The 144,179-nt window shown below is 40.6% G+C and overlaps 5 protein-coding genes across 7 annotated transcripts; 3 read left to right on the top strand and 2 right to left on the bottom strand.

Moving 5' to 3' along the window:
- The first annotated feature begins 6,200 nt into the window (after positions 1–6,200).
- chrnb3a (cholinergic receptor nicotinic beta 3 subunit a) lies at positions 6,201–25,705 on the top strand. Of its 2 annotated transcripts, none has more exons than XM_072463194.1 (8): positions 6,201–6,264; positions 15,257–15,411; positions 21,124–21,168; positions 22,045–22,154; positions 22,231–22,744; positions 23,976–24,166; positions 24,304–24,463; positions 25,207–25,705. In XM_072463194.1, exons 1-8 carry the CDS (start codon positions 6,204–6,206, stop codon positions 25,339–25,341), a joined length of 1,371 nt encoding a protein of 456 aa, XP_072319295.1. In that variant the 5' UTR covers positions 6,201–6,203; the 3' UTR covers positions 25,342–25,705. The 2 variants fall into 2 exon arrangements, with proteins under 2 accessions (XP_072319295.1, XP_072319294.1); XM_072463193.1 differs by having other exon boundaries at positions 24,304–24,511.
- Positions 25,706–34,654: 8,949 nt separating this feature from the next.
- Positions 34,655–88,133, top strand: chrna8 (cholinergic receptor, nicotinic, alpha 8). The gene is made up of 10 exons (XM_072463191.1): positions 34,655–34,731; positions 57,533–57,672; positions 65,874–65,918; positions 69,861–69,970; positions 75,430–75,509; positions 76,781–76,948; positions 81,491–81,685; positions 84,690–84,776; positions 86,298–86,407; positions 87,377–88,133. Exons 1-10 carry the CDS (start codon positions 34,665–34,667, stop codon positions 87,941–87,943), a joined length of 1,569 nt encoding a protein of 522 aa, XP_072319292.1. The 5' UTR covers positions 34,655–34,664; the 3' UTR covers positions 87,944–88,133.
- A 4,477-nt stretch (positions 88,134–92,610) lies between these two features.
- Positions 92,611–120,779, bottom strand: dnah6 (dynein, axonemal, heavy chain 6). The gene is made up of 78 exons (XM_072462595.1): positions 120,495–120,779; positions 119,696–120,025; positions 119,480–119,614; positions 119,312–119,408; positions 119,190–119,241; positions 118,865–119,033; positions 118,609–118,704; positions 118,428–118,524; positions 117,843–117,994; positions 117,600–117,752; positions 117,284–117,535; positions 117,077–117,205; positions 116,885–116,995; positions 116,634–116,777; positions 116,408–116,563; positions 116,280–116,330; positions 116,089–116,181; positions 115,862–115,981; positions 115,523–115,703; positions 115,348–115,444; positions 115,056–115,281; positions 114,784–114,948; positions 114,545–114,655; positions 114,347–114,472; positions 114,082–114,237; positions 113,819–113,980; positions 113,424–113,561; positions 113,149–113,316; positions 112,911–113,059; positions 112,206–112,313; positions 111,992–112,118; positions 111,696–111,908; positions 111,397–111,618; positions 111,205–111,327; positions 110,866–111,048; positions 110,617–110,760; positions 110,295–110,516; positions 110,050–110,197; positions 109,771–109,928; positions 109,478–109,609; positions 109,151–109,322; positions 108,787–108,933; positions 108,633–108,706; positions 108,409–108,563; positions 108,072–108,303; positions 107,849–108,001; positions 107,582–107,722; positions 107,262–107,504; positions 107,011–107,178; positions 106,536–106,771; positions 106,125–106,269; positions 105,916–106,032; positions 105,625–105,748; positions 105,335–105,531; positions 105,042–105,245; positions 104,847–104,972; positions 104,593–104,757; positions 104,337–104,404; positions 104,065–104,245; positions 103,806–103,985; positions 103,375–103,608; positions 101,861–101,996; positions 101,537–101,706; positions 101,134–101,324; positions 100,897–101,057; positions 100,714–100,802; positions 99,808–99,954; positions 99,563–99,701; positions 97,386–97,505; positions 97,197–97,318; positions 96,644–96,773; positions 96,435–96,562; positions 95,727–95,912; positions 94,654–94,726; positions 94,406–94,548; positions 93,796–94,018; positions 93,539–93,690; positions 92,611–92,914 (listed from the first exon to the last, which is right to left on the bottom strand). The coding sequence occupies exons 1-77, from the start codon at positions 120,777–120,779 to the stop codon at positions 93,587–93,589; spliced, it is 11,805 nt and encodes a 3,934-aa protein (XP_072318696.1). The 3' UTR covers positions 92,611–92,914; positions 93,539–93,586.
- Positions 120,780–128,049: 7,270 nt separating this feature from the next.
- sclt1 (sodium channel and clathrin linker 1) lies at positions 128,050–133,697 on the bottom strand. The gene is made up of 21 exons (XM_072462800.1): positions 133,452–133,697; positions 133,059–133,123; positions 132,477–132,529; positions 132,315–132,387; positions 132,186–132,241; positions 131,575–131,710; positions 131,377–131,499; positions 131,176–131,241; positions 130,636–130,706; positions 130,467–130,557; positions 130,308–130,399; positions 130,020–130,197; positions 129,831–129,930; positions 129,689–129,759; positions 129,531–129,605; positions 129,321–129,463; positions 128,977–129,169; positions 128,703–128,899; positions 128,547–128,625; positions 128,365–128,460; positions 128,050–128,151 (listed from the first exon to the last, which is right to left on the bottom strand). The coding sequence occupies exons 1-21, from the start codon at positions 133,483–133,485 to the stop codon at positions 128,092–128,094; spliced, it is 2,052 nt and encodes a 683-aa protein (XP_072318901.1). The 5' UTR covers positions 133,486–133,697; the 3' UTR covers positions 128,050–128,091.
- A 167-nt stretch (positions 133,698–133,864) lies between these two features.
- Positions 133,865–137,125, top strand: cunh4orf33 (chromosome unknown C4orf33 homolog). Of its 2 annotated transcripts, none has more exons than XM_072462802.1 (6): positions 133,865–133,938; positions 134,468–134,661; positions 135,954–136,014; positions 136,083–136,134; positions 136,223–136,422; positions 136,976–137,125. In XM_072462802.1, exons 1-6 carry the CDS (start codon positions 133,934–133,936, stop codon positions 137,070–137,072), a joined length of 609 nt encoding a protein of 202 aa, XP_072318903.1. In that variant the 5' UTR covers positions 133,865–133,933; the 3' UTR covers positions 137,073–137,125. The 2 variants fall into 2 exon arrangements, with proteins under 2 accessions (XP_072318903.1, XP_072318902.1); XM_072462801.1 differs by lacking the exon at positions 133,865–133,938 and adding an exon at positions 134,195–134,401.
- The last annotated feature ends 7,054 nt before the right edge of the window (positions 137,126–144,179 follow it).

Genomic DNA, 144,179 nt, shown 5'->3' with positions numbered 1-144,179 from the left:
CTCCTTTGTGGAAACGCGGTACGGCACCGGCCGGGGGGCGGGGCCGGAGCCGGGGGGCGGGGCCGGAGCCGGGGGACTCAGAGCCAAGACACATCGCAACGACACGACGAAAACACTCAATCCAGCCGAATAAAGTCAAAACAAGTTAATTTAAAGCGATTCCAGTGCGTGTCCCGATCGTTCGTGAAGTTCCTCTTTCATATAAACGTGTACATAAACGTGTACCGACGACACGCTGTACTTTAGCGCGGCCGGAGGGCGCGGGGGGGGGGCTGGTGGGCTCGCTCGGAGCTAGCTCACGTCACAACAACACAACGAACGCAACGAAAAACGCTCAAATCCAGCCGAAAAAAGTCAAAAACAGTTGAATTAAAAAACTATTCCAGCGCGTGTCCCTATCGTACAGTAAAATAGAAAAAAATATACTAACTATATTTACAAAATATAGGAGATAAAGCACAATAAGTGTGAGAAAGAAGAGAGAGCGTTTACACCGGGCTGCCAGCTGTACCAGCGCCTTATGATCTATGTTTCACTATCGGCAGGTGACTATGGACCAGTAGATTCACTCTGTCACTGCATCCAACAGATCAGTTTGTGGATGCAAAACAACTTTCTCCAGCTGAACTCAGACAAGACTGAAATAATCGTTTTTGGCCCACAGAAACAAAGAGAAAGTGTTAGCGGTCACCTCCAGAGTCTCGCTCTAAAACCTACAAACCAAATTAGAAATCTGGGGGTAATAATGGACTCAGACTTGAACTTTAATAGCCACGTCAAATCAATAACATCAGCAGCTTTTAACCATCTAAAAAACATTGCCAAAATCAAAAATATAGTGTCAAAACCAGATTTAGAGAGACTTATCCATGCGTTTGTCTCCAGTAGATTAGACTACTGTAACGGCCTGCTCACTGGCCTCTCCAAACGAGCTGTAAAACAGCTGCAGTACATCCAGAACGCTGCTGCTCGGGTCCTGACTAGAACCAGGAAGTATGATCACATTAGTCCTGTTCTCAGGTCTCTGCACTGCTCCCTGTGGCTCAGAGAATAGACTTTAAAGCAGCTCTGCTTGTGTACAAGTCTCTCCATGGCCTAGCACCAAAGTACATCTTGGATATGTTAGTGCCATATGAACCATCTCGGACTCTGAGGACCTCAGGGACCGGCCTCCTGCTGGTGCCCAGAGTCAGGACAAAACATGGGGAATCTGCGTTTCAGTTTTATGCAGCTAAAATCTGGAACAGTCTTCCTGAAGATGTGAGACAGGCTTCTACTCTGACAATGTTCAAATCTAAGCTAAAAACAGTTTTGTTTAGCTGCGCATATGACTGAAAGGATTTTTTCTTTGCACTCTTCTCTTTTGTTTGTGATTTTATTAGTTTAGACAATCAGTTGGATTGATAATTTTTAATTTAGTTAATTTTATTGTATTTCTGTTTCTGTAATTTCTTTGTGATTTGAAAGCATTTTTCCTGCTGTGTGAAGCACTTTGAATTGCCTTGTGTATGAAATGTGCTCTACAAATAAACTTGCCTTGCCTTGTCTTTACGTCTTGCGTTTAGATAAGCCATGATTCTCAAGTGCACATTCCGGAAACTGCACAGCGAGGAACAGGTAATTAGTTAAACTAATGAGAAACCAAAGATAACATATGTTTCATATTTGCGCATGCCAGATTGTTTATCTGCATAGGTTTGTGTTGGGACTATACCTCTGTGTGGGTGCACTGTGATTCAGAGGCCTGTCCTTCAAAACCTAATCAGGAAGAAGGGCATCCGTAGTCCATCTCCTGTTGAAGCTAAGCCGTGATTTGTTTACAAGTCAAACTATTCATTTGATTGCCTGAATAAATGACACAAAGCAAATGAATGTGTGGGCTCTGCGATGGCCTCGCTGTCAGCCGCCTGAATCGCCATAAATCATCCCCACCTCAGTCTGTTCCCTGGAGTAAACGTGGAATCAAATACTTAAAGGACTATATAGCTTCATCATGTCCAGCACAAAAAACTGGACAGCTTCATTTTCCGTTTTCAAACACGATGGGAAAACTCTGATATTGACATTGACTACTGCAGATAATTGTATGGATCGGACTGGAGTAGGAGCTCATCTTTCCTCTCCACCTTCATCAGTGGAAGGGGAATGGTATTGCAATTGCAATAAAGTAAACTAATTGCAGTATTGCCTCAATTGTGTTGCGTTAATGGTTGAAGAGCAACACCCTTGGGCCAAACAAGGTTTGTGGAATACAGAAAATAGCACATGCATGTTATGAGTTAAACCACATTTTTGAGCAACAAAAAACCCTATATAAAATGTATGTATTTATTTGAGTTTAAATAATATAATATAATAATTTTAATAATATCTATTACATATTATTATATTATATATATTATGTTTAACTGAATTTCCATCCATCCATTTTCTGCCGCTTATCCGGGGCCGGGTCGCGGGGGCAGCAGTCTGAGCAGGGACTCCCAGACTTCCTTCTCCCCAGACACTTCCTCTAACTCCTCCGGGGGGATCCCGAGGCGTTCCCAGGCCAGCCGAGAGACATAGTCTCTCCAGCGTGTCCTGGGTCTTCCCCGGGGCCTCTTCCCGGTGGGACATGCCTGAAACACCTCCCGAGGGAGGCGCCCAGGAGGCATCCGGAACAGATGCCCGAGCCACCTCAGCTGGCTCCTCTCGACGTGGAGGAGCAGCGGCTCTACTCCGAGCTCCCTCGTGTGGCCGAGCTCCTCACCTTATCTCTAAGGGAGCGCCCAGCCACACGGCGGAGGAAACTCATTTCAACCGCTTGTATCCGCGATCTTGTTCTTTCGGTCACTACCCAAAGCTCATGACCATAGGTGAGGGTAGGAACGTAGACCGACCGGTAAATAGAGAGCTTTGCCTTTCGGCTCAGCTCCCTCTTTACCACAACAGTCCGATGCAGCGACTGCACGACTGCATCACTGCAGCCGCTAAACCGATCCGCCTGTCGATCTCACGCTCCATCCTTCCCTCACTCGTGAACAAGACCCCGAGATACTTGAACTCCTCCACTTGGGGAAAGGACACCCCACCCACCTGGAGAGGGCAAGCCACCTTTTTCCGGTCGAGAACCATGGCCTCGGATTTGGAGGTGCTGATTCTCATCCCAGCCGCTTCACACTCGGCTGCAAACCGTCCCAGTGCATGCTACAGGTCCGGGTTTGATGGAGCCATCAGGACAACATCGTCTGCAAACAGCAGAGATGAGATCCTGTGGTCCCCAAACCGGACACCCTCCGACCCCTGACTGCGCCTAGAAATTCTGTCCATAAAAATTATGAACAGAACCGGTGACAAAGGGCAGCCCTGGCGGAGTCCAACATGCACTGGGAACAGGTCTGACTTACTGCCGGCAATGCGAACACAGCTCCTGCTCCGGTCATACAGGGACCGGACAGCCCTGAGCAAAGGGCCCCGGACCCCGTACTCCCGGAGCACCCCCCAAAGGACACCCCGAGGGACATGAGCAAAGCACATGTGGACTGGTTGGGCAAACTCCCATGAACCCTTGAGCACCCGATGGAGGGTATAGAGCTGGTCAAGTGTTCCACGACCGGGACTAAAACCACTCTGCTCCTCCTGAATCCGAATTTGCATAACACAATTTTCTAAAGACAGAAGGAGGAAGGTTTTTAAATGCATCTATGCATTTAAACCCTTAAGTGCACAGCTTTAGAAAAGATTTATTTTAGATGATGAGGTGAAGCAGGTTGGCCTGGGATCCATAATACAGTGTGTATTCTGGATCCCAGGCCAACCTGCTTCACCTCATGAACCTCTCCTCCTGAATCTGGTCACCGCTCACTCCATCACACCTCAAATCAAACTCAAACAGAACTGTGCAATCAGATTTGTTTATTTCACTGTCAAATATGAAACAATGGTGGTCATTGGTGAACTATCATTCACAAATAAATCAAATTAATCTTAGCTCAGATTAGCTAATTGATTCTGCCTAAATTCACAATGTTTTTTCAGTTGCATGTAATACTTCTTCCTTTCTGTTTCCTTGTAAACAGGCCAAGCAGCAAGCCATGTTTGTTTTGATAGTATGGACCTTGTGTGTTCCTGATTGGCTAATCTACCTGTCAGTCACGCTTATCTGAACTCAGAGAGATGAATGCAGTGACCAGACTGATATCAATCTGTATAAAAATAGAAAATATCATTATGGATCAGCAACATAGTGATGCTTAAGGCTCTTCCGGGTATATTATGCGGTTAGCGCTCTTGCCTCCCAAGAAGGAAATCATGGGTTCGATTCCTGGGCCAGACCAACATCACATGATCTCTCTGGGTGGAGTTTGCACGTTCTCCCCGTGTTACCGTGGGTTCTGTCCGGGTTCTCCGGCTCCTCCCACCGTCCAAAGACATGCATGTGTTAGGTAAAATTGGCACCTCTAAATTGGTTCCAGTGAATGAATGTGAGAGTGAATGGTTGTCTGTGTGTCTGTCTCTGTGTTGGCCCTGCGACAAGTTACCCCACCTAAGGCCCATAGTCACAGGGATAGACTCCAGTCACCCGCGACCCCTAAAGGGAACAAGCGGTAGAAAATGAATGAGTCAGATATCCAACCTCTAATTCTGTCAATTGTTTTGCTTTATATTTTAAAATTGTCAGCTTGAGTTTGCAGAATCATACCACAAAATACACTGACAAGCTCATACCATAAATTATTATTATTTTACTAAATGTTGGCAACTATTTCACAGAAGTATTTTTGTATTGTTCCTCAACACACCGTCATTGCTGCAAAAAATATAATGGAAAACTGACCCGTGCCAAAAGCCTGCATTTAACACTGTGTTCATTTGCACTGTGTGTTTGATATAATAAGCATAGATTTGTCGCAAGTGAACTCCCTGGCACACCCATTTTCCATCACGACAGGCTAAAGTACACATGGCGTGACATGATGACATTACGTCGCGTGCAGATGTGTCTCTGTGGAGCCGAATGAATCAGGCATCAAATTGCACTCTGCAGATTTACGATAATGCGTGGCCTCACTGCATATAAAACAGCGTGATGGTTTTCTGAGGAGAAAATCATAGATCACTGCTTCCTGAAAGATGAGCTTAAGCCATTTATCAGAAACCAAAGTGCCTGATGACATCCCTGAGTGTAACAGAGTAAAAACCAGGCCTGCCCATCGGCACATTTCCACCCACTGCAGGGTCAAGTTGAGGCGAGCGGACAAGTCAGCGAACTAGAATAAGTTGTTTTAGATCAGTGCTGCAATTAAAAATGTCCAAAAGATAAAAAATAATGATCCATGGGTGCCAGATTCTATTGTAATTATGATAGCAGACAAACGCAGAATATGTCTTCAGTAAACATTTTAGCCTTATTTTATCATACAATTTTTGTTTTACATATCTTTGTAGCTTTCCTCTCCGGATGGCGCACCCTCTGTCATGGGCGGCCTGGGCTGGGGTCTAAAATTGAGTGTGCAAACTTTCCCTGGAGATACAAAGCCAAAGGCTGCTGTCAATGGGAGCAGGAGGAAAATGGCCAACAGAATCAACAAAACAAACCAACAAAACACAACAACTCCTCAGATACCAGCAATATCCAGGACACTGGAGAAACAAACACATGGCATTGGCTAAGAACACATGTAATCTGAATTTTTCTTTCCATCTTCTCAATATAAAGCAATATCCAGGACACTGAAGAAACAAACACATGGAATTGGTTAAAAACAAGTGTAATCTGAATATTTCGTTCCATCTTCTCAATATAATTAGTAACGCAATCATGTATCCCAATAAATGGCAACGTGTGAAGTCTAAAGCCATCATCAATACAACTACAATGTGTCTTCATCCAGTCACGGGTCACGCTCTGTCCCCCTCCCTGTCCCCCCCTGTCCCTCCTCAGTCCTTGCATGCGCCGGGACACGCGCTCCGGAGCCTGCAGGGGTGAAGCGACAGAAAAGGAGGAGAAAGGGAAAAGCTCACACATCACAGGCTTGTGCTCGGGCGGCTGCACAGTGTGGGACGGGCAGACTGCGCACAGCCAACACAAGCGCGTGTCCCCTTTTTTCAGCAGCTCTCCGGCGGCTCCGCGCGAGGATGCTCCGGACGGGACGTGTGCACGGTTGACACGGTTGTGATCGGGGTGCGCCGCGCGTGTGTGGACGTTGTCGAAGAGAAGAAGCATGAAGTGTACGGTTGCAGTGTTGCTCTTGTGTTTTGTGCGCGGAGATGCGACGACAGAAGGTAAGTGCGCACCGCGGAGATGTTTGATGCACTAAACTTTTGATAGTGGCCAACTGTGAGAACTGTTTAACCCGCAGGAGAGAGGAAAGAGCGGGGAAAGTGAGGAAAGATGCACCGGCGACAGCGCGAAATGCATGTTACGCGATCAGAACGCGGCAGATGTTATTACATTATCGCCTCATTAGTTTAATTAACGTGGATGTTGTGACGCAGAGAGGGGGCGGGGTGCAAATGCGCGCGTGTGTTGTTATAATGCCGTATTAATACTTTAGTTTGGGTCGAGACAAGAGGACAAACGGTGGGGTCAGGTGTGAGGTTCATGATTTATTTACGAGTGGTGGCAGCGCGCCCCCTAGAGACGGGAACCCGCTTTGCACTACATGGAGCCTTTAACGTTGAAACCTTAAGGTAGATAAAAACCCAATGGGCAGAAAAGTACTTTTATTGCATGAGCCTGTCCATTATACATTTGCTTTATTTAGTCCATGTGTTAGACTGAGTGGGATTTGGTGATACAGCCTATTTTTATAGAGTTCTGGACTGTTGTGGTGGTGTAAATCTTTGCTTTAACTCTGGGACATTGGCTTCCACAGGATCATAAATCAATTCAAGCTGAAGAAACCTTGTAGAAAAGATGGATCGCATAAATGTCGCGGATGTGTATTTTCTCCATATTGTTATGTCCAACATTTTGAATAACATGCCCTTCATAATTTGATAAACAAACATTTTGTCCTTGGGCGCTCATCCGGTGACAGCTGCCAAATAACATTTCAAGCAACCAAGACTGTACACAACTAAATGTCTAATATATACAATATCAATCACTCAAGAGCAGAGCCAAAAAGAACAGCAGTCGCTTCGCAGAGCTTCAACCAACAGAAAGCTAGAAAATCAAACTATGAAATAATCATTGATCAATAAAAGACCAACCGATTAAGCAACATTTACCAACATGTATTTCATTTCATAAGTATGTTCAAATACAGCTTACCTAACTAATTAAAAATGTAGTTAAGCTTTAGAAAGTAGATGCATTATTAGAAGCTGCTGTTTAAACTACGAATTTGTCTTTACAAAACACAGTGGCTAGAGAGTCTAGGTTATCAGCGTCCTGTGGCCCATTTTCTTTGACCAGAGCCCTTTACAATTTAATTACACAAGACACAAAGTGACTCTAAACATCCTCCAGGCCCATAGTCACAACACACACACACACACACACACACTCACACACACACACACACACACACACACACACACACACACACACACACACACACACAAATCAATGTGTAGAGGTGAATCATGGGCTATGTCCTGAAAACAAATACCTTTAAAATGCATCATCATGGCTTTACTGTAGGGTAGTATCAACTGGCAGAATGTACTGTACTTTTTCCTTCTTTTGCCTAATCCAACCTAACCGTGTTTCTGACTAAATAGACAAGATTACACAAAGAAGGGCTAATTAAACACAACGTTGTTCAATAGAGAAGTGTAGAAAGATAGTAGGGACGTAAAAATGATAGGAATAGTCGATTATTATGATTATTCAGGTCACAATATAAACATAAGAACCTAAAAGTAAAAATTCATAAAGCTGGTCTCAAAATGTAGGCACAGTGACATGTTAGACAATGGAAATGAAAGAAAATGAAAAATGTCACTGTTGTTTGGACATGATCTCAGTAATGGTGAATAATGGAGAATAATGGTGAATAATGGAGAATAATGGAGAATAATGGTGAATAATGCCGAAATTGCAATGTTTATTCTCACAACAACCGTAGCGTGAACATTAAAATGGTGACATCCATATGGCACAATTATCTCCTTTTATGGCCCGACCCCTCGCAGTGGCACATCCTGCTTTGGCTCCATAACTAACAGATGGAGGCAGCGTTGAGATGATGAAACCCCTGCGTTACCCGTGGGGAGGCTGCAGACGATGGGGGGAGGAGGAGGCAGGGCTGTGGTTGGATGCTGGGTCACCCTTACGTCAGTATCAATCAGCGGCACTGTTTGTCTCATGCTATAGACCACATATGCACTGCCCACCATCACATGCACACACAGAGTCACATTGTATTGTATTATAATTTCCCCGGCAGAAAGCGTCCCCATCCCCCAGGCCATCAGGCTGCTCAGGTAAATCTATATTCTCCATTTCACCTTCACGTTTTTAAGGCTAATTCGTGCATCCTTTCTAGTGTTACCGTTACATCTCACTTGAACTTCTTCACCTAAATGAAGAAATAGTGACATATCAAGTTTTGTGATTTTTTTTTATCCTCAAAAAGAGAGGCCCAAGTAGAAACACAAATCGTACACAGGTTTACGACATTCTCAACACAAAATAATAGTACTTTCCCATTCAACTTGGTGGTCTTCTGCTATAGTTTTGAGTAAGTTCAAAAATCATTCTAACACTGTTCACAAATGGTCATAATTTGTCTTTTTTTTTTTTTTAACCCTGCGACGAGCTGGCCCTGGTACAAGGTGTGCCCTGCCTAAGGCCCAAAGTCACTGGGACATGCTCCAGTCACCCGCGACCCCGAATGGGAACAAGTGGTAGAAAATGAATGAATTAATAATCAGATTTTTATTAATTTTTATCAATTCTTTTTATTTATTTATTTTTACAACCCTAAGCCCAAGCATTGTTATATTTAGGAGTTATTTTACAGCGGGATTGTCAAAAGTATTGAAAATCAGATATTAATTGATAATAAAACGAAACGGTGAAAATGGCAATCTAATATTTTGATTCTTTACTCTTGTATTTGTCTCTACCGGTTTATATATGTAGTAGAATTTCTCAGTGTTCATGCTGTGAACTACCAGCCAATGCTGTCTGTTAAAAAATTCACAAGGTACAAGTCAAAGTCGTTAGGTTCTCGCTTGAACGGTTCCTAATTCCCTCAGCGTTCCGCCACATACATGTAGCCGTGTGTCGTGCATCCCTGTGTCTCTGATCTGTGGCTTCATAGATGAGCGTCATGTGGTCAAAGCTGCTTCCTGTTGAGAATCTTGATGAGATTTGAGGGAAGATGCGTTGCCATGTTACATTGTTACAAAATAAGGGCGTTAGATTTTTACCAAATAAGGGCCTGATGCAATGAGAAGAAATCAGTGTTACAGCTTTTTACGTAATGGAATAGGAAACTTTATAGAAGACGGAATCAAAGTTTTGATCCTTCCCTCGTTTTAATTGAGGGATTTAGATGTTCTTTCTAGGTTACTGCAGTTTACATCACCTTTTGGCACAGGTCAGTAGTAATTCTTTATAACACAGTGTTTTACGATCCCATATCATGCTATTTTTCCCGTTTCATAGTCTACCCTAAGGACATATTTGATCATAATAAGTGTTGCGCAACATCCATAATATAATAGTTATAAAATATCTCCCATAGCCCCGTTCGTTGGCTCATCTGAGGGGAAGGATAGCTAAAGACTGCAGGACTCAATCAAATACGAGCTACCAATAGCACTGTAAGAAGGTTAAGAGTTCTGAAAAGTAGATTTTGCATGATATGGGCCCTTTATTCTTACATTATTTGTCCTTTAATTTGACGAACTGATTTGGAAATTGCAGATGTTGCATCAATGATTGCATTTGCAAACTCTCATTAAAGATGTATTTATTGATATCCATCTTTTTATTTCAATTTGTATTTTGTTTTTGTTTTCTATATTCGAAGCTTGTTTTGTGGGCATTATGTGCCTCACTCCTGTCTCACTCCTGTCTCACTCCTGCCTCACTCCTGCCTCAGTCCTGTCTCTGTCATGCCTCAGTCCTACCTTACTCCTGCCTCAGTCCTGCCACACTCCTGCCACACTCCTGTCTCTGTCATGCCTCACTCCTGCCTCAGTCCTGCCACACTCCTGCCACACTCCTGTCTCTGTCATGCCACACTCCTGTCTCACTCCTGCCTCACTCCTGCCACACTCCTGCCTCAGTCCTGTCTCTGTCATGCCACACTCCTGTCTCACTCCTGCCTCACTCCTGCCACACTCCTGCCTCAGTCCTGTCTCTGTCATGCCTCACTCCTGTCTCACTCCTGCCTCACTCCTGCCTCAGTCCTGTCTCTGTCATGCCTCAGTCCTACCTTACTCCTGCCTCAGTCCTGCCTCACTCCTGCCTCAGTCCTGTCTCTGTCATGCCTCAGTCCTACCTCACTCCTGCCTCAGTCCTGTCTCTGTCATGCCTCACTCCTGTCTCACTCCTGCCTCACTCCTGCCTCAGTCCTGTCTCTGTCATGCCTCAGTCCTACCTTACTCCTGCCTCAGTCCTGCCACACTCCTGCCACACTCCTGTCTCACTCCTGCCTCTGTCATGCCTCACTCCTGCCACACTCCTGCCTCTGTCATGCCTCACTCCTGCCACACTCCTGCCTCTGTCATGCCTCACTCCTGCCACACTCCTGCCTCACTCCTGCCACACTCCTGTCTCTGTCATGCCACACTCCTGTCTCACTCCTGCCTCACTCCTGCCACACTCCTGTCTCTGTCATGCCACACTCCTGCCTCACTCCTGTCTCACTCCTGCCTCAGTCCTGCCTCAGTCCTGCCTCAGTCCTGCCTCAGTCCTGCCTCAGTCCTGCCTCAGTCCTGCCACACTCCTGCCTCTGTCATGCCACACTCCTGCCTCACTCCTGTCTCACTCCTGCCTCAGTCCTGCCTCAGTCCTGCCTCAGTCCTGCCTCAGTCCTGCCTCAGTCCTGCCTCTGTCATGCCTCAGTCCTGCCTCAGTCCTGCCACACTCCTGCCTCTGTCATGCCACACTCCTGCCTCACTCCTGTCTCACTCCTGCCTCACTCCTGCCTCTGTCATGCCTCATTCCTGCCTCTGTCATGCCTCATTCCTGCCTCTGTCATGCCTCACTCCTGCCTCAGTCCTGCCTCAGTCCTGCCACACTCCTGTCTCTGTCATGCCACACTCCTGCCTCACTCCTGTCTCACTCCTGCCTCAGTCCTGCCTCAGTCCTGCCTCAGTCCTGCCTCAGTCCTGCCTCAGTCCTGCCACACTCCTGCCTCTGTCATGCCACACTCCTGCCTCAGTCCTGCCACACTCCTGCCTCTGTCATGCCTCAGTCCTGCCTCTGTCATGCCTCACTCCTGCCTCTGTCATGCCTCAGTCCTGCCTCAGTCCTGCCTCGCTCCTGCCTCAGTCCTGCCACACTCCTGCCTCTGTCATGCCTCACTCCTGCCTCAGTCCTGCCTCAGTCCTGCCACACTCCTGCCTCTGTCATGCCTCAGTCCTGCCTCAGTCCTGCCTCGCTCCTGCCTCAGTCCTGCCACACTCCTGCCTCTGTCATGCCTCAGTCCTGCCTCAGTCCTGCCTCGCTCCTGCCTCAGTCCTGCCACACTCCTGCCTCTGTCATGCCTCAGTCCTGCCTCAGTCCTGCCTCGCTCCTGCCTCAGTCCTGCCACACTCCTGCCTCTGTCATGCCTCAGTCCTGCCTCAGTCCTGCCTCGCTCCTGCCTCAGTCCTGCCACACTCCTGCCTCTGTCATGCCTTAGTCCTGCCTCTGTCATGCCTCACTTCTGCCTCACTCCTGCCACACTCCTGCCTTAGTCCTGCCTCACTCCTGCCTCTGTCCGCCCTCTGGAGGGACTAGCTGTGGGTCACTTTGTCCTTGCTCCCGCCTCTTATCAGTCCTCTCCATGCATCTACTGCACCACTGAGAGCTGGATGATTACTAGAACTTGGCTTGGCCCGGTGCCTTCATTCAGATTACTCAAAAAGTCCTTGCCAAGAATTTACTACTGCACTAATGTTTTTGGCTGCTTGAAGCTCACTGTGAAGTTATGTGATTTTTATAAGAAAACAAAATATTTGGTATCAATATTTGGTTCTTTTACCATGAATGCTATTACAACAATAGGTTGTAAATTAATTGTTCAAAGCAAGGCAAGTTTATATGAGCAGCACAATTTGTACACAAAGTAATTTAAATTGCTTCACAGAACAAAAAATACTAATTTAAATCACAAGATAAACTAATAAATCGATACAAACATAAATAATCAGTACAAAATGAATTTGTAAAACGATGTAGATACAATCCTTTCAGTCATATGTAGAGTTAAACAGAAATGTTTTGAGCCTAGTTTTGGACATAGTCAGATTAGGCATCAGATGTTATGGGACCAAACTATATTTCGCACAGAATAATAAAGAGATTGCACAGGAATGCTTCCCTGGTCTGATAACACTGCAAGCTTTTCAAATACGTTACCAAGACGTATAATCTGGGATTGTTTCTTCTTTCCTGGAGTTTAGATGATTGGCAGATTGAAAGGCAGAGAAATGAGTGGTCTGTTTGCGTCAAAACAAACATGGAGGCTTATGAGGGAATAAAAGAGTAAGAAACAAACAAAAACTGAGGACTGAGAAACAACATTGACACCTGCGAATCCATGCGAAATTTAAACTGTTAAACTGTTGCTAAACTGAGGCAAGAAAGGAATAATTGTGCTGCTCCATCAAAAGTTATAATACATGAACAATACTATCACACTGTGTTCATGTTTGTGTCCTGTACTGATGGTATATAACCTTCTCCGGCCTTTCCTTACAACTGATGAAGCTTAACATGGTTTAGAGTTGGGCAGACTCCTGTGGCTTCATGAACATCATCCAATCATTGCTCACACCTCGCCCTGCTTCCTCCTCAGCCTTTATCTATCTTTGCAGCTCATCATTGCGTATGTCTTTTACCAGGATCTGAGTGCCAAAGAATATTTACAACAATGTTCTTACACATCTTGTTCCATGTTCCATCCTGAGTCTCTCCTGGTGGTGCTACTTAAATGATTTCCAAAATACTCTTGCCTGGGGACAACAAAAATCTCTTGAAGCTGAGTGAAAACTGATTAGAGCTCTCAGATGGTGTAGTGTATGGGCAGTAAATAAACACATTGTCCTTGAATCTGAAGTGTGAAGAATTTTGGTCAAAGTGGCTTTGACAAAAGGACATAAATGGTTAATTAAATACCAGGTCGACAGCAGATTTGTAGCTCCTTGTGGTGTATTGCAGGTCCGAAATGTTGTGAATGTTGTATTGAAGATATGCTAAATTTGACTATTGAGTATATAATTTATAGTAATAAATGCTACAAAAATGTTTGTGATTAATTTTACATACATATTTTAAGACATGTTTTAACATTGGATTGACATAATATTGTCTGACTAAAAAAGAGATTTCCGTCAATATTGCCCACCACTAGTTAAGATATGCTTAGTGAGTCAGATTATATACTGTGTTGTTAAACTTCACTTCATGTGACCCAGTTAAATTACTTAGTACAAAAAATAAATAAATAAGTGAGTCTGTAGAGGTTGAGCAGTGGCTAATGAAAACCACTCTCTCACCAACCAAAGTAACACAGCATGTGAGATTATTCTAGTTCAGCCTTGGTTCTTAAATAGGTTAGTCCATTTGGAATACAAAGTGGTGTTCTGCTTCGTGTATAAATAAATACATATTCCAAACCTGGAGACATTTTCAAAATGACTTGCAGGACATTTTAACACATTACGTCACCACAATCAAGTAATTATTTCTCACAGCGTGCTAATGACAAACACAGAGAAGTGGAGTGCTCAGTGTCACTCTAACTCACTCTTGTGCCTGTCGCTTGAATGAACACCGCACTCTGAGTCTCGTGTCCGTCCCGTCTGAGAGCATCATGTCAGCCTGATCAGCGCTCGGGCCTGTGGGATCCAGAGGCGCTCACTGGGCCCGGGCAGCTGTCAGTCCTGCCCTGCACCGGGAGAGGCATATGTGGGTGGGATTGATGCCGCACTTATTTTTACCCTCAGTTTGCTTCACAGACTCATCAGAAGAGTGGCGTTGTGTGTGTGCGTCACTGGGACTGCGTGTGCTCAAACATGTCAAACAATATAGAGGCTTGAATAATGTATATGCGCCTTCTGCTTGCAAGAAGAGGGAAAGGTTACATTGGCTTTTATAACAGAAGCAAATTGCTTTGGCCCAAGCATAAATCAAGGGTAATTTATGAACTAATTCAAAACCCTTTTCTAGATCTTGAGCAAGGATCCAGAGGTGTTGCTTTATCTGTTCTGTATTATTATTATTATTATTATTATTATTATTATTATTATTATTATTATTATTATTATTATTATTACCCCATGCTAAGGTTTGGATTATATTTAATCACATAAAAATTCTAGAGGAATATTGATTCTTTGCATGTGATCCATCATTTAAATGGCGCAGGGAAACCCACAAGGGACCTCTAGATCTTCTTTGGCATGAAACTGGTTCTAAATATGGGAAAGTCTGGATTGAAAACTGGCCAATGTGACATTAACAAACTCAGATGACATAAAATGCCTTGTAGATTCTCTGGCTGGGTTCACTACTGTACAGTGCTGTCCAGATGTAAGGCACTGACATTTTAGAAATATAAAGAGCATTTCCATCAGCTTTTATTTTCAGAAAAAAAACTGTTTCCCCAGCACTGACGGCCTTGGTGCCCACAGCATACAGATGCGAAACACTAGAACAAGCACACTGCTGCTCCCGGAACAAGTCTTTAACACCTTTGATCCTTTTTCTGCAGCTACACCAGACTCTGGAATGTTAATGTTGTCCTCTTTAAATTGAGGAGAACCAGCGCCAAATATATATATATATATATTTAAAGGCATACAGATTTGACCTCATCATCATCATCAGTGAACTGTTGAATTGTAACAAGAACCTGCTGCAAACTAGTTTTAAACTCAGTCTGGCCTGATTATTTCCATCAGTATTGATCTGTTTTAAAAATAGATGAATTAACATAGCATATCATGGATCATAATATAAATGTTATTGGCATAGAAAGAGGAGCAATTAAAGAACACCTTTAACTTAACCTGCTCTTGCACTTGATGACATCTTGATAAGGAGAAATCCAAACCATTTTCCTTTATGCACCTTCATAATGTCTCACTCTGTGTCTTGCAGCACCAGATGAGTCCTTTGTATCCCTGGCAGAGTTGGAGGATTCTCTGTTGAGGAATCTGTTTCGGGGATACCAGAAGTGGGTTCGCCCGGTCCATCACGCAAATGACACCATCACTGTCCGTTTTGGCCTCAAGATCTCTCAGCTCGTTGACGTGGTGAGTATATTACTTTTAAATTCAGGATACCTATCTAATAATTAGACTCTTTGGTGGGTAAATGAATTGCCATGAAGAAAAAGGTTTTATTGTTGAGTTTTGAGACATCCGTAGCTATTTATAGTAAAAAACACTTTCCATTTGAGATATGCTAAGGCCATATTGCTTTGTTATTCGGGTCCACAACAGAAAATGATCCTTTCTAATTGGAACAAACTGAACACAATACATGGTACTTGTTTGTCTCTGCATTTGATACTTTATATAGATTGTTTTTAGTGTAAAAACTGCAAATGGTGCAAAGCAGCAGAGTGACTAGCACTCTCACCTCACAGTCAGAAGCTCGCAGCTTCAACTCCCGACCGGGCCTTTCTGTCAGGTTTGCATGTCTCTCCCTGTGTCTGGGTGAGTCTGCACGTGGAGCCAGTCTACTTCACATGTTGAGGATGCCTTCTGCAGAAATGTGTTTTATCTTATTCAAGGCACTTAATAAAATCCTGCCTGTGCCTTCTGTGGATTGTTCTTGGAACACGAGAGGAGCGAAGGCAAGTCGTATGATTACTCATATTATAAACAATATGAAGGATGCAATAAAAGTGTGGCAATATATGGCAGCCGCTGTTTGGAAACCATACATACATTTAATATATACAGTTCAATAAATAAGAATCAGAAAAGGTTTATTGCCATTGTCAATGAACATAATTCACAAACATAGGAACTTGCTTTGGTGATCCGGTGCAACATAAAAAGATGAACAATTGGGTATATAGTTAAGGCTTTAGAACTTTACCTTAGTAAACTATTGATTATGAGATGTTAATAAGCATTAGTCATATGTTAATAAATATTTACGATGTTACTAACATTTTTACATGGCTTATGAATTTGTGTTTAATTATTTAATAAATGGACAATGCATATTAAAAATCATCCTTATAACTGTTAATGAGCCATAACCAAAAAGTGTGGTCATTACTACAAATAACTCTATTGTTTAACCCCACTTTTTATGCCAGATGTTATCCCATACACTAAAAGTTATTATAAAAATGTATTATTCTGTAGCGCTTCATGGCTAAAGTCCTTTAATATTTGTAATGATATAAATGCAAAACAGCTGATTATAAAATAACATGTGGAATAGTGTTTGTTTGTTTGTTTGTTTGTTTGTTTGTTTGCTTGCTTGCTTGCTTGCATTGTACTATTTCCGTAGGATGACCTGTGCTTGGAAACATCAAGAAAAAAGGAACTGTAGCGTTAAGAGAAAGTCTGCAAAAGTAGAACATTCACAAGTCTCCACTGAAGACACAGATGTGAGGAAAAAGACAAGAAGGGTGAAAAGCTCAGGGATTTACAGACGCAGAGAGGACCAGGCAGAACAGAGGAGCAGAGAGGAGGAGAGGTGAAAGGCAGACCTGAAGTCATCTGTGCTGGAAGTAATGAGGCCATCGCCTAGAGAGGAACCATTGCACATTTATTATTTACTCTCTCACTCACAGGCCATACTCTCAATCACACTAAAGGTCACAATCTGACTACATCAGCATTTTAAGTCTGTATTGGATTAAACATAACATTTAGTGAGGCGCCATCTTGTGGAGAACATGGTGAACTGGTCAGTGAAGTGGCGATAAAAGCAGCCCAACTGACTATAGTGGGAATGGCCATTGCAATTAGAGTGTGTTTTAGTTGTGAAATTCTGTATGTGTACAACAAAAATAATAAGATATATGGACAAGTCATATTGACCAAAAAGGAACCGATATGAGGTTGTGTAAGTTATGTGTGTAAACATGTTTTTTGTTTGAACATTAATCGTGATCAATAAATTTACCTTAGAAATATGCCATTTTCACTGCCTCTGAGGAACCCACTGACACTGTCCATGGTGCTGAAGCCATAAACATTGCTTTTACAGTGTCTAACAGTCAGTCTACAGTACAGTACAGTCTAACAAAATCAAGTTGCACGATGATTCAATGAAATTAACAGTTAAGAAAACCCTTGATCAAACTTCCATCCATCCATCCATTTTCTGCCGCTTATCCTGGGCCGGGTCGCGGGGGCAGCAGTCTGAGCAGGGACACCCAGACTTCCTTCTCCCCAGACACTTCCTCTAACTCCTCCGGGGGGATCCCGAGGCGTTCCCAGGCCAGCCGAGAGACATAGTCTCTCCAGCGTGTCCTGGGTCTTCCCCGGGGCCTCTTCCCGGTGGGACATGCCTGAAACACCTCCCGAGGGAGGCGCCCAGGAGGCATCCGAAACAGATGCCCGAGCCACCTCAGCTGGCTCCTCTCGACGTGGAGGAGCAGCGGCTCTACTCCGAGCTCCCCCCGTGTGGCCGAGCTCCTCACCTTATCTCTAAGGGAGCGCCCAGCCACACGGCGGAGGAAACTCATTTCGACCGCTTGTATCCGCGATCTTGTTCTTTCGGTCACTACCCAAAGCTCATGACCATAGGTGAGGGTAGGAACGTAGACCGACCGGTAAATAGAGAGCTTTGCCTTTCGGCTCAGCTCCCTCTTTACCACAACGGTCCGATGCAGCGACTGCATCACTGCAGCCGCTGCACCGATCCGCCTGTCGATCTCACGCTCCATCCTTCCCTCACTCGTGAACAAGACCCCGAGATACTTGAACTCCTCCACTTGGGGAAAGGACACCCCACCCACCTGGAGAGGGCAAGCCACCTTTTTCCGGTCGAGAACCATGGCCTCAGATTTGGAGGTGATTCTCATCCCAGCCGCTTCACACAGTCCCAGTGCATGTTGCAGGTCCGGGTTTGATGGAGCCATCAGGACAACATCGTCTGCAAACAGCAGAGATGAGATCCTGTGGTCCCCAAACCGGACACCCTCCGACCCCTGACTGCACCTAGAAATTCTGTTCATAAAAATTATGAACAGAACCGGTGACAAAGGGCAGCCCTGGCGGAGTCCAACATGCACTGGGAACAGGTCTGACTTACTGCTGGCAATGCGAACACAGCTCCTGCTCCGGTCATACAGGGACCGCACAGCCCTGAGCAAAGGGCCCCGGACCCCGTACTCCCGGAGCACCCCCCAAAGGACACCCCGAGGGACACGGTCGAAAGCCTTCTCCAGATCCACAAAGCACATGTGGACTGGTTGGGCAAACTCCCATGAGCCCTCGAGCACCCGATGGAGGGTATAGAGCTGGTCCAGTGTTCCACGACCGGGACGAAAACCACTCTGCTCCTCCTGAATCCGAGGTTCGACTATCGGTCGGATTCTCCTCTCCAGTACCTTGGAATAGACCCGGGAGGCTGAGGAGTGTGATCCCTCTGTAGTTGGAACACACCCTCCGGTCCCCCTTCTTGAACAGAGGGACCACCACCCCGGTCTGCCAGTCCAGAGGCACGGTCCCCGAACGCTACGCGATGTTGCAGAGACGTGTCAACCAAGACAGTCCTACAACATCCAGATACTTTAGGTACTCAGGGCGGATCTCATCCACCCCCGGAGCCCTGCCACCGAGGAGTTTGCGAACAACCTCAGTGACTTCAGCTTGGGTGATGGATGAGCCAGCCTCCGAATCCCCGGTCTCTACTTCCTCTTCGGAAGACGTGACTGAGGGATTAAGGAGGTCCTCAAAGTATTCCTTCCACCGTCCGACGACATCCCCAGTCGAGGTCAGCAGGCCTCCACCCGCACCGTAAACGGTGTTGGTGAGACACTGCTTCCCCCTCCTGAGGCGCCGGACGGTTTGCCAGAATTTCTTTGGTGCCGACCGATAGTCCTCCTCCATGGCCTCCCCGAACTCCTCCCAGGCCCGGGTTTTTGCCTCTGCGACAGCACGGGCCGCGGCTCGCTTGGCCTGCCGATACCCGTCGATGACCTCCGGAGACCTACAAGCCAGAGTGGCCTGATAGGCCTCCTTCTTCAGTCTGACGGCATCCCTTACTTCCGGTGTCCACCACCGGGTTCGGGGGTTGCCGCCACGACAGGCACCGGAGACCTTGCGACCACAACTCCGAGCAGCCGCATCAACAATGGAGGCGGAGAACATGGTCCACTCGGACTCAATGTCCCCAACCTCCCCCGGGACATGGGAGAAGCTCTCCCGGAGGTGCAAGTTGAATACCCTACTGACAGAGGGCTCCACAAGACGTTCCCAACAGACCCTCACAATGCGCTTGGGTCTGCCAAGTCTGTCCGGCTTCCTCCTCCGCCAGCGGATCCAACTCACCACCAGGTGGTGATCGGTTGACAACTCTGCCCCTCTCTTCACCCGAGTGTCCCAAGACACGCGGCCGGAGGTCAGATGACACGACAACAAAGTCGATCATTGAACTCCGGCCTAGGGTGTCCTGGTGCCATGTGCACTGATGGACACCCTTGTGCTTGAACATGGTGTTCGTTATGGACAATCCGTGGCTAGCACAGAAGTCCAATAACTGAACACCGCTCGGGTTCAGATCGGGGAAGCCGTTCTTCCCGATCACCCCTCTCCAGGTGTCACTGTCATTGCCCACGTGGGCGTTGAAGTCCCCCAGTAGAACAACCGAGTCCCCGGTCGGTGCACTGTCCAGTACCCCTCCCAAGGACTCCAAGAAGGCCGGGTACTCTGCACTGCTGTTCGGCCCGTAGACCGCCACAACAGTGAGAGACCTGTCCCCCACCCTCTCGTTCACTGGGGTAAACTCCAACACGTGGCGAGGGGCTATAAGCAAGCCCACACCAGCCCGCCGCCTCTCCCCGCGGGCAACACCAGAGAAGTGGAGCGTCCAGCCCCTCTCGAGGAGATGGGTTCCAGAGCCCAACTGTGCGTGGAGGTGAGGCCGACTATATCTAGTCGGTATCGCTCAACCTCCCGCACAAGCTCAGGCTCTTTCCCCCCCAGCGAGGTGACATTCCATGTCCCCAGAGTTAGTCTGTGTCTGGATATCTGGTCGCCGAGGCCCCTGCCGTCGACTGCCGCCCAGATCTCTCTGCACCGGCCCCTTATGGATCCTCCTGCGGGTGGTGGGCCCACGGGAGGGCGGCCCCACGTCGCTCTTTCGAGCTGTGCCCGGCCGGGCCCCGTGGGGTAAGACCCGGCCACCAGGCGCTCGCCATGGAGCACCCATCCCAGGCCTGGCTCCAGGATGGGGTCGCGGTGACGCCGATCCGGGCGACGTAAACTGCCTTGTTCTTGTAGTCGTCATAAGAGGCTTCTGAAACGATCTTTGTCTGACCCGTCACCTAGGACCTGTTTGCCTTGGGAGACCCTACCAGGGGCATGAAGCCCCCGACAACATAGCTCCCGGGATCATTCGGGCACTCAAACCCCTCCACCACGTTAAGGTGTCGGTTCAAGGAGAACCTTCACTTCATAAAAGATTTAAGATCTACTTCTGTCTTTACTTGGATTACCGGTAATTTATTTTTCAGTTCTTAAGAATGCACCTCATGGGGTTGAACATATTAGTGAGCTTTTGGGACAGTACAAAATAATCCAAGTTTCCTTCTCATTAATTTTTTTGTGAATGTCTGCCTGAAGCAAAGCACTTAACCCTGGGCTGTTCCAGTTTGCTGCTTTACTGGTGTCCAGAGAGGTAATCAGCCCTGTTAAAAAAGAGACTTCTTTTCCAACTAGCCTTTTTCATTTTATCTCATTAAAAATATTTCATTTCCAGGCGCTCACCTCCTTATTAGCCTCTTCACTGCACAGCAAGCTTACTGTAACAAAATGTCTACCTTTTTGCAGGATGAGAAGAACCAGTTGATGACCACTAATGTCTGGCTCTTTCAGGTAAATCAAAAAGACTCTGCCCTTTTTAATACATTCAAATGCTTTTGTGTACTCATTCTAAAAGTAAATCACATTCCAATACCTGAAACTGTTTGCAAAAAGATGCACTGTAAAATGCTGCTGCACCTTGCACTGTCCATGGCGCGTTTGTTTGATTATTTCTGACTTCAGTCCACATTAAGGGTGTAACATGAATTCCACAACATGAGACACGAGATGATGCCCACAAAAGTGGCACGAGACTAGAATTGGACATAAGTTATATTAAAGGTGCACTATGTAACTTTCTGGAGGAGTATGCAACCTGCCTGGCTCAATGGAGATATATAACTTAAATACTATGGGTCATTCCAGGGAAAATAATAATATTGGATACAAGTAGATGGCGTAGCCTTCTCCGTAAATGTTACATAGCGCACCTTTAAATGAATCAATGCTGTTTATATTTTTCTTTTTCATAAAATGTATTTATGAATTATTTTTACAATAAATACGTTTTATGAGTGTCATACAGTTCTGCTGCCAGATGTAAGATTTTACCACACTGGTAGAAAACATACGCTTAAGATTTTGTTGCACGAGCTCCCTAGTCCACATTTTTCTCTAAAAACCTATTCAATAAAGTTTAATGAATAAGTTTCTGTATTTGATCTGTTCACATTTTAGTTTTAGTTCAATTGTTAAACTAAAACTAAAATGTGCCTGGATCCATCACACTACAAAAATGTCATTTTTATTAGATTTTTTTGAAATATAAGATACTTTTCATTATCTACTTCATTCCTGCTACAGACAAGAACAGGGTGTAAAAGAGAATAATCTTCTCATGGGTTAATATTAAGCTTTTACTCTATTTCTATGTATTATTTTGAACAGGAATGGATTGATGTAAAACTTAAGTGGAACCCAGACGAGTATGGTGGTATTACCTCTATCCGTGTTCCATCTGAAACCATATGGCTCCCAGACATTGTCCTCTATGAGAAGTAAGCCACACTTTTGTTTTCTCTGATTCTTCGTGAGCCTGAATAACTTATAATGTTAACCTCTAATCTGTACCAGTGCTGACGGGCGTTTTGAAGGCTCCCTCATGACCAAAGCCATAGTCCGCTGGGATGGGACTATCACTTGGACGCCACCCGCCAGTTACAAGTCTTCCTGCACCATGGATGTCACCTTTTTTCCTTTTGATCGACAAAACTGCCCCATGAAGTTTGGCTCTTGGACTTATGACGGCAACATGGTGGACCTGGTTTTGGTGGATCACTATGTCGACCGTAAAGACTTCTTTGACAATGGCGAGTGGGAGATACTGAACGCCACTGGATCAAAGGGGAGTAGGCGGGATGGGGTATACTGGTACCCCTTTGTCACGTATTCTTTCTACCTCAAAAGGCTGCCACTCTTCTACACTTTGTTTCTGATAATTCCATGTTTAGGATTGTCCTTCTTGACGGTGCTCGTGTTTTATCTGCCATCGGACGAAGGCGAGAAACTGTCCCTGTCCACGTCTGTGCTGGTGTCGCTAACTGTGTTCCTCCTGGTGATAGAAGAAATCATACCTTCGTCTTCAAAGGTTGGTAGTAAGTAAATGTTGCAAAGGGGGAAATATTTGGAGAAACAAGTACAGGGTCTGTAGCTTTAAGCAGCAGCAAAACACTTCAATGAATACAATTTGTGTCAGAAAGTAACAAGAAGGATGAGATGTATAGAAGAAATGATTCCTTAACCTTCAAAGCTATGCAGATACGATGAGGCAGCATAATCACAGTAATGTTAACACTACTATGTGATCTTAATTTAAATCTTAATTGGTTTGATAAAAATCATTAGAGCACCACAATTTATTACCTGCAGTGTTAATAGCATGGCCCATAATTAATAGATCAATTGCCTTGCCTGCTATCTAATTATTTAAGTCTATATATTGTATCTACTACTAATACTAATAGTTCTACTTCAGAAATGGTGATCAAAATAATATATGTTTGAAGGACATAGTTGTTTATAATGTTTGTGTTGGAAATCATAAAAAGTTACATTTCCTTAACTATGATGTATTAAATGGCCTCTGCACTTTGATGATGCATTAATATGTTTTTATGTACTCATTCTATATGTCAGTGTTGAATCACATACCAAGACTTATAATAGTTAGTACTTTACAGCTTACGTAGCTAAATTTAATGCAAAATTGCAGCACCTGATGCTGTCCATGGTTCTGAAAACAGTAATGCTATTTGTATGGCTGAGTGTTGGTTATTGCCCACAAGATGAGGTAAGACATGATACAATTGGGTCCATGACAGCAGGACAAGAAACAAACTTGACATTTGTTTTATTTTACCTTATCTAAATATGGTACACTACATAATTTACTGGAGGAGGTTACACTGCTTTTCCCGTGGAGATAGTATTTTTTTTTGCCCAGAATGTTTTGACATTATGGCAAGTCAACAATCTTGCATTTATTCAACGACAGGTGTTTTTGTTGCTCAAAGTCATCTTAAGACATGTAACTCCATGTTAATCACTTGCTAATCTCTAAGGAGATAGACAACTTTAATGCCATTAAGGATCTTTCCAGGCAAATACAAGTAATGGGACAAGACATCTTATGGCATTTTGAACGTGTAAGATTTTGTGACATGAGATCTTGGGCCATCTGTAGTCTACATTGCTGATTAAAGTAAACGTTAAAGTAAAATCTAAAACAAAACAAAGCAATATAAAATATAAATATATATGACCAAATATCGCTACTTTCTCAATGAGTTACGCGCACAATTTGGTCTTTTGCCTTTCAGGTGATACCTCTTATCGGAGAATACCTGCTCTTCATCATGATCTTCGTCACCTTCTCCATAATCGTCACTGTGTTCGTCATCAATGTGCACCACCGCTCCTCCACCACCTACCACCCCATGGCCCCCTGGGTAAAGAGCCTGTTCCTGCAGAGACTGCCTCGCCTCCTCTGTATGAGAGGACACACTGACAGGTAACTTTGTTTTTTTTATTCCTGCAACATCATTGGTTGTGGAATATTCTCAACACCTCGCTCATTCACTTATTAAACTGTTTTCTGAGTTACTATTGTGTTATGTTTATTTTGCAAAACACTTGACTCTCTTGCAGATATCATTACCTTGACATTGAGCTACGCAGCCCAGAGCCAAAGCCTCGCAAGGGGGGGAGGAGGGGCGTCCCGGGACACAGCGGCGGGCAGCAGAAATGCACCATTGGAGCCAAGGAGGAAGATGACTGGCTGACGATGCTGGAGAAGGCCACTAACTCAGTACGCTACATCAGTCGTCATATCAAGAAGGAGCATTTTATCAGAGAGGTGCTTGATATTGGATTTTTGTTTACTACAATAAGTTGTTGCATTTTTGAACTGCAAATTTTTGTCCAAAATATCCATAGATTAGTATTAATGGCAGATATGCCTCAACTGCCTTCCTGGGTAATGTTTTTTTTTTGTTAGAAGAGGTAAATCTATACATCTTTTTTTTTCCTAATTACTACTACAATAGGATTACATTATTGCAACTACTTGAACAGTGTTTTACATGTTGCATCACAGAGTTAGATGTAGATGTTTTAAAAGTTTAATAAAGGTTAATAAAAATGTATTTATTTTCTTAGACAAAACTATGCATTTTTTGTCCTCCTTTGTTTTAATCATGATTTTGAATCATAATTTTGATCTTATCCCTTGTTAAATCACATTTTATACCTGTTTTAGTCTAATGTTAGACCATGTTTAGCCCTAAATTAGAACAGGAATAGTCGAGGATTAGAGCTGTTTGCGCTCAAAATGCCAGATAATATCTTAGGTGTGAAAAGTTTGAGAAACATTGATCTAATAACTGTGACCCCAATGTGTTGCAACAAATGCTGTTCCAAGAGAAAACACAGTGTCTTAATGGGCTTATGGATTGTTTTGTTCTAAATATCTCAATGAAGCTATAAACTTTCACATCTGCATTCCTTTACTCTTGTTTTTCTGACATTTCCCTTCTGTTTGCTCACATATAGGTGGTACAGGACTGGAAGTTTGTTGCCCAGGTGTTGGACCGCATCTTCCTTTGGGCCTTCCTCACTGTCTCCATCCTGGGAACCGTTCTCATCTTCACCCCAGCTCTTTATCTGTTCTTCAGCACACCACCATGAATAACACCTCCCAACTCAACTACACCTATGATTTATAAATAAAGCTCACTGCTACGTTCAAACTGAACATATGAATACTGTAGTACAATTCTTTACCTCTGTACAGTGTGGCTTACAAATTGGACTGACTGCAGGACACTAATTCAACTCTATCTTGACAGATGCAAATGAGTCAAAGCAATAAGCACGATGAAGTAGCTGGTTTGATTTGATTATGTTGGGGGTATTATTATTATTAATGCAACACCATGCACAACCTGTCTTCATGAACTATTCATTATTTGTAGGTAACTTGCACCATTGTATCCTATAAGCTATGTTCTACAAAGATGTCATGTAAATAAAAGGTTTACAGATCTTGAAATGTGCAGCTGTGGTTTATGACCTGGTTTCACCACATGGGGGCAACAAACGTCAACTTTCTATAAGGTGCTAAACTAAAATCACCACATAACCGCACGTTTCTGTTGTTTTTATCCATTTGGAATAAAATAAAGGATTTTTTATTTATCTGTAAGAAAGAAAAAAAGAAAGAGCGTTAAGACTTGGCTACATGCCGGAATGTTCCAGAAACTATCACTATGGAGACAAGCAGATAACTCCACCAATCAAACCTGTAACTGAGTACATTAAAGATAAATATAGTGTTGATTTTGTCAACGGAAATATTTCTTCATAGTTTTGTCCTTGACATGATTGAAATTAAATACAAATGAATCAATATGACTAAAAGTAAATATTTTTGTCGAACAAAAATACTGATATTTTTGTCCAATACTAAAAACTAAACATAACACAGACTAGGTTCATAGGTTCAAGTTCCCCATATATATTCAGACAACTAAATTAGCACGACATTTTCGATAATTAGAATCAGACCAAAAAAAATGATTTGATATGATTTGACTAAATCTTGACTAAAACTAAAAATGATTTCAGTCAAATGACTAAAACTTGAGAAAAACTGCTTGTCAAAATGAACTCTGGATAAATGAGTTAATACCACTGTGGAACATTCCAGGGAAAGCAATAACACTTTTATGAGATGAACAGGTGACTAACTGGAAGACGTATATGATGCACGTTAAGACCTATATTGTTAACTCCCTTAACGTGTTAATATGTAGGTGACAAGGGTGAAAGTTATCACACCAATTTATTAGTCAATAGGTTTAATTTAGCAACAAGTGAGTAGGTTTGAATGATCAGAGACACATTTGTCATCTTTGATCACCTTGAGCCAGCTGCATCTACATCAGCTCTAATCCACTTGACTTGGGTTCTCTTTTGGGAGCTAGGCCGTACCACTAATAGAGATTATGAGAGGAGACAGCAGCCTCATGAGCATCTTCTCTATGTCCCATGCACCATTGTGTAGCTATTCTCATCACGCCACTCCAGACACTCATAAATCAATCTTATTGGCAAAAGTGGCACTTTCACGTCTGTTGTCACAGTTTCATTGACCTAGTTTGAGTCAGACATGAGTTTGTTTGCTGACTTATTCAAAATGTCTGCCATACTCAACACAAGCCTTCCCTGTCTCCCAGCGCCACAGTCTGACCTCAGCTCTTCTATTATTCACTGCATCAGAGCTAACTCATGCAGACAGGTGTGGACCGTGTGGCCAATGGGACGGTGCCAGTGAAGACACAAAATGCACTGGAGGGACAGTGATGATGAGCCCCAGGGACCCACAGAAACACGAACAAACAAAACTACAGAGTATTTGTTTTAATACCCGGGAGGTCTAAGTGAGATATCTAACGGCCGTTTGTGGTTAATCCTGAAACTGCAAAAATAATGTGACAACTTTAATGTTCTGGCAAACAAAACAAAAGAAAGCACATGGAAAGGACAAGGCAAATTAACACATTCTGCAACAAATAATCATCTATGGCGAAGTTGTGATTGGAATAAATAGCACAAGTAAAAGGTGTCAAAGGACAGTTTTTTGTGCTTGTCCTAGTCATACCTTAAAATAAGTTTGTTCTTGTTATTGAAGCTGCAAGAACAATTCACAGTTTTGATCTTTAAAATTAATAATAATAATTTTATAATCTTAATTTCACAGAAAAGAGACTCGTAACGCTCATTCATTCTGCTTTCTGACTGATTGTCTTGAGACTATTTGTAAATAATGAATTGGGACATAACATTTGCAGTACATTTTTATAAACATGACTTAACTGTGTCCCCAGATATGAACTAAGCATGGTAAATTGTTTTATGTTGATTCATTAAATTGATTCATGTGTGTTATTTTAGTAACAGTATGGACAGATGTCTGACTGGTCTGTGTAATCCACTCTAACTGTAACACTTTACACTTCTCACAGTAATATTGGACTTATTTTAATTCATTTCTGTTTAGTTTAATTTCTTTGTGCTTTTCTAGTCCAAAAACATTTCAGTAACATCTGGCGTACGGTGTGAAGTACTTTCTCTAGGCTCTCAAATGTCTCCAGTTGAAGGAGTCGAGATTGAGAAGGTGGGCCCGAGGTCATCTGGAGGGAAAGGCTGAACTGCACATTTGCACAATCACCATCACATGTATTGTTAATGAGGCTGATCCAGGTTGTACATCACTGGTGAGGGTCCTATGTGGAGGTGTTTTACTGGGTGTAACTGGGAGAATGGAATGAGACCGGAGCAGGAGATGTTGATCGGGTTTGGATCAGGAAAACATAACTTCCTGAATCTCGTACCAAAATATACAGCAAATACAGAAGAAGATTTAAAAAGATTTAATATGTAAAATGCAATATTCGCCAAACTGCAACTCCATATCATTTTTACTGTCCCACCAAATACATTTTTGATGATGAAGATGATTTTATAAGATTATTTACATTATCTACTGTATATTAGGCTAAACTAGTTGTATATTGTAACCTTTCTCTTTGCTGAACACTAATAAGATCACTTCAAACTAAGTGAATAAATCAAAATTTGGTTGTATTTTTGAGAAGCTAACATTTTAGATTTAGATGAAAAGGAGACTAACTTAAATATGTAGAACAACTTTGCATCCTGTACAAAAATAAAGCAAACCCAGGACATATTTAACATGTTTAAAGCAATATTTGCCACAACAGAATTCCATCATTTTTAACCTTCCCACAACTTTATGTCTTTGTAAGTTTATTTTGTGGCATAAAAGACAATTGTTTAAATGTGCCGCAAAATTGTGAGCTTTCTCTTTGTTGAACAATTCTAATTAGGTTCAAACTAAGTGATTAAAACAACATTTGGATGTGAGAAGACAACATTTTAGTTTATAAAAATAGGCCAACAAATCCAGGCAATGCTGTTTTACATTCTAAAAAGTGAAGTGTTTGATTTAGAAAGAGCAGGACAGGACCTGAGCTGAAGCAGACAGTCGCTTCTGAGGTCATCACCGTTATGTTTCCACACACAGTTTGTGTTTGTGCGGCACCTGCTGTAAATGTGACTCACAGGCCAGAGCACCTCCAGCGCTGCCAAAGGTCGCTGGAGGTGCCGCTGAAGCAAAGCCACTGAGCCGGAGGTGTGATCCTGCCTCTTAAAGAAAACACCAAAGCTTTGTTTAACTGTGACCTTTACTTCACTATGTCTGCTACAGAAGCCGCTTTTGACCGCCGCAATGAAAAAGGAAGAAAGGAAAGAGTGGTGCTGTCGATCACAATGTCAGTGTGAGCCAGTGAGAACATTGTGGAAAGGTCAACTTAATTGGGAAGTAAAAGAAAATATTGAAACTGCAATCAGTGTTAAAGGACCTTTGCCAACCGCGGAAGGGCACTCTTCAGGTGATTAGACGTGGCTTGATGTATAAAATGAACTGGACTAAACCTAAACTGAATGACAAAACTGAAAGAGAATGAACACGTAATAGTACTACAATGATTTGCCACGTGTTGGAGATAAAAGGTTTACGTCTCATTTTGACTTTTGAGAAGGCGCTGGAAAGCAATTTTTAAAGGTATAAGTTTAAGTCACATGTCCATTTCATTCAAGTACACAAATGCCTCAACAGGTCAGTTTAAATTCGACAATGTTTGGAGTTATAAAGACTTTTATACTTTCAAAATGGCAGCTTTATGAGCTCATCATGACCACACCCTGTGAAGAGACTTAAGTAAACGATGATGCTGCCTCAGTTTGTGGTGTGTTGGACAAAAACCCTAGGAAACCCTAGGTGGCTATGCAAATCTGGATAGAGATAATTTATTGATTAATTCACTTTTTTCAGAATCATACCATGTATCATGAATCATGTATCTACCAAATTTGATTGGTCTATAAGTCAAATAAAAAAGATGCCATCCCATCATAACTTTGCGATGAGGAGCCATTTTGTAATATAGAAGTTTAATTCCCATATCACTATGTCATGAAAATACACAAACTTCTCATGGCTCCATCAAAATCTGACAATGTTTGAAAAAGCTTCAAGGATCTTTCTGCTTTCAGAATTGTTCCACCCTGAGCAATTCATTAAAAAAAAAAACGATGATGCTTCTTCAGTTTGGAGGCTGTTGGATAAAAACCCTAAGACAAGTTCATTGAATAAGTTATTGGGCCAGGCCATCATATACTTTTTTGTCCATCTCAACATATTTTGTCTGTCCAAGATGGAAATAAAATGACACCCTCCCTCCTATCATGTAATGTATTCCAGAGGGCGCCACTGAGCCATTTTGTCACATAGATTCTTGGCACCTTGGGTATTACATTTTGATAGAGCTCAAATGTTGTGATCCTGTAGGGTTTAGGTGGGGACGCTAGTCTGCCATCTTTCAATATTTTGGTCTTCACCCAAACTTAGAGATCTCTAAACAATTTTTTTGGATACCTTTCACTTGCATATTATGTTATTGTTTACTACTTGATTTCTGCACTTTTCACTAGTGCAAGGGGCACGAGCTGCTGACGCCCAAATCATGTTCTCTAAACCCTGGATACACTTGCAGGTATGGCATCTCTGTACACACTTTCCATCTTCATTGTTGAAATTAAGTCACATTAGAGCCACTTAGGCTTTTCTTCCTGAAGAAAAACCCAAATAATCTCACATTGAAAAATACAATCCATATTTCCTTTTCTGTCAAGGCTTTAGTTCAGTTGTGAATTATGAATTATGATTTAAATTTCTAGACAAACTGCCTTTCCGTAGTTTAATTATAGTTTATAAGCCGCTAATATAATATAATATAATGACCTCCTTACCAATTTAGTATTCTAAAGTAGTACAGTGATTATGAGTTTTCACTGCAAGAACCACTAAATGTAATAAATGGTTTTGTAAGTTCCTCTTCTCCTCCAGGACTAAACAGGAATAAAATAAACTGGACTAAACTTAAACTCAATGACAAACTGAAAGAGAATGAAACTGTAATAGTATGGTCTCTACATACTTTTTAAAAAAAAAAATAACAGTACATTAGAAATACAGTATTCTAAATGTGTTGTTTTTCCCCTCAGCATCTGTGAAAACCATGTGACACAGCTGTCCACACATACGCTTACTGATCATGCTTGAGATGCAGGGTTTGGAACAGCCTTGGGCCTTGTGTTAGAAAAAGACACACAATATACCAAAAGCCTTTACGGTAAACAAACAGGTGCACTCACACACATGCACAACACACACACACACACACACAAACCTAATCCTGCAGGCTCAGCCGAAAGCCCGATTATTTAATGTGAGAAGATGGCAGTGAAGATACATGTAAGTGTCCAGACCGGAGCTTGAGGCAGGCTGTGTAGAAGGAGTGCATTTGTGTGTGCCATATGTGTGTGTGTGTGTGTGTGTGTGTGTGTGTGTGTGTTTGTGCTGTACAAGGCGAAGTGGGAATGATAGATAGTGAGGGCCACAGAAACGCTTGCGGCTCCAGTGTCTAGTAACGGGCTGAGGACATAACTGCAGAGCTGTAAGAAGAGCTTCAGGACCAGAACTGGGACGCGAGGAAAGGGAGACAGATGGTGAGAAGCACTGAGGAGTGAAGATAGACAGTGACATTTCTGATGTCAAATGACTTTGACATTGAGATGTAATGTGATTTTGATACCAACAATGTCAACACATATTTAATGACTATTAGATACATGGGTTGGCAGTTACATGTGAACCCAAAATGTGATTATTATCTGATTTTTGGAGTTGGTATATTATTAACATAATACGTGGGGAAAAAAATAAAAGATTTATTTCTGATCATAATTCTCTTGATTACTCATATCAAAATTTGTGGGTTGCATGTTATCTAAATCATCACAGTCCAGAAATCAGGCAGTAGTTTTGGCTATTGATTTAGTGTGATTGGGTTGAAATGAAAAGATAAATGTAAAAGTGCATACTCTAACTGTAACTGTGGTAGAAAAGAAAAATTAACTGAGGTGTGGAGTTTAACCTTTCAAAAAATAGACTAGCTTTGTAGAGACAAATGCATGTGCTATTGCATCATGTTCCTTTTCCTTTTGCTTTGAAACTGTATTTTCAAAAATCAGGAACATTTGAGATGATTTTTTTGTTCTGTCCAAACACATGCCTGAAGACAGATCATACCCACAGGAGCAGCTCACGGTGCTCGACTCTAAAGCACCATTGAACAGAGGGTCTTCCACATCTGTGCTAGACTCTGGAATGATGTCCACCTCCATTTGAGGACAAGCAGCTTTAACATACAAACTTTTCTGAGCTGAAGGCAGACATACTGACTGAAAGAACAGGAACCTGCTTCAAACCGGATCAGGTCTGGTTACAGTATTTTAAGATTGTTTTCAGGATTACATCCAAAACCTTGACATAAGCTTGACAAGATAACATTGAGGATTGCACACTGAGGCTGAGCAATAAACCACCTTTGTTCACCCAGCAGCTGTCACTCTTATCTGCTTTCTTTACAATTTCATTTTCTGGAACCAAGTGATGCTTTTGATCCACAGCAAACATCTGGAATTTAATCTTAACCCCTCACTGACCTAATTTTGTTTACATCAGTGATTCAATGTTTGAATGTTTAAAAAATTAGTAGCTATATTCAGACTATGCACAGCTTGAACAATGTATCTAATGAGTCTGTAGCTTTATTAGTCACTCCATCTGATGTCAGAGTTTCAGAGCCCTGAAGCCATCTCACTTCTCCTTTACCTGACACAATGGGGCTGCCTCATTATGGCTAATTATCTTATGCAATATGCTACAACAACTGACCACATGTGCCCAAAAGTTTAGTACGCCAACTGGACACTAAGGTCACTGGTGCATGCTGATGTGAAATTGTGTTCATCTAACCTACGCACTTCATCATCTGTGTCCCTGATGCAGAGAAATGAGATGCTCAGAAGTACGGGCTGTTTGGCTCAGATTTAACTAAAGTCTAACTCTAACAACCGATTCCAGTGAATCAGAGGAGATGACTCCCAGTGAGAGAAAAATGTTCAGCTGGTCTTCAGATCTGCTAAAACCCACACAACAGAGCAGATTGGAAGACTTACCCTTTATCATCCTAAAAATAAATATGAAACGGGCCAGGAGAACAAATAGAAAAACAAATGATACGTTAAAGGCCACATTTTGGTGATTTGGGATTTGATTTTTGGACAGTGAAAAATATATGTTTGCACAAACACAAGGAGTTATCAAGTGCATTATATTTTTCTTTTATGTCTTGTAGTAAAAGATAATCTTAATGAGTTAAGATTAAGGGCTCATTAAAAGACCAGGTGATCACAGCAGACCTGACACAAAGACATAAACTAATAAATTAAGGATTTTGACACATACTAAATCATATATAAATCAAATATCCAAATGTAATACCTGTACCGGTACTATGGTATACAAGCAATTAGGTAAAGGTTATAATTTACAGTGAAGTGGAATTAAAAAAAAGAGTCGGAGGCAGAAATATTCATCAGGACATGGGTCATAAAATGGACCAGGCTTTGGTCGGTGAATAAAGAGTGAGACGTACAGGATCTGTACGTCTCCAGGGCTCTGGGACGTGCAGGCCGGATCGCAGCTGATCCTTCTCACCCTGGACATGACTGTATGACCCGCTCCCCTCAGGCGGGAGGCTACAGTGCATCCAGACCAGAGCCTCTTACCACAAGAACAGTTTCTTTCCCTCTGCCGTTGGACTCATGAACACTTGCATGGTCACTTTAACCATCATTTTATCACTCACTGCACTGATCACTTTCTGCACTACATATGTAAACGCAAGTGTACATTTGTGTACGTAGTAAGCCTATTTTGATTCTTATCTTTTATCTCATAGCTTATTTTTATTGTTTTTTATTTTTGACTTATACAGGTTGGCTTTTTTTAGTTTATTTTATCATTGTACATTATTTTATGTTAATCGCCAAAGCAAGTTCCTATGTTTGTGAATTCTGTTCATTGAAATGGCAATAAACCTTTTCTGATTCTTACAGGGGCCCTCTGAGGACAAAACAATATGTTTGTACACTGAAAACAAGTTGAGAAGAACTACTTATCCAGTTGAGATGCAATAGTTATGATTAATTACATGTTACTTAGAGCTTTTCTAGGCACTCACAGTGGAATATTCACTAATTTCCTCTTCTAAATGTATTCTGCAGTCGCATCTGCCCGAGAGTAAACGGAATGAACCAGACACTCTATTAGCGCCATTGGCCTCCCAACACCATTGTTTCTATTCACCACATTCACAGACATTACCAAAGTTTACAACATATGCTAGATCAGACAGGGGAAATATCCAACTCAAAGACAACATGATAAACTCAAAATGATCGAACCACCTGAGCCACTTATTCCAACGCATTGTTTGGTTCTTTATTTCAGTTCTTTTATAACGTCATATTGTGACTCATCAACGCATTTAGTTACGTGTTAATTATGAAGTGCGAATGAAGACTTTTTAGTTGCCTAATTTATTTAATAAACAGGCTACATTAAATAAACCAACAACCACAATCAAACACCCCAAATAGAGAGTGGTAGCCTGCTGCTGTTCAGGTGACACTCTCAGCACTCTTCACCACTGCGCCGCCCTGAAGCAGACGCGCGCGGAGTGACTGGAGTACGGTGTACAATGTCCTAAAATGTACACCGTACACGCGCTGCGGCGGTGGACAGGTGGCTCTCATCTCACTGTTACCGTGGAGACGGGAGACACAGACCGGGGAGTACGCAGCAGAGGGAGCGGGGTAAAGTGACTTGAGAGGTGACAGGCGTCTCGCACGTGGAGGCGGACGTGTGGCGTGCGTCTGTTTGAGGGACAGACTCGTCCGGTGCGGCGCGTTTGGAACCAAGTTGTGGCATTTTCTCCAGCGGGGCACGCGCGGTCATGGAGCCGCGAAAGTCGTCTGGATTTTTGCTTGTAGTTTACCTGTTGGCGACGTTTTGCTGTAGAGGTGAGTCACAGTTTGGACCCCATAGTTTGTCATGTGTGTGTGATGCAAATGAAACACAATATGATGTTAATAAAAGTGGTTGATGATGCGCATGGGAATGAGACGCGTCTGTTTTTATCGATAACTTTTTGCCTCATTAAGTTTTATAGTCGTCCTTCTGGTTGCATGGACCCAGAAACAAGTCTTTGTAGCTGTAAAACGTCTTGCATATTCAAAGCTTTTGTGCGCGTGTAAATGTCCGTATTACTGTGTTGTACGCCGTCTTTAGTCAGACAACATCTGGCCCCGAATAAGGAGGGCGTCCCGGCCATGAGGCACGAAGCCCATTGGGTTTCAGTGTAATCTGCAGCTAAAGGATTGTTAAATGCGTGACTGGAGCCGAGAAGAACCCCAGGGGAGGTTAAGTCTCAGTAATATGCTGGGATCCTGTGCTTTATGGGAAATAGGACACATATTCTATTTCTACATTTCACAGCATTACTTGTGCTTATGCAAATGTGTCACTGGGAATGAAAATAAAGTCATTTGATAATTATAAATACTGCGGGATTTAGAGTTTTAATGATGATATGTACCTGTGTAGCAGAGTTTATATTTTCTTTATCTCATGTTTACCTCACGATCTGTATCTTTTGACTTCTGTCCAAAAAACTAAAAAAAAGTCTATCCTCAGTTTGAGTTGGAAATGTGCCATAAACATGTCTCTGTTGTTGATACATGGCCACAACATCCCTTTAGTTTGCCAGGAAATCTGATGGCAATAATAGTCTTGCTCATAATTGGATACAATAAATTAAAGCTAACCTGATATCCACTGTCTTCAGACTTGGCCACAAAGGGCGAGGTGGTACCAACGTGTCATAATTCATCGTTTCAAGGTTTCCACTGAACAACTGCTGCTCAGTCACACCTCCGTCCTCTGTCACTCGTTCTGATGGGAATTCTCTTCTATGGCTCACAGTCCTGGACCAGGAGAGCCATCCAGTAAACTACTTAACCCTTTGAGGCCAGGCCACAGTGACAGCAAAAGATAAATGTGCGTTTTATGGGAATATGCAATAAGGTACAGAAATAAGATAAGATAAGATAAGATATTCCTTTATTGTCCCACATGGGGAAATTTCATTGGTGCAACGCAGGTAGATACAGAGATAGATACAGAAGAACAGATCACTTATAGTTACAGAGAGGGAAAGCATGGAAGAGACTATTCTTTTTAAAGAATATTAATCCTTATGTTTTAGGGTTTTAGGGTTGCTATTGTAATAACTATGATAGATTATTTATAGAGATTGGGATCAAGCATAAAATAGTTCATATCAAAATGTTTTGGAACTCACACATAATAATTGGGTCTTTGTTTTGTTGTGTGATCAGAAACAAGTTCCTAAAATACATTTACATTTTCTTAGATGCTAGCTTTATAATAACTAGATAATGTGCAATGGCTGAAGGCATTGCGAGTGTCTGCATTCTTGCGTAAAAGTACTACATGTGTGTAGTAAAGACTTTATTCTTGTTGCCATGGAATGAACATTGTTGTTGTTGTTGTTGTTTTATGGCGGTTGGCATCCAAGTGTTGCATTACCGCCAGACTTTATTCCTCAGACTCTGTTGTAGTCCGTAAAAGTACTCTTTCCATTGCTTTGTTGTTACAAAGCCCATGAGGTCATGATATGTCTTTGTGACTTGTCGTAAGAATAGTTGTTGTTGTTGTTTTATGGCGGTTGGCATCCGAGTGTTGCATTACCGCCAGACTTTATTCCTTAGACTGTTATTGCTGTTGTTATTGTTTTATGGCGGTTGGCCTCCGAGTGTCGCATTACCGCCAGACTTTATTCCCCAGACTTTGTCGTAGTCCTGTTGTTGTTGTTGTTGTTGTTGTTGTTGTTGTTTTATGGCGGTTGGCATCCAAGTGTTGCATTACCGCCAGACTTTACTCCTCAGACTTTGTCCTAAAAGTTGTTCTTCCAGTGCTTTGACCTCCAGTGCTTTGACAAAGCCCAAGAGGTCATGAGATGCCTTTGTCATTGTATCCTATAGAAGTTCTTCCTCCCCTCAGACTTTGTCGTAGTCCTTAGAAATTCTTATTCCATTGCTTTGGAAGTACAAAGCCCATGAGGTTATGGGACGTCTTTGTTGTTTTACAAAGCCCATGAGGTCATGGGACGTCTTTGTCGTTTTATCCTTTGTCGTTTCTAGGCACACCTCATCTTTACCCGGGGCTGTCTGTTTCGCCTTAGAAAGTGCTCTCCTTAGCTCAAACAAACTAAACGGAAGGTCAAGGTCATCTTGAGTCGAAGGCTGGTGCCCAATCAGCTCAGAATTCTGGGCCAAAGTACTCTCCCTGTAGTGCCTTTCCGCAGGTGAGAGATTGTCAGAGCTGTGCACCGACACAAAGGTGCTGGCCAACAGTTCAGCTTTGTCAACGTCGCTGACTGCTTCAACACCATTCTGTATTAGGACCGGGGTCCCGTGACGGCGCTCAACCCCATGCATCTGCTTAATCATCCCCCAAACATCCCCGAGACGCGTTTCTCTCCCAATTTTGGAACAATACCGCCTCCAACAGGCACTCTTGGCCGTTCTTACAGTTTTCCGCACAACAGCGCAGGCCCTCTTGTAGTCAATGAGGGCACCCTCAGTGTGGGTAACCCTTAGCCGGCGAAACGCCGCATTTCTCGCCCTAACAGCATAACCACATTGAGGATAAGGAGGAAGAGGATGTGCTTTGAACTCATGGGCTTTGTAACACCAAAGCAATGGAAGGAGTACTTTTACGGACTACGACAGAGTCTGAGGACTACGACAAATCTGAGGAATAAAGTCTGGCGGTAATGCAACAACTTGGATGCCAACTGCCATAAAAAACAACAACGACAACAGTTTGGGGTGGTGCCGGTTCTGAAGCCGGGTAGGCCAGCGTCTGACCCTTCAAGTTATAGGCCGATTGCCTTGACGTCGCAGCTCGGGAAAACGATGGAGCGCATGGTTACCGAGCGGTTGGATTACTTCTTGGAGAGTCGGGGTTTGCTTCCTGCGCACCAGAGTGGTTTCCGTAGGGGCAGGAACACCATGGATTCCGTGTTGTGTTTGGAATCTGATATCCAGCTGGCCAGGGCTCAGAAAGAAAAGGTTATTGCGGTGCTCTTTGATGTGGAGAAGGCGTACGATATGGTTTGGAAGGATGGGCTCCTCATTAAGCTGCGGAAGTGTGGTGTGAAGGGTAAACTGTTTAACTGGGTCCGGAGCTTTCTGTCTGGCCGGCGTATCCAAACCAGAGTGGGCGCTGCTTACTCTGGGGTCTATGGGGTGGAGAATGGGATCCCGCAGGGGAGTGTGTGTAGCCCTATCTTGTTCAATGTTATGATTAAGGACATCTTTGACGACGTGGATGGGTCTGTTGGGAGGAGCCTTTATGCTGACGATGGCGCTCTATGGGTGAGAGGGAGGAATCTCCGGTTTTACGAGGCGAAACTGCAAAGGGCAATACAGCAGGTGGAGCAGTGGACCCTGAAGTGGGGGTTTAAACTGTCCGTACGGAAGTCTCAAGTGATCTGTTTCTTCAATGGGCATAGGGACGTCTCCCTTCGACTGCATGGGCAGGTGCTCGAACAGGTCAGGGAGGTGAGGTTCTTGGGGGTCACCTTTGACGAGAGGCTTAGTTGGCGTCGGCACATTGATGAGGTCAGTGGTAAATGCAAAAGGGTGAATAACTTGCTTCGTTGTCTATCCGGCCAGGACTGGGGGGCCAGCAGAAGGTCGCTCCTGGGTATTTATCGGGCCGTCATGAGGGCGGCTATTGATTATGGCTGTATAGCCTACATGTCTGCGGCTGAGACTAACTTAAAGAAGCTTGATGTGGAGCAAGCCCAGGCCTTGCGCATCTGCTGTAGGGCTTTTAGGACCTCCCCTGTCTCGGCGCTGCAGGTTGAGTTGGGGGAATTGCCGTTACGGCTCCGGAGGCTAGAACTTCTGTTGGCTTACTGGGTGAATGTGCAAGGTCATATGAGCTCTCACCCGGTGAGGGACTTTCTCAGGGTTGATGGGGGGCAGAGTGAGGCTGGCGGTATGGTTTTCAGCCAGGTAGGAAATGCGAAGGCGCGGCTTGCGGGGGTTGGTGATCTGCGTGTGAGCCCGTCGGTGGCTTTGTCTGCTATAGCTCCGTGGAAGTTTGTCCCGGCTCCTGTTGATGTTAGCTTGCATGGCAAGCTTAGAGGAGTCGCTGGGAGGGCACCGCAGTTTGCCGTTCAAGCGATCATCGATAAGCACTCAGGTGATGTGTTTATTTATACCGACGGGTCTAGGGATCCTGAGAGTGGGCGTACTGGCGCCGCTTATTTTGTGCCTGACCTGGGGCTAGCGGTCAAGAAGAGGTTGACAGATCGCCTTTCTGTTTTCACGTCGGAACTCATAGCGATACGGTTGGCGTTGGAATGGGCGGAATCTGCTTTGCAGTGTTGCGGCATTGTGGTGGCCTCTGACAGCCTTTCTGCATTGCAAAGCATTAAATCTGGGAAATCGGATTGCAGACAGGATGTGTTGAATGGCATCTTCTGTCTGATGCTCTCCCTGTCCAGGAAGGATGTGAGGGTTTCCTTCATTTGGGTCCCTGCGCATGTGGGGGTGGATGGTAACGAAATGGCTGATGCACTGGCTAAACGTTCCCTTCGGCGGCCATCAATTGATGTGGCGGTTGAGTTGGGCAAGTCTGAAATCAAGCCCGTTATCAAGAGTCATGTGGTCGGCCTTTGGCAGGAATTTTGGAGCCACTGTGTTACTGGACGGCATCTCTATCACATACAGGGTAGTGTGGGTCCTTGCGGGTCTATGGGCAGGAACGCGTGGGAGGAAAGGGCCTTCGCCCGCATGAGGATTGGCCATACTGGACTCAATTGGTCACTGAGTAGGATAGGCAAACATCCGACCGGTCTGTGTGGTCACTGTCGGGTGCCAGAGACTGTCGAGCATGTGCTGATTTGCTGTGAGGCTTATGATAGGGAAAGGGCCGGGTTGGCCTTGTGGTTTCGGAATAATGGGCGGGAGTTCAATCTGCGGAACGTTCTGGCGATCCAGTCACAGGGTTTGTGTCAGGCTGTGGTTGCTTACTTATGTAGCACAGGGCTGGGTAAACTTTATAGAGGTGGGGGGTGTTGGAGACTGAGCCGAGGATGAGGAGCAAGAGGATGTCCTAACGCGCTTGGACTTCGTGGGCCTAGAAACGCCAAAGTGATGGAAGAAGGACTTCTAACCGAACGTCAAAGAGGGCGAGGAAGGTGAAGAAGAGTCTCCCTGGAATAAAGCCGGTTGGTCTCTGACACAACAACTATTCTAGTCACAAAAACACATCATGACCTCATGGGCTTTGTACGCCAAAGCAATGGGAGGAGTACTTTTACGGACTACGACAGAGTCTGAGGACTACGAAACGTCTGAGGAATAAAGTCTGGCGGTAATGCAACACTCGGATGCCAACCGCCATAAAACAACAACAACAACAACAACAACAGTTTGGATATTACGGCAACATAGAGGAACGCCTCGGTCCGTATGACGGGGAAGAAGAAGAGGAAGCGTGACCTGGTCGGTGACGATATGAACAGCGGGGAGGACTCCCCTGGAGCCACTGATCCTGTGCAGCATAGGGCGTCTTCTTGCTCGTCTATGGAGGGCTCTCTCAGTGAGGAGCAGGGCGGGGGGGTTGCAGATGTCGGGGATGTGAGTTCAGAGTGTAAGGTGTTCATAAAGCTTGCGCAGGATAATGCGTCCTTTAAGGGGTGGGATCCGATGGCGTTGACAAGGAGCCTGACTGTAGCTGTGGGAGTGGTCAAGCATGCGAGTGTCCTTAGGGATGGCTCGCTGCTGGTCGTGTGCAAGGACGTGGCTCAGCAAAGGAAGGCGATTGAAGCTAAGTGTCTGGGGGGGAAGGACATTCTTGTGTCTGATGCTGTAAGAGGCACGGTCAGGGGAGTTATAGTAGGCGTCCCTACGACGACATCTGTGGATGACATAAAGGAGAATTTGACTGGAGCTAAGGTGGTGGATGCTAGGCGGTTGAAGATGACCCGGGATGGGGTAAGGTGTGACAGCCTGTCGATAATGATTAGATTTGAAGGTGGGATCCTGCCTCGTGTGGTGTGCGTTGGGTACATGCGCTATGGCGTACGCCCATATGTTCTGCCGCCCCTGCGTTGCTTCAAGTGCCAGCGCTTTGGGCATATTGCAGCGGTCTGTAGAGGGAAGCAGAAGTGTGGTAAATGTGCAGGAGACCACGAGTATGGGAAGTGTGACGACGGAGCAAAACTCAAGTGCTGTAACTGTGGGGGAGAGCATAGCTCTGCCTACGGGGGATGCGTGTTCAGCAAGAGGGCTGCTGAGGTGCAAAAAGTTAGAGCCTCTCAAGGCATATCCTACGCGGATGCGGTCAAGAAGGTGTCTGGTAGTCAGGTGACGGTGGATGCAGTGGGGGCTGCCAGTGCTGCTGGTGTCCTAGGCGACAGGGGAGGGGGCAGCGTTGCCCGCGGCCAGGGGGAGGTCCCCACTGGGATGCCTGTGAGTGTGGCTTCCACGGGCAGAGGCCCTGTGGGTGCGGAGGATGTACTGGTTGTGAAGAGGAAAGATTTCTTCCTCTTTATAGTGGAAGTGATTAACTGTACTGGGCAAACCAAGAAGAGATCCGAAAAGACTAAGATCATCGCTAAGGCTGCAGGGAAGTACTTTGGAGCTGGGGGCCCCGAGTGGACGGAGATAGAGGATGCGCTGCGGGAGGGCGCCCTGCCCCATTCTGGCAGTGGGAGTGGGGGGGCTCCCGATGCGCCGTCAGGTTCCGGGGGCTCATAATGGCGGTGGTTGTCTTGCAATGGAATGCGCGTAGTCTTCGTGCTAATGGCCAGGAATTTAAGCATTTTGTCTCTACCTTGTTGAACAAGCCTCACGTTATGTGCGTGCAGGAGACTTGGTTACGACCTAGGTGGGGTTTTGGGATACAAGGGTATGTGTGTGTTAGGAATGATAGGGAGCAGGGTAGAGGCGGAGGTGTGGCTGTGTTTGTCCGAGATGACCTAAATTACGTTGTTGTCAGTGTGAGTAAAGCGCCGGAGGCCCTGGCGGTGAGGGTCTGGCTGGGTGGTGAAGCTGTTACTGTGGTTAACCTTTATAATCCGTGTGGTGAGTTAACGTTAGAGTCCTTACATAGTATCGGTAAGGATGTTCGGGGAAAGGCCGTGTGGTGTGGGGATTTTAATGCGCATAGCGCTTTGTGGGGCGGTAGTGGTACCGATAGGTATGGGCAGGTGGTAGAGGGTTTCATCAATCAAAGGGAGTTGGTTTGTCTGAATGATGGGGGTGGGACCCGCTATGATATGGGGACCGGTGCGGAAAGTGCAATAGATCTTACACTTGTGTCCAAGGAGTTAGCTGGTGTTTGTAGTTGGGAGGTTCTTGGTAATCTTTCTTTTGGTAGCGATCACTATCTAGTCCGCACCGTGATTGGCTTTGGGAGCTGTGTGGTCAGGGGGACGAGGATCCAGAGGTGGCAGTTGGCAAGGGCGAACTGGGGGGCTTTCCTGAGGAAAGCTGATGATGGTTCTAGGGTTCTGCAGGAAGGAGGATTGACTCAGGTGGATGATCTCAATAGTGCAATTGTCTCGCTCATCACGCAGTCAGCGGTAGGCACGATTCCTAAGAGTGGTGGTAGTGGACATAGGAAGCGGGTGCCGTGGTGGACTGAAGCATGTGGTCATGCTGTTAGGGCGAGAAATGCGGCGTTTCGCCGGCTAAGGGTTGCCCACACTGAGGGTGCCCTCATTGACTACAAGAGGGCCCGCGCTGTTGTGCGGAAAACTGTGAGAACGGCCAAGAGTGCCTATTGGAGGCGGTATTGTTCCAAAATTGGGAGAGAAACGCGTCTCGGGGATGTTTGGGGGATGATTAAGCGGATGCATGGGGTTGAGCGCCGTCATGGGACCCCGGTCCTAATACTGAATGGTGTTGAAGCAGTCAGCGACGTTGACAAAGCTGAACTGTTGGCCAGCACCTTTGTGTCGGTGCACAGCTCTGACAATCTCTCACCTGCGGAAAGGCACTACAGGGAGAGTACTTTGGCCCAGAATTCTGAGCTGATTGGGCACCAGCCTTCGACTCAAGATGACCTTGACCTTCCATTTAGTTTGTTTGAGCTAAGGAGAGCACTTTCTAAGGCGAAACAGACAGCCCCGGGTAAAGATGAGGTGTGCTATGACATGCTCTCTCATTTGACTGATGACACGCTTGGGCTAGTCCTGGGTCTTTTCAACCGTGTTTGGGATTCAGGTTGTGTTCCATCTGCGTGGAAACAGTCTACGGTGGTGCCGGTTCTGAAGCCGGGTAGGCCAGCGTCTGACCCTTCAAGTTATAGGCCGATTGCCTTGACGTCGCAGCTCGGGAAAACGATGGAGCGCATGGTTACCGAGCGGTTGGATTACTTCTTGGAGAGTCGGGGTTTGCTTCCTGCGCACCAGAGTGGTTTCCGTAGGGGCAGGAACACCATGGATTCCGTGTTGTGTTTGGAATCTGATATCCAGCTGGCCAGGGCTCAGAAAGAAAAGGTTATTGCGGTGCTCTTTGATGTGGAGAAGGCGTACGATATGGTTTGGAAGGATGGGCTCCTCATTAAGCTGCGGAAGTGTGGTGTGAAGGGTAAACTGTTTAACTGGGTCCGGAGCTTTCTGTCTGGCCGGCGTATCCAAACCAGAGTGGGCGCTGCTTACTCTGGGGTCTATGGGGTGGAGAATGGGATCCCGCAGGGGAGTGTGTGTAGCCCTATCTTGTTCAATGTTATGATTAAGGACATCTTTGACGACGTGGATGGGTCTGTTGGGAGGAGCCTTTATGCTGACGATGGCGCTCTATGGGTGAGAGGGAGGAATCTCCGGTTTTACGAGGCGAAACTGCAAAGGGCAATACAGCAGGTGGAGCAGTGGACCCTGAAGTGGGGGTTTAAACTGTCCGTACGGAAGTCTCAAGTGATCTGTTTCTTCAATGGGCATAGGGACGTCTCCCTTCGACTGCATGGGCAGGTGCTCGAACAGGTCAGGGAGGTGAGGTTCTTGGGGGTCACCTTTGACGAGAGGCTTAGTTGGCGTCGGCACATTGATGAGGTCAGTGGTAAATGCAAAAGGGTGAATAACTTGCTTCGTTGTCTATCCGGCCAGGACTGGGGGGCCAGCAGAAGGTCGCTCCTGGGTATTTATCGGGCCGTCATGAGGGCGGCTATTGATTATGGCTGTATAGCCTACATGTCTGCGGCTGAGACTAACTTAAAGAAGCTTGATGTGGAGCAAGCCCAGGCCTTGCGCATCTGCTGTAGGGCTTTTAGGACCTCCCCTGTCTCGGCGCTGCAGGTTGAGTTGGGGGAATTGCCGTTACGGCTCCGGAGGCTAGAACTTCTGTTGGCTTACTGGGTGAATGTGCAAGGTCATACGAGCTCTCACCCGGTGAGGGACTCAGGGTTGATGGGGGGCAGAGTGAGGCTGGCGGTATGGTTGCCAGGTAGGAAATGCGAAGGCGCGGCTTGCGGGGGTTGGTGATCTGCGTGTGAGCCCGTCGGTGGCTCTGTCTGCTATAGCTCCGTGGAAGTTTGTCCCGGCTCCTGTTGATGTTAGCTTGCATGGCAAGCTTAGAGGAGTCGCTGGGAGGGCACCGCAGTTTGCCGTTCAAGCGCTCATCGATAAGCACTCAGGTGATGTGTTTATTTATACCGACGGGTCTAGGGATCCTGAGAGTGGGCGTACTGGCGCCGCTTATTTTGTGCCTGACCTGGGGCTAGCGGTCAAGAAGAGGTTGACAGATCGCCTTTCTGTTTTCACGTCGGAACTTATAGCGATACGGTTGGCGTTGGAATGGGCGGAATCTGCTTTGCAGTGTTGCGGCATTGTGGTGGCCTCTGACAGCCTGTCTGCATTGCAAAGCATTAAATCTGGGAAATCGGATTGCAGACAGGATGTGTTGAATGGCATCTTCTGTCTGATGCTCTCCCTGTCCAGGAAGGATGTGAGGGTTTCCTTCATTTGGGTCCCTGCGCATGTGGGGGTGGATGGTAACGAAATGGCTGATGCACTGGCTAAACGTTCCCTTCGGCGGCCATCAATTGATGTGGCGGTTGAGTTGGGCAAGTCTGAAATCAAGCCCGTTATCAAGAGTCATGTGGTCGGCCTTTGGCAGGAATTTTGGAGCCACTGTGTTACTGGACGGCATCTCTATCACATACAGGGTAGTGTGGGTCCTTGCGGGTCTATGGGCAGGAACGCGTGGGAGGAAAGGGCCTTCGCCCGCATGAGGATTGGCCATACTGGACTCAATTGGTCACTGAGTAGGATAGGCAAACATCCGACCGGTCTGTGTGGTCACTGTCGGGTGCCAGAGACTGTCGAGCATGTGCTGATTTGCTGTGAGGCTTATGATAGGGAAAGGGCCGGGTTGGCCTTGTGGTTTCGGAATAATGGGCGGGAGTTCAATCTGCGGAACGTTCTGGCGATCCAGTCACAGGGTTTGTGTCAGGCTGTGGTTGCTTACTTATGTAGCACAGGGCTGGGTAAACGTTTATAGAGGTGGGGGGTGTTGGAGACTGAGCCGAGGATGAGGAGCAAGAGGATGTTCTAACGCGCTTGGACTTCATGGGCCTAGAAACGCCAAAGTGATGGAAGAAGGACTTCTAAAGGATAAAACGACAAAGACGTCCCATGACCTCATGGGCTTTGTAAAACAACAAAGATGTCCCATGATCTCATGGGCTTTGTACTTCCAAAGCACCGAACGTCAAAGAGGGCGAGGAAGGTGAAGAAGAGTCTCCCTGGAATAAAGCCGGTTGGTCTCTGACACAACAACTATTCTAGTCACAAAAACACATCATGACCTCATGGGCTTTGTAACGCCAAAGCAATGGGAGGAGTACTTTTACGGACTACGACAGAGTCTGAGTCAGAGTGACGAGATGGGGGTGGGGGTGGTCTCCTGTCCTCGCCCAGTCTCGTAGACGCACGGCTACCAAGCAGCGACATCAGTGGACATATTAAAGCCTATAGAATGAAGCCTAAAGAATAAAGCTGTACGGTGGAAGCACCGAACGTCAAAGAAGGAGAGGAAGATGAAGAAGAGTCTCCCTGGAATAAAGCCGGTTGGTCTCTGAAACAACAACAACTATTCTAGTCACAAAGACATATCATGACCTCATGGGCTTTGTAACACCAAAGCAATGGAAGGAGTACTTTTACGGACTACGACAGAGTCTGAGGACTACGACAAAGTCTGAGGAATACAGTCTGGCGGTAATGCAACACTTGGATGCCAACCGCCATAAAACAACAACAACAACAACAACAACTACGAAACGTCTGAGGAATAAAGTCTGGCGGTAATGCAACACTCGGATGCCAACCGCCATAAAACAACAACAACAACAACAACAACAATTGGATGCCAACCGCCATAAAACAACAACAACAACAACAACAACAACAACAACAACAACAACAGCCGCCATAAAACAACAACAACAACAACAAAATGATGTAGTTTAGTTGTGTAAAGAAGTGTAATGTGAAAAAACTGTGGAAACGGTACTGTATTTGTGTGAAAGTACTAACATTACCATTAGCATTAGCAATTTACTTTTGCAAATATTAAAAAATATTCTGGTATGTAAAAATGTCTAAAGCAATAGCCCCCCTAAGACGGTGAAAGCGATCGTAAAGAGGTATAACTTGTTGAAATCGGTGAAAGTGTTAAGGAGTTGAACAAATATTAGCAAATACTGAAAAAAGTACAAGATGTACAAATGTCAAAAGCAACAGCAGCAGAGATATAACTTGTTGAAATCGGGGAAAGTGTCAAGGAGAGGAAACGCGTCAAAAATCCTACAATCCTAAAATACACGAACATAGCGTCTGCTTTATGACATCATAAGCAGACACTCAATAAATGGTAAATAAGATTAGACCTCTGAACTACGACAAAGTCTGAGGAATAAAGTCTGGCGGTAATGCAACACTTGGATGCCAACCGCCATAAAACAACAACAACAACAACAACAACAACAACCTCTGGGTTTCATAGAATCAATTTCAAATCATGAGTCGGTTATGTAATACCAGCATGTTCAGAGACGTATCAGCCAACATATGGCATAATCTGTAAGTAATGGATTTTAGAGATAGCTAGAGTCACAAGCTGAATCGTGAATGAAACCATCTGTTCATCATAAAATATAATAATTTACACACCAGCATGTGCTAATCCCTGAACCTAAAGGGAGGTTTTGCGAGAAAAGGCATGCAAATTCAAATGTATGAAACCAACTGTTGAGACCTTGTTTGATATTTAGGAAAGGAAAGGAAAGGATTCAAGGCCAGATGGATTTCTTACCTCACGCATTTGGGCTGCTTGTTATTTTAAAGAACTTCACTCTTGTTTTTGATATAGGCTATACTTTCGCCGATATTCAGATGAAGTTACTTATTTGTCCACGTGGTGTCAACAATGAAGAGTGTTCTTGAGGAACAATACTATAGTCTATCAATCAAGCAAACCACGATGACCCTTTCTATTACAAATACAAACACAGTACATTGACCACATATTCTGAATATTAGGCACATACAGTAGTATTGCACAAAAACAGGGACAGTCAAATTAACCTCGGAAATACATTACAATTACATTTGTACTCTGTACATAATGTACGGTGTATACTTGTATTAAAAGTTTTATTTATTTTTAGTTTGGAGCTCTTTATTTAAGTGCTTGGTATTTTGTGCATTCAACATTTTTGATATATCTCTCACCTCAACCACTGAACTGACATGTTGTTATGGGATACAGCAACAATGAGTAAATTCCTTATCCCAAAAGAACGGTTAATAAAACCCAATGGAGAAGTTTGCTGTATGTTCTTGTACTGATTTCTCTTTCTAAAAAGCCTCTGGAAGACAATCCGGTCAAACTGGTCACTGTGTACACATAAAAAATGTAAATGTTTAGCTTCTCATCGCTTTCTGCCAAATGGCCATGGGAGGAGTTGTGTCAAACTTTATTTATTGTGTGTTTAGTGGTCTTTGTACATCAGATCGGTGGAGAAAGCGGCCTCCGGGGGAATTAAACATTGACTGGATAGTGGGTTTTGCCAATACTGTACATCCCTTTAAGCATCAAGTCTGTCTGAGGGCGGATTTTGGACCAAATACTGATACACTAAGATTAATTTGGAGTCTGTCACTACATAGATTAGGTCTTCATGTCTGTATGGATATTCAGATGGTTTGTTAGAAGCTGTGTTGGCAAATTTATATAACATTAGCATTCATTTTTTATTTTTAGTCAGTCCCCTCCCCCTTTGCGACCGCAGGGTACGAGCCACCACAAAGAGCACGCCTCTCGTCCTGTTACCTTTTTTGCCTACATCACCTCCTCCCCCCACAAAAATAACCAACTTTATACTACTTCATTTCATTTCACTTCCCACAGGAAGTCTGTGGGATTTAGGGTGGGGGTCATAATGTAATTTGTACCAAGTTTAATTTGTCTACGATGAAAAAGGTTGTATTGCCCTGCACGTATTGCCGTAACGCCTTTTGGAAATTTGAGGTGGCGCTATTGAGCCATTTTGAAAAACATTTTTTTTAATGAAAAAAATAAAAATCTCTGAAAATTTAGCTCAAAGACATGGAACAATAATAATAAAAACTGAACATTATTTTTCTATTATAAGCACGATAGCTACAGCTACAGTTGTATGACTTTTTGCATTGTGCCACATGACAAATAAAATAAACACTTTGTAATTTTTTCAGAAATTCCCAACAAACAGATCATCAAGTATTTAATGATTTTTTTTTAAAAACAAATTTCAAGAGGAAGCTAGAGAGCCAATTTATTAGATAGCCACTTAAGGTCAAAATCAGAGCTTACTAATTTCTAATTTTCTATAAAACTCCGGGGCATATTTGTTTTTGTTTACCACTCGAATTTTGCAATTTTCCAAGCCCGGGATACAATTTTAAACAGTCCATCACTGGGACAATTCTCGTTCTCTGGCTCGGGACTAATAAAGTAAAGGTGGAAGCCTGTCCTCTCCAGTCTAATAAAGCCTATGGGCAAGAACATCTTAAAAAAAGATCATAAAAGACAAAAAAACAAGCATGTATTATTTCAGTGTTTAACTGATAACATGGTCTGCTTAGTTTAGTGTCATACTAAGGTACATTTTTAATCCCTGATGAGGAAAATTCATTCTTTGCGGTTAACCCATCCTACAATGCCGCTGGGGCAACTTGTCCGGAGCAGAGAACAGTGTTTGGAGACTCATCTCCAGATCTCCAGCATGTGTTTGTCAGAATCACCTTGGGATTTTACCTTTGGTACATGTTTTGGGTACAATGATAATGTCAGAGAGGGCACACTAACAAAGGTTAAACATCTATATGAATAACATATAAAAAGGTATAGTGACAATCTGTATGTTCCAAATACATTCCAGGCTATGGAAGATCAAAAACGAGATTTATAGACATAGTCAAGTATGCAGTTGGGATAAGATACAAGGGCAGTACTAAAGTACAAAATAAAGGCTGTAAATGTAAATATCTGATGGCACCTGACAAGAAAAAGTTTACAGCGATGAAAAGGCTTACACACTTGGTTAACATGTGTTTGCTGTTGGCTTAGTCATTGTTCCTATAACACTTTATATCTGCTCTATTTGTTGTGCTTTCATTTACGTGTCATTGTCAAAAATGAAGACTTAAATAGGGACTGTGAACGCTGCCAGCTCCTTCAAGGGTGAATGGACCATAAAGTGAGAGGCTTCTATTGCTACTGCTGCATCTTTTTAATAAAATAAAGTAGTTTATTGCAATACAATAAGCTGAACCTTAATTATTGAGGTTAACATGGGGCTTGGAAGGGGTCGTTTGATGGAAATACGCGCGACCGTTAACGCACCTTGAGGCATGAGGTGTGCTTATTATGAGAAAGTGTAATCATCAGTTGGTTTATAGTGATGAGGAGAAGAGGAGGGGGGTTAATAATGGAAGCATAGATTGGCAGACAGTACAAGAGTATGTGATTATGAATGAAGTAAAAGGGATCTGGCTGCAAAAACATTTGAAGGAACTTGACACTAGATTAAATTGTTAAGCTTTTTGACAGCATTGCACACAGCGTTTGCTCCCCATCGCACTTTGGGGAAGAGGAACATGTTTGCAGCTAGCACTCAGATATGCGGCTATCTTTCTTTGCACAGATTGGTTTGGAATGTGAAAATAACAAGCAGGCTCACTGGCATTGTAAAGCTGACATGCATGGCTGAATACAAAGAGAAAAAAATACTGTACTATTGATAAAACAAGAAACAGTGGGATGTGCTATTCAGAGGGTATTTTGAGTTTGAAATCAGCAGTCGGAAAGGATTTGTTTTATGTTTAAGGAAAACAACTCGTAATTCCTTCACTTTACTGTAGTCTACACCAAACGCAAATACTCAAAAGGGACGTGTGCAAAATTTCATGAGCTTTTTACCCTGTGACAATGATGCTTCTTCAGCTTTAATTTACTCAAACTAGTTTTTTTTGCATCTCGTTCACACTTAAATTAGATCAAATTAATTTAATTATTAGTCAAAGATAACAAAAAGAAAAATACAGCTTTTAAATGCTGCTTTTTTATTATTAAAGCACAACAGAATCCAAACCTACATGGCCCTGTGTGAAAAAGTAATTGCCCCTTACACCTAATAACTAGTTGCGCTACCCTTGGCAACAACTGCAATCAATCGTTTGTGATAACTTGCTGTGAGTCTATTGCAGCACTGTGGCGGAATTATGGCCCACTCATCTTTGCAGAATTGTTGTAATTCAGGCACATTGAAGGGTTTGAGCGTGAACCGGCTTTTTAAAAAATCATGCCACTGCATCTCAATAGGATTCAGGTCAGGACTAGAACACGCTAACGTCTGTCGTTCAGAGGTTTATTGCTATTGCATTGGACAATCATGAAGAATGTGCAAAACTTGAACTTTTAACTAAAGCAAATTTGTATAGGTCGCTTTGTGAGATACTGCAACCAATTTGTTAAAAAAAAAAGGAAAAAAATGGCTGTTCCGGCCTGTATCTGCTATTTATGCTCAAGGCTAATGAAGAAAAATGTGGAAACTAATAGAGAGAGACTGGTAAAGGCATTGGACTACTCCACTGCTTTAACATAATGAGAAAGAGATTATGGTAATGAATAAATCTATATCTGCTGCTTATGTAAAACTGCAGAAGTTGGTTCATTGATCAAACTATTCAGTGGAAAAAACAACGGAATAATATATAACAGGAGAAGGTTGATTGGGAAAGTAAATGAAAGCAACATTTTCCTAATGCAACGGCACAATTTCCATTTGGTTAAATATGGTTAAACATCCCTGAGCAGTTCAGGTTGCAGATGTGATATTTTATTCATATGATAATAGAGGTGTAGAATAGAGTCTATAATAATCAGAAAAATGAGTAGATAATTTGTAAGAGTATCAGTGAATCCTCTTCCAAATGTTCTCTTTTGCAATTTCAGATGGACCAATCCAACAAAATATTGGGACAGATATTTGTACGTATCAGATATCGACCCTAAATCTGATATTTAGATTGGACCAACAGCTGCTTAAAGAATACACATGGAGCTTTATTTGAACACTTCAGCTGTAAAAAGGCAAGGCACAAAACTGCACTACCATACTCTATTATCTAGTTTGTGGTAAAACATGTTTGTGGATGAGTTTGTACTACATTAAAATGATCCAAAATTGTTTCTATATTGGTCGAAAGAATAAGGGCAGATCTTTTTGGCCATTGGTTTCTCTGGATCGTTACTGCCGCAGCTCTGAAAAAGACCCTTATCTGTTGATTTCTACTTTTCATAATTGTGGTGTTACTAAACATTGACAAGACATTTACAGGCACGTTTTCAAACTTCTTTGATGGATTGCAAAATTATGAAACAATTAGCGTATTATCCCAAATTGCCCAAAAGTACATTACTGAAAATGAGGAACTAGCCAACAGCCATGCAGATTACCATAGACTTGAAGTGATGTATCTGGAAGGACATTTGATTTAAAAGCAGTAATATGCAGACCACTTCACACAATGATTGGCTGTACTCGACCCACATGTATATTACCAAAAGCAGAGAAAAATCTATTTGAAAGTTGTGTTACCTTGCAATATGTAATGTGAAATGTCTCTGGCAAACAACATTCATTTTAAAAGTAGGCTGTCCGTGAGTGACAAATGCATTATTTATCCTTCCCAGCTTTATACCTTTAGAGAATTGGAATTATTAGTTATTCAAAACATGTACTTGTATACAGCCAAAAGTAAAAAGGTTAGGTTAGTTTAATGAATATAAATGCATATGCGACTTGGTAAACAAGGTGCTTAGGAGCTAAAGAGAACTTAGGAGCTTTCAAAAGACAGCAGGGGAATTAAGGGTGCATGTGTGGGGTGCTAATATTGTCATTGTGGTGTGTAGAATGAACAGTACTGCAGAGGTGAAAGTAGTTTCTCAACAACTTTTAATATTTGCTGAAGAAAGTGAATGCTTCAGAGTGCTACTAATGCACCTGCACAAAATATTTCTATCAAACTGCAATTTAAATGAGTTAGTAGACTGTCTTTTGAGGAGTAGATCCTTTCGAATGATGCATGAGATTATAGAAGTTCATATGTCAGTATTCTCTCACACGCTTCAGGACGTGTTTACAAAGTACACTGTGTACTCAATGTTTAATGGATCTAATCACCAGATTTTTTTAATGCAGCCCTAGATCATTGCATTAGTAATAAGTAATGTAGTGTTTTTGTATGACACGTGTTTTATTTTTGAAGTTAGAGTTTGTTCTTTTAGTAAATGTTTCTGCACTGAAGGGGTTTCTTCTGATATCCTATTAAGTACTGTACAGGAAAGGAGACATTACTATCCTTTTATGGGTTATGCCCCTTCTCTCTGTTGACACATGTTGATAAAATAGTCATTAATTCGACTAGATTGTAAAATATGGATATCTTTATGTATGCAGACTGTGTGGAGAAAGATGCTATATAATTAAAGAGCTGACAGAAAGAATAACACATAGGCAATTTTGAAGATGGCGCCTCTCCTCAAGGGAAACAGCCCTGATGGTGAACGCAGCAGTTTCCACCGCACACACAGTGACACTCACAGGCAGAAGATGGAGTGAGGTTGGACCTATTGCTGTGAGGTCTTTAATTAATAGCACATTTGCATTGTCCTTTGAGATTTACAACGCCTCCTTATTGCATTTCTAGATGTGAATACTGAATTAGCAGAATATAAAGTACATTCATGTGTCCCAATAGAAACATTAGTTTACTGATGAAACGCACATATTTAGAGCTACATTACCAGCAATTTGTCTTGTACAAAGAAACTAAGAAACTGTTATGGCCTCTTCCTTCTTTATCCTCAAGAGTGCCTTAATCCCTTTATCTGGGTTTGAGATGAATACAAATTGTAACAAACTATGTGATTACATGAAATCAACTTACTATTGTAATACTATGCTGACAAATTTCCGAGGTGCTATGCAGTAAATCATGTTTGAATAACACAGGTGGGTCCATTTTTACACAAAGACATCACATAAAAAGTCACATTTAATAGATCAAATATAATTACTGAAAAACACTTTTGTATAGTTGTTATGTCTTTGTTGCTATGAATATAAAGTAGTATCTGATACTCTCGAGTCACAATATCAACTGAAGCTTCCTTTAAAAACAGATGATTTCATACAAAATATGAACCAAATTATATCCCTGTTCTATAACGTTTAAGAAACTATAGAATGGCATTGCATATATATATATATATATCCCCTCCATCCCTTGTTGGGTTTTGTCTATGGGAGTTTTTGTTTATAGGAGATCTTCTACTGAGAGTGTTTTTCAAACTTCCTATAAGTGATCTGTTCTTTTCTTCTGTATCTACCTGCGTTGCATCAATGAAATTTCCAATAAAGGAATATCTTATCTTATCTTATCTTATATATATATATATATATATATATATATATATATATATATATATATATATATATATATATATATATATATATATATATCAACACGATTTAACAATATCATGATTACTGAGAACATGACAAAAATTAAATGAAATGAAATTTAAAATTGTCTTGAATTACTGCTTTACTATTCCTCAAGTTTGTGACAAGCTTTTACAAAATTGTACGTTCTGAATGACAAAATAAAGTAAAAATGCAACTTTCGTACTTTAAATAAGTTTATATAAGTAAGTTATATGTAGATATATATTTTGGACAATAAATTGAATTAAAATTCTTGATATTGCTTCTAAAATTGTCACAATTATATTTTTTTTAATTTTTATGGTTATATTGCGACAATATTTGATTAAGCTATAGTCTTAATATCCCTAGTTCAAATATGAGACATTCTGGAGTATAGTATTTCTACATTCATTGATTAGCCTAACCTTCAACCTGAAGTATCCCTTAAGTGAAGTTGAGAGAATTGGGGCGAAAATAGTTGTTAAAAGCAAAAGATAATGGCAGAGAAGCTGTAAGACCATCTGTAAATGCTCTAAAAATCGAGCTTCAACTCAACAGGACACATTTTATAACACCTAGTTTAATGGGAGGATTGGATAATGTCCCTTTAGCACTTATTGTGTAACAGGTCCATTTTGGCTCACTTAACTTCACTGAACCCCGCACAACTCTCTTTCTCCCAAGAGAACATCCAATGTGACACTCCCCAATAGTCGGCTACATAAACACTATCTGAAGTGTCTTTGCTTATTTTTGCTTCATTAACTAATTAGTCACCGCCCCCTCTGCTCTCATGGCGCGCCTGTCACTGGGTAATTAGTGGAATATGTAGAGACACGTCTAAATTGTTGGAGGGTGATGAGGGAGAAAAGCACAGAGACCTTTGCTGCTCAGAGTGAAATGAGACACTGATGGATGAGAGGCTCCAAGTTGTGCCAATGTTGTGACGGAGCAACCTTGAGCTAAAGAGGAATTACTTTCTAAGTTCAAGATTCACTAAAACGACCCCTGTGGCTCTTTTAAAACCCAGATTAACAGATCCATTTCCTTGTTCATGTTATTCACACTCAGTCCACAATCATTAATTCATCCATCAATCTTTTACGGTTTAATATGAGCCATATTGTTGTAAGAAATGAAATAATTAATGAAGTAAAATGCATCTCTCCTGTTATGGTTGATGTATATATTTTCATGTGCAATCTATGTGCCGTCGTGACACATATTCATGTGCAATTTGATCACATGCAATTTGATCACATGCAATGGTATTTATGTATTTATTTATTTGTCTATGGGAGTTTTTGTTTATAGGAGATCTTCTACTGAAAGTGTTTTTCAGACTTCCTATAAGTGATCTGTTCTTTTCTTCTGTATCTGCCTCTGTATCTACCTGCGTTGCACCAGTGAAATTTCCCCATGTGGGACGATAAAGGAATATCTTATCTTATCTTATCTTATCTTATCTTATATTGTGCACTGTGCCTGTCTCAATAAATAAATAAAGATATACATAAATAAATACCTAAATAATTAAATAAATAAAGCAAATCCACTGCCGATTTGACCTTTGGAAATTGGTATTGGACAATAGCATACAAAATATGATATACAAAATGAAATTGCTTGATTAAAGTGTCCACAAGCAATAGGTTTTTTTGGACCCTGTAGCACAAATCTGCAGCATGTGAAAGACTTTGAAATTGGCTGTTGCTGCAATCAAACTCAACTTTAAACAGTTTAAGCTTAGTGATCAAATAAGTGCATTTTGATTGCATTAAGACATTGTCCAGATAACAATAATATCCTTTTAATCTGGCAATAGTTTTTATGTTGTTTTATTTATCTGTATTCTGTCAAATTAAGCACAAATAATTCAACATAATCACTTTATTCCCTGAAAGATTACAAGGCAGTAATGATGATTGTAGTAGTCGTTTATAGTCAGCGATGATTTATATAGTGCATTGAGATGGAGAATATTTATGGATAAAGTGGAACTTTAGGAACTTAGGAATTTAGGAAGATCCGAAAACTTTTTTACATTATGATTGAATAATAATATTCAATTTATTATAAAAAGGTCTTTTTGGATTCTGTATAGTCCATTGATATTTAAATAAAAAGTATGACTATGATTATTATTTTTTCATACCGTTGACTAAACACAATACAACTATTAATTGCTGCAGCTTTACTTTAAATACTATCCTATAGATAGTACAGGTTTTTAAAAAATATTTTTCAATTCAATTAATTTTTGTAACGCCCCAAAATCAAGGAAAGGAAGGAAAAAGTACAGATGTCATAAAAGTATGTTTTAATTATAATTTTACTCAGTTACCATATGATTTATGCTGTTTTTGTACAATTTTCCCATTAATTTACCCTCTAAATAAATGCAAGTACAAAAATAAGACCCAGTCAGTAAACCAGTATCGAAAAGCAAATGTTACCCAGCCCTAATGATGAGTGTGTTGTATGTGAACGCTTGATAGGTTTTAATGAATTCATGAGAACGATGGACCGTGAGCTTATTAAACACAGTTAAAGTCCACTGAGCTATTGACACACTCTTTATGTGCTGCATATCGTGACTTGATCAGGTTTAGTTTCTTTCCACAGGGACTTGTGATCATGAAATAATTGCTGTAATAACTTTTAAATTAAATGTCTGCTTTCTAATGAGCGGACATGCACAGTTGAGTAAATCAATTAGACAGAGGTTTGTGCTAAAAGTGAGCTTGTACTCCCCTCTGTCACCTCCAATTACAGTTCTTCTTTTTTAATAAATCTGCACTTAAATATTAGCATAATAGTGGCTTGGCAGTTGGAACGTTCCACCACAAACCCTGAGCTGAGTTGCATGTTGTTACTTTGTCTATTTCATGTGTTTCTGATTATTACTTCTCATGGTAGGATAGTAATTGTGGTTAAAAAATAACACACACAATAACACACTACGGTCATCCATCTGACAGAATTTTACAGTTTTTGAAAAAAGGAAATAGGAAACAGTCATATCGCATTATCACAATAATTTCCAATATTGCGCGGCCATAAGTTTTACATCAGTTACATGGCAGTTTGTAAAGAAAGGTTAAAAAAAACAATGTATATAAAAAATCTGTAAGGAATGCTGGAATCACCTGTTGTCAATACACAAAGGTCCATCCAAAATGCAAGGGCAATTTACACGCAAAGAATACCATTATTCTGACAGTTCAAACATTAATTTAAGAAAGTAAAGGTGTTGTTGTTCACTTTCATTAGCCAAATTATAACTATTATTTCAATTAGACCAGCTAAAGTCCTTGTTTACAATATAGTTGCTAGGTAACGGCTCCAAATTACTTCTACAGTATGTCACATCTGCTGTCAATGTTCAACCAGGAAGCACAATTATCAAATGTGCCGTTTCAGTTCAGAGTGAATGGTATTCCACTTATATTTAAGACTAAAACATTGTATTATTAGTGAACTCAGGAGGTTGTTGCCTTCAGATAACACATTTTAGGGTTTTAAGATTGTGCAGAGCATGGATAAGACTAGGCAGCCCAAACAAAGGAGAATATGACACAGATACAATGTCGGTGTCACCATTATGAATACAAATGCTGCTAAATTCTGGTAAATGGGACCAACACGGATGGCTTTAACTGTCCTGTCTTTCTCCAGGATGCTTCTGTGGTGTGCACCAGAGGAAGTTGTACCGGGACCTGCTGACGAACTACAACCGTCTGGAAAGACCGGTGCAGAACGACTCCGCCCCCATCTTGGTGGAGCTGGGCCTCACCCTGCTGCAGATCATCGATGTGGTACTTTATTCTTCTCTTTGCCTTGTAGGGATGTCAAGATTAATCGCTTAATCGAACGTAAGAACAATATTGAGGCTGGCTTAAGGGATTTCAAATCAATTTAAAGGGTAATAAAAGTAAAGCTATCATGTAAAATATGTTTATACCCCAAAATCTGTACTTAACTATTGAGGAAGTTTGATTTCATAAAGCTGGTCACACACAGGAACAGGGACATATTAGACCACGGTAAGGAGAGAAAATGATAAGGATGTTATTTGGTCATGATGTCAATAATTGTGAATATTTTATTAATTGTGATGTTTCTTCTCAAAATAGTCATGACATGAAAAAATGTCAGTTGCTTGTTTGAAAACACAAAAAAGCCCGAGCAATAACCCCAGTGCCTGTAGCATTTAGTTGGAAAAGTTTACCTGAAAACTGCTTGTCCAACTTTTCCACAGTGTGTTGCTTACTGTAGCTACTGGGGATGCTGTGTGCACAAACCTTAGTGGTTTTTGTGTGTTTTTCACTTAATCTTCCTCCACATTTACATTATTATTCCACTGGTGAGGCCCTTACAATAGGGCTGAACATTTTATCAGCAGTGTTTTTCACCTTAATTGCAGTTAATTTCAACACGTTTTGTGTGATGTTATATTTGTGTCTGTTAAGTGATTTATTTCCAATATTTTGAACAATGATTCCGTATTAATACTATTTACAAAGGCATAACTCATACATGTTTTTGTTTGTATTCTTAGTGTTCATTCTTTATTAATGCTAAGCAAGTTGTGGTTATTTACATAATTTTGTATCTGGAAAATATTTAACTTATTAAGATGCATGCTTACATTACTGTACATTTATCTCAATGTAGCCTTGTCAAACTCTCTATTGAATTGCATTTGCCAGAATTCTCCCGGTCTCAATTAATCCTGTTTCACTTTATGCTTATTCCTCATTGTCTATGTCCAACCTTTCCTCTCATAGACCACCGCCGCCCCGGCAGACAGTTAGCCCGACCACATAAACCCACTCGAGCAAAAAACATTGAAGCTGACATGCCGTCACTTTCTGGAGTCTGTCCTGTCCCCAGACAGGCGTCTCTATGATAAACATGCAGTTTATACCATGGAGCAGCTTCTCCATTTTATTATTAATACAGTCAAGCCACTTCAGTATGCATCCTCACAGCTCGGGGAAGACACTGAGTCCAAACGGAGAAAAGACACAATACTTTCAGCTTTATGGGCTTTTTTGTTGTTGTTTTGCTTAATTTAGGTGTTTGTTATTTAGTAAGGACGCAACTAAGTATTATTTTAGTAGTTGACTTGTCAGTGATTTTTTTCTAAATTAGTGAAGTTGATTATTTCTTTGAAGATTTTGAACTTGAAATTGAAGATTTTCATCTAAACAAAAGGCTTCTTGTCTGAGAATATTTATGAATTCTGTGTATTTTTGATGAAAATCAGAAATTGTTTAATAATACCACTGTCTTTTGGTATGGTCCATAACAATATGAAAACAATGATCAATATTTAAATAGTTGACTTGTCACGGTTATTCTGATTAATAGCCTTAATATTTATCCTGAAAGATTGGGACTCTGTTTTTGTCCATGTTGTACAGACACGTTGTAAAAGCAGCTGGGGAAAATGAGACCACTGTGTGCTATCTGCATCAGATTATATATTTATCATCTGAGAACCAGAAAGTGTGCTGTCAACATGCTAGTTTTTTTGTTTTGTTTATTTGGTCGGGACAGTGCATGAACATAGATGACACATGCTGTAAACACGCCGGACTGTAGCCATGGGCTCATTTCCATCCGTTGTCGCACAATCACAAAAACACTCTTCATACACCTGGATACATGGACACACTCTTCATACACCAGGATACATGGACACACTCTTCATACACCTGGATACATGGACACACTCTTCATAGACCAGGATACATGGACACACTCTTCATAGACCAGGATACATGGACACACTCTTCATAGACCAGGATACATGGACACACTCTTCATACACCAGGATACATGGACACACTCTTCATACACCAGGATACATGGACACACTCTTCATACACCAGGATACATGGACACACTCTTCATACACCTGGATACATGGACACACTCTTTATACACCAGGATACATGGACACACTCTTCATAGACCTGGATACATGGACACACTCTTCATAGACCAGGATACATGGACACACTCTTCATACACCTGGATACATGGACACACTCTTCATAGACCAGGATACATGGACACACTCTTCATAGACCAGGATACATGGACACACTCTTCATACACCTGGATACATGGACACACTCTTCATAGACCAGGATACATGGACACACTCTTCATAGACCAGGATACATGGACACACTCTTCATAGACCAGGATACATGGACACACTCTTCATAGACCAGGATACATGGACACACTCTTCATAGACCAGGATACATGGACACACTCTTCATACACCAGGATACATGGACACACTCTTCATACACCAGGATACATGGACACACTCTTCATAGACCAGGATACATGGACACACTCTTCATACACCAGGATACATGGACACACTCTTCATAGACCAGGATACATGGACACACTCTTCATACACCTGGATACATGGACACACTCTTCATAGACCAGGATACATGGACACACTCTTCATAGACCAGGATACATGGACACACTCTTCATACACCTGGATACATGGACACACTCTTCATAGACCAGGATACATGGACACACTCTTCATAGACCAGGATACATGGACACACTCTTCATAGACCAGGATACATGGACACACTCTTCATACACCAGGATACATGGACACACTCTTCATACACCAGGATACATGGACACACTCTTCATACACCAGGATACATGGACACACTCTTCATAGACCAGGATACATGGACACACTCTTCATACACCTGGATACATGGACACACTCTTCATACACCAGGATACATGGACACACTCTTCATAGACCAGGATACATGGACACACTCTTCAAAGACCAGGATACATGGACACACTCTTCAAAGACCAGGATACATGGACACACTCTTCAAAGACCAGGATACATGGACACACTCTTCAAAGACCAGGATACATGGACACACTCTTCATACACCAGGATACATGGACACACTCTTCATACACCAGGATACATGGACACACTCTTCATAGACCAGGATACATGGACACACTCTTCATACACCAGGATACATGGACACACTCTTCATACACCAGGATACATGGACACACTCTTCATAGACCAGGATACATGGACACACTCTTCATACACCAGGATACATGGACACACTCTTCATAGACCAGGATACATGGACACACTCTTCATAGACCAGGATACATGGACACACTCTTCATACACCAGGATACATGGACACACTCTTCATACACCAGGATACATGGACACACTCTTCATAGACCAGGTTACATGGACACTGGTGGCAAAACGTCTGAAGTGTCTCATCCAAGGACACAATGACAGTGTTCACTACTGCCTCCCTGTGGCACCTGGCATTCCAGGTACTAACAAGACCCATCACTGCTTAGCTTCCGAGATCTGACAAGATCAGGCTTTGACAGGTTCCTTTGGCAACTAATTTGATTTAGCTGATTTCCCTCGCTCAAACTCTAGTTGAGACACATAACATTTAAAATGTATACTTTATACATCCTCTTTCTATTGACCTTATTCCGCCCCGCCCACTTTTTCCTCTTTTTTCCACGGATCGGCACTTCTGTTGTAATCACACTTCTGGTCGAGCGGGAACTCCTTTGGCCTAAATGGAGAACGAGGCAAAAGTGTCACCACAAAATATGCTATAAAGTAGATTGATTTGTTGAAAATATCCAATATGAATGCACAGATTCCCTGGGCGGCCTAAAAACAGCTTTTTAGTCTGTGTAGAACTTATTTTCTCTGCAGTCGGCAGCCCTATGTGAACTAATAAAACCGGATAAAGGATGGATGGATAAAGGACATCAGATGGCGGCGCTCAGACTCAGGCTTCTGGAATAAGGTGAATAGGTTCACTAGAGGTACTGTCCCCACCAAACAAAACAATAAGCACATACGGAGAGTTGTGAATGTGAAACGTATATTACTAGCTAAATGTACAAGTCTCTGTGATTTCCTGTTCAGTGCCCAGAGTGTGCTTCAGCCTCAGCACTTGAAACTGAGCAAGTGGCAGTGAATGTTTTTAAGGGTATCTTGCCTGAATATTGCTGTGATTTACAGCTAAATTATGATTTAGTGGTTGACCCCAAACTGTGTCCCGGAACAGCCCCCACACCGCAGTGACGTGTCTCCTCTTAATGACTACTTTTATTCTCTGGCTTTTACCACTGCATATTTTATTGCCTTGTAATTTTGCCAAACCAATTTCTTTTACTTAATGGCTTGCACTACTTATTGTACAGCGCGTTGTAACCTGTAATTGTCTAGTAAATGTGCTACATAAATATACAATTCTTAGGAGTGGTTGGATAGTGCCAGTTTGCTTGTAATGATGATTGACCAACCTGACCTTTGACCTGTACATAGACAATTTGTCCATGGAAAGTGTTCCGCTGGCATTGCGGATTCTTGATAGTATGTCGAGTCCAGATACATTATTGAGAAGCTGGCACTGGCATATACATGACTGCTTGTTGGGCACTTATGAATAATGCAGCTTTAGTGTATGTGTGTTTCCGTGTAGAAGGGTTTGTGCTGTGGTCTTTGATTCCTTCATCTGCTGCAGGGCAACGCTGCAACAAAACAACACGGCTTGACTTGTGTCATTAAAAATAATGGCAGGAACTGTACCCAAACCAGCTGACACACAACACTGGTATAGACACAGGGAAGGGGTTTTGTTTCTTCTCGCTGTTGAAAATTGTGTAGTTCACTGTCCAAGAAGCCAAAAGCTAAAATGTATTTGGTCTAAATGTGTTCTCAGCATTCATTTTAAAAGGAAAATGGTGGAAATGTAGTGTATAAATATTTTTTGTTGCACAAGTGACCATTTCTTAGGAGCTGTATTGCTTTTCAGTGCTTTGGAATGGAAATGTCTGTGTTTGGGTTTTGAACCTGCAAATCTGAATTTAACAGCTGGATTTCTTGTTATATATTGTACAATTATATATAGATCATATCCACATTTTGGGCTGAAAATCTTTAACATGTTTTCCTTCTGATACATACTATATATAAATAATTTTATTCTACAGTGGGCAACAGATTTCAACTGAATGGAAGTTACAGATTAACTGTCTTTCCAGGGATTTAGGTTTATCCCCTTTTTCGGGTTCATGTTTACTCAGGACCATATGATACAACGCAAAGAATGCATCTGAAATAAATCTTGGAAGGTGTCAACCAGACTTCAGTCAGTTTGTGTAATAAACTCAATTTAGATCAACAAGCTATAGAGATTAAGAGCAAAACAGATCAAATGTAGCTTTGTGCTGTGACAATAACCTTTTGTTGGAGCTGGAAAATAAACTGTTCAAAAGAAGGTCAGATGACAGAGGACAGGTGGAGATAAGAAGATGCACCCAAAATCACAACTCACAAAAGAGGGGCCAGTTTGGAAAGCCTGGAAAATACTAAATAAAATGTTCTTAGGGCTGAGCGATATGAACATATTTATATATATATATATATATATATATATATATATATATATATATATATATATATATATATATATATATATATATATACATACATACATACATACATACATACATACCGGTATATGTATGTTTATCTCATGAACATAAACCAAACAGACTTCTAATCACTGCCACACACAAATTGCCACATGTATTCTTTAGGCTTCTCTCCGTCCCAAACCACATGCTTTCAATGACATTGGCTTTAGGGAAAGTCTGAAGGATTTTTTGAGCCGATAGCAATATTTGATATTTGGCTTTCTGTTGGAGTCAATACAAATATTTAGATTTTAAAATCCATAGCAAGGCCCACAATTGCATTTTAAGCTGAAGTAAAGATCAAAAATGTTCTTTTCACTTTAGCAAAAAGCATATACCTGGAGTATTGCAGGATTAAGTAAACGCACAGACATGGTTAACATTTGGTTAATTGCACATTCCTACGTCATTATTGAAATAAATTAAATTGATCACAAATAGACCTGGACTTTTAGTAGTTTTAGTAATATTAGCTAACATTTCCAGTAAAAAGTCTCAAGAATGTTTCTCTTAATGTATAGTACATGCTTTTTAAAAAATGTATTTAACTTTCAAGTAAATGTATTTGACTTTCAAGTAATGCATTTGATCCAATCTTGTCCTTCATCCACCTCATTTACATAGTCATTTTTCATTTATAGTAGGTTCACTAGGTTTACTCCTATTTGCCTTTCTGGATACAAAATACCGTACATTGTATAATGTTGTCTTCTGTTGAATTCTTCTATTTATTGTACATTTCCTGTCCCAAAAAAATAAATTAAATAACTCTCTAATTTTCCGTAGAACCACCTTTAACTTTGATTGCAGCACACATTTGCTGTAGAATTCTTTCAATAAGCTTCTGCAATTTAAAAACCAGTTGATCTTGTGTCGATGATAGAACTGAGTGACAACTGCTCAAAGCTCATCGCAAACACTCTCACTGTTCAGATCTGTTGTAGATTAGTCTCTGCTTCTCCTTAAATGTTTTCTGTTTGATGCCAATGATTTGATCCTTCTCAAAGACACGGACATCTTTTCCATGACCACAGGATTTGTCTTTCCACATGGTTGTTTCAGAAATGAGCTCACTGCATCAGTTGGGCTTAAATACCGTGTTGCAGCTGAAAGATCATCACTCATGCTCCTACTGTATTTGCTTAGTTGAATCAGAGTGGCTGTGTATTTGTATATTCTGTAAGTCTTGCATGATCAACAGATGTATATTCAACATATTAAATATTATATATTTGTCTTTTGGGTTGCTTGTGCATGAATTATACTTTATAAACAATTATACTTTACAAACAATTATACTTTGAAAACAAATGTGCCTAAGATTTTGGGACTGGCTTCTGGTTTTATATACGTGTTCTTTCCTATTTTGCACATACTTTCATCATTTAGGTGCAGTGTAAATAAAGGTAACATGTTTTGTTCATTCTGGCTGTGTGCTCAGAACAGATCAGAATGCGATGGGCGAGATCTGGATGAAAGAGTGCGATAAGAGAAAATCAAAGCCGCGATAAGGTTGGCTGGTTTTGAGGGAATAGAACAAAAAGGCTGCGCAAATTGATTTTGTGATACGCTTTCCTGTACAGTAAGATTATAACAGAAAGTTCTCTGTGGTTTGGGATTATATGTGAGTAGCTTTCTCATTAGGGATGTATCTTCTCAAGTCTCTCAACAATAACATGCCAATGTGGCATATGGAATTATAAGCTTATTTGCTTAAATGCATTGTTTGTTGCAGCAACAGCTGAAAAACATAGACCATGATCCTTTGCTCCATTCAATACAGACAACATGAAGAAATGATTGTTATAAAGCACTTTTATACCGTATTTCTTTGTAACATGACAATAAGGATTCACACCTTCTTCTTCTTCTTCTTCTTCTTCTTCTTCTTCTTCTTCTTCTTCTTCTTCTTCTTCTTCTTCTTCTTCTTCTTCTTCTTCTTCTTCTTCTTCTTCTTCTTCTTCTTCTTCTTCTTCTTCTTCTTCTTCTTCTTCTTCTTCTTCTTCTTCTTCTTCGTCATGCCATATAAAAGACATTGTTTCCTATTGTACAATCCCAGCTACTTTTCTGTCCTCCTACATTCCTTTTATGGCCCTTAATCCTCAGTAATAGGCTTTGCCCTCTGACCTGCCAAAAATGCCCGCTGTCTCGCGCCCGTCGCTTTCTGCACAAATGCTGTCGAGACAAGTTATGGCTTCAGCATTGTCTGACACACAGGACTCGGATTACGTTGTGCATCCCACACATCACTCAGACATTGATTTATTATTCAGATGGTGCCCTGGCTTTGTGTCACCTCTGCAGCAGCTTGACGTCTGTCTCATAATCTGATATCGTGTTTACCAGACATGCTCCGTTTGCTTTTTGCATCTGACCAAATATTCTCTTTCACTATCTTTGTAAAATCACTGCCTGTTGATTAATCCTTTCTCTCTCTCTCTGTGTTGTTCTGTAGGATGAGAAGAACCAAGTGATGATCACAAATGCCTGGCTCCAGCTGGTATATATACTTATTTTATACTTTAAATATACTTATTTTACACTTTATGTGAACTAAGGATCTAACTGTTCCATAAAGGCTTAAGCTTGCTATATTTGAACAAAGAATAGAGGGTGAAATTGCACAAAAAAGTATGTTTATTGATAATTACCATGAACATACCATTTGTTTTTGTTCCTCTGAGGTCTTAAAGGTATCAAAATCATATAAATCTAGCCGCTCTGTCACACTTTGAACCCAATTTATGATTATAGCGTTAGCCAATACTGCAAAAACAATACTTTGGCAAAATATGATGGGCAGCCTTATAGTTGTTAGTAAATGTCTAACATCTCATCCTACAGAATAGATTAAGTATGTGCTAGATGTAGCTGTTATCATCTGTTGGAAAAGCCATTACAGATGTCACAGCCCTCACTTCATCAATTTGACTGCTACTCACAACTACAGGTTGTGAATATATCAATTATTCAACAAGTCGCCTCCCTGGTACTAGCATCAGTGGCTGGTTGTGCCGATGCAGCAGTTTTCAAGCGGAACCAGTAAATATCAAGCAGCTCAAAGACAGACCGATGTCAGAAAAGGGCCTGAGCAAGCTGAGGATTTAAGGATTAAAATGTGAACGCCCTACATCTGAAAGCATAGGATTTGACGTCAAAACATCGAATGATTTTATGCTTTTTTAGCAACTAATATCGATACAATATGGCTTATAAAAGAGATTATAATAGACTGTAACTCAAAATTGAATAGAATAAAAAAACACAATGCAAAGTCTATCTGATAATTCAATAAATAACTTTAACAAAATACATTATTATTGTTATTAATATAATCAATATTTACCTCTAAACTCTTCTATGATATAGTATAAATTGTATTCTGTATACCTTACCTTACCTTACCTTGCACAGTTCTCATTCAAAAGTATTGGTGCTATTTTTTTTGGGATAATAGATATTAATGTTTCAACACATAACAATAGATCTTTCTTTAATATGCTTAAACTAGTTCTGCAAACGCTCAAGACCGGTCACGTTGTAGTAATACCATTTCAATAATAAGAGTGGTCACAATAATGTAACACAGTAGCTATATTTGCAAACAGCTAAAACTAGCTGAATGTAGAGTTTAATCACCTTTAGTCCTCCACATCTTTCTTATGTTGCCAAAAATACACAATACTTTGTATTAGTATGTATTTGACACCCTTTTGCAAATGGTACATTTAGTGCACTCTGATTGTCTGTGGTTTATTTTAATTTCACGTCTGTAATATTTCGGTTGTCACGTTCATTACAAGTGTCGGCGCAGCCCTTTCTCTTTGCTCGAGTGTTCGCAGAGTGAAATTTCACACTCCCTTCGAAGAGAACCTTCTTGTCTCAAATTAGTGACGCTTTCTTAAATGTGCCTTATGTAACTGCAGCTGTTACCTCACATAGCCCAGTGTCCTCCTCATCTGTTCCTGTCTGAAGTTAGTGAGATGTCATTTGCTCATTTGGCTGTGAGAGCTACTATAACAGCCAACAAACATGAAACGCAAAGTCGCAGTGAAGTGCCAAGGCTGAAAGATGACAACAAGTGTAGTGATTAAGTCATTAGACGCCTGACTGAGGACACTTGAGAAGGGAAAGTTTTTGAAGTCTCACATTTGAACAAACCTAAATAACCTGTGTGTTTACATGCAGCATCTGAACAGATGTGGCCAGTGCACTGGAACATGTCGGCTATGAATGTTTATTTCCACAGGGAGTGCGCTCTATGCTGGCAACATCTGAAAGTACATATTTATGTACTCAAATGCAGCACGACCTCGGTTTACAGATTCATGCTTGAATCAACCAAAGACCAGACAGCAAATTTGGAAGTGCAATACAGAGAAAGTGTGATAGACGGTAAAATTGAAACAACTTTATGCCATTACCAAAATAACTCAAAAGCAGGAACAACATAGAATTATATTTTTTATTTAACCAGATGAAAACCCTAACTTTATACATTCACATGCACAACAAAAACAACCATGATAAGAAAATAATCCAAATTTAACTCCAAAAATCAGATACAAATCGGATTGTGAATGTGAATGTCTCTGAGATCGAAATCTGCTTTTTAAAGGGCGAAATGGGCCAAGGTGAACTGCAGCATATATCCTCAAAACATTTACACACTATTGCTGTATTCATGTGGTCCTTGGGTGCTTGAGTTTCCAAAATAAAAACTCTGACTTGTTTGCATTCATGTGCTTTTATCTTGGAAAGTCGGGAGTTTGATGTCGACAGTAAAATCAAATCAGTCTTCTCTTTAACAGGATTTATAAAGCTAACATTAAGAGTTGTTGTGGTTTCCAAAATCTATCATTAAACTTTTGTTTTAAAACATATTTGCGAGCTGCTTAATTAAACAACATTGTCAGATTTTCCCTCTGATTGTGACGCAGTAAACTCATATAACGTCCCCACACAGCAGGTGATGAAGTCGAGCAGCAACTTTTGACTCGAGTTCCCGAGTTGTCCCACATTCATGTGCATTCTTCAACTCCAAAAAGATTTTCTAGAGATCCTGACGACCACATGAATGCAGCATGAAAATAAAACAATTTAACAGATTTAAAACAGGACTTCATTTGAAAGCACAGACGATGGTCATTGGATTCTTTGTTTGTTTGTGTAAAAGAGCAGAAACCTTTTAATGAAAGCAACTCACACAACTTCAGATTAGTTTAAAATTTAATCAAACTACTAAACAACAAATAAGAAAAAGTTCCCCGCTTGTGCAAAAGGAAGGTACATGCAATAAATATTCAGCCCTATAAATATCATTCCAGCCAGTACCAGTCAGTACAGTCATTTTCAGGATGGGCCTTGACTGTCGACTTCAATTCATGCATCATTTGTGACTAGAAAAGCAATAAGAACAATACACTATAAAGGTATTGGAGGAATCAGACTGAGCTCAAACAGGAGTGCAGGTGCCAGAGTGTGTTGGCTTGGCGCCTATAGAAAGAAGAGTCTTGATGTGTTTATAATGAATTTTAAGACGAACGCGCTTTATCCTCTAATATCAGAGCTGATTATAACATAACGAGTAATATGACGTTATTGATCTCACTCTGCTCTTAATGCATACGATACACTGTCAGTATATTTAAAATACATTTACAACAAACAATAATTACATCTAAAGTAAAAACACATGCATAATATAATCATTAGTGATGATAATGTTTTCTTGCGACTTCTAATAATTCATATAGTTGCACGTTGCAGTAAAAAATGGCTCTGGCTCCTCTCTGTTTCTTGTTGTTGTGTCGCCTCAAACCAAACCAAAAATATATGAACATATTAGTATTCCAACTTAAAGACATTTTCTTTGCCTATGGGAAATTCTTCCAGCCGCCTGTATTCATATTTCATGTTTAGTTGATGATGCAGGACTTGTAGCTATGCATTTATTATCTGCTTTGAAATACAATAACATGTTGGGGACTGTGAGGTGCTGCTTAACCATGGAAACTAGACATGAAATGAAAAATAGCCAGATAAAGAAGTTGAATTAGAGTTAAACCCGTCTCTTCACAAGGGGTAATTTCAATATTCAGTTAAGTGTTGTTGACCATGGTTTGATACAGGCTGAACTAATTGCAATTTTTCAGACCATATTGCAATTGGATTTGCAATTTAGTTTTGATATAAGGATATTATTTGTGCACAATTCATTTACGCCCAAGAGTATAGACATTGACATTCTCTTGAGAGAAGAGAGAAATATGAAGGGCTAAATGAATACAAGAATCCAATACATTTCAGAAGATGTTTGTAGAGGTCTAACTGAAGGGTTTGCAGGTTTTATACACTATGATAAGATGGACAGAAGACATAAATGCAATCTTTGTAAACATTATAATCAATAACTTGTCTTTTGCGGTTTCATTTACTGCAGCACTGGACAGATGTTTATTTGACATGGAACCCAGAGTCCTTCCCCGGCGTCCAAAACCTGCGCTTCCCGTCCAACATGGTCTGGGTCCCGGACATCCTGCTTTACAACAGGTACAACACACACAAGACCACCAGGTTTTAGCACTATTGTGTGTCTTCTTTCTACCTCTTTACTCAAATATCCTGGTTTATTTGTATTGATCTGCACATTCGCGTCATGCCCTCTACTGCAAAACTCTATAGATGTTTTAATGCCACACAAGAGATTAAAGGTTGTGGTTTTGCTGCACAGTTATTGATTTTTGTCGCAAACAGAATGAAGACGGGAACTTGTTGCCATCACTGCGTGTGTACATTCTCAAATAGAAGTATTCACAACCATTAAATTACCTGAAGTAACAGTAACTTTCTGGAGGTGGCACGTCACATGTATGATTCTATGAAAAGGAATTAGGTGGAGGCTCCTGACCAAGTATATGAGTCCGGTTTGTGGAGATGCAAGCCCTCTCACAGACAGGGTACATGTATTTCAGTGCAATAAAAACACGAAAGAAAGAACGTTTTTATTGTAGTTTTTGGCCAAAAAGCTATGTACTGGTGTTTAGTTTTTCCATGGGGTTCTTTGATATTACTATTGTTGCCTATGGAGATTAGAAAATTAGTTTTAAGACCTTCTGAAATTGAAAATTGTGCATTTTAAAAGGTCCCATAACATGCAAAATCGACTTTTCAGAGCTTTTAACCTTTTTACATTGCTATTTGTGCTTCATATATGTACCCAGAGTGTTTTTTTGATTGATTCCCGCAGTTTTTAGCTATATTACAGACTATATCCTTTCCTCGGATCTGCAAACTGACGGGGGGTGGTTGCAAGACCGCGTCATAACCCCAGGCACGCGTCACCAGACTACGAAACGTGAAAAAAAGCATGATATGGCACCTTTAATCTGATGAAGTTAAGTTGTACAATATATATAAGCCACTACTTGTGTGTATTGTTACTTGCATATATCACATACACTTGAACAAGTCTTTGATTGGCCATGTACTGTACTTTCACACGCGGGTAGCAAGTCTTTTTTTAAATGAATTTAATTTTCCTCAAGTCTAGACATGAGTGAGGAAAGCGAGGTCTGGAAACAGCTCAAATGATGTAGTGATGAAAATTGCCTCTGTCACTGTGCCCATTTGAATTTACAAGTTCAAATCAACCGCAGTGCTAGATCTGTTGTTTTTCTCTGCTGACGGAGGAAATCGCAGACGCTGACCACTTACAAAGCTTAACATAACAAAGGGCTTTTTCAACAAATGAGTCGACTGTGACATGATTTACATTATACATCATGTCACTCAGTTCAACCTTTGTTCTGTTTACGAGGCACGTGTGTTATTTGGGACCAGTGGTTCTCAAACTGTCATATGCGGGCTCCTTTGGGAACACGGTCTACACTGGATTTTTTTTTTCAAACGTTAAATTAGATCTTGTGTGTGTAACTTCTTGATTTAAGTAATATTTATCTGGAGTTAATTAAGTGCTTTTTTGAGTTAGTCATGTACTTTTTTTTTTGTTTTAAGTGCAGTAGCTTTTTTACATGCTTGTGTTTGTCTTATTTTAAGTAAAGCAAGATATGTTATGCCTGCTCCATTGGCAAATGTTATTTCATGCCAATATTTAAGATTACATTTTTTTCCATAGCCTATATAATCAGTATTATCCACTTTTCTGACTTCCGTAGTTCTATTCTAGATCTGTTTTAGATGTTTTGGAGGCAAAATACTGTTCTCAGGTGTTATTTCATGTAAAACATTTCAGAGCCACTGAGTTAGACCAAAGACAGCTTGGGGTTGTAGATTATTAACCATTAAGAAGAGCAAAATCATATGTTGAAGTATCTATCTTTGACAGATTCATATCTAGATTTTCTCTCCTGAAAAGTCTAGCCTGAAAGCACTTTAAATGACCATGTGTACAAACCGTGCCGATACAAAACTCTTATGATGCAGTTTGCAGAAGACACATTTAAAATAAGGCCTACATTATGCAAAGAGTCCATGTTTTTCCTAGACAATCCCCCGAACAGTCTAAAGTTGTGTTGCATGTTCTTTGACTGAACAAAGCCAGATCAACTTCATATGAATAATATAGGACGTATTTGGTCTGTCTCACTTTGAACATTTCACAGTGTGATTCACTCAACATTCCTCCACTTCCTGCACGCTCCTGTTTTCACTTCAAAAAATGTCTTTTCCCTTCATTTGACCTGTTTATCTTTATAGAAAGTGAAATACTAATTTAACATAAAAAGTATTTTTTACTAAGTAGGGTTACAGTGAAAAACAGATTAAACAATATTCATTGGGGCTCTGCAATGTCCCACCATCCCGTGTCCTTAGACAAATTTCCCAAGCTCCCGTGTCCTTAAACCCTCCTTCTCGGCCAGGAAAATCTACCAAACCTCTTTGGCATAAAGTAGAAACCTGGAGGAGTTCCACAGAGAAGGAGAGATCCGACTCCCTCAGACGGACAGGAGGATGCGAGATAGACAGTGGAGCTGGAACCACTCAGGAGGAGAACCAGTTCTTCCAGGCAGATAAAGAACGGTCCATATGTGAGACCGTTTCTACTGGGAGTCAAGCATCTGGTTCGACAGGTCATCAATGTGCCCCACTCCCAGCGGGAAGTGGAAAAAGAAGAAGGAAAAGTGATGAACAGATTGCAAGCAAAATTAAATATTAAGTATTGTTTGACAGAAAAAGTAGTCAGAAGCAGAGGATAGTGCTCAAGCTGCTATACTTCCCCAGAATAGACGCTCCTAGGGCAGCGTAGCAGCGATAATAATATTATTGCAATATTTTAATATACTCATTGAAAACAAAAATGTATATGCCTTAATTTCTTAGTCAGTGCATCAAAATGAAAAACTTAAGACAAAAACAAGACTCAAGGCTAATTTAGACTGAATAAGTAAAAAAAGGAATATAAAAGAGCAATTTGTATCATCATTGTTTTATTTAAATGATTGTATTGCGACACATAACACTATTATACATTTTCACTAACAGTTGTCCAACTTGTTAATGTACAAGTAGGACAACTGTACTTGTAAATGTAAGATATTCCTTTATTGTCCCACATGGGGAAATTTCATTGGTGCAACGCAGGTAGATACAGAGGCAGATACAGAAGAACAGATCACTTATAGGAAGTCTGAAAAACACTTTCAGTAGAAGATCTCCTATAAACAAAAACTCCCATAGACAAATATATAAATACATAAATACAATTGCATGTGATCACGGCAGTAATTGCACATGAATATGTGTCACGACGGCACATAGATTGCACATGAATTTCACAGTAATTGCACATGAATCACAACAGTAATTACACATATGACGGAATTGCACATGTAGAACCTCTAATAGTTGTTCTTTGTTTCTAATTAGTTCTGCTAGATATTTAGCTGTGTAAAGTACAGGCCACTGTTAGTCTCTTAGCAGCAATTTTCCTAATAACACATGAAGCCATCATCACATTGGCTTTATTGTGCAGTTTGCTTATGAACATTGTCGCAGTCATTTCTATCGCTTCCATTAAAAGTCTATTAAAGCCGGAGACAGTCCATTGGCACTCGGCCCTTATCTTTGTACACAAGATGACCTTTTGGAAATGTGTGCTACTTATTTAGTGATTAAAATGTGATTTGGATTATGCTTCGAGGAGTCAGGGTGCGTTGCCATAAAAGCATGTGACAAATCTTCAAAAGCCCAATACAATCACTGTTTTTATAACCCTTAAGAAAATGGTTGTTTAAGGTGGTTGGCAAATTTGTAAGTATTCTATTCCATTCAAATTGAGTTTAGTGTTGGCATGGTACTAAATTCAGAATTGATTCTACACCATAAAAGTATGTGGATTCATGTGATTTTTTTTCAGTATCAATTCTTCAAATTAAAAGCTACTATGCATCTATGCCACAGGCAGCGTCTTACTTTGACAGGCCAACTGCTTAAACGTTAAATAATAACAAAAATAATTCCTATTGGGGTTAATTAAATGAGTGTGTGTAAATTACTGTTATTGCTTTGGGGATTAAAGACGCAACATTTGTGTTTTAAATGGTAATTTCTAACAAATGCTACATAAGTAAACTTAATGTGTTCAATTCAAAACAGTCTCACAAGGCTAATTGCTAATTGCTAATTTGCTATAATATATAAGCGGTTTTAATGTCTTTCCCCTGGCCTCTGTGTTTGGCACCATCTGTTAGGTGAAAACAGTGATTGGATTTAGATTATGGATGTTCCTGTAAATCTGAATGGGACAAAACCCTGTCCTGTTTTATGTCTCTTGGGCTCGCTTCCAAAGCTCTTTGTGCAAATTTATAGTGTCCCTGTTCCACCTCTCTTGTGTGCTCGGACTGTAAGTGCTGTAGAGGGAATAATCGACTCAGGTAGTGGGACGTGGGACAGGACAATACTTTACACATTTGCTAAGGTTTTTTCCTCTTATTTATATTTCAAACAACTTTGTCCAAAGATGGTAGAATATGAGCAAAAATAAGCACTGATAAAATGCCTGTAAAAGAGGCTACAGTTTAGAACAGGAAGTTATGGAACCTGTTTCTATTATTACTGTAAGCTACTTTAGATCAATATTACTCTTTACAATGAACAAAATAAAAAATACAGATCTACATAAGTTTTCTTCTTCTTCTTCTTTGGTGTTTTATGGCGGTTGGTATCTATATAGTGTTACATTACCGCCACCTACTGTAGTTGTACGTCTTCAAACTATGTGTTTTATGCTATACCGTAAAAACACATATGGTATAGCATAAAACTGTACCGTATGTATATTTTTACCCTATGCATACTTATATATAGGCACTTTATTTAGACACACTTTGTCTGTAACCTTTGTTGCAACTAACAACCTTTCTAGTAGTTGTCTGTCTAAGTATTGCCATTGTACACAGAGATTTTAAACAAAATATATACATTTGAACCAGATAATGGTAAAAAAAAAATGCTGACAGAAGACTTCATGTTGGCGAATGATTACAAATTGTTTATTTGCCATGCTGTTTTTGCCTATTTTCAACCGTTATATATAACATTTTATAAAAAAAAAGTGGTTTGTAACTGGCACTAAAATGGTTTAGCGTTTATGAAAATAAAAAAAATTAAAAATGAACCCCCAAATCAACAACATTTCACCATTGCAAAACCTTTCCATACATAAAAGCTCGCTGTAGGAGCTTTCTGTAGGACATGGAGGTGAGATTGTTTTCTCCACTGATGATAACGTGCCATTTGTTTTGTGCCGATAATGACTAATGTACTAATGTACTAATTCTCTTCCGTGCAAAGGACGTCTCGATCATAGACTGTTTGCTTTGGATTATCTCTGAAATACACTTAATTCTGCCTGGCTCTCATCCAACATCCCCCTTTTTCTCTCTCTTGTTGCTTTAACTGTCAACCTCGGTTACTTCATCCCATCCGAGTTTCTTTCTTCGTCCTCTCATTTTAAATATATTCTGATCATTTCTCGTGTCCCTCTGCAGCGCCGATGAGAGGTTCGATGCCACTTTCCACACCAATGTGCTGGTCAATGCATCTGGATCCTGTCAGTACATCCCTCCAGGTAAGGCAGCTGTTTGCAGAGTGTAGCAGTGCATCAAGGGAAAAGAAAAGTAAAAGTTTGATATTTTTGGCAAATTGATTGGGCCTTCTTATATAATATTAGTTTGTTCTCATAGCATTGCATTCTAGTTCTCATTGAAATCAGAAGACACTGTTCTCACTGGCTTTACTGACTGCCAAATGTGCCACTATGTTGAGTAAATACAGACTTTGGAGTTGGTTTTAAGTACTATGTTTGTGGTGTATTTTTTCACATATTTAACATTTATATAGTTAGGGCTGGGCAATTAAGTGATCAAAACTGAATCCATGTGACAATAACCTATTTTGGTGATATCGTCAGGTCCTGATTCAGTGTTTTTCCATTTAATGCAACTCAATGATCAAACACAGACACTCTTCCCACCCACTCCTCCTATTGGTCAATCTCTGTAAGGCTCTGAGTGAGTGACAAGGGGAATTAACTAATCTGAATAACAGAATAAGCATCTTACTTACGGTGATCCAGCTCCAATAAGAATTGTGACATTATTTTTTGGGAATATCAGCCCTCGTTACAATATTATATTCTTGAAAAAAAAAAAAAAAAAAACATATCATATATTATGGTGATTCTTTTGGACATGTTTCAGCTTTCCCAACTTTCCGAAATCCTCACTGTGTGAACGTGTGAACAGTTAACATAAACTTCCTGCATGCAAATAAAATTGCCTTCATCACACAGCTCAGCAACTACGATGCAAGCTCTATGATGTCTTTGATTTATCTTAATGTAATCTTAATTTATCTTCTTCCGTCCTTCATATGTTTTCATTATTTTTAGTTTTACTACAGAAAACAGTATGGCCTAATTTGTCCAAATATTATATCCTTAACGATATGTAAAATTTGAATCTACTGCTAATGCAGACTCTGCAGCTCAGTAAGTGAATTCTGGAGGAGAAAAAGATTCAGTTGTTGTCATCTGGACACTGGAAAAACAAGATGTTCTGACTTTCATCCAAAAGTCGTTCTCTCTGCGGATCTCGTCAGAGAACTTGGATATTTATCTCTGACTAGAGCCGCAGATTAAGAATGACCATTGGATGAAAATTGAAACGTCTTGTTTTTAAAAAAAACAGTGTTATGACCACAAATTAATCTTTTCTACGCTGGAACGCTCCTGGACAAATGAGGGATTACGGTGCCTTGATCCGCTCCTTAATTGTCGGTGTGTCATGATCTAATTGTACTTTCTCTAACTTTCACGTACTCCTCTTCATCTTCCCTCAGGAATTCTGAAAAGCACCTGTTACATTGATGTGCGGTGGTTTCCTTTCGACATCCAAAAGTGTGATTTGAAGTTTGGATCGTGGACTTACAACGGCTGGAACCTGGACCTGCAGATGATGGACGTGGACATCTCCACGTACATCCCCAACGGAGAGTGGGATCTAGTTGGTGAGAAGCTGAGACGCCATGTACACACAGGGAAGACTGAATTGAACAAACTAGAGACAGCGTATGAAGGCAGACATGGAGTTTGTCAGGTGCCACAGATGAGAACATGTCCTGGTTTATCAGTCTAACATGCTGATGTGTCTCTGAATCTTGAATAAAGGGATACACACTGCATTGACCTCTTAAAAGTATATCTTAAAAAGGAAACAAGTTTGCAGTTTTAGGAAAAAACACATGAGGACCAAAAAAAGATGGCTACTGTGTGCAAGTGGGTCAAAGGTCAGATTTTGTGGGTTGTTCCCAAAACATATGAAAACATAAAAAATGTCAAAAATATATTGATCGTTAAAACTGCCAGTCCTGTAACTGCTTTTAGAACGTCAATAAGTAATTAGAAAAGTCTGTTTTTCTTTTTCTTTATTGGCTTAATCAATACATTATTTTGAACCTTCATCATCACAAATCACAGTGTCAAAACAATCTAAAAAGTATAATCATGGATAAAATGATGCCAGAAATTGAATTACATTTTTACTCTAGTCTTTTTGTTCCCAAAAAGAATGGGTTTTATGTTTTATGTTGTGCAACTGGGGAAAACAACTCCATTTCCACTGCTTTAAAATGGTTCATCAGACAAAATGTGCTTTATTTGTAGCCTCTGAAATGCCTCTCCATGTCCAAATGTGTGGATGGCTGCTAATTGGACAGGAGGAAAAATCATAGAGTCCCCAGCTGGCGGACAGGTGCAGTGGGGGGCAGGGGCAGAGCAGGGGGGCAGAGCGGGGGGGGCAGAGCAGGGGGGCAGAGCAGGGGGGCAGAGCAGGGGCAAAATGGTGGAGGGTTAGATCTGAATGTGTGAGTTTGTGCTTGTGTCTGCTTGCTCTAATTTGTAGGTTGGTATTTATCACATTGTGAGGACTAAATTCTGTACACACACTCATGGACACCCGCTGCCCTTATGGGGACAAAAAATCTGGTCCCCATGACACAAATGTTTTATTATTAGATCAACGACATGGTTTAAAGTTCAGATATTGGTTGTATCAGGGTGAGGTTAGGGATTTGGCTAAACTAGAAGTAAGGGATATAGTTGTGTAGAGATTGTTAGTCCACTAAAGAGATGCCCTGGGCAACAATTATTCAACTAAAAGGGGTCAGAAGCCAAACTACTAGGATCTTGGAAGTAAAAGTAAATTACTCCCAAAACTGCAGATATCTCATTCCTTTCCTTCTCCTTTCTCTTTGTAAAATAAGTGAACAGTTAAATCAAAATAATAATACTATTGAATTAATAATCAACTAAACAACTAAAGAACTTCAGCCCCTGTAACAGCTTCTATTGAGGTTAGAATTGGTCTCTTGGAAATTAATGTAAGTTAATGTACCGTCCCCAAAAAGCATGCAAACCCAACATAGAGATGCGTGTGTTTAGGTGTAGTTTGTGCATGTGTGTGGTGACATCTGGCTCAGCGATGGTCCACTTAATTCAGACACACACACTCACGCTCACACACACACACACTGGTGCCCTGGTGTCTCACACAGACTCAGGATGGGGCCAATGCATCTGCAGGTCGGCAATCCATCAAATTTTTTACACAACTAACAAAGGCGGTTTCTCCCGAGAGTTCAGGTGACACTGTTTAAATGGAATGAAATTGAATATTGCATGCACAAACATCCTGCAGACACAAGCTGGGATGGAAGAGGTGCGGTCATAAAGCCTCTCCTAAAGAAGAGCAGTCTTGATGCCGCAGTACTGAGTCATTACCGGCCCATCTCTAATCTGCCATTTTGGGGCAAAGTCCTTGAAAAGGTTGTTTACCAACAGCTCACAGATTTCTTCTTAATAAACAACTCATTTGATGTTTTTCAGTCAGGTTTTAGACCTCATCACAGCACTGAGACTGCTCTTGTCAAGGTGACAAATGACATCCGCCTGAACACTGACACGGGCAAAGCCTCAGTCTTAATTCTGTTAGATCTGAGTGCTGCTTTTGACACTGTCGATCATGGGATCCTCTTACAGAGACTAGAGGACTGGATGGGCATCACTGGCACTGCCCTAAACTGGTTAAGGTCCTATCTGGAAGACAGGAAGTACTTTGTTGAAATTGGTAGCTGTGTCTCAGACCACATGACCCTGACCTGTGGAGTGCCCCAAGGGTCAGTCCTGGGTCCCCTTCTGTTCAACCTCTACATGCTGCCGTTAGGTCAGTTGATACGCAGTGAAAATGTGTCCTATCACAATTATGCAGACGACACTCAGATCTATGTTTCACTATCGGCAGGTGACTATGGACCAGTAGATTCACTCTGTCACTGCATCCAACAGATCAGTTTGTGGATGCAAAACAACTTTCTCCAGCTGAACTCAGACAAGACTGAAATAATCGTTTTTGGCCCACAGAAACAAAGAGAAAGTGTTAGCGGTCACCTCCAGAGTCTCGCCCTAAAACCTACAAACCAAATTAGAAATCTGGGGGTAATAATGGACTCAGACTTGAACTTTAATAGCCACGTCAAATCAATAACATCAGCAGCTTTTTACCATCTAAAAAACATTGCCAAAATCAAAAATATAGTGTCAAAACCAGATTTAGAGAGACTTATCCATGCGTTTGTCTCCAGTAGATTAGACTACTGTAACGGCCTGCTCACTGGCCTCTCCAAACGAGCTGTAAAACAGCTGCAGCACATCCAGAACGCTGCTGCTCGGGTCCTGACTAGAACCAGGAAGTATGATCACATTAGTCCTGTTCTCAGGTCTCTGCACTGGCTCCTGTGGCTCAGAGAATAGACTTTAAAGCAGCTCTGCTTGTGTACAAGTCTCTCCATGGCCTAGCACCAAAGTACATCTTGGATATGTTAGTGCCATATGAACCATCTCAGACTCTGAGGACCTCAGGGGCCGGCCTCCTGCTGGTGCCAGAGTCAGGACTAAACATGGGGAATCTGCATTTCAGTTTTATGCAGCTAAAATCTGGAACAGTCTTCCTGAAGATGTGAGACAGACTTCTACTACAATGTTCAAATCTAAGCTAAAAACAGTTTTGTTTAGCTGTGCATATGACTGAAACAATTTTTTTCTTTACACTCTTCTCTTTTGTTTGTGATTTTATTAGTTTAGACAATCAGTTGGATTGATAATTTTTAATTTAGTTAATTTTATTGTATTTCTGTTTCTGTAATTTCTTTGTGATTTGAATGCATTTTTCCTGCTGTGTGAAGCACTTTGAATTGCCTTGTGTATGAAATGTGCTCTACAAATAAACTTGCCTTGCCTTGCCTTGCCTTGCATGCTCAGACTTTGAGTCAGATTGTGGAGTCAGTGATGACACGTTTCATATAGAACAGTGCATATTCAGACAGAACAGATAAGTGCAGGACGATTGAAGATTGGGGACAGAGCAGGTGGAGTCGAGTTTGAAACAGAGGCACCGTGTTTCAATCTGTTGATTTTAATCGTAGCTCCTGCTGCATTCTTTTCAGATGACGAGATGTTTATCTTACATCAAAGTCAGGCTTCACTAATCAGACATGATGCTCCTGCGGCATACATATGTTTTATCTGTGAACAGGAGTTTATGTGTTATGTATGTGATGTTATTACATGCTTTCATTCATTCGGATTAAACCAACATTTCAAACAAACAAAAAGATTAACCAAGTGTAAAGTGGATTAAAAGTGTTTTGGGAACAGTTGTGTACCGGTGTAGGTTTAGTATTACTAGACACTGACCTCTGTCTGGATTTGGAGTTGTATTTATAAAACACTGTCAGGAAATGTTTTAGTTATAACACAAGGAAACTTTTTCAAGGCAAATTCGCTTCAAACTGATTTGTATATCCACCTCGGTAGTAGAAAAATAAATAATGAATATATTATACAAAACAACATTTTATATACAAAATAATACTGTAATTCCATATTGTGATCTCCACAGAGAGAAGCAGCTTGCAGACACCCCACAGCAGAAAAGTTGCACAGTAGCACATTAACATCCCCATGGATCACAAAATGATATCAGTAATTTATCTAGGTCCATTTCCTGAAAATAAAATCAAGGATGGCCAACTTGTTCAACATAATCTTCACTTTATAATGAGGTGAACAAAGAATTTCAGTATTGTAGAATGTAATGAGGGATCCGACCGTCTTATTATAGGTAATATTTATGAACCTCCTGATCTTGACTTCACTCAATTTAAGCTTGAACTAAGTTTTATATAAGACAAATAAAGCAGATCAAACATGCCATCTTCTTCGTGATTTTAACATATCTTTAAATGTGAAATTCAAATGAGTTTCTAAAGACGCTTCATGCTTTACTTTTTCCTTGCAATAGATAAACCAACCAGGATAATAATCAATACATCTGCAACACTTCTTGACAAATAAATTACATTATTTCGCAAATGTCTAACACAAAATAGAAAACGGGGGATGTTGTGTCCTTAACTGAATGAAGCAACATAATTAGATCATGTATTTTAAGAGGTCAAAGTTGATCTTATTCCCTGTTTTTAACTCTGTTCCAGGTGTGCCGTCCAAGCGTAATGAGCTGTATTACGAGTGCTGTAAAGAGCCATACCCCGATGTGACGTTCACTGTCACAATGCGGCGCAGGACACTTTACTACGGGCTGAACCTGCTCATCCCCTGCGTGCTCATCTCGGGCCTGGCTTTGCTGGTGTTCCTGCTGCCGGCCGACTCCGGGGAGAAGATATCACTGGGTAAAGAGGCACAGGAAAACAAATAAATGTGCTGCTGTTGTTGCTTTGGTTGTTTTGAAATTGATTCCTGGCTCTAACAATTTACTAAATGCCGTGTATTGCCTAGGGGCCAAATTGTTGTGAGAAATGTGTGCCGCCAGTGATTTTTACTGTCATTATTTGTGCATATTTTCCGTTTTTTTTTTCCCACAATACCAAAATTGTGTATTCTGGATATGAAAAAGTCATTCGACAAAACACAATGCAGATGGGAGCTCATAGTGACCCATGCAGTTTCTAAAGTACATTTTTTAGTCACTTTAATTTATAAAAACGAAAAAAAGGTTTTAACGCTTATTCAGTGCTAATCAGCATTGTGGTATGTAAACATCACAAGGCCTATCATTTTATTGGAAGTCTATTTCTAAAACATCATAAGCCGCAAAGTTATTAAAACATGTCATCGAATAGATAAAGACAAAGCACCTATAACCTATAACCTTATAGCCTATAACCTTATATACCTATAACATTACTTGTAATTCAGCACTGTATTGACAGCGAATCACTAAGTCATTAGCATACATTAAATGGTTTATGATTTTGTTTCCAACCCTACATCCCGTTCTACAGTCGTTTAAAAGCACAGACAGATCACCCATAAAAACATTAAACAAAAATGGAGACAATATGCTGCCCTGCCTCACTCCATTTCAGACGTAAAATGGGCTAGTTAAATGTTTCATTTGTTGGGCATACCAGAAAGCCAAGATCAAATCAAATCAAATCAATTTATTTTTGTAAGGCCCAAAATCACAACAACAGTTGCCTCTGAGGGCCACAGGGAGAAATGAATCAACAATGTCTGTGGTGGCGATGGAGTCAGACAATGTCTGTGGTGGCGAGGGACGATGTCCCAGGGTCCTCTGTCCTTAGACTCTCCTTCTCGGCCAGGAAAAACTACAAAAAAAACCTCTTTGGGAAAAAAGCGTAGAAACCTGGAGGAGTTCCAGTGAAGGAGAGATCCGACTCTCACAGACGGACACGAGGAGACTGATTCTTAGAAGATTCTTATAAACATTTGGGAACACCTTTCTTACATAATTTATAAAATATCTTTTCATAGTTAACATAATCAAAGCTTTAGAGGCATCAATAAAGCACATCAAAATAATGGTACTGTGGCTGTGATAAAACTCTTAACAGTTCTTTCAGGGCAAATATGCACATGTCTGTTCCATGTCTGGGTTTAAAGCCAAACTGGTTGTCAGAAGTCAGCAGAAATCTTTCTATAACACTTTAGACACTGGCCAAGGCAATGGGCCTATTGCTGTCTTTGCTGTTAATTTAATCTGCTTTATTTTTCATGAAGGAACTAAAATCACAGACATTAAGAAACAAATGCTGAGCAAAGGATACAGATTCCACTGGCATACTTCAAACGTTCAGCAGATATCCTGTCTGCACCACTTCACTTATTGTTATCCAGTTGCATCACTGTCTCATAGACATCTCTTGTGGGGATACAATTACATCTTCACTTCCACTACAAAGGAGTTCCTTTTGACACAGTTAAATGTTTTTTACACAGCTGAGTGATCTGCTCCACTTCAATGTCAATGTTCGTTGGGAGGAATGTTTTACAATTGTTTATTTTTGTATTTCTTTCCAGAAGTCAATAGGACTATTGCTGTGTAATTTCCTTGCCAGTGTATCAGCTCTAAGAGTGTTCTCATTTTTCTCGATGTGCCGTAGGACATATTTAATGTTTCAAGTTTGCCCTCTTTATGCACTCAAGTGTCGGGCCATACTTTGGTCTGCCTGACTCAGCCCAGACTTTAAAAGGGACATAATCAAAAGTGGCAAATTCATAATTAATTCTCGTGTTCTCAATGTAATTGTGAGCATCATTTGTACAGATGCAATGGTCTAACCAGAAGGTGGTGTGCCATGTCTCTTGCATCTCACTAGAGAGGAACAGACCATTGTTGGAGCAGAAGTGCTTTAAATGATTAGCAAACATGGACCTATGGTCAGAGAGATCAGCATTCAAATCTCAGATTGTCTTGCATGTATGCCATAATATAGGCATCATATCTATTTAGATATTTCAATTAATGATCTTTCAAACGGTGTATAAAAGTTCAACACAGTGAACTTTTTATCCCAACCACAAAATTCAAGACCTATTGCCCAGTCTACTCCCAGACGAACCACTTTGAACCCCGGATCATATTTTTGTGCCACACCATAACACCTCCAGATTCTGTTGCAAATTCGTCTATTCTCCTCTCCATAAGTGTCTGGATGTATGGAGTTTAGCCTTTCCAGATCCTGCTCAGAGGAACGTCTCCTGCACACATATCGCTTGTTTCTAAAAGTATATTTACAACTAGGCGGCGTGATTTATCAGCTTCGCTGTGCTCGTAATCCTCGCACATTGTAAAATACAAGATCATTAATTGATTAAGCCTTGTCACAAGCACTTGCCTCTGTGATCTCAAGCGCAACAGCCATAGGCTCTGGTGCAACAACGCCAATCTCCGCTCCGAAACATAGGGCATGCTGCCAGTAGCTCTACGTTTGGGAGCTTCATAATACCAGCAAACTTAAATTCCCTCTGGCTAAAGTTGTGCGTCATATAGTTCTGCTACTTCATTACACTCTGCCATCTCATGAAAAGACCAAAATCTGGGGGGATTTAATGTTATTCCCCCAATACTCCTTCATTTCCAGAGAGCAGAAAGACCATTTGTACTGTTGGCAATGCTTATCAGTTAAACTGGCTTACGATATAGAACTTCACGTACATATGTTATGCTAATACTGACATTATAGCTACATTGATGCTGGTTTTACATAATTAGCAATTAAACAATGTAATGTATTACCATAAAAGAAAGATAAACACCTGGACTTGCAAATGCCAAAGCTTAAAAATGTGTCACAAACACATTTGGACATTGCAAATCAAACCTAGCCCTGTATTTGCTGTATTTTGAAGTTAGCCTGTTTTTCCCATCAGGCATCACGGTGCTGCTGTCACTGACGGTCTTCATGTTGCTGGTGGCAGAGATCATGCCAGCCACGTCAGACTCTGTTCCTCTCATCGGTACGACACCTCTCTTCACTAATTACTGTTTGTTTGACCTTGATAAGACAAAAAACTAAAAGACTGAAAAAAGAAAAGCCATTATTGGATGTTTTACACATTCTCAAGGGAGACACAAATGCACTATGCTTGAGTGGTTCGAAAAAAGTCCTACCTCTGGGGTATAAATAAATCAATTGTTAAATCAAAAGAAACATACAAGAAAACTTCTGCTATCAAATTTGAAGTGGCTCAAACTAAGACCTCCACAATTACATACAAATAAATACATAAAATAAAAAAAATAAAAGGTCAGAGCTATTTTAGTCAAACTTCCTTCAATCTGTTAAAAACACAAAGGTATCTTGTTACTATTCACCCCTGTCTTTACGTAATGCAGATGCAGCTCCAGCGTCACTGTCGTCTCCAGCATGTTGTTGTTACGTGTTGTTGTGACAGAGAGCAAACCTGTGAGGCCCTGACAGATACAGGGGGTCATTTTCCCAGAAGGCACCTGGCCTGCGTTTCACCCACACCCAAATGTCAGTCTACGATAGTCACAGCGGCTCATATTCACAGCTCCAGGGCCAAACAGGTCCGGACAGCATCATTGGGCCGAGCAGTCAAGGAAAACTGGACCGTTAACAAACAGTGTATTGGACTTATTAGCACAAAGAAAAAAACAAGTGTTATTGAACGGCTGCAACAAAATATTATGTTGCAAATTGTTTAATCAAATATATTTGTTTGATGAGTTCATTATTTTGTATCCCAAAAGACTCATGAAGGGAAGTTTTTACTGAATTTGACCCCATTAAAGCTAAAGTGCTGCTTAAAGACATCCTGATAATAGTATAATAGAGTATAACAGAGATTTTGATGTCTAATCCTTAAAACCTCATTCCTCAGCACATGTTATGGAGCTTGTGTGTAGAACAAATAAAGATAATACGATTACCTGATTAGTTGACAATGATTTAAACAATTCATTAGTTGCGATGAATTGATAAACTTGTTTCAGCTCTACACTGTTTATGCAACATTTGTATATACATACGTATAGTTATTCCAGTCTTAAAGAAACCAAGAGAGCTACTAATAAATACAGTACTTGGTCTTAATTATATTAATCAATGCTTTACTTTTATACACTATTATATTTCTAATACTGTATTTTCCGGACTATAAGTTGCACCAGCCAAAAAAAGCATAATAGAGGAAAAAAAACATATATAAATTCCAAGTTAAGGTTGCAAGTGTGAAAATAACAAATAATATCCATATAAGTCATTTAAGTATAAATTATATATTTATGTAAGTCGCACCCCGGCCAAAACTATGAAAAAAGGTGCAACAGTCCGGAAAATACAGTAAATACATTAATATGTTGCCTCTACTTAAATTTTGTTAAATCATGTTAGCACTTTTACCTATAGCATTTTAACAACAACTATATTTTATATCAGACAACTTAAAAGTGGGTTCTATAAATATATAAAGCATTTTATGTTGGTTAACATGACATATACTGCTTCTCTCCAGCTCAGTACTTTGCCAGTACAATGATGATCGTGGGTTTGTCTGTGGTAGTGACTGTTCTGGTGCTGCAGTTTCACCATCACGACCCACATGGGGGGAAGATGCCCAAATGGGTGAGTCAACCATCAATGATTATTATTACTAAAGAATAAACTCTACTGTTATATTCTAGAAGAGAGAAAATGTTTATCACTGGAAGTCAAGGCAAGGCAAGTTTATTTGTAGAGCACATTTCATACACAGGGCAATTCAAAGTGCTTCACAGCAGGAAAAATGCATTAAAATCACAAAGAAAATACAGAAACAGAAATACAATAAAATTAACTAAATAAAAAATTAAAATAAAAAACACCTAGCCAAATCCAAATTTATCTGACCACATTGGCAGGCAGGCAGGAAGTCAAATCTAAACAAACTAACAATACATAGTTTTAGGGCTGAAGTATTTTAGTCAATTAGTCTAACGAGTCGACCACATTTTTATTGTCCCTCCCATGTTGTTTTTATAGTCAACTGAAAATCTTATTTAGATTTAACAATTAATCAACTAATCGTGACTAGTCAACTATAAAAATAATCATCTAAATAATAATTAATAAATACATTTAATCAATAGTACACTTTTATTTAATTTTCTATCTAGAAGCCTTCAGTCACCACATTTCAATCTTTATTTGTTAAAAATGTATTTAGAACGTACAATATAAATAAATAATTTGACCAGTCGACTATTAAATTCATCTTTAGTTGCAGCCCTAATTAATGCACCATAAAGGAAAAGGAATGTAGTGAGTTATCTGGAGTTCTGACAGTCCAATCTGCCTGATGAAGTTTACGTACTCTGTGTACTGTATATACTTTTTTTGAGAGATTTTGCCACCACGTCTCCTTTCATGCAACTAATCAATGCTCAAGACATGTGTTTATTCAACCAAAAAGTAATTTAGTCAACTACAACCCGAAGTGATTTTAGAATATAGGTGAGATACAATTGACAGCCTTACAGAAAATGCAGGATTTAGATTTCCCCTCTTTCTTTCCCCCATCTTGTCAAAAACTACCTTTATTGACTCCATCTGCAGATCCGCGTCATCCTTCTGAACTGGTGCGCCTGGTTTCTGCGTATGAAAAAGCCCGGAGAGGACAGAAAAACCTCCAGCAGGAGCTCTGCCCACAAATACGCCCCGCCCCACCACACCAGCGCCAACAGCATCCAAATGAGCACCATCCCAGGGCAGGCGACCTCCGGGGCTCCAGCCATCACCAACGGAAACATGAACATGTATTTCGGATACCACTCCATGGGCACGGACAACCCAGCGTTCCCGACCAGCACGGACTCCAGTGTGTGTGGCAGCACCCACCCCAGCGCCCCGTCTCAGCACGAAGTCCACTTTGAGCAAACCAGGACTATACTCTTGGAGCAGATCCCGGAAATTTCCCGCATTCTGGAAGAGGTGCAGTACATAGCCAGGCGTTTCCGAGAGCAGGATGAAGGAGAGGCCATTTGTAGTGAATGGAAGTTCGCGGCAGCTGTTGTGGATAGATTGTGCCTAGTGGCATTCTCACTATTCTCCATTATTTGCACCTTTACTATCCTCATGGCGGCGCCAAACTTTATCGAGGCAGTTTCAAAAGATTTCACATAAAAGGGACAGCCGTAATCGACCGATAAAACTGTGCCACTCCAGCCTCGACCTGTTCGATAAGCGTGAGACATGAGTTCATTGAAAAACACACAATCTTTCCTTCTATTTTCACATTGCTGTCAGTGATATATTGTATTTTTCCCCTCAAAGAAGCTTCTGGTGGATATATATCACACTGTACAGTTTTACATGTTGGAAGTTGCTGTTACTGAGGTAGAACACACACGTATGCACTTTCTATCTGTACCCTGCTCTATGTCATACTGATACATGTCCAAATTAGATTTACATTGACTGGAATATAGAAAAATGTGTAAGGATTTTGGAGACAATGATTGTGAGGAATATACAGTATGTATCTAGAAACATCTCTTGTGTTCTTGGACTGCACTGGTCAATATCTGTGTAAATTGGTTGAAGAAAGGGATGACATGGCAACAAATACTGAAAAGATGAGATGCCAGGGCAGTTGAGGTAGATTTGTCAATTTGGATTGGCACAAAACCGCTACAAACAGCAGCTTACAATGTAGCATGAAGGTCTGTCCCTGGAACATACATTATACATTATATATAATATATTATATTATATACTGTAGGTTGGTGGTGACCTTCGTCACACAAGTTCAGGTCAGGTTATTTTTTTAATTACTTATTACTTTTTGTCTCTCACTCTTGACAAACAGACATTGTAATATTGTGGTTGTTAACACACATTTGAACATTGATCAAGGATGTAATATTATAATTAAATGTGCCATCTTTGCCATTTATCACTCTGAAAACTGTGTGAAATTGGCCCATGATCCACTGTACTAATCTTCTCACTCACTTCTCTGTTTCAGTAACTATTTTTGTCCAACTTGAGCACCATGTACAAGATATAAAAAAACTGGAGAGAGATTATGGAAAGACAATATTTGTCAAGTGGGATTTGTGAACCGTTTCTGATGGGACCCACTTGGCTCTTATCTTTTGGGGAGCTTTGTTTTTGCTCTCTAACTCTTAGCGAAAGGCAAACGCATTTTTTACCCCTAATCTCTTGTAAACAACATGCGAGCAGGATTACTGGATGACCTCGTGTAACAGATTTTCCCGTTTAACCCTTGACTCAGGCAAGTCCATGTCTATACAAGTAAACTCTCTGCTTAGCAACAAGCTCCACCAATTGACGCTTTGGAAAGAGAGGGAGACTGAAGACTGTGTTAATCAAGTTAATCAATTAAGACAAGAGCAGACAAAGAGCTGCCATTTGTTGTGTACTTTTCAGGTCAACCATTCAAACGTCATCTGAGCCCCAAGATTTCAATACAATGTGATTCCAACACAGCATTGCGAGTATATTTACGTATGTGCGTACGATTTCTGGACTGTGGCTGTGTCATGTGCGAGACACTTCACCCACGTTGCTTATTTGAGTTGCAGCATTGGCTAGATGGGAAGTAGAGTTTTCAACAGTATCGATGTACCAGATGTGAAAAGATACTAAAATAGATACACATTTGAACAAGTATTGATGTTGAAAAATTAAATAAATGAAGAATATATATATATATATATATATATATATATATATATATATATATATATATATATATATATATATATATATATATATATATATATACCTTTCCAGTATAGTTTTGATGGTCTTGCTCTATATCAGAACAACTTTTATTTTGTTGAAAATAGCATTCAACTGACCCAAAGGAAATTGATGTTGTTGTTTATTATTGTGGTAAAAAACAACAACACAGCCTTTTAATCAGTGACATTTAATCAAAAAAAAAAATGACAAATATAAATGACTCAATCTCAATTAGCCTTAATTACTATTACAACTTTTACGATTAGACCAAGACAAACTTGATTGACCCACAAATGCAATTACGTGGGCACAATAACTTAAATAATTAAACTTGCAAAAATAGGAAGACAAGTCCAATCTGGTTAAAATATTACACTACAAACCATTATCACTTTACTACATGGTCAAATTTCTCTCAATAATTTGCATATTTCAAATACAGATTGAGAGAATTGTGCTGTTAATGAAACACAACAGCTCTTACCTTGATCTATTTTATCTTGCCACTAATAAGGATACTGCATCTGGTCTTCGTGGTCACTACGTGGGGGGAGGGGTCTTGCTTACTGACAGTACGTTGCTTTATATGTAGTTATTGCACTCCCTCATTAGTACAATATAGGATCTGGGATGGATTTGGAGCTGTGCTGCGCATTATGTCTCCTCAGTCTTGTGAACTGTAGCATTCGAATAAACACTATTCTTTTTGTGACTTTTTGTGTTGCAAACTGTGTGCTGCCACCACTTCAAGTCACAGTTGTTATTACTGTATTTTATCTCATAGTTTCTTGTGAGAAAGGTGTACATTTAAAGGCTCACTGTGCATTATGATTTTGAAAGAAAATAAAGAAAATGTGTGTTAATAGCCGCATTTTGAATGGTAGACACGCCGCAATTTCTATTTTATGGAACAATTCACTTGTGTGTTGAAGGATTTTTGTCATTTAAGTCCTGATTTTCACTTGACAATACAAAACATCAATGGCTTGGCAGTCTTCTACAGTTTTGCTCGTGTGGACCTCCAACAAGGCCATGCGCAATCCATTCACCCAGTCGTAACGTGATTATGAGCAAATTTCAATGCTCTGTTTTCTTCTTAAAATAAATACAGTCTTTGTCAGGGTTTGTAGGTATGTATAAATAACGGTTATACTAATATCAAGCAACGGCAGAAAATTTGAGAGAACACGTTTGCACCCTGTAAATGTAAGCGCATATACATATAAATACATTCATACATTCATTACTTATTAAGAAAGGGTCGTTTTAGATGGATGCACAAACACTGACCCAGTTTTATCCATCTAACACTTACCAGCAACATTTCTGGACTAGATAAAAAAACATACCAACGTTTATTGAGTTTGCTGCAATCAAATTGTGTTGCTGTAAAATAGGCTTGGGTGATTATTATCTCTACTACACTATTGAATTGACTTAATACTGTACTGTTACAAAATAATAGTTGGTGCACATAAAAATACACTTGACAAAATATATGTATCGGGTATTATGGATTTTTATGTTATTACTGCAGCAGGATATTTCTCTGGTATTGTGTAAACAGGATGCGCTGCTTTGTGACCAGTTACACGATCTAGTTGAACAGTGTGTCTAATGTTTGGTCCCTGCGTCTAATGTTTGGTCCCTGCATCTAATGTTTGGTCCCTGCATCTAATGTTTGGTCCCTGCATCTAATGTTTGGTCCCTGCATCTCTGTGGATTCAGTGCACTTATTCTTCATGTAACAAGCGCACACCTGCACACTAGAGGAGATCCATACGACACCCCGCTCCACGAAGCACTGGCAGCACGCATATGCACCCTTCTGGCGTTCAGATGGGGCCCTTTACATATTATGTAGGTCAGCAATGTGGGGAATGCTAATCACAAGCTGTAATAACTTTATTTGATGTAACTAAATGCTTATATTATGACAATGTGTTTCTGCAAGGGAGGACTCGTGTTCACTTCAGAGCGATTTCAAACACGAACAGTTGATTAACCAATGTGACTTTGACAACATAAAATGAAGCGTTCGGTAATTGCAAAGTGTCTACTATTATGATTAATCCCGCTGTGCCAATTCAGAGTTTCTTTTTCACTTTCCCTGGACCTCATCCCACCAATAAACTCTGCACATACAAACTCTCCTATTTCATTTTAATCTCAAGTATTTATGTCAGTCTTTGGACAAGAATAAAATTTAATTTCGGGGGCCCATCTGTGTCGAACATCTACAGCTTTCCTCCTGCCTTTGTCTTAATCCATTGGAATGGAAATACGTGTGTGGGATGATAAAACACTCTGGCTTCATAGTGACAGGGGCACATAATCTCATTTACTCTTTCAATTTCTTCTCCTTCATTACAACTTTTTCGAAGAGCATCTTGGAATAGCCACAGTTATTCAGTTAATCTTAATCCATAAAAGGATTGATTGGGGGGAGTACGGTTAATGAGCTGGTTTAGAAGGTCACGAGGAGCTGGTGAGACCACACAATATATGTTTATGTCTAAAGGTTCAAAAACTCATTTTAAACACAGCTGGAAAGGGACAATGGCTTTTGGCAGTAGTTTCACCCCTGCTGAGGCAGATTCAAGTTCACAGAAATTCCTAGAAAACCACCATTACATCAGTACTGAGCACTTGAGGAAGACTATACGTATTATACAAAGTGTAAAGTATTGCAATTTTGAGTAGAGTTGCAAACGTTGTTTCATTAATAGGATTCAGTTCAAAGTTCATATTTTAAATGCATACAGAAGAATTGACAAAGACTGAAATAGCCCTTTAAACTGACAAACTACTAAATAATCACATGTTTGTGCAGATTTAAATTACAGTGCAGTTTTATGCAGAATAAGACAAGTTTGTTGTTTGTGGAGAAATAGTAAGTAAAAAATTGCAGCCCTAACCAACTGAAATGAATCCCTAAAAGAATAACTGGCCATTATCTGGTTGGACTGTTTGTTTCAGATTGGCCTCTTGTATATGAACACAGGCATGTTGGAAATTCTTAAGCATTTGACCTTGAGTGAAAAAACAAACCAAAATGCTTGTTCATTGGAGCTTGCAGTGAGTGTGCCTGTGCTCTGCGGCTCTCCAACATCACAGCACTACACTAATGTGTTTGTAGAGGCATATTTTATGTGTTTGGACTGCATAACCTAAGTGACACAAACAGGCTGCGGATGTGAGGGGGCAGTGGCGGAAACATTTGTTCATTTGAAAATCATCGCCTCTTTTCTCCAGTCTGAACTCATCTCTCTAAACCAAGTCATGTTTCTTCATTTACAAACCATTAACATTGCAGCATCTGCACTCACCCATCCAATGTTCTATCTATCCGTGGTCTGTTGTCTCCCTGAGGCATGTGGTGTTCTGCAGATTCCAGTAAGCACAACGTTAAGTCTTCATTATTGGACTGCGCATGTTATATTCACAGACAATGTAGCTGCCCATGAGATGAGGGAGCTGTTTTATCATATGTCTAAAAATAACATTTAAAGTCACACTGTAGCATATGTTCCGAATATGTTTATTTACACATGAAAAAAATGAGGTTTTGGAAAATTTTATTTCACTATATGCCACAAAAAGATCCCGTGGAAAGTGACCTGGGTCAGCTGTTGCTGCTCCGGTTTATGGACCGAGATCTTCCTGTTATCAGGAAACTGTGGGATCAGTTTCTCTTCTGTACCATACATAGGTACAGAAGGGGAGACAAATGGACACTCTTACATCAAAGGAAAAGATAGCATATTCATATAGACAGGAAGGACAGATGACCAAATTTGGATAAAATCCCAGGACTGTTCTTCTACAACAATGCCTGGAGCACAGCGGGAGAGCTGGACTCGCCAGGGTATCTCCATGTAGGGTCAAGAAGAAACATCTGATCAAAGGGGTCACCTGTGACTCCCACAGGCATGCAGTTATCAGTTACCTGATAACTGGCAGATCTCAGTCCATAAACAAGAGCAGCAGCTGACCCAGGTCACTTACCGCGGGATCTACTTTTGGCATATAATCATATGACATTTTTCCACAACACTAGTCATCCAACTGGCACAGCAGAGCAGAAGCTTTGGAGATCCAATAATCACTTGGTTGACTAGATGGAAGCATGACTGTCACAACAAAATTTGTGGAGTGACCTGGAAAAAATATGAAAAAATCAGTTTACAACTTGCATTTAGAACAGATTATATAGTAAAAAAAAAATGTTTTGTTAATTTATGGATGCATCTTCTATAACACACCAGTAGTGGAGAGGGTCCCGGCCCGAGCGGAGGTCTTGTACAGAGGAGCCTGGTACAGTTCGGGATCAGGGGTGTAGTTCTGTTGAGGCTCAAAGTGCACCATCGGTAACATGGAGTTCATTTCTCGAGGTAAAGCGTCTGCAATCACCATGTTGTCATCGTCCCAGCGGCTCGAGTCCATAAACATCCCGTGGACTAGAACACCGTCCCCCGGATCAGGAAGCTGTTGTGACCACAGAATGATATACAACTTTAGGGTTGGTGTTTCTTGTAGTTTTTGGGGTCTGGATGACCCACAGGCATCTGTAGTTGCTTTTTTTTAAGTTTTAAAAAAGAAACAGTAAAATGTGTTTTTAACCTGCGCACTATCTTTGAGGGATTTTTGTGATGCATTTTTAGAAAATTACCTTTGAGGTTACAATGTCCCATTATATGTCCCATATATGGATGCAAGGGGGATTAAATCAAATAAAAAAAAAAACATATTTAAAAACACATAGGACAATTGTGTTATTTTCAGGTGAAAGGTAATATGCTGAAGTTAAAAAAATAAAAATGAAAATAAATTATGAGAAATTTAAGTTAATTTCTTTAATCCTAGCTCTATTACCTTATCATCCATGTCAAGTTTAGCATTTTCTTGTATCGCTTCGCTCACAACCACCTGGTCCCTGTAGAACGGCACCATGTTAAAACGAAAGTTCAACTCATCAATCGGCAAATTGTAACGTCTCGCGTGATTCTGCAGCACTCCTATAAAAAAAAAAAAAAAAAAAGAATAAATTAGATTAGCCTTTACATATTACAGCCTTATGCTTTTGCAGCTATGGTTCATTAAAAAGCGTTACAATGTTTTACCCGTGAGAAAGCCTTGAGGAAAGAAGAACCCAGAGATCCAGAACGATTTGGGCACTCCACGTGTGATCCAAGCCTAAAGAAGAAGAGGAGAAAAGCAATTAACAATCTGAAAATAACTTTTTTTGCTGCTTTGCGTGTGTAACAGACCATGTTGTCTTACAAGTATAGTGCTTCTTATGGGACCTGAAAAGGGCCTGTGTGTCCCTGGTGAGGTCCGACTCACCAGCACGACATTATGAACCAGAGTCAGAGTCTCCATGTTTTGACTGCGTGTGAGCGAGAGAATGTTTTCAGACTTTTCAATCTCATGAAAGAGGAACTCAAGATGTGGAGAGTAGGCACAAATTATGAAATGTGAAGTGTGTGTTTCTGAGGGAGGAGATGGCAAGAGCCTGAGGGGAAAGGCCCAGTGTTCATGTGTCATTAGCATTTTCCTAATTTACTCAGAAACACAACACAAATACATGCATATGGAGACAAGGGAAATGTTGCAAATATTTCAGCTATGTGTCAGACAGTGGGGAAATATGGTCTTTGGAAACTGACATCATTCTAGGGCTGTCAAAAAAAATATATACCTAGATACTAATTAATACTTTAAGATACTAGATACTCAACAGGTGTCAATACAGAAAAAAACATGTATAAATAGAAACAAATATAATAAGACATTTCTTGAATAATTTGTATAATGGTCTGGATCTATAATTACTAGTATAAGACAATATGATGCTGTTGAAAATTACATTCAAGAGTGCTTTGAAATTGAATTGGAAATGTCAGTATTGTGAAACTACTTAACATTCTATAATTTGCACGTTTGCATATTAAACAAAATAAAATCATACAGCACAGTGTTTATTCTTATTAGAGAGCACACTTAGCTAGAGGTGAGCCTAGAAAGCATGATCAAACACGGGTCTGCATACATGAGGTCCAGACCATGTATCAATGAACAAGACACTGCAGATTGAACACCTCGTGCCCCTCACTGGTAAATTGGCTAACAATTCTGCTTCCAGGAAAAGTTCAAGTAATAATGATAAACTTCCCACATGTCTTTTGTTGCTCACCTGAATAAAGATTGTCCTGAGCACCAGATCTTTGACCCACGAAGCGAGCGTTTTCAGAGAAGGGTACGCAGAGTTGGCCCAGTGGCTCGGGACCTGGTTGTTGAGGAAGCTTGTGTAGATGCGGTCCATCTCTTCAGACATCACCACCAGACCACCAATGGCCTTCTGGAGAGTGACCAGAGAAGACTAGAAGGCAAACACAATGTATATAGTCAATGTTTTAACAAGGCAGAGAAAGTCATATTTTCACAGTTAAACTATAAGTAATTCAAGTCATTATAGGGCTGAGTGGTATTGATCATGATTTTGATTCAAATGTATTTTACGTGTAATTAACAAATAAATATGTTTTTAATAATGAAAATGAAAATAGAAATTAGTCTTGATTTATTTTGCTCCAAACAACGTGCTTTTAAAGGCACAGGATTAATTGGTAGACTTGACGACATGAGTACATAAGTCAAAATTTGTAATTTGTATTCGATTTGAACACACATTTGAACAAAAATGTGATTAATTATGCAGCCCCAAGTCAGTAAATAGCTATTTTTGGACAAAAATGTGATGCATACATTGTACAACTTGACTTGAACTTGACAGTGTACATTTTTCGCCATAAATCAAATCAAATCAAAATGATTTTCATACTATGAAATCATGAATCTTTTAGAAAAGTGCACACATCATGAATATGGTCATGTGCCTCACCCTGAGCACTTTGAGTAAATTGTTGAATCGATCTGTCTCCTGCCCCAAAACCGTCGTGAGCGAGTTCAGGCGTCCATATTCATCTCGGACAAAAAGAGACTCTGTTGCTTCACTCATGTCCAGACAATCTGCAGTTGGACACACACAAATAATAAATACTAAATCTGGTTTGAAATGCACAGTTATAATGTCATTCTGTGAATACTGACCGGGGAGTTTTTCCAAGATGGACTCTGCCAACTCACAGACAATTTCATCATTACTCTTCGCCCCATCACTGGCTGATGACCGCGGGTTCACATCCAGTATTGTGCTGATAAAAGATAAAGTTTCTTGTCGCTGCAAGTAAAACAAAACATTCATACTGAAGTAATGCATGATACATGCTTTTATGAATACAGACACCTATAATGCCGGGTTCACACTGAACATGGGGCGGGTACGGAATGTTTTAAACAGTCAAAACACATTCAGAACAGCCTTATGTAACAGTTGTAGGCTCTAAGTCATCAGAAACGTACCACAGTACACTAGTCACAGCAACCACGGTGTACTGTGGTACGTTTCTGATGACAGGAGCGCATTTTCAAGTGGTGCAGGTTTTCGCATACCCGCACCTCTGAGAACGCACACACTGATTATAATCACTTTGCATTTCATGCAAACCACACTTGAACTGTGCTTGATCTAAATCTGGTGTGACTTGAGTGTATAAGATAAATAGTGCAGAGGGAAAAAAAGTCTCTGTGGACAATGACTTACCTGAAAAGCCAAGTTAGCATTCTCGTGCATGCCAAACACCTCAGGATCATCAATGATGGGCAGACTTTCAATGTAATCCCTGAAATCCATGAGATGACTAGACTCTGGGGCATAGTAGATCCCTGCACAAACAAAACAAAAGTTAGAAATGATCTATAATCTCTATAATCTCCATGAAAGTAGTCTTACCCGAGGAGGAGTAAGTATAGCCTGGACTTATGGTTGGTGGTGAGAAGAAGCCTTTAAGAACGGTTCTAAGGCATCGCTGATCCCAGGCATCTGTCACTCTGCCTCCATACGTGATCTCACCTGGAGGAACATGGAAGATTTGTAACAAGGCAACCATTCCTCCGCTCTTAAATAGACCAATTCATCTTGAAATAGACATTTAGAATACATGTATTCATTATTGTTATGAGTGAAGCAGCGCGTCCCAGGAGACTGTCCATTGTTTGCTTTGTTCCCACCACTGGCTCTTAAAACCATTTTTATACCAACACACTAGTCCGTTCATAATTTACAGTTTGCCTTGGGCTGTGAATAAATCTACATGCACACTTGGGATCAGCACCATCAGATCTCTACATATTTTGTCTTTATTTCCAGAGGATTTTAAACAGACGAGACTAAGACAAATAAGAGATTATACATGTTAATCTTGTTTTGTCTGTTAATCTGTTATGAAGAGAATTATGAAACATTTTAAATAAATACAAGCATATATTGTATCCTCAACAAAATGATTAATGTAATGTTAAGCTTTATTTGCCATGCTAAACAAACATGATCAAGTCGAGTCTGGGAATTGCAAGAAAATGAACATTTCTGCTTTAAACTCTCAACTTGGATTGTTCTTTTGTTGTTTTTTTAGGACATTATTTACCCCCAAATTCAATTGCTTAGTGTTTTGTGCATAAATACAAATGGGGCACAATATCTGAGATACAAAGTAGTAACACAAGAGGCAGACTTAGAGGATATTCAGACAAAATGTGAGCTGAAGCTTGTTGTGCGCTGAAGGCATTGTAAAGCCGCTTTTGTACCTGGAGAGAAACAGCTCCTTCTACAAGAGGAAAGGCAATATCATGGTTGGTTTGAGAACAAACTCTCTGCTGCAGCCCCGGGTGGGAAAAAATGACTGTTAACATTAAGGATTAAACCAATAATACAGAAGAGAGATAACAGCAATGAGAGACATCAACATGATAATGGAGTGGCACGCTCCGCTGAGAATCATTTAAAAATGTAATTGAAAACCAGATTAGCCAAACTAATGAACTTTAAATACAAATGAGCAGTAACATTGTGCTACTCATTTGAACTTGTTTGAATTCTGTGATTAATGCCACAGTGCAGACATTAGTTTAAATGTTTGGATAAACTTTTTACACCAGGCATTATACCAACTGCAAATACATATAAAGTGTAAAACAACCAATAATAAGACATTTACTTTGTATTTTTAAAGTTAAGGTTGAGGTTAAAACAAAGTTATTACAGATTATTACACAGTGAAATACTTTGTACTCACTGGGGGAGGTACACGGTGTCGAGTATAATGATACAAAACGTTTGATCAAAATCTAAAGTTGCAAATAAAAAGACGCAACAGACAATCTAAGGATATTTTATAACACGTTACTATTGAAGAGCATCTCTAGACCCGATAGTGAGGGCCTGACGATTTAATCCGTCATGTATAATAAAGGCAATGTCCTGTTCAGGGTATGTGTGCATCTGTTGTTTTTTTAACCTATATAAATGCAGTGAAGAGGAAGAGCAGGGTTCACAGCAGAGCAAGCGCTAAACAAACAGGACCACAGCTGCACAAGTGGAACAGGCCATCTTTGTTACAGCAGAAAACATTAGGCATTTCCAATTGCACAAGATGGTACAACCGTGTGTAATGTTGACAAAAACAAAAGGGCAAAGCAAGGACAAACCACCAAAGAAGAAATGTTTGGATATGAAGGATGTTTGTTTTAAGTTTTCATACCAATGTGACTAGTTCAACCAGTCACAACCAGAGCTTAATACAGTATATTTAAAAGGAACATACTGTATTAAGCTCAGTCAGCTTTTATATAATGTTATGAATGTTTTATCCTCATCAAAACCTCACAAAGATTCATGTATCTTTGAGTAACCCGTGAGTAACCCATCCATTGTCCATTGTCCAGCGAGTGCTCAGGAAACTGTCCGAGCCTTGCCTCAACTTATTCATTATAAAATGAAAAGGAAATGAGCCTCCAGGTCAAACACATATGGTTCAAAAATATGTTTTTCTCACGTAAAATGAATGGGTTGTTATGCCTCAGTATGTATGTAACTGTTCAAATCTAAAAAGACATGTTCGGGATCCTCACCAGTGATGTAAATAAGAGCGTCCCATGGGATGGAGCCATCTTTGCAGTACAGGTCGAGGTTAAGCAGAGCACACTCCCTGTCACTATCATTGAACTCATAACGGATGTTCCAGCCCAGAGGGCCAAACTTCTTCCGCTCCTAGTCACAAAACATAAAACACAAAAGGAAATGCGTATCATGAATTATGCATATTGGTAGGGCTTTATGGGAGTTTGCACAGATGCAATTAAGTCATATTTGTTACCTGGATTATTGCATGGAAAAAGCATACACCAAAGACAATTTTTCTCCACTGGTTTCCAAGAAGGTGATCTTCAAAGTAATTATCAGTGATTTCTGTAAATGCTCTCCTCATATTTGCTCGCAGTCCTTTGGGAGGTTCATTCGTCACCTAGAAATCACATGAATTATTCAAATGAGGGCTCAAGAAGAATCAATGCATTCAAGTATCAAATTCAATAAGGCCTCATAAAGGAATATTTATTCTTTTATTTAAAACCTAAGGCTTTATTCACAGTGTAATTTTCTGGCCATGTTGAAGTGTGATTTTAATAAACACCATTCAAGCGATAAGCCACTAAAAATAAAACAGAATGTTGAAGGCTTATAATTTTACTCTTTGTCTAGCAGTGTTTTTGAAACCAAAATCTATTTCAGTGCAGTACAAAAACATGATTCCTTTCCCTCTTGAGCAAACCCCCTGAACTATTCTGTCATTAGTACGTGTAGAAGATGGCATTAATTAAAAACCCTTTGTGACACTTTGTTAATTTGCAAAAAAAGAGATTCCGTTTTCGTTAAATCTAAGAGTGCCACCTATTCCATGAGCCAAAATTATGAAATGATTAGTTAATGTGTAGTAAGTTGGACTTAAATGGTCTTATAATATTAATTAAGAGACATTTCTACATTGGCCAAGATGAGGTAATTCTATTGTTACAAAATATCCTAAAATGTCTAATTTAGGGAATCCTGATCACAGTGTGATCATCCTTTTCTCAAACACAGAACAATTGGTCCAGTCCTTTTGAAACACTCTTCTTAGGTTAAACTACAATGGGATCCTTCAATTAAAAACTACACTATACACCATCCATGGGGCCGTGCTTTGTTTAACGTTCTACATCATTTACCTCATGTGTGTACAAACCTTGACAGAATTTTGCAATACTGTGACGGGAAATACTTTTGAGGGCATGGAGCTCAGAAACAAGCGGAAGGATTCATTTAGCTTTGTATCTGCAAGTACAAAGGAAGAAAAGTGGTACAAAAAAAAAGAAAAAAGACCTATATATACATGTGACGGAGATATTTGAACTTGAATCTTGTGTACCTGGTTCAGAGAAAGTTTTTATAAGTTCCTCCATTGCCAACATCCAGGACACAGCCAAGTGACAGTTCTGAAGGAAGATCCAGTTCCCATTTTTCATCGCTCCGCGGATCAGCTTTTCGGCGATCGGTCCTTGTCCCTGCCCCAATGAAATAGACTCAACCCTGTACAGAGTAAGAGTAAGTCAGTAGCTCTAAATGTCCATGTTCTTGTCCTTATTGATGTACAGTAATGTTATACTTCTCAAGGTAGCCTTTTTCACTGGCAAAGCGTTGGAAGGCACCCATGGGATCGGAGCCTGTGCTGAGGATGAACACGAGTGGGGTGGAGGGAGACATGTCGAGATAAAGTTTGGCCAGGTCGATCGGGGGGTTCTCCACAAACTGCGTCCCCAGATTGACAATCACAAACTCAGTAGAAGCAAATACGACCTGGAGAGGAGTGAGTCAAGTCAAAAAACAGAGAAAACTGATACACAAATATTGAGATCAAAATGTGGATTTTGTTGGGTCCAGAAGCCATGTTATTAAATGTATGTGATTTTTGTTTTGTGTTTGTTGTGATGTTAGTTTAGCAGTTCACTCATCACAATTCAATATTTTTCAGATATGTGTAGCCCTGGCAAGAGTAATTATTAATGTACCTTCTCTTCCATTAAGCTCTTGATCAGGATTAACTTCTGGAACGAGCCCAGTCTCTCGTTCCAGTGACCTCGGACTACACCTTCCTTAGCATTCCTGGATTCTTCAAGAGGAGGTAGATCTGTGACATAACCCTGCCAGTTCTCTGGATTAAGTGATGCTTCAAAACGTCCTAAACAAGAGAGAAGTGAAAAATACTGTATTATGCACATTTGGAAACCATCTTTATGAACAGCTTTATATGGAGGACATGCATTACAGACAAGGTATAATGCGCTGCTAGCTTAACCTCACTTAAACTTCCATGATGAGAGCTGAGTAGTTACCTAGTTTGATAATGATGGGAGTCTTGATGATTTCGTTGGATATGCCCTTGAAACAGGGCAGGATGTCCTCAAGCTGCAAACAGGTCTTCCAGTAAAAGTCACTGAGCCATGGCACATCAGGACACTCTGGGTATTCCTAAAATCGTGAAACAAAATGTCTAAGAGTGACTTAAAATTGCATGCGCAGGGCTCCCTCTGTAGAAACAGAGATATAAGACACATTTAAAAATCATTAAAGGTTCTGCTTCTGACAGTGACATGATTGATGCATGGACCATGGTGAGCAAATGACTTCTAAAGGAACAAATGTGATGGGGAAAAAAAGTGACATTAGCATGTGGTGCTCCAAGGCAGACTCTTTCGTCAAACTAATGCCATATAAATGAGAGACAAATGGTGGTGAACCCAAAGGTATTCCTCCTGTGGGGCGCAGGGAGACGGTGCTACTGCCAAAGTCTCTCAGCACAGCACATCAATAAAACCAGTGCTATCTCAAAAGATCCTTAAATCTTTGCTTAGTGCTATCTTTTTACATAAAGCACCGGCTCTTTGCATAACATACCTCTCCCCACTGGGAAAGAGAATTGTAGACAGAAAGAGTGCAGTGTATTTAAAGTGCTCATTCAAAGAAAACCATTCAAAGAAACCTCTGGGTTAAGTTAGCCTTCAAGGACATATCTGATATCAAGGGTGTTAGTATGCAACATGTGGGCTGCACCACAGGCTGGAGAACTAAGATATTGCAATGCATTTCTTCTGTCAACTGAAATATTCTTCATGAGCTTGACGCTGACTTTAAAAAAAAATCTTAAAAAGAAAAACATTTTGCTGACCTGCAGCCACTGAGATATTTATAGGGTTGTAAATAAGCAGCATCTAGTTAATTTAACATGAACGTAATTACAAGGAAGAATTGACTACCGGTAAACAGAATACAAAACTACTACTAATATTATACTACTACTGATATGTGACTTGGAGAACTGCAACTAATGATTATTTTAGTAGACGACTTGTCAGCTATTATTTATTCCATCAGTCAACATTTAAATTATTGTTTCTATTGTACATTGAGACGTTAGACTAAAGGTTGTAATATGGTGACTGCAGATATCTAGATGTAGAAATTTATAAAACTGTATTACTTATTAAATTCAAAAACAGTTATTTATTTTTTTGACATTTTGATTTATTATTGCCACTGTCTTCGTTAAAAAAAAGTTTGTATTTTAAAGTCTATAGTCCAGATAATGATTACAATTGTCAAAATAGGACAATTATCTTATTGTTAACTAGTCATGACTAGTCGGTTAATTATTGCCGCTGTATTTGATTGAATGTTTTACTTTTAAAATGTGTTCCAAGAATTATTTTCTTGATTTATGTATATTATACATAAAACAAGAAGCTTTGGGATATCCACAGTTTTGCACAGCACACATTGAAAGTAGTGGTTTTAAAATGAATCGCTTTCTCTTTCTGTGGTTAATACTGTTCCTTTCACAGTAGCTCACCTTGTCCAGTGAGACAGCACCTCTGAGGAAGAACTGCCACTCCGCCTCTGAGATCTCCATTCTCTGCCTCATGATGTCCACACACAACATGAAGCTGTAGATGAGCTTGTGCTTCTCAAACAGCCCACGGGACACATTGATGTACGAATTGAGCAGGATCTGGTCCAGCAGGATCTGAAGACGCTTCTCCAACACACTGCTCTGCTCAGATGTCTCGATTGTGGTGACAAACACCTGTTGATTGTAGTGAAAACCGCAAGTGACCCATGAGGACAGAGCAAAAATGTGACAACAAAGTCTGCAAAGTGTTCCAAATGTGTAAAGCTTTGGGGGGCCAAAGAGGTAAAAGTGCACCATTAACATTTGTAAACTAGTTTTCTATCTAGTTTACTATTTGTAAACTAGATAGAAAAAATGATAGTTTGTTTTACCTGTTTGAAGTACTTGAGTGAGAACTGGTACATCGGATCGATTTCGGAGAGACTGGCTACAACAAAATATAACACCGAGCCGCGGGTGGCTACGGGACGGTATCCCTCTCTCGCCGTATTGATCTCGACCTCTGTGGTCTCAGCTTCCTCTAGGCGAATTTTTATAGCCTCAGATGTCACCTGAAGAAAACAAAACAGTTTAATTGCAGACTGTGACGGACATAAATTACACATAAGTAATTCCGTGTAAACAAACTACCTTTGACTCCTGCAGGGTTTGAACAAGCTCCTCATTATCGAGTATATTTCCCTTAGATGTAAAAAGCAGCTTTAGTATGCGGTCCTCAATGGCTTTTAGCTGGTTGCGGTCTTTGTTAATGCTAACAATCAACGCATTTCTCTGCTCTTCCAGATGGGGACTCTCCAGGCGAACAACATCACTTAAAAATAATATAATAAAAAATGATTTAATTAAATAATAACAGTTAGAAATCATCATTGTTGGTGCAGATGTAGATATTGTTTATATACCTTAGGAGTTGATCTTCTAGGCCAGACTTGGTCACAGTGAAATTAATAATAGTGACTTTGATACACACCTGAAAAAGTCCCAAAACATACATTTTATTAAGATGCATACAGCCCTATAGGAGAGCACACCGTGGAGTCCTCAGTCCACACACCCAGTCACTGCTCTGAATCTGTGCGGATTCAGCGATGTAGCACTACTTTGATTTGTGTTTTTCTACAAAGCAAAACATTTAAAAGGCATTTATGTCTTTCTCACCTCTGGGAGATAATGTGGGTTGGCCATTTTTGTTGTCATGTAAAACCTGAAGTTTTTGTCATAGTCAATATCTGAGTCTCCAAGTCGGATCAGAGTCCGACCGCCTGATACGAAAGTCTGTTTTAGCAGAATAGGCTCGAGAGCGGGGTCCAGACTCTCATTAAGCTGAAGACAAATTATCACAAATCAGTATTGTTAACAAAATGTGATCAGCTCAATTATTTTTCCAAGCTAATAACAGTAACAAGGTCTACCTCCTCCAACAGAACAGGCGAGCCGAGACGGATTGCATTTTCAAGGGTACGAAGAAAATTTGAGTCTGTTAATTTGATTACTTTTAAACCATTTTTGGCTTCTTTGGAACGAATCCATCTGTTTGCCTGATGAAAAAGGAAAATAGAGTCATTAAAAAATAAATAGTATTTCTTCAGGACATGACATTTTCATACCTGGTCTTGTGGATCTATCATCAGAGGCCAGCGCCGGCCCTGTGTAACCAGGATGGCGTTTTCTGTGGACACAGTGTCTCGAGGCAGACCTTCTGTGTTCCACTGACGAATCACATAAGGGTCGCCCAGAATATTAATCAGGCTGAAGCTGGAGCTGATGGGAATATTCAGTTCTTGGCACCGGTTTATCCACTGATCAATTAGCTAAGATAAAATGTTAAGTTTGTAAATTGTGATATGGTCATGGGATTGTTTCTGTTAGTAATTCAGTTCTGACAGGAGATTATACATACCAGCTGTCTATAGTGGGAAGTAAATGCTCCATAGTAAGCCACACATGCAGCAGCAATAAAGACATTGCCAACAACATTTATGAGCTCCTGATTAAACTGCTTAACACTCAGTTCCCAGCGAACTTGCTCGTCTCCAAGAGCAGAGGTTAGCTTCCCCGCTCTGTTTAATCGGGTCTCTGTCAGAGCCATGGTGGACACTAGGCACAAGAAACGCATTCAAAAACACACTGCCCAATCTTTTCTGTGCTGAAATTACTAGCTAAGCACAAAGGTAGAGGATTAGCTCTTACCCAGATCATTCTTCTCCTTCTCACTACTCTCAAACTGCTCTTGTAGGACACGGATCTTATTCTCCACTTCCATTAGCTTTTCCTGCTTCTCCATCAGGGTTGCCTTAGTCACCGCCAGTTCTTTCTATACGAAATAAGAGAAACTAACGTTGTGTAACAATCTGAAAAGGCTTGTGATTAATCAGGTCTACATACTGAACTACAGAACTGTGAGTACAATTCATTCAAATTGCACCACAAAAAATAGCACAATGGCTGTAGAAGGAAAAGTGTTATTATAGGTAGACATACTTCTGCTTTTTCCTTTTTTTCTCTTTTAGGGCCAACTTCTTTCAGAACTCTGCTGTAAAGATCCATTGCTCTGACCCACATGCACATTGATTTGCAGGCTTTGGAACATTTCTCCACCTATGTACAAAACAAAACCAAGTGTACAAGAACAATTTCCACTACAAGGTGCCCTGTCATTTGTATTACTTTTTCATAATTTTCAAACAAACCTTTTCGGGAACGAAATCTGGATTGTTGATATATTTCTGCAACTTTTGTATGATCTGTGGCTTGATATTTTCTTTGTCATAGTCAGTTAGACGCTTGAGGAAATTTGAATCTCCGAGTACTTGCTTAGCGCTTAGCCAATCTGTTCTGCAGAGGAAGTAAAAATAGAAGGGATTACATCTGAGGAATAAAGTAGTAGTTTCCTTTACATTATACATTATATTACAAAAAATCAGCTTAAGATGACCCTTGCACAAAGGTAAAAAAGGGTGCCAAGTTATAAGATGGTATGGTTATTTTCATGATGCAGACTATACGGGTGTAATATGTGATATTAGAGAAAGAATGTCACTCAGCAAAAACTGCATCTCATAAGTTTTAAAAAAAAGACTACTACTGAAACTTGCACTCACTTGCTGTTTAGTAGGATACAAATAGATTCCATGACGGTCATGACCAGGTCAGGGGGCTTGGAGAAGACTTTGAGCTCAGAGATGTCGGCCTTGTCCAGAGAGTTCAGGGCCTGATTAGCTCCCTCCAGAGCGGGCAGCGCCTCATCCAGGTCCCTTTGGGCATCATCAGCAATGGCCTGTGTTTCTTCTGCCTGGGCCAGAGCCAGAGCCTCGTCTTCTTTCACTACTTTACGGACCTGCAATCATCAACACAGTAAATTAATAACACAAATGAATAAATACAGTTTATAATGCACGCACTGTTAAATGCACATCAAATGAAATTATCTTATAATTAGACTGTGAATTTACATGTTGGACACAGAAATACATTTGGGCATATACACTATGACTGATGAATACAAAAATGCTAAATCTACAATTGGCATCTGTGTTTACAATATTGCACAGTTGTGTGTTTTCGCTTCATGCTCACCTTATCAGCTTTCTCTTGATCAACAAACAGCGTCTTCATCAGAGCGTCAACATCAATAGACTTTTGTTGTAGAACTGGTTCCAAAGCCGACAAGTCCACTTTCATTTTGTCCACCAACTCATTAGTCTCAAGCAGCTTGGTCAGTCCATTCTTCACACGGTCCCTTGCCTTTAAATGAACACATTGTGTGTACTCAAAGCTACAGAAATGTACAAATGTGTAGAAATACCAAAAAAAAGATATTAACATACAGTGACTAACTGTTTTTTCTTTTCCCCTAGCATGGACAAGTAAAGGTTGATCAGCTCCAGGTATGAGGTAGGTGTGGTGTAATATCTGCGTCTCAGCTCGGAGTAGTAGCGCTCAGCCATGTCGGACACACTGACATGTATCTCCACACACATGGTGGAAAAGTTCTGTTTTAGCAGAGCACTGCCAAAGTCTATGTTATGGAAAAAGGCCTGCGAGACAGAGAGCAGAGCCTCCCGTGGCCACTAAAGGGGAAGTATAATATTGTATATGGTACTATGCATGCTATAAAATGACCATTTGTGGATAAAAGTGAACGTACCTGTATAAACCAGTCAATAGTGCAGCAGTTGACCAGTGAAGGGAACATGCGGCATCGGGATCTGAAGGCATCACCAACAGGGCTCATGCACAACACAATGTGCAGTTTCTCCCGAACACGAGTAATGAAGTATTGGTAGACCTAGAGCATAAATACATATGCAAGCATATTTTAACAGTCATTTTACACCATCTTCAATGTAATATAAAATATGAAAATATAGTTCTTGTTCTCATGTCTTCATCTGATGTCACACTATGCTTGTACCTCGTCCCGGTTCTCTTCACTTAGTCCAGCCTTCTTCGCCAATGGGCGAGTGGCCGCCAGGACTTGTTCCAACTCATCCTTCTCAAAAAGATTCGGCACTTCGCCAGAATTTAGCATGTTGTTGATGTCTTCCAAAAACCCTTCCACTACAATCTGCAATAATACATTTACAGTGAGATTCTTGATATTGAGGCTCTATCAATCACAAGTGGTGAATATGTACCTGATTATCAGTAAAGAGAAACACCATATCTTTGCCTTCCACACCAGCCATTTTATAGAGCCTTCTCAGGTCTTCATGGAAGCTCTCATAGTTGTAGCCTCGGGTTAGCTCGATTTCAAAGCATCGATAGCCACACATATGAGACGCTAGTCGGGTTAGAGACTGCTTTCCTGTCCCTCCCACCCCCACAAGAAGTGCATTTCCTCTCTCTTGGCGAATAACACGGGCAATTCTGGATGAAAAAAAAAAATTAAAGAAAGAAAATAAATTTGTAATAAATGCGTCATGTTTATAGAAAAGCAAAACAAAGAGTATACTTTAACTAAAACAAACATACCTAGAAACATGCTCAATAGCATCCTGGAAGAAAACCAACTTGGTCTCCTTGGAGAAGGTCAGGTTATAGTCATCAAGGTAACCCTGCAGGACACCCTGAATCTTCTCTAAGTCTGTTATATCTTCATACATACGGTCTTCTTTCTCTGCATCAACCTAAATTTCATCCTCACAATATTATGAAGAAACTGTTGTATTTGAATGTTTTTTTTAGTCTAATCTTACCATCATAAAGTCCCCAAATATAATTGGGTGAGTCACAAAACTTTCAGGCTCCATGGTAATGTCAAAATATCTACCTAGTAGATGAAACAAAAAATATTGTGACAATAATTTTAGCATTCAACATTAAACTAACATTTTTAGTTTATTTACGTACTGGCTATATCGCTGATGATAGAATTGAAGTAAGCTTTATCCTGGTTGTTTATAAGGCGGTCATGAAACACACGCTGGCATTCATGACAGAAAAGGCGAAAGATTTTGTTCTTTGTTCTCACTTGAGCAGAATCACATTGTAACATTCCTATTCATTAACGGGGGAAAAAAGGATAAACAAGTGTAAATGAAACTTGACAATATGAATGTGATACATAATCACATCTGTTACAGCTTCATGCACAATACATGTCATTTGTACTCCACTTTGTGCATTGTGGTTTCCAAAACAGCACGATAACCAGATGAGAAGACTTGTGTCTCTGAATGTGTGTCTTTGAAGAAAGCGTTACTTTGCATCTCACCTTGAACACACTTGGAGAGGTCCCGGAGATTGAAGACGTAGTGGGATTTAGCTGGAGTGGGGAGCAAATCCAAACTCAATCGATTGTAAATCTCCACAGCTGCGTCCACGATGTGAGTGGCGCAGGCCTTCACTTCCTCCGTAAACTCAGTGAGGAAACCATTTAAGATAGCCTGGAGGTTAGAGGGTAAAAGGGGAATAAGAGAAAGGCGACTGAGTGCATGGTCTAGCCTCACAAAAAATATTGATTGGGGGCTGGAAAGGCATGACAACTGAATAAAGACAGTATTATGGAAAAATGGATTAGACAATAGAGTTTTGCTTTGACCTTGAAGATCCGTTTGAGGCACTGATCCGATGGTGTGGGTAAACACAGCATACTGAAGTGGCGGATGAACCGGGGAGTTATTGGGTTACGGCCACCTCCCGGAGGAGCACATGCAGCTGCAATAGTCATGTCCTAGCACAACAAATATAGGACACTTGCATTAACACAAATTACAAATGTGGCGTGCGAGACAAACAGTGTGTATGCCAAAGACTGAAGGTATAAGTTGAAATAAAAAGGTGGTAAGTCAACAGAACATTTCAAAGTCAGACTTGGCTCAAACTAGGTCATACCTGGATCTCCTTCCAAAAGAACTTCCCTCTGTCGTAGAACCCAGAAAAATCTTGGAACTGACGGAGGAGTTCGATGGGTGGCTGAGAACCATAGCTGTCCAGCTTAGGCATGTTCAAGTCGTCCACAAAGACCACTAATTTTTTATTACCAGGAGCACCTATTAAAAATGAGATGCAAGTTTACCCAACCACACAGGCATTATACAGACTAAGCGAGAGAAATGAGCAATAGAATGTGGCCAATGTCTTAAAAATATACAACAAAGATTTGTTGTTTACCAAGAATATTTTTTCTCTTCTTTTCAAGTTTAGACTCAATGATTTCTTGGGTGCGTGCCGAAGAAGTCTGAGCAGAGAAGTTGATGAAGACGGGAAGATATCCCTCTTTTTCTTGCACCCTGTTGAGTAGATCTCGGGCAAAAACTGACTATAAAATTGCGAAAAAATAAAGATTTAGTTTTTTTCCCCTTATTGTATCTTTTAACATATTTGATATATTAGCCACCATGATTGCATGTACATACCTTCCCCACCCCAGTGTCACCAGTGAAAAGTACAGAACGTTGCACAGACAGCAGCTTCTCCATCAAATAGCCATATCGCACAGTGTCTGTGGTTGGAACCAGCATGTCAAAGAACGGCTGCTCCCTATCGTATCTAAAAGCAGGAAGGATCTTGTCCCAGTGTTGCAGATGAATGGTCTTAAAGTTCATGTGCATATTCCATAGCACCATACTTTCTGGAATCTGTAGATTCATTCAAATCAAGCAACAAAATATAGCTTTATAGCACCTCTAGAATGTAAAATTCAACATACATATTTTATATCAATAATAATGTGTGTACCTCTGCATCTTTGTTGCCTGCTATTTGTTCCTTTATAAAGGCCTCAAAGGAATCCCAATGTGTGCTAGTCAGATTACCCCCAACAGCCCAAATATAGCAGAAGACAAAGGTCTGGCAAATAACCCTGTTGAGGTCACGTTGATCCTAAATACAAGACAAATGCAAAACATAAATCCTGAAAGTGTTTTCCTCCGCCTCTGTAAATAAAGGAATAATAAAAGACGTGATAGCCTTTTACAATTTGTTTACCATAGTAAATCCAGGTCCTTCCGGGCCAAGCAGCAATACTTCAAGAAGAGAACAGAGAGTGGTGACTTTACTTATGTCCACTTGGCGAATAGCCTGTGTACAATTCTTTAAGACAAACTGAAGGCCGTTCTCCACATAGCTCTCAAATAACTCCAGGATGTATGTACTGACTGCCTTTGGAAACTGGAAATAAAAGAAAATAAAGTAACCTTGAATTAAATGTGCTGATTTTGCAGTAAATTAAACATGTGTTAAGTCTGTCAAACGTGTTATGGTGAAGTAGTATCACACAACAAATACAGAATGCTTTCAGGGAACAATATAAATACTGAATATAACCTTGTCTTCAAGACCACTGATCCATGTCTGAACATAAGGCATCCATTTGAGCTCATCCGGATCAATAAATACCATTCCACATCGACTGACTGTTGCTGGAGATGCCACAGCCAGATCTTGAACCTGCAAAACCAATGTTAGGGCGGTGAAAAAGTGTGAGAAATAGAAAGATGAATGTATGTCTATGCCAACCTCAAACAGCATGTGAATTGAAGGGGTGAGCTTGATACGTTCACTATTGGCCAGACATAGCATCTTGTTGTCATCAAGCACAGTGTTCATGTTCTCAATCCACAGCGCGTCCACTGGGCCGTCGCATATGACCCATTTGTGATGGTCAGTTGTGTCGCTAACAGCATCACGAACACTCAGCGCCATAAGTCCATCAATCCACTCTAAAGTCAAATTGTTCAGCTGTAGGAAATAAAAAAAAACATGTTTCAGTACATACCGGTATATTTGAAAATGATCTATTACATCTGTGTCGATACCTCGCCATAGAGTTCTCCCATTGTGACAGATTTTGGGTTGAGAACATAGGTCTTTACTGGTTGGTAGAAAGAGCAACTGTCTTTATCCTCCGACTTATAAAGGGTCTCCAGTGTGTCAGACAGAATGTTGTAGACAGTAGTTTTACCGCCTCCAGTCGGCCCAACCAACATAACTCCATGACGCACTAGCATTGTCTCAAACAACTGGATTACCTGGAGAAAAAACATGCATTTATTTTTAAGAAGTTACGACAAAGAATTCAAACAAAAACAAATAACTATCGTTAAAATGTTACCTTATTGGTCATGGTAGGCAGAGGCTGTAAGTTACGCTTAACCAGGGACTCCAGAATAGTAGAATATAGCACACCATAGTCATGCTCAGGGATAGACACCCCAGGAAACAGGTCGGATAGGATCCCACTAGAAGAATACAAGGGTATAGTATTGAGAAAACAAAATATATTCACTTTTAAAAGTGTTTGTATCAAATGTGACCAAAGTCTTTACCCGAACAACACAGAGTCATCGGTGAGGAACTTCGGAAGGTTCGAGTCCCGCAAAGCTCGGATAAGTACCACATCTTCACTGAGGTGGGGGTTACTTCTCTTCAAGGACCTAATATGGAAATGTTAAAAAGAACAATTAAAGTGTTTATTTAAGGCAAAGACCGTGACTCACTTTAGCTACTTATTTAAACGTAATTCAAGCCATAGTCAAGGTAATTAAACACAAACGCAACCACACTTTTCCGTTTCCTAATGCTATTTAGTTGTAGGTTAAAAAGCAAACAATGGTGTGAAAGGGCAGACAATGAATCACAAGTCAATTACAGCACCGAGAGCTCTGGCTAATAACACACATTTGATCACATGATGCTCTCTGGGTGGAGGAGCATCAATTTAAACACATTTAAAAACCCATGCAAGAAGAACAAGGATAATTGGGTTTTACTATCTTGAAAATTGCTTACTCTGCCTTTCTACCAGTTGTGTTTGTCTAATTTGTCATTGATTTATACACCGCTCAGAGTGACTCAACAAAGGAACAAACTTAATATGACGCAAAAATCAATACTGGTTTTAGTGGTTTACTGAATTGTTTTTTTCATGAGGCTGCTGTGTCAGACTGCTTCTTCTTGGGATTTCTTACAACTGTTAGTTTCAACACGTAACAACTCTTGTGTCTACAAGTGCATGTGTTTGTTTCGCTGACCCGGCCATCACCAGCACAGACTTGACCGCTCTCATTCCGAAATCATAGTGGTCCTGTTGTGACAGCTGCTCCGAGCATAGCTTGTACATCTGGGTCATCTTCCTTGCCAATGTCTTACTTGATTCAAATCCTTCAGAGTATAAACTCACCTGAACAAAAATATTTGGCAAAAAACTGAAGGTAAATACAACAACGTGGTTCGAGACATAATTGTAAAAAAAATATGATACATTAGTACCTCAGCAATAAGAGCATAATTTGGGACCATCATGGATATGGGTCTGAACAGAGCCTTTAGATTGTCAGGCAGCTCGGTTCTTCCAGCATAGCCAGGGTTCATAGTAATGAATGCAGCACAGGTCGTCACCAGTTTGATCTCCCTTCCCTCAAATCGAAACCTTGCTAACTGCAGGAGTCAAAAGACAGAAGTTATAATCTTCATAAAAGCATTGTCTGAATCCTTAAAAAGTTTGAGTCAAAAGAGAGCATTCTTTTATCAGAGGATGAGCAGACCTTTGCAGATTTTGCATTTCGAATAGTGATGAGTTGTTGAGCAATCACAGACAACACTTCAATGTCAATTCGATTAAACTCATCAAAGCAGCACCAAGCTCCAGACTGAGCAAGACCACTGAAGAAACGGCCCATCATCTGAAAGACACATATTTTAATGACTCATTTATGGAGATGTTTTTTTTTTCAGTCAATTGTGTTTTATATATAAATATATCACAGTAAAGGGTCCCTAAATAATGGACATTTTATTGTGCGTTTAATAGAACTTGTGCTTTCTTTACTTGTGCAATACTGCCACCTAGTGTCAATGTATGTAAATTCAGCATTTGTGTAAGGAATAAGTTTACAGGAACATGCAGGTGCACATACAAAGGTGTTTGATCGTGTCTCACCTTGTAGTCCAATCCATCTGAACAATTGAAGACCACACACTGTATGGCTAAGGCCTTGGCCAGATCTTTGGTAGTTTCTGTTTTTCCTGTCCCAGCTGGCCCTGCCGGAGCCCCTCCGAGGTCCAACTGCAGAGCCCCCATTAGACATAAATAGCAACGATCCTGAAAACAAAACAAATTATAATAATAGTAATTAAAAAAAAAAAATATATATATATATATATATATATATATATATATAATTATTTATTGTTTGAATATACCGTAAGTGGAGTAATAACCAGCCTTGGACAGGCTCCCAGGTATTCATATCCATAAATATACTTGGATAAAGCCATAGCGGCAACACAGTTGTCCAGATCCATGTCCCAGTAGTAACGTAACTGTCTCTGCCATTCAAAGTTTGACCTGCTGTCCACCTGTATATTGGAATATAAATAAAAGTAAATTCTAGAATATGTTGTGTCCTTCAATTACTTTTTCTTCTTCAATTCACGTACATGTACAATCATAAGTATTTAAATGTACCTTCTGATGGACTAGATCTGTGACAATGTCTCTGGCATGCACATCAATGGTGATGAGTGCTGTGATAATATTCCGATGTAAAGAAGGTAGGTGTCCTCTTACTAAAGCTGCCAAAGCATTCAGTCTCTAGAAAGAGAAAGTTGAGGATTAGAAATAATATTTGGATGAAATAATCAAAACAAATAGAAAAAAGCTTACATCAATGTTTGTTAGTTCAAACTGCTGTAATGCAGCAAAGTGATCATGATCCCCTTCAAGGCAGTTGTCCATATCTCTGCACCACATCATCTGAGAGATAGTCAGCACCACCTATTGGACAAATACACAAAGTGACATTTGAACCTTAGGGATTTAGGCATACAATTCTATTTTTATTCATATAAAAAAAAGGAAATTCTCAATCCGGTACAACGTCAGTGAGAGGATGTCATCTTTACCTGTGATGAATGTCCAGCCACAACCCACTCCTCCCTGGACTTGACCTGGTAGTCTGCTATTGCTGCTTTACTGAGACGTCGCAGTGATCCAAACATGGCCTCCTCAACCTTACACAGCCAATCTTCCACATTGCCTTGTGCCTTAAGACCTTTAGTCAATGACACCTGGAGAGAATACAGAGAAATTATGACCAATTATCATTACCAATACAAATTTACAGATAACAACATTTTGAACAAGCCATGTTGTTCATTATTTTGTTATAGCTTACCTTTTCACCCTCAGGGGAGACCATTTTCAGGATATCTTTGCTATAGATTGAGTTTTCATCAGAATCGACGTCTCCTTCTATAGCATCGTCAAGATCATCAGTCAACAGGGCAAACTCTAAGCGTATAATGGAATCAAAACATTTCCGAAGATGAGGCTGGACTGCCTGGGGATTTCTCGTCTGTGCCAAAATCTTCAGCAGCTCATCATTAGATAAGAAATAAAACCTGTAATGAAAATATAGTAGATAAACCCACAATATAATATAGTAAATTATTTACTTGTGACATTACCTTGGGAAAATTACTCTCTTAGACTCTAGATAATCCTCAAGACATTTATGTATTTCATCCAAAAGGGCATTGTTGCTCTTAAAAGTCTCCAACAGATCTTTGTAGAAAATAAATAAAGCTTTAATGTCCACTGTAACCTTTTGCACTGAATAGCTATGTACTGTAAGTTACTTACGAGGCTGGGTAGCTGCTCTGAGGGCATTAGGCATCTTTTTTACCCTGGACATAATCATCTTCCAAGACTTGTCCACCTTGAGAAACATCTTAGATTCTTTAGGAAGCTGCCTTTTAATGTCTGGGTCTAAAAATATACTCTCCAGATACAGCCAATTCCTCTGGCAAGTGAGCCACTCATCCTGGGGAAAAAATGAGGAAGTTACCGGCAGGTTAAGTGGAAAATGATGGCCATAGTACAAGCAGAGACACATTAGATCTCCTGGATGTGTAAAACTCTTCTTAAAATGAACAAAAACAGAATTTTCAATAGAAAATGTGTTATTTAAATGATTTTTACCAGTGTTTGGTTGAAAAGATTTAACTGTCTCAACAACTCATCCACCCTGGACTTGATGCCAGTCACATAGCGAGATGATGCAACTGTCCCAACGTTGATAATGCCATCATCTAAGAGCACCTTAGACATGGTAATGAAAATAATTAAAAATGGTTAGGTTTAAATTAGATTCATATAACATAGCCCTAGATTAAGGTCTTAAATTAGAATTGTGCATGCGTAGGTACCTGTATTTCTTCAGTTCCACCCAAGATAAAGACTTCTTTGGAATCGCCATGAGGCAGAACAGTGAATTCTGTAGTCTTCCAAACATCCTCCACCTGACATGATTTAATATGCTAGTTTTTAAAATGTTCTGTTTGGGGAGATAATGGGGGGGGGGGGGGGGGGGGGGGGGGGGATGGGGCAAATGCCATACCTTCTTTATTAAGGTCTCCACAGAGGCCTCTCCAGAAGCTTGTCCTGAAATCTGAAAATAAAAGGCATTTTTTATTGGTTAAGAAGATGATTTAATACTTCAGTTAAAGGAAACTAACTATTCAATACCTCTTGTATCTCTGTTCCATGGTTAAACAGATCAAGCTCCTCTAATTCAGCAATAGTAATCGTCTCCACATCCAGATTTTGTCCCACAATAAGCCCTAGAGATTTCCAATGATCGGATTTTATACATGGATTGCGGAGATCTGTTATCACAGGAAGCTGAAGCACAGGCATAAGGTTTTGTTAGATTTTCAGTAACATGTTGTTAATTGCAACATTTCCTACTCACCCTGGACTTCATCAGTTCCACTTTCTCCTTAAAACTTGGGACTAAATTGTTGCGTGGCAGCCCTTTCTCTAGTTGGTTTGCATATTTACTGTATTTGGTGACCTGTGCTGCTAATGCCTCAAGGTCCAGCTCCGACAGCAAATTCTGATTGTAAACAGTAAAAGACGTTTCAAAAGTTAGACAAATGGACAAATATTTGACAAAATGCAAATACCAATATAAATAATGCAATACAATATTTCACTCCGAACCTGTTGCCATTGTTCTTTTAAATTGTCCCATTCCTCTAAAGAATTCCACAGCAGCTGCTTCAGCTGAACGTCTTTTGTCAACATGTCCAAAGAGTCAAATTTCATCTCCACCTGTTATCGTTCATAAAGACGTAAATCTAAGTAATGGTCAAGTCAACTAGCCAGGTGTATATAACAGAATAACAGTTTTACGTTAAATCTTGTCTGGTATGACATATAAGTGGCTGCTGTGTCACGAAGCTCATCTACAGAAATCTGGATTTCACCCAAAAGCAGTCGCACTTTGGCAGGGTCTGCATTGATGTCCAAGATTTGTTTGTCCTGTGTATGAAATACACGATCAAAGGCTGCAGTTCAAAATAGGTTAAATGATAACAATAGACATGTAATTCTACTTACCTGTGATTTATGATCAAGATTCATAATTTCTTCTTTCAGATCCTTCAGATCTTTCTTTAATGAAGCCTTGAATTTTTCTGTTATGTCGTTTTTGGCCCAAGATGCATCATGAATGATCACTTCCAATGAGTTAATGGCAGGTTTTAATGAAGCAAACACAAAGGGATCTTCAGGTGGCGTTGGGATTGAGTAACTGTTAATCAGGTTGTACAGCTGACTGATTGTTTCTTCCTCTTCTGCTAGTCCATGGATCTGAAGACGGAACAATAATTAGAAACATCTCTGCTAATTATAATGAAGAAGTTAATTTACTTACTCTCTCCTGTATTTGCTCTAAGAAAATAAGATAGTTTGCTAACTCAGCAGTGGTTGATGGACTAAACTCCACCTTAACTTGGGCTTCAGTAGTCTCTGCAAGAGCAGCATCTACTTTGCTCTTAGCGAGTCGGGTCAGGAGCTCATTGATGACCTAAAACAAATATCAATGGTTGCAAATAGTTTGCAAAAGAAGGACGTTTGTGAACAATATGATAGAGGTAGTGCGTTTTCTACTTCTAACCTCTAAACACACAAGAGGGGACTCCACAAGTTTCTGTTTGAGCTCAGTTTGATCGACAAGGAGTAAGCCAAGATTCCTCTTCTGTAGAATATTTAAGGCTTCTTTGTGCTGTTTGTGGTGCAAAGATAATGCCGTTTCGAAAAACAGCAAATCTGTAAGGACAAAAGGTTATCTGAAAGTTTTGAGTAGATTGGGTGACAAAGTATTATTTAGACATTTTACCGTGTTCTTTTTGTTGTATTTTTTCATTTAAATTTTGGTTTTCCTTGTAGAATGCCCGGAAATGCTCAAACGTGTGAGCATACATATTTGCTGTTTCAAAAGCAAAGTGAATTGCTACCTAAAAATCAAACAAAACCGTAAAATATGGTTATGTTAAAATGTATAAACATAGAAAACACAATAGAAAACACACCTTGATTTCTGACATGACTTGTTGAAGGTGGCTATCTCTTTCCAGAAGGGTTTGAAGACATGTCTGTTTTTTTACGTCCTAAACAATTACATATTGTTTGCTTGAAAATGTCTCAAAAACTTGTATTAAGTATTATGAGGTAGGAGGAATTGTAACCTTATTTTCTTCACCGACGTTTGTGAATTCATCAAAGTCCTCATCGAGCGTAAGGGCACTCACAGTTAATACGGTCTCTTTAAACTGCTCTGTCAGCTCCTCAACAGCACTCTAATAAATAGATTAAGAGGTAATTATCATACATAAAAAAAAAAAAAAATATTATTCATCATCAATTATAATTTCAAAATGTACCTGAAATGTATCCTCTGATGGGGCATAAAATAGTTTCTCCACAGAAAGCTTGAGCTCAGTGACATAAATAGGATGACCTTGGACAGCTTCAACAGCCTATTAAAGACAGGAGATTACATCGATGTTTTTATTATTTTCATTAATTTATTTGATCCCCATTAGTTTAACTTAAGTAAAGACTAATATTCCAGCGGTCCAATAAATAAAGAACAAACAAGAGTAGAAAAAACAGTATTAACAGTGTATTGTGTCCTACCTCTATATTCTTCTCCTCATCCTCGGCCTGAATGTTCCAGTTTTGTATTTGTGAAGAATCTGGAGTGTTTTCAACTTGTTCCTGAAATACCATCAATACTTTGTCCACACCATGTACCACCAACATGTGAAGTGTATTTGTGACGATTTGGTCAACAAGATGGATAAAACTGGAACGTGAATGGAAGTAAATAATAAAGAACACCTAGAATACTTAACATGACATTTGAAAGTGTCTTCAAATGACTTCTAGTATGAGAAACGTCCAAAACATAAACAATGCATTTGCAGCAGCCAAAAGAAAAACAATTTTAATACATATTTACCTTTGTAACCGAATTGCTAGCAATGCTTGCTTTTTCTTGTCATTGTCATTTTCTGTAACATATATTCAAAGAATTACTCACATTTGTATTGTAAACCTTATGTTTGGTTGATAATTACGCACCATTATCATCACCAGACAGCTTCAGGAAAGAGTTTTGACAAGCACTTATGGCCAACTCCTTTACCAACCCATGAAAACAATCCAGATCATTGCGCACCTTAAAAACATACACATATAAGGACTGTTGTAGGCGTTTCTACTGTCCTGCCCCAGATATGTAGATTTCACCTCGTTTAGCTGTTTGGACTGGAAATCCTGAAACTCTTTTAGAGGGTACGTCTGTTTTTTCTCCAGGCGAAACAGGCCAGTGGTAAGTATTTGGATGCATAGTTTCCGTATGTCTAGTAGAGCTGGACCAAGGGACTATAATGTGATAGACAAAATAGAAATATTGGTAAAGCAAACCTTTGAAAATCTCTGAGAATGTACTGTTTTATTACAAACCAGATCAGCATGGAATAAATTGTTTCTAAGATGTTCTCGAGCCAAATGCATCTTCTTGTCAATGACTTTTTGGTGCCAGATATAGAACGGCTTTAACAACTTGAAGTTGGCAAAGAATGGGATTTGGATCAACTTGTAGTAAGACTTGTATTCTTCTTCCCAGCGGTCAAGAGATGTTAAGTCAATTTTGTTTCCACACACAGATATGACACCTTTGTTGCTGATTAGCAAAAACTCTTCGTTGCTGTAGACCTGCATTATGGGTTCAGAAGCAGGGTCAATTTTTTCAATGGGAAATGGCCGTCTCTGGGACTCAGAAGTTGACTTCATCTGAATTTTATTGGAAAGAGAAAAGGTCATTGCAAATAAATGATAAATGAGTAAAAAAGTGAACAAAATTAAATAAATCATCCCGCACTGGAGGTAATCGTGCAGGAGGTCGTATTGGTTCTATCGGTTCTTGTTTGGCAGGAGGTTCTGTTCACCACACACAGACACACACACACACACACACACACACAAACACACACACACACACACACACACACAAACACACACACACACACACACACAAACACACACACACAAACACACACACACACACACACACACACACACACACACACACACAAACACACACACACACACACACACACACACAAACACACACAAACACACACACACACACACACACAAACACAAAAAAAAAGAGTAAGAAGGAGAAATGCTTTATAATGAAGTAAAATAAGTTGCCAGGATTCATACCTTTGAACTTGCTGTCTGTGGCCTGGCGACTGACCGGCACTGAGGGTTGTGTTGGTTTTCTGGCAGCCGCTGGCAGGGGAGGAAGTTTTTTGGAGAGGGCAGAGGCAGGGCCTTCCTTTTTCTTGGCGAGTAGTCGTGTTTGACGTGCTTTCTCCCCAAACTGCTGGAGCCTTTCCCGCTCTTTGGCCATGGCCTCTGCCCGAGCCTGTGCTTGTTGTGATGAACACGCACTGTCCCATCCATGTACTAACATCTTCTTCAGATTCTCTTCATGGCTTATGCCCGGCTTCATACCAGCCTTCCTGCCAGGAAGGGACATGGTTTCGGTCTTTTGAACAAAACCTGCATGAAGAAATGCATGAAGGAATTTATTTAATTTCATATTATATCATATTAAAAAATCCTTTTGATCAAAATGCAATTATTGTTATATTGTGTCAGGAGCGTAGCCCTAACAGAAAGTGTAAAATCTTCCCTTTGATAGTTTAGAGAGTAAATTCCTGAATTCTTGAAGATTGTCCTATTTTTTTTTTGTTTTTTTCCAAGTAAACATAGTAGTGTAGTAACAAGAATGTAGTACAAATGTAGCCTAATGTTTGAGCAGTCTTCACATCACATCAGACCTGTGCAAAGGAGAAACAACTTAACTGTTAGATGTTTAGCGTATGTTAATAAACACATGTTTAAAAAGACTATGCATACTTTGTGACATAAAACCTAACTCCATGAATTGTGATTTAAGGGGTTTGATGGTGGTTATAAATATAATTTTTACAAGCCGACCCACTCTCATTCATAACGCTTCACCTCATGGAAATGACATCATAAGCCTTTACAAACCATACAAATCGTTCTTAAAGGTAGCTCGGGTCATCACATTCTTCCACAGACTGAGATGGCAGCAGTGCAGCACCAAAACATCATGCGTGACTAAACAATGTCATGTTTATAACAACTCTCCTCTTACCTGACTCAAATTAACTTTGACGTGTGCTGTCCATGGAACGACAGTATCATCTGGAGGAGGAATCAAAGATGGCGCCGTCTCTATGGCCGGTGTTGCGGGTTGCTAGGGTCACAGGGATTGTTGTTGGGGGCGTGTCTTGCTTCACTTTTCAACACGGGCCAAACACCGCGCACGACAGTTCTGCGCTGCTTCTCTGTCAATCCCACGTCTCTCTGAACGTGTCGTGGACGTGGAGGCTCCAATTCCGAGATGTATGTGGTGCTGGGTGGAGATTTAGACGAGCCAAAATACATCACGTGATCAAATGTTTACCTGCGTGTTACTGCCAGAGATGCACAACATAAAACATAAAACTCTTTCCTTTGCATCAAGTGCGATATCATGCAGTATTCATTCTTGTGTCGTATTTTATACCTCATACTACATAATAATGCAAAGAGGCTTCACTGCCAAGTCCATCACTGAAATTGTAACGCAACTCACACCTTATCTTGATACCAAAATGATCCATTTAGCCTATTGAAAGGGTGCGTTTGTGTTCTGTGAATACTGTACACTCCCAAGAAGAGGGGAGAGGTAAACAAGCTGCTGTTACAAAGAGAAAGAACATGAAGAATATTAAACAAGGATTTCTTGTTAAAAACAGTAAATATTAATTTAATCACTGAATAAATTTTAGTAATGGCGGCATGATTTTTTCCATATATATATATATATATATATATATATATATATATATATATATATATATATATATATTTCCTGTACACTTTCGTGTATAATATAATTTCGTATTATACATTGGCCAAACAATCAGGGGACGTAAATTATTAAAAGGGGTGGCAAACAACTGAAAGCTATGACCTGAGGCAGATCCATCTGGATCGAAATGTTGTGTGTAAGCTTATCTTACACCTAAATGATCCTACATCACTTTCAATTCACAGCAAGGTACAGACATGTACATATAAGACATGAAGACACAAATGGAAATCAGATATTTCTTAGCGACAAATCTCAAAGTCACTTGTTACATTTAAATCCTGTGCCAAATGCCTTGACTCAGCCACACGGTAAAAGTTTGTTCTTCTGAGCTCTTTGCTCAAAAAGTGATATTCAGTCCACTCGTACCAAGTTTATATGGGTTAACTTGCATGTAAACATCCTTGTTAAACTTACATTGCACGTGGAAAGAAAACACAACCCAAACCTTGCTTTTATTAACTTTCCTGTGTGTTAAAGTACAATATGCACGTCAGGCAAGATGACAAATTAACTTAGTCAGACACGTGTTAACTTAGTCAGACACATGTTAACTTAGTCAGACACATGTTAACTTAGTCAGACACATGTTAACTTAGTCAGACGCACAGTAAACAGTTGATCACGTGGTGTGTATTAAGTCGAGACACGCCATCCTCGTCTAAATCCCCACGCAGCGCCATACAAATCTTGAAATTGGAGCCTCCACCTCTACAGCACGTTAAAAGAGATGTGGGATCGGGAGGATCAGCAGTCAGAACCTTCACAGACAACGTTTTGCCCATTTTGAAAAAGTGAGGCAAGACACTTCCCTGAACAACTGGTGAACAACCACTAAATCAGACACACTTCGCTCACGACAAACTTTAACAAACTCTTCCTGGCCTCAAAATCGATGTATATCATTTAGGCAAGTGAGGAACTAAAGTCATCCACATTTAAAAAAATATGTTTCACGGTCTAAGCAGCCACAAAGTTGTAAGACAAATTTAGAAAATTGTTCCCATTTGCGCAAAACAAGTCAGATCTTTACCAAATTTGAATCAGTTGCAACTGTCCGAGCTGCAGGCATGGGCCATACTTGTATCTGCTAAAATGAATGGAAGTCTATGGGTAGTGAGTGGGCAAGGCCGACAGGATGGTGGAGTAATGTATTGAAAATGTTGCCCTAGTGACGTGGGGAAGGCTCAGAGCTTTCAAATGACATATAAAAACTATGACATGAAGGTAATTTTGGTTGGAAATATATCCTACAATAAACCTAGTCAGTGTCCAAAGAAAAGAGTTTCTCACCCTGATTGGTCAGTGAAGACCCTTGATCTGTGAGACAGACCCCGCTGTTCACAACAGCAGAAAAGACAATTGAAGCAGACTTTTCACAGGTAAACCCACTCGACTGAAATCAACTGAACTCAACTCATGAATAAGAGGACTTCATTATTGTTGTGTTACTTTAAATGGCGGTTGACAGCCAACTGAAACTATGCATTTACCACCGCCTATTGTAGTTGTACATCTTCAAAGTATGTGTTTTACGATATACCGTTCCAAGAATACTTAACGTGAAGGAGAATCTCAAAAGTGACGTTCTAGAATTTTGGATTTTAATGACACTGAATCCTGACATCACAATAATAGTTGTTATGGAATAAAGACTAAAGTCTAAGACGTACAATTGAAGTCTAAAGTCTAAACACAATAGGTGGCGGTAATGTAACACTTGGATACCAACCACCATAAAACATCGCAGAAGAGATTGAAAATATTTGTTCATGTTGTGTTACTTTTAATGGTGGCTCTCTTTCTCTCTTCTTTATTTTAGGGTATAGCATAAAACACATACTTTGAGGATGTACAACTACAGAAGACGTACAACTACAGAAGACGTACAACTACAGAAGACGTACAACTACAGAAGACGTACAACTACAGAAGACGTACAACTACAGAAGACGTACAACTACAGAAGACGTACAACTACAGAAGACGTACAACTACAGAAGACGTACAACTACAGAAGACGTACAACTACAGAAGTAATGGCGGTTGACAGCCAACTGAAAAGGTGCATTTACCACTACCTACTGTAGTTGTACGTCTTCTGTAGTTGTACGTCTTCAAAGTATGAGTTTTACGCCATACCATTTGAAGAATAAAGTCTATAGAATGAAGTCTGGCTGTGATGTAACACTTGGATACCAGCCGCCATAAAACACCATGGAAGAAGAAGAAGAAAAAAAGAAAATAGGAGAGAGAGAAAGCGAGAGAGAAAGAGCGATTGAAAATGGGAGTGTCTACAGAGCCGCGGCGCGCGGCCGAAACTGCCATGTTATTTTGTGCCGCGGCTCATGAAACTGCTGCGCTATTTGACAGCGCCGTTTTAGACCGCGCCGGATTAAGGTTAGGGTTAAGGTTAGGGTCAGGGTCAGGGTTAGGGTTAGGGTTAAGGTTAGGGTTAGGGTTAGGGTCAGGGTTAGGGTTAGGGTTAGGGTTAGGGTTAGGGTTAAGGTTAGGGTTAGGGTCAGGGTTAGGGTTAGGCTTAGGGTTAAGGATAGGGTCAGGGTTAGGCTTAGGGTTAAGGTTAGGGTTAGGGTCAGGGTCAGGGTTAGGGTTAGGGTTAGGGTTAGGGTTAAGGTTAAGGTTAGGGTTAGGGTCAGGGTCAGGGTTAGGGTTAGGGTTAGGGTTAGGGTTAAGGTTAGGGTCAGGGTCAGGGTTAGGGTTAGGGTTAAGGTTAGGGTTAGGGTTAGGGTCAGGGTTAGGGTTAGGGTTAGGGTTAAGGTTAGGGTTAGGGTCAGGGTCAGGGTTAGGGTTAGGCTTAGGGTTAAGGATAGGGTCAGGGTTAGGCTTAGGGTTAAGGTTAGGGTTAGGGTCAGGGTCAGGGTTAGGGTTAGGGTTAAGGTTAAGGTTAAGGTTAGGGTTAGGGTCAGGGTCAGGGTTAGGGTTAGGGTTAGGGTTAGGGTTAAGGTTAAGGTTAAGGTTAGGGTTAGGGTCAGGGTCAGGGTTAGGGTTAGGGTTAGGCTTAGGGTTAAGGTTAGGGTTAGGGTCAGGGTCAGGGTTAGCCATGAGGCTATATGGCAGTGCCGCGGTTCCTGAAACTGCTGAGCCATTTGACCACGCCGCGGCTCTGCAGCCACGGCCATTGAAAATAATAATAGTAATTACTAGTAAAATTGTAATAGTAAATCAGTGTAGCGCCATATGAAAACAAAACTGTTATTATTAAATTCATCAATATTAGGCACATGTCCCAATAGAGCTGGGCACTTCTACAGCAAAGCTACTATTTTTTACATAATTTCGAAGTTCATAAACAAGATGTTTCATTTGAGTGCTCACAATTCTGGACACAAAATTAAAAAGCTAGTTTATTAAATTTAAAAGTACAACAATTTTAGGTGCAGATTGGACAATGCTGTTTCCAACTGAAAGTTAAAAGAGTTATGTGCAGTGTAAAAAAGTCAAGCACCGCGGTCCAGAGTAGTGTATTTTTCTACCTTAAGGCAAGGCGACATTGGCATACGGGGAAACATGGGGATGTATTATTAGACCCGAGCGCCACAAGCTGGCAAGAGGCCCATTAGCCCCGTGAGTGAAAGTGCACACAAGAGAGAGAAGCGCTCGTCCACTTCCGCCATCCCGTGCATACCAATTAGTAGAGGGAAAATCGAACATTATCGTTGTAAACATGGCGATTTCCGTGGCGATCACCCAGTTGCCCCTGACAATAACCATTAAAAAATCCTACTGCATACTTACTCCTGCTATGAGAAAATAGTCAACAATGGATTGTTGACAAGCGGTACAAAAAGTTGAATGTCCTCAAAAAACACTCCTTGCATCACGCTTTGCTCAAGAGCCCATGCTCCACGGCGCTTGCAATGAAAATTCCACCCCCCAATGACGTGTATGTTAATTTATACTTAATTAAATTAAATTCAATAAATTAAATGATGTGTGAAAACGTGAGAAATGACGTAACTAACTATAACGTTAGTCTTCTCGTCATGTCCACTTTCTTCTGCTTCTGTTTAGTTTTTGTCCGACATGCTCTTCAGACGCTCGTGAGCGCTCGTGCACCGTCCACAGTGACGTCACAAATGTAATCTTGATGATTTCAGAAACGGCACAATACTCCTACTGCCTTATCAACAACCATGGTCAACAACAGATAGTATACATCCATGATGCTGTCCTATGAGCCCGCATCTGGCCCGCATCAGGCCTGCATGCTGTCGCGCTGCGTTGTTCATTTCCCTGAACTCGGTTAGGTAAAGATGATGGTTTCCAAGCAACTGTCTCCCGGCATGCAGCGCAACTAAACAAAGGTCCTGTGCAATTCCGTGGCTACAGAGCCGCCATATAGCCTCATGGCTAACCCTGACCCTGACCCTGACCCTGACCCTAACCCTAACCCTAACCCTAACCCTAACCCTAACCCTGACCCTGACCCTGACCCTGACCCTAACCCTAACCCTAACCCTGACCCTGGCCCTGACCCTAACCCTAACCCTAACCCTAACCCTAACCCTAACCCTGACCCTAACCCTAACCCTGACCCTGACCCTGACCCTAACCCTAACCCTGACCCTGACCCTAACCCTGACCCTAACCCTAACCCTAACCCTGGCCCTGACCCTAACCCTAACCCTAACCCTAACCCTGACCCTAACCCTGACCCTAACCCTAACCCTGACCCTAACCCTAACCCTAACCCTGACCCTGACCCTAACCCTGACCCTGACCCTGACCCTAACCCTAACCCTGACCCTAACCCTGACCCTAACCCTAACCCTGACCCTAACCCTAACCCTAACCCTGACCCTAACCCTAACCCTGACCCTGACCCTAACCCTGACCCTGACCCTGACCCTAACCCTAACCCTAACCCTAACCCTGACCCTAACCCTAACCCTAACCCTGACCCTAACCCTAACCCTGACCCTAACCCGGCGCGGTCAAATAGCCTATCAGTTTCGGCCGCGCGCCGCGGCTCTGTAGACACTCCCGTCTTTAAAAACCGAGAAAGGTTTTTTAGTGAACATCTTGTTTACTTGTTAAATTCTGAGTTAAACTATTTAAGACCTGGTTTGGTCTTAACTTTGGTCCTTTGGTTTGGTCCTAGTTTAATTCTGCTTTAGACCTGTTTTTATTCCGGGTTAGTCACGGTTCAGACCTGGTTGGTTCTAATCAAGTCCTAGTTTATTTCTAGTTCAGTCCTGGGCAATTTTGCAAACTGATAATTTGTATGCATTTTGATATTATTTCTCACAAAATAGAATCTATCAGTAGTTATTTTATTGTATTAACTACTTAATTCATTGAAGCGGTGTTGGGGATATTTTTGCAACCCAAAATGTTGTTACAGTGTGTGTTGTGCACCTCCAACCCAGAGGCCTTGGCCCTCCGAAAAATCGGATCCTCTTGAAAATTAAGTTGAATAGCCCTGGTCTATTATACAGTCAATGGTGAACACCCTTTATCAGGAGGTCCCGCCCAGTGCGCAGGGCCTACTCAGAGTAGGATAAATATCTGAGTTTTGATTCACAGATTGAAAATGACTCTCGGATGAGTGTCGAAAAGTTTTGTTTTTCCTAAAAGCAGAGACCAGATGACTACAACTGAATCTTTTTCTACAATGGAACACTCCTGGACGAATGAGCGAAAGTAAAAGTGTGAAAGTAAAAGAAATGACAAATTCACAATAAACAAAGGTTTAGTGTGCTTTATTGTGATCATAAAAAGATGGACATAGAAAAAAGACAATTTATTTCAAGAATTCAATTCACAATTCCAGTAAACATTAGACTCTTTTCATACTCCCTAATATACAATTAAATCATATTATTTGTTTTCTTATGTATTTAATTCTTTAAAATAACTAATCTGGAGTTGCCATTTAGCCTCATGTTGTCTCTGTGTCACCCATGTGTCTTTTCCTCTGTCGTGATGTAATCATATTTAACTGGAGGAAGAAAAAACAGAATGTTATGAGTATTTGACCAGTCAGCATCGTTCTTTTGCACCCCAAACTGGACTCTGTGTGAAATAATGATCAGTTTAATTCAATGCTTTTGTGTATAGAGAAATGACCAAAAGGGTTAAAAAATGGCCACATATATACTCTGGGCAGGCGCCAATATTCAGCCACAATTATGCTACAGACAAAATGTGTTACCTGATGTGTGGCTGTAGTTGCCTTTTGTTCGGCCTGTGTAAGTCGTATCTGAAGACGGCTGGACTTCTCCTGATACTCTGCAAGCTGTTGTTCATACTGCAATACATTACATAGTAAGAATATACTTACATACAGACTGGCAACTTTTCTTCAGTAAAAAACTACATTTAGGAAAAGCTGACCTCTGCAATAGTGGCATGGTTGGATTCAAGCTGCAATTCAAGTTCATGTGAACGATGCTTCTGACGATTCAGCTCAGACCTTGAAAAGCAAAATACTAAATAACATAAAATATTTTACAGGAATTATATTGAGAATCTAACTTGATGGATCTTTACTTGTGGCTCATTATTTTAGTCTCAAAGTCCTGAATCAGCTTTTTGGCCTCTTCTTTCCAGTGCAGAGAAGACTTTTGATGTGCTGTGACAAGGCGGGTTAGATCAGAACTATTTCTTTTGCCCGTTTCTTCTAACTCACGAATCTGAGCGTCTAGTTCTCGTTCTTTCAAGCAATAATCCTGTTCCAATTGTGACATCTGAAATGGTAATAGTTAAATTCAGTTTACACATTTGAAATCACAGCTTCTCATTCCTATTTGATGGTAATCATTACCCGCTGCTTGGCTTTCTTTTGATCGATCAAGTTTGATTTTCTCAAATCATCCATGTCTTTGCAGAGCTGAGTGTTTTCCTGTTGCAGCTTAAGGCGCTCCTCACTGATGCTCACGCCTTCTTCCCTGGCTGTAGCTAAAGCGTTCTGCAGCCGACGTACTTCCTCTTGGCACCGGGACAACTCTTCACTGTAGCTGTAAATTGATAAATACATCAAAGAGAAGGGTGAACTGGGCAGATCGGGATGATCTACTAACTAACTAACTATCGAACTAACATCATTAGCAGTAACAGATGGAGCTGGGCTAGCACTGTTGTCATCCAAAAGGAGGCGAGTCCACTTACTCCATTTCCATCTTCTTCAGTTTGCTCTGGGTGCTTTGCAGAGTGATATTAATGTCTTCTCTCCTTCGCTCTGCTTCCAGACACTTGTGGTGAAGCGCCTCTATCTTTCTGAACTCTGGCTCTGCCCGTCCCTCTTTGTACACCTGAAAATTTGAAACTATAGCTACATTATTTATAACTTAAAAAGTACTTTTCTTGCAGTAAAACAACCTTCTCCAGTTCCTCCTCTACAGCCTTTCTTTCTCGAAGAGACCTTTCGATTTGTGATTGTTTATCTGCACATTCCTGAAAAGACAAAACAAAAATGTAAAGAAAGAAGTGTTTGTGTGACCAAAATAAGTTGAAGGTCATGTTACTGTCGCTCTTACTAGCTGTAATGCGGACAGCTCCTCTGTCATCCTGAGGATTTGAACACTGCACTGTTTCCGAACATTCTCAATCTGTAAATAATACAAACAAACTTCATAATCAAATTTTCAAGGGTAATAGTTTTGGGGTTGAAATTCCTTTCCTCTTTTCTGGTACGGACTGCTGCATCTAGCATCAACTGCTTTATGGTCTCCTTTGTCTTTTCCAGTTCCTCCGTTTTCTGTTTTTCTCTCAACAGGGCCTTGAGGGAAAAAGATTTCTGTAAGTAATTCAAGGAGGAACTAAAATAACAGCCATATTAGCCCAGATAACCAATTCCAATGTATGTACCTGCTCTTTTTGCAGTGTGGCCTCCTCCGCTGTCTGAATGCTTTCTCGGACCTTGGTGAGAGCGGCATATTTATCTTCCTCTAAAGTGCTACAACGGGCCTGGAGCTCTCCAACCTTTCTCTCGTAAACACTTTGCTCTCTGCGAACTGTTTCAGCTTCCTGTGTTGCAGCATTTAATCTAAGATAAACAAAACAAAGCAACACAAATCTTAGTTCATAATTGTGACCAGATTGAATGATTGAATAATAAAATGCTCAATGCCTGTTAACAGTTTAGGATGTTCGCACCTGGACTCTAGCTGGCCCAGGGCGGACTGAAGCTGCTGCAGTCTTCTGTCAGCTGCATTCTCTCGGCCCTGAGCCTCAGTTACATCTCCTTCCTGAACACATGCAGCGTTAATTTCATTTTATTTAATGAATCTATTTTGCCCAGTTTGACTCACTCACCCGTCTCTGCATCTGGTCCTGGAGATTTTGCAATAATTTGGTCATGTCATTTACTTTGGCTGTGGCTGTCCGCAGTTCAGCTTTAGATTGTCTGCAAAACAACAGCAACATGCTTAAGCGATTTACCATGTAATTTATTTTTTCCACCAAATTGTACAATTCTAATTACCTGTTATGGCTTTGAAGCTCCTCCATCTCTGTTGTCTGTTCAGTTAATGTCTTTAGAAACTGCTGATTGGTCTGTGTGTGGCAAGAGAGACAGGAGTTCCATTTATGGGGCATATCTTCAAATTCTAACCCAGATAATGTTAGATTGTTTAAAAAAAATTAAGGATAAAACGTCAAGCAAGCTTTTCTGTTGTCGGCTCAAATATAAAGGCCAATGTCTGAGGGAAGCCCAAGGCCAGCCTATAAATTAAATATTCATCATAGAGCTATAGTGTTACTCCCCATTGTTTCTAAAGAGTAGGACCCAGCTAATATGTCACTCTGTGTGTATGTGCGTGTCCTGTGAACAACCTAAGGAGCAAAAGAAACTTCAACACAGCCAGTGCAAATAACACGGAGTTACAAAGTGAGTAAGTAACTGTATCACTAACTTACAGAGGTTATTAGGCAATTATATGGTGTGTTAATTTCTAGTAGTAACAGAAATCAACCAGACTAAGAAGATAATAATACACCAAGATTTTAATCAACCAGCACTTACCATTTCCAGCTTCTGATTGTCTACTAGGAGCCTTTGTGCTTGTTGCTGGAACTGAACAAGCTGATCCTGTTAAGGCAAAATAGCTTACATAAAATGTTACTGCTTATAATTAAACCAAGTCTCTTAACAACTAACGCTTATCTGGCCTCTGGTAATGGCTCCATCTAGTGGTTAATGTGTGGGAGACAATAATTACTGAACTGTGAGTTGCTTCCTCTGGGCACCATGCATCTGTTTGTCAGACATGGTCTTCTGGTAAATCTGCTGAAGACAATCTAGCTCCTGGGATGTCGTCTGCCACAACTCGATGGCCTGCCCTCGCTCCTAATCATTGAATATATATTTAAGAAGGAAATAATGAAGGGTAATACATTGTAATTTAAAAAATGAGACAAAAACCTGTTCAGACAGCTGTATTTGCTCCTGAAGGTTTTTGATGATCGTTTCTTCCTCCACTGCGCTGCCCTCTGCAGCAGAAGACACTGGAATGGCATGTAGCTGCCTCTCCACTGACTCTCTGAGCTCAGTGTGCAGCCTGAGATGTTTAAAAGGTCAATTTTAAATATAGTTGCTTCTGTGTTAGAAATTAACTAGAAAGAAAATGTAATTTTATTGGCTGTCATCTATTCTTGATTATCAACTAGGTAATAAGAGCCGGCCTCACTAACGCTGTAATCATTTCTTTTTGAGGTGATTTAATTAACACGTGTCAAGTGGAAGGTCACTAATAAAGGAATGTGACCTTTGTCCATACTTTAAGACCTCCATTTTCCTCACTGATGGATATTAATACACTATACAGTAGAATATATTATCTAATAGAAATAAATTACTTCCTTTGTTAACTGTAGTAAGGTTACAATAGGGAAGGAAAGATTTCTAGATGACCTTTGTAACCTCTTCTACCATGTTTCTACAGTAACAGCTAATAGTTTCACATCGTTTTATCTCTATTGCATTACATTTGGAAGTTTGGAGCGTATTAGATAAAAGGACTGACAGAAGAATACCTTTCATTCTCCTTGACAACTCTGTCCAGCTTGACTTTTACCTCTGCCATTTGTGCCTGTTTGCATCAGAAGAAAAATGCATTCAAGATTAAAAAGCATATGTTGTTACAATTGCATAAACTATGGTACCTGGTATTTCTGTAGCTGTACAGTGATTTCCTCTATGTGACGATCATATTCATCAATCAAGGGAGCCATTATACTGCAATGATTAAGATTGTATGGGGAATAAATTAAACAACAACAGAAATGCAGGGACGTGTATGTGTGCCAATGAATGTGAAACCAAACCTTCTATCAGCAATCCATTGAGTTGTGGGTTGTGCTTGTGCCTCCACTTCGACCTAAATAGAGATATTTTTCAGGGTTATAAATTTGGTTGGATTAGATTAGCCTTTATGGTCCCTGTGGGGAAAATTGTCCTCTGCATTTGACAAATCCTTCAAGTCGTGCTGGCGCAACCTGTCAGGAGCAGACCCATCTCCAGATCTTGGTCAGGACTAGGAGGCTAGAGGATTTAACATATCCTGCATGTTTTGGATTGATGGGGGAAATCCACCAGACACAGGTAGAAACATACTAATAGCAAACTCGGCACAGAAAGGTCGAGTCTGGCCTGGGAGTGGAACACACTACCTTCTTGCTGTGAAGCCACTGTGCCATCAGATTCTTAGTTGTTAAGTCAATTCATCTTTGTCAATCAAAATTTGTATCAGTCAACTAAATAGAAGTATTTGTATGGAAGAAAGCAGACAGGTATGGACTGAGTTAGAAGGGTGAATTATGAGTTTACTCTACATGCATTCCAAGTTAAATTAATTTACCGAAGATGGCTTTTAACCATTATGAGCAGCAACTCAAAGTGGATCATACCTGTGATGAGACTTGAGAGTTATGTCCATGTTGATATTGACTCAGGGCAGAATTTAACCTTTGAACTAAACGATCACAAAATTAATATTTAGTAGTCCAAGCAACAACAAAAACGTTCTAATACAAGGACAACAACTAACAGGTTCAAGAATAATGCGTGATTAGCTCGTCTTATTTATTGGATCTTTACCGTTTACTGCATTTCCTTGTTAAAAATCTCACCATGGCCTGAACAGCACCAACACTGCTATTAAAACTGGAAGGGATTTGCCGTGTGAACCACAGACAAACAGCGTTAAGTAAGGCTAAGTTATACATCTATAGTCGAAATGTCACTGGTGTGAACTGTGAACCATAAATACAAATTAAAGACGGGCTGTTGCAATTCCCTACCTTGGTCCCGCAAAAAGTGCAATTCTGCTTCCATGCTTCTATTTGTACAACGTTAGATGATTCCGTATGAATTTTACACGAGGCATATATATATGGTTTTGCTGTGTGCGTCAGCTGGTGTGGATGCACTTAACGTTATGGTTACCAAACATTAGCGTTAGCTCACAAACTAGCTTTAGCTGATAACTTATCAATTTCAGCATTTATTTTTCACCCCTACTAGATTTTTGGGGTCGAATAAAACATTTGTATCAACCATAAATACAGCAAAACTCAAAGGGCAAATATTCCTTTTATCAAGCAAATTATCCGACATTCCGTGTCTCTTAAATCCCCAGTCGCGGCGCCGGTTGTTTTGAAGGGAAACATAAACTAACCAATAAGCGAAAAGTAAGGGTGCAACACCAAAACTGTTCCGGGTAGAACAGTGGGGAAGAGGAGTTCCGGCTGTCTGCTCTGCTGAGTTTCGTTTCAAACAAAGAATGAGGTACCTTTATTTATCTTTTACTTGCTAACTGTTGCATTTAATCGGGAAGTTAGTGTTGGACAAATACATCAGATTGGGAAGATTACGTTTAAGTGTTTGTTAGATATGCATATTTATTCTAGTATAAGAAGTCAATAACAAGTCAAACAACAGACTACAAGGACGCTGAATGTAAATATGAAATCAATAATACCTGTGTTTTTTGTGTGCAATACTGAGACATCAAAGACCATTAGTGTTTGTCTGTGAGGCCTATTGTGAGCAGTCTTTATGAGCTAACTTAGTTACTGGATAACAGAGCTATTATTGATAACAATTCTCAAAACACAAGATAAGCCTATACATCCAGGACAGGAAACACATGAGCTCAAACAGGTTTTGTAGTTTGAGACAACATGGGCTTGGTTCGTGGATTACAGTTTTTGACTTTCCTGTATGCCTCTCTGCAACTTTCAACAAGTCTGTAAGTGTACATTTCCTGACTCTAGCTACCACAATATGACATCAGTCAGTCATGTTTTTTTTTCAGCCCCCAAAACCATCTGCAGTTTTCTATTGAGCACACCTGGAACAGTGATCCTGTGGACCATGATCCGATCAGGATAACCTTCTCGCCTGGGGCAGGGGGGCTGAAGATGCAAGTATTTGGGCCTTTTTTTAATGACCCTGCAGCCCCTCCTGGACCCCCTGGACATGCCTTTCCTGGACTCTGGGATTATGAAGGTGAGAATCAACAGATGTGCACATGCTTTCAGAAATACTTTTTATAACCACTAAACAAAGACAAAAAACTTGACCTACCATATAGTTCTAAATCAGATCTAAGAACATATTAATTCCCGGTGTAAACGCTCTCTCTTCTTTCTCACACTTATTGTGCTTTATCTCCTATATTTTGTAAATATAGTTAGTATATTTTTCTATTTTACTGTACGATAGGGACACGCGCTGGAATAGTTTTTTAATTCAACTGTTTTGGACTTTATTCGGCTGGATTGAGTGTTTTCGTCGTGTCGTCGCGATGTGTTTTGGCTCTGAGTCCCCCGGCTCCGGCCCCGCCCCCGGCCCCGGCCCCGCCCCCCGGCTCCGGCCCCGCCCCCCGGCTCCGGCCCCGCCCCCCGGCTCCGGCCCCGCCCCCCGGCTCCGGCCCCGCCCCCCGGCCGGCGCCGTACCGCGTTTCCACAAAGGAGGAACTCATGAAACTGCGGAGAACAGTCGTCTTACCCGGAGATCGTCACGTTATCCCGTCGCAATACTGACCTAACCTAATACTGATGTGCAATTCTGTCGTATGTGCAATTACTGTGCAATTACTGTGAAATTCATGTGCAATCCATGTGCTGTCGTGACACATATTCATGTGCAATTACTGTCGGGATCACATGCAATGGTATTTATGTATTTATTTGTCTATGGGAGTTTTTATTTATTTATAGAAGATCTTCTACTGAAAGTGTTTTTCAGACTTCCTATAAGTGATCTGTTCTTCTGTATCTACCTCTGTATCTACCTGCGTTGCACCAATGAAATTTCCCCATGTGGGACAATAAAGGAATATCTTATCTTATCTTATCTTAATTCTAGTAACAGGAAACTAGGCTACTGTTGGACCACTTTTGGCCTAAACCAGGTATAAATTAGGACTATACTTGGAGAAGTTGAAGTTTAGTTCTTAGCCATAAGAATCATGGGTCCTTTTGTGACACTAAATCTTCAAAACAAATTCCTCAGCATTATTAAAGTGACAAAACAATTACCGGTACCCCATATCGAAGAAGAGCAATAACAAAAGAACTGACCGAAACTAAACTGGATTTATAGTTATGGGCCTCACATATTTGGTAACCTTATGAAGACATGAGTATTAAAGCTACAAAGTTAAATTGTGTACACTGCTTTTCACTTTATTTGATTAATCCATATATCAGCCAATATTGTTGTATATATTTACTCAATATATTAGATACACACACACACACATTATGTACATTGACTCTTCATGACTCTTATTGCAGTTGTAGAGTCATTCTTTTTGGACAGCACTACTGAAAACTACCTTGAGGTGGAAGTGTGTCCGTAAGTATTTTAAAGGTTGTAATTTGAAAAGTCTGTTTACAGTAATCCTTTTTTTTCTTCCTGGTTAGACATGGACAACACCTCATATTGTTACTTTCAGGTGTCGGTCAGGCGTTTGTGGTGAGCAGGATATGATTTATGTTTCCCAGTAACACTACAGTTATACAATGTTGTTATCAACATTATTATGTTGTATTTTTCCCTTCAGCAACAACTCCCTATGGTGTTTAGTGCCACAGTCACTGGGGATACATGGATGGGAGAAGCTCTAATTCCCTGGGGTTACTTCCCTCCTAATGTTAATAAGATGAACTCTTATGCTATTCATGGATCTGACGATGGACGCACTTATGAAGCACTTTACTCAATTTCTAAGGATGAAATTGCAGAAGGCCAACAACCAAACTTGTAAGTACATTTTAAAAATGATGTTTAATTATTAAACAAAATAATACATTCTATAATAATAATAATACATTCTGTGGCAACAATAAGAACAATGAGGGTTGAATTGAATGTATGAGTTATATTTTTATATTATGTCTTTATTATGGCACATTGATGGGTGTAGATAAAGATAAGATAACATAATCCTTTATTGTCCACACATGGGGAAATGTCATTGTTGCAACGCAGGTAGATACAGAGGAAAGGACAGATAACTCATAGGAAGTTTAAAAACACTCTTAATAGAAGAACTCTTATAAACAAAACTCATTAACAAAAACTCCTTTATTATGCAGGTAGAAAGATAATATTTGATACTCACATTTGAGTTAGTGATTTAGCGAAGAAGAAAGGATTTGACTAACTTAAGCGGTTCAGATTTTGTCTCTACACAGCATAATCAAAACTATTGCTCTTGAGAAATCCATGTCAAAATTCACAGTGCATAGGGTTGGTTACATATATATATTAGACAGATGGTCTAAAATGATGTTATCTTTTGTTTGCTTTGTAGCCACCTGCTGCAGTATTTCCAAGATTTTCAACTGCAGAGCATTATGGGAGATGACTGGGTCCAACCCGAGTCCGAGCTTTGGAAAGGAAAACCATAAAGTTTATGTATTCACCAAATCAAGGCAAAAATGAAATGTATGCAAATGCAAAACATAAATACAAACACCTTCTTACAATGAACTCAACACTATAAATAGAAGTTAATCTATAACAACTTGACACATTATTGTTTTACTTCAAAGGCAGCATGCATACAGAGACACACCTTCTGGCTTTCAAGGTATTAAATTGCTTTGGCAATATGTGACCTGCAGCTGACACATGGAGGTGTGGTAAATATCTGTCTATTAAAGCAGACACATAACACTCTGGTGAGGTGACAGATTGAATGTGATAAATACATTTAAGAATAGTAGTTGCTCTCAACAAGGAATTAATCATTGTTAATCTTTGAAAATAGTGATGGAAAATACTGTTTGCATCACTGCATAACTTTTTTTACTGGGGTAAAATGAACCATTACGTATAATAATTTACATTTTTTCACAATCCAAGTAATTACAATCATGCCATTTTATGTTTATGCAGCACAAATTAGTTTGAGTAATTACATCTATTATGATTATGTGACATATACTTATGAAAGTAATAAATCAAATATTAAGTGCATTTAACTTTACTTTCTTAACTTAACAGTTGTGTGTCCATAATAAAAAATATTTCCCCTTGAGGATGAATACAAGTAACTTCTAATTCTGAATAATACAATTCTGAATTACTTTATACAAATATTGACAAACTATTAATTAGTATAAAAAAAGAAATGAAACTAACCATTACCCAGCAGGCCAACTCCTCCGTCTTTCTGTCCTCTGATCTCCGTCTTCCTTTAGGAATGTCCTTCAGCCCGCTCATGCACTGCCCCTTCGAGATTCCATTTTCTTCTCCTGCTCCTGGATCCTTCCTCTGACCTGACGACCAAAGAGCAGATGATTAATTCTCATGTTGTACTGTATGTGTTTCACTGTGGCAGCCTGAAATCCCATATTGAGCCTTATCAGTTTTAATTGGTATTCTCTACTTTGAAATGCATAAACCCCTCGGCGTGCTACTTTAAGCCCCGTCCCGAAGATCACCTGTGGAGCCAACGCAACACACTCCCATACATAGTCCACAACATCAATTACATTTTACAAATTAACTGCTGCCCTAAATAGATTAACAAGATAGATAGCAATGGCATAGGCTGTCAAAAACAATATTCATAACTTCAGTAAGCCCGGCCACCTGTGCACAGTGGTGTGTGTCCCCAATAGCTCCCTCTAATTAGTGTGAAAAGATGAGAGAAAAGTGCAGTACAGGTATCAGGCTCTAAAACCCCAGCAGACAAGCAGACACAAGAGCCTGTCTTAGCCCTCTGAAAGCAGACCAGCCGCCTCTAAAACATTCAACAGCGGCTTAAGGGTGATTCGGCATGTCAGCCAGAAACTTTCTGCTAATCACCCCGTGCACAGTTCCTCTATTTTTTTTCTTTCTTTCCTGGGTCTGATTTCTTTAAGTTTAAAAAGTGTTCGAGGGTATGAGCGCGAATGAAGTTGTGATGAAAAATAGAAAGGCTGCGATAAAAGAGGGATCTCAGAACATGAAAAGTGTCAGAGATTGATAAAGTGGAAACGGTAATAACTTTGCCCAGGATCAGTCGTAGAGGTCCAAATTAAAGATTCATAATGGAGCTAATAAGATATAATTTGTGGCTTTGCAAGCTTGAGCCAAAAACACTCAGAGATGGACAGAAAACGTATCATCCACAACCAGTAGATAACGTCAGGCATTGGAGGTTTTATTGAATAGAAATGGTCAAATATTATTTAAGTTACAGGGGTTGTAAATATAACAATAAGTCTGTACAGTTTTCTTTCTTCTTACTGAAGTATACCTCTGTAACTATAGCCTTTCACAATAAATACTATATAAATTGTTATATATTTTGGGAACATTTATTGTGTGTGTTTGGTGTTTATTTAGGCAAGTTTGTTTGTAGAGCACATTTCATACACAAGGCAATTCAAAGTGCTTCACACAGCAGGAAAAATGCATTAAAATCACAAAGAAATTACAGAAACAGAAATACAATAAAATTAACTAAATTAAAAATTATCAATCCAACTGATTTTCTAAACTAATAAAATCACAAACAAAAGAGAAGAGTGCAAAGAAAAAATCCTTTCAGTCATATGCGCAGCTAAACAAAACAGTTTTTAGCTTAGATTTGAACATTGTCAGAGTAGAAGCCTGTCTCACATCTTCAGGAAGACTGTTCCAGGTTTTAGCTGCATAAAACTGAAACGCAGATTCCCCATGTTTAGTCCTGACTCTGGCACCAGCAGGAGGCCGGCCCTGAGGTCCTCAGAGTCCGAGATGGTTCATATGGCTCAGTGTTAGGGTTATTGTGTCACAAGTAATTTCAGAAATATTGTCATCATCATCATCATCATCATCATCATCATCATATATTATCATATTTTCTGTGTCAGTTAACTGTGCTTCAAAATATGTTGTTGTGAAAGCCCAGTTCATCCATGTTCTTATTGTAATTCCCAAACAGAAGCTCTTAATTTGGATAAAACAAAAAATAAGATTTGAAAATAGAATAATTAGGACATACGTGCCTTTCACATGCACATGATTGAACTGTGAGGAAAAAGTTGTAGAGACCCCGCTGTGGTACAAGGACCACTTAGACAGATGGTAAGTTCTATCCATGCACTTTTCACAAGGTTAAAGCAGTCGAAACACATGACAGTAAGCTATTGTGTCAGTCTGCAGCCGCGGTAAGTAACGAGGCAATGCTGCAACGTTTCCCCATGCGATTGCTGATTAATTTTACCTAATTACTGTCCGACAAGTTGATCATTACCGGGAGAACTGCAGGGGTTAAGGCTGAAGGCTCCAAAACATCTGTGCCCGGACGCCTCAGCAGAGCGCGTCATGATACAGGCAGGACTAATTGCAGATGAAGCCAAACGATGTTGCATGCAGGAGGCAGCGGTGGTGAGATGACAGTGGGATGAAGCTGTGGATGGAGACGGAACTAAATTGAATACACGGGGCGGTAATGAGGGCCACGTTATGTTCTCGAAAGCACAGCAGCAACAGTAGGGGCTGAAAAGAAATCTGATATTCGCTTATGTCACCACTCATGTTAATTGGATTAAACCTCTCAAGTGAGATGGGGCAAGCATCACAGCAATGTTGACTTTTAGTTTGACTTTTTATTCATTTTACTAACTAGTTTATTTAGTGCGGAGAGTTTAAGGTGCTCTCTGCTGTTTGGTAGAGAACTTTGGTTATACGTTTTCCTACTAAGAAAATTTTAATTGAGAGCACATTTCATACACAATGCAATTCAAAGTGCTTCACACAACAGGAAAAATGCATTAAAATCACAAAGAAATTACAGAAATCACAAAACAGTTTAAAAAATAAAAGAGAAGAGTGCAAAGAAAAATCCTTTCAGTCATATGCGCAGCTGAACAAAACAGTTTTTAGCTTAGATTTGAACATTGTAGTAGAAGTCTGTCTCACATCTTCAGGAAGACTGTTCCAGATTTTAGCTGCATAAAACTGAAACGCAGATTCCCCATGTTTTGTCCTGACTCTGGCACCAGCAGGAGGCCGGTCCATGTTTAGTCCTGACTCTGGCACCAGCAGGAGGCCGGTCCATGTTTAGTCCTGACTCTGGCACCAGCAGGAGGCCGGTCCATGTTTAGTCCTGACTCTGGCACCTGCAGGAGGCCGGTCCATGTTTAGTCCTGACTCTGGCACCAGCAGGAGGCCGGTCCATGTTTAGTCCTGACTCTGGCACCAGCAGGAGGCCGGTCCATGTTTAGTCCTGACTCTGGCACCAGCAGGAGGCCGGTCCATGTTTAGTCCTGACTCTGGCACCTGCAGGAGGCCGGTCCATGTTTAGTCCTGACTCTGGCACCTGCAGGAGGCCGGTCCATGTTTAGTCCTGACTCTGGCACCAGCAGGAGGCCAGTCCATGTTTAGTCCTGACTCTGGCACCTGCAGGAGGCCGGTCCATGTTTAGTCCTGACTCTGGCACCTGCAGGAGGCCGGTCCATGTTTAGTCCTGACTCTGGCACCAGCAGGAGGCCGGTCCATGTTTAGTCCTGACTCTGGCACCAGCAGGAGGCCGGTCCATGTTTAGTCCTGACTCTGGCACCTGCAGGAGGCCGGTCCATGTTTAGTCCTGACTCTGGCACCAGCAGGAGGCCGGTCCATGTTTAGTCCTGACTCTGGCACCTGCAGGAGGCCGGTCCATGTTTAGTCCTGACTCTGGCACCAGCAGGAGGCCGGTCCATGTTTAGTCCTGACTCTGGCACCAGCAGGAGGCCGGTCCATGTTTAGTCCTGACTCTGGCACCAGCAGGAGGCCGGTCCATGTTTAGTCCTGACTCTGGCACCAGCAGGAGGCCGGTCCATGTTTAGTCCTGACTCTGGCACCTGCAGGAGGCCGGTCCATGTTTAGTCCTGACTCTGGCACCAGCAGGAGGCCGGTCCATGTTTAGTCCTGACTCTGGCACCAGCAGGAGGCCGGTCCATGTTTAGTCCTGACTCTGGCACCTGCAGGAGGCCGGTCCATGTTTAGTCCTGACTCTGGCACCTGCAGGAGGCCGGTCCATGTTTAGTCCTGACTCTGGCACCAGCAGGAGGCCAGTCCATGTTTAGTCCTGACTCTGGCACCTGCAGGAGGCCGGTCCATGTTTAGTCCTGACTCTGGCACCTGCAGGAGGCCGGTCCATGTTTAGTCCTGACTCTGGCACCAGCAGGAGGCCGGTCCATGTTTAGTCCTGACTCTGGCACCAGCAGGAGGCCGGTCCATGTTTAGTCCTGACTCTGGCACCTGCAGGAGGCCGGTCCATGTTTAGTCCTGACTCTGGCACCAGCAGGAGGCCGGTCCATGTTTAGTCCTGACTCTGGCACCTGCAGGAGGCCGGTCCATGTTTAGTCCTGACTCTGGCACCAGCAGGAGGCCGGTCCATGTTTAGTCCTGACTCTGGCACCAGCAGGAGGCCGGTCCATGTTTAGTCCTGACTCTGGCACCTGCAGGAGGCCGGTCCATGTTTAGTCCTGACTCTGGCACCAGCAGGAGGCCGGTCCATGTTTAGTCCTGACTCTGGCACCAGCAGGAGACCGGTCCATGTTTAGTCCTGACTCTGGCACCAGCAGGAGGCCAGTCCATGTTTAGTCCTGACTCTGGCACTAGCAGGAGGCCGGTCCATGTTTAGTCCTGACTCTGGCACCTGCAGGAGGCCGGTCCATGTTTAGTCCTGACTCTGGCACCAGCAGGAGGCCGGTCCATGTTTAGTCCTGACTCTGGCACCAGCAGGAGGCCGGTCCATGTTTAGTCCTGACTCTGGCACCTGCAGGAGGCCGGTCCATGTTTAGTCCTGACTCTGGCACCAGCAGGAGGACGGTCCATGTTTAGTCCTGACTCTGGGCACCAGCAGGAGGCCGGTCCCTGAGGTCCTCAGAGTCCGAGATGGTTCATATGGCACTAACATATCCAAGATGTACTTTGGTGCTAGGCCATGGAGAGACTTGTACACAAGCAGAGCTGCTTTAAAGTCTATTCTCTGAGCCACAGGAGCCAGTGCAGAGACCTGAGAACAGGACTAATGTGATCGTACTTCCTGGTTCTGGTCAGGACCCGAGCAGCAGCGTTCTGGATGAACTGCAGCTGTTTTACAGCTCGTTTGGTTACTAATACATCAGTACTACATCAGTCTTACTTAGCTATAGAGGTGCTTGTTATTTTGGTCGTAGCATCTGCAGTATTTTACATTGTCTCTGTCTCCAATTCTTAGTGAAATTTATTTGAATTGAGCAAAAACACCTTTTGCTTGCTCACAATATTTTCATATCCATTTGAGATGCCGTACAATAGTAGCCCACGTAACCTTGAAAGCCTTTATTACACAAATTACACACATTTTTTCGTCACATTATATAACAAATACGTTGCCCTTTGATGCAACTGTTGTGATTTTGGGCGTTACAAAAACAAATTGAATTGAATGAACATGCTTTTCAAAAGCTGTCCGACTGCAATTTCACACATTCACTCTCGGACCTGGAAACAAATTAACACATCAAAACACTACTAATACACACATTAATATTGCATATTATAACTGAGTTATAAAATACTTTATCTGCTCACAAACACAATGGGATGTACGCACACCTGGATACACACTGCGAAATAAAGAAACATTAGAGTATTATGAGTCATGCATTAGAATTAAGAGATCAGTGGAAAAGAAAAGTAAATCATCACTGAATATAAATCATTGGGTGTTTTTCTAATTGCTTCCTTTATGGTCCTTCCTGCCTTCCGATGACTCTCTCATCCATCCATGCATTGTTTATCTTCATTTCGTGCGAGATAGATGAAAATAGCCTGTTATTGAACCCAGGTTTTCACACATCACTATCACATTAATTGCCAATTAAAAGTAGCAGGCAATTATTACTACAGAATATTTACACACAAGCAAAATAATTAATACATCTAATTAATTTAAACTTTATAACAATTAAAGTTTAGATCGCCAGTCATTTATCAATAGGAGCAAAACTTTATTTTTATATTTACTTTAAGTTTTATGTGGGTACAGTAATTGACAATTATACCGTGCAAACAGAACATTTAGTCATGTCCAAAATAAATACATACACAAATGAATAATTATTTTGCAGAGAGAGAGAGAGAGAGAGAGAGAGAGAGAGAGAGAGAGAGAGTGAGTGAGAGAGAGAGAGAGAGAGAGAGAGAGAAAATCAAACAAAAATAGATAAAGAATGTAAATGTAAATGTTGTTTTCAATTGCATATAATAGACACACAACGTAATTTATGTGCAGCCTAGATATTAGTTGCTTGTAAGTGAGTAAGTTTGCTAAGTCTTAATTGGGAAATAAATCTTGTGGTTGCCACGGCAACGTCCACTGTAATGTGGTAATGGTGAAATGAGAGCGTTCTGTTTGTGTTACTTACAGTGTGAGCGTGTGTGAGCATGTGTGTACGTGTGTGTGAGTGTGTGTGTGTCTGAGCGTGTCTGAGCATGTGTGTACGTGTGTGTGAGTGTGTGTGTGTCTGAGCGTGTCTGAGCATGTGTGTACGTGTGTGTGTGTGTGTGTGTGT

Source organism: Eucyclogobius newberryi, unplaced genomic scaffold, assembly GCF_026437365.1.
Source record: "Eucyclogobius newberryi isolate DKJ021-1_F unplaced genomic scaffold, fEucNew1.0.hap1 SCAF_4, whole genome shotgun sequence".
NCBI lineage: Eukaryota > Metazoa > Chordata > Actinopteri > Gobiiformes > Gobiidae > Eucyclogobius > Eucyclogobius newberryi.
Note: the sequence above shows the minus strand (reverse complement) of the source record. Positions and strands in the feature narration are given on the sequence as shown.

Excerpts from the sequence above, each read along its gene's own strand:
- chrnb3a (XM_072463193.1), top strand. The coding sequence starts at position 6,204 with ATGAAGTGTACGGTTGCAGTGTTGCTCTTGTGTTTTGTGCGCGGAGAT. Across the intron at positions 15,412-21,123 it reads TCTCTCAGCTCGTTGACGTG|GATGAGAAGAACCAGTTGAT; the intron begins GTGAGTATATTA and ends ACCTTTTTGCAG. Across the intron at positions 21,169-22,044 it reads CTAATGTCTGGCTCTTTCAG|GAATGGATTGATGTAAAACT; the intron begins GTAAATCAAAAA and ends TATTTTGAACAG.
- chrna8 (XM_072463191.1), top strand. The coding sequence starts at position 34,665 with ATGGAGCCGCGAAAGTCGTCTGGATTTTTGCTTGTAGTTTACCTGTTG. Across the intron at positions 69,971-75,429 it reads GACATCCTGCTTTACAACAG|CGCCGATGAGAGGTTCGATG; the intron begins GTACAACACACA and ends GTCCCTCTGCAG. Across the intron at positions 81,686-84,689 it reads CGGGGAGAAGATATCACTGG|GCATCACGGTGCTGCTGTCA; the intron begins GTAAAGAGGCAC and ends TTTTCCCATCAG.
- dnah6 (XM_072462595.1), bottom strand. The coding sequence starts at position 120,779 with ATGTCCCTTCCTGGCAGGAAGGCTGGTATGAAGCCGGGCATAAGCCAT. Across the intron at positions 115,445-115,522 it reads CAGAGCAGCTACCCAGCCTC|ATCTGTTGGAGACTTTTAAG; the intron begins GTAAGTAACTTA and ends TTTTCTACAAAG. Across the intron at positions 111,328-111,396 it reads CAATTCACATGCTGTTTGAG|GTTCAAGATCTGGCTGTGGC; the intron begins GTTGGCATAGAC and ends TTGGTTTTGCAG.
- sclt1 (XM_072462800.1), bottom strand. The coding sequence starts at position 133,485 with ATGGAAGCAGAATTGCACTTTTTGCGGGACCAAG. Across the intron at positions 130,400-130,466 it reads AGGACCAGATGCAGAGACGG|GAAGGAGATGTAACTGAGGC; the intron begins GTGAGTGAGTCA and ends GCATGTGTTCAG. Across the intron at positions 128,626-128,702 it reads ACTAAAATAATGAGCCACAA|GTCTGAGCTGAATCGTCAGA; the intron begins GTAAAGATCCAT and ends TTGCTTTTCAAG.
- cunh4orf33 (XM_072462801.1), top strand. The coding sequence starts at position 134,334 with ATGGGCTTGGTTCGTGGATTACAGTTTTTGACTTTCCTGTATGCCTCT. Across the intron at positions 134,402-134,467 it reads CTGCAACTTTCAACAAGTCT|CCCCCAAAACCATCTGCAGT; the intron begins GTAAGTGTACAT and ends TTTTTTTTTCAG. Across the intron at positions 136,015-136,082 it reads CTTGAGGTGGAAGTGTGTCC|ACATGGACAACACCTCATAT; the intron begins GTAAGTATTTTA and ends CTTCCTGGTTAG.